Here is a 108,003-nt window from a genome sequence, read left to right as displayed (position 1 = left end):
AGGATAATGACTGTAGTATCACCTAACGGGATATAACTGGTTCAGAGTTTGCTATTACATGCTCATAGCCCCTTAGTCACGAAAAGAGTTAAGGTGAAGTTAAGTGTCCAATTAAAGTTTCTTGTAAGCAAGGAAAACAAAAAACAGAGGGACTGAGCAGCTGTCGACATTTTTTTTTTTTTTTAATTTCCTATTCCCTGGTTTTTCTGGGCCAACACAGAGGACAAATCTTAATCTTGTGCAATTCCCACCCATGAGCTGTGCTGTTTTGGACTAAAGCAAGTTTCTTTTATCTTTATTGGCTTTGAGGAGACAGTCCATTTTTTTTTTTTTCCTGGATAAGCTTGGTGGTTGTACATAGCCAGCAGGCTTCGGCTTTAGGCCCAGAGCACCCTGGAGGCCACATGTGGTTTAATCTGGACAAACGCTTTGAAACAAATTCCCTGGCTTTCCTTTAGCACTATTGAGATGACAGGCAGCTGCCACCCACATGGTTAGATGATGTCCAGCACTGGCTAACATGAGTGTCCTATGTGAATAGATGGTATAAACAGTGAGATGGGTGAGTTGGGCCTGAAATTATAACAGAATTTGGACTACCACCTTACTGTACCATGAAATTGTTTTGTGCTTTTGTAAATGTGCCTAAAGCTTTTTGAAAAATTGCTTTGACACACCCTTTGGGGAATTAAAATATAGTAGTAAATCCTAAAAGACTCTGTTTTCTCTAGGTACATTTTATAACATAAAAAAATAAAATGAAAAATGTGCCAAAATTCTAAGTCCTCAAAGTTTCTACTTATTTTCAGTATTAGCCAAGCAAGTTAATGGTAATTGACCATTATACCTTTTTAAAAGTTAAAAAAGGAAAAGTTCTCCAAAGTAAAAATGTAAGCCAAATGCCTTAACTTAATCAGAATAATCCCCTTCACAAAAGATATATTGTTCTATTGTTATTCAGTTTAATGTTCCTATTATTATCTCATGAGCTATAAATATACTTTAAGTATTATCTGGCATTGATTTATTATATGGTGTTTTTAATAGCTAAATTACTTGTCATGTAAATAGAATTAAATTATAGTGAATCTTTAGATATTTTATTACTACAGTCCTCTTAATACACACATCAAGGCTGAATTTCTCAAAATAGACTACTAAACTATTATTAAATTATTAGATTCTTTTAAAATTTGCATTAGAACTCAAATACTCTAGATAGATTATTCAATTTTTTAATATAAAAGGAATTCCAAAAGTAATTTGCTAATATTTTATAGGGATCTTATGGAGTTTGATTTGTACCCCACCCCTATTCTACATATTAAACTTCTACTTTTCTATTATAAGAGATAATACTTTACTTATTCATCTTTTTGCATACTTGTATATTATTAAATCTAAAATTTCCTTATAATAAGATTTATCATTTTCTTATATACCACTGAGGGAAAAAAGTCTCTAACAAACACATTTTCTTATCTCTTGAGATTTTTATTTTATACGAGTTGAAACAGCTTTTTTTAAATTATGACAATTTTTCTTCATGTACTCTTTTAAAAAAAATTAATAGAGTTTATTTGAGAGGGGAAAAAAACCTCACAAATTGGGCAATGTCTAGAATCAGAGCAGGTTCTGAGAATTCTACCCAACAGAGGATCAGATACCTTTTTAGAAAAATCAAAGTGAAGCATAGAAACCAGTGAAGTAGATTAAAGCCTAAATAGCTTATGGGCTACAGGGCCTCCCGTGATCAACCAGATTTCAGTTACTGTGATTAAACTCTACTGGTTTGGTCTGTTGATCCTAGTCTAGTATAAAAGCTCAGTCCAAATTAATGGCCTCTTACAGTTTTATTTAACAGTATACAACTTAGAAAAATGAACTGGTAGTGTGTTTTTTTCAAACATCATCTTCATGTTCTATAATATAATATAAAAAGATGAAGGTTAAGGCAATCTTTAAAAATCTTTACATTACTCAGTTGTATCACTTTTTCACTCAAAAGTGTCCGGGTCCATATTTTGCTACATTTTCTGTGCCATGGGGGAGAGAGGTGATACAACTTGTCATATAAAAGGGCTCTACAGTTGTCTCTGGGATTTTATTCCAAACTGCTGACTCTTCTTCTGTTCTTTGATGACATTGGTCATTCCCCCATGACAACCACTTCCTTCCATTAGTATCAAACTTTGCCACTCAGCTGTTTCCCCGTCTAGCTGTATACACAGGAACTTTCCATTTCATGAATGAATAGTAGTGTAATATTTTGGGGTGGTTTTTTTTGGTTCTAATTAGTAATACAAGTAGTGTAATATTTTGTAAGATAGTTTAAATGTCAGTTATGTATATGGAGTCAATCATAGACGGAAGTGACAATTGTGACCAAGTTGGCTCGTGTGTATCTAATGCGGCTTACATCATAGCTGCCATCTGGTTGAGAGTGACTATGAGACACCATCAATTCTGAAGTAGCATGAATTCAAAGATATACAAATATGAAAAGTATAGTGCATCTCAGGAGAAAAGGAATATAACACTGGCTCTGCTACCTAAACATGCTGCTCTTCCTAGAGACCACCCCATCTTTTAAGACCTAGCACAGAGCCAGCTTGTTCTAAAAGGCTTCCGTAATTATAACCCTGTTTGATACTCAGTTTTGCTCACGGAACCCTCATATCCATTTATGAGGTCATATGTCAGATTTGCTCTCTTCTTCAGAACAAATCATTGGGATCCAGGTTGAGAATTCTGTGATATTGCTTAGCAGTCCTCTCAGCTGAGACCTGGCAAGATGCCCTCCTGGGAAGTTGAGGCTGAGTGCAAAAGCAGTGGGCATCAAAGTTGCTCGCTTTGATGGATTGTTTAGTAAACTCGTAGTTTGATTATTGGATGTTGTCAATGTTGTGAAAGAAACAGTTTCTCTTACCTCTTCCTCATCTAACACCTTTCAAATATTCAATCCGTTGGCTTCAAATATGCAAAGAGTTGGGCTCAAATCCCAAATGGTGTTTAATTTGTGTAACTTAGACATTTGAGTGGAAATTTTCCACAGCAATTATCCTTCCATTTAATGGGGGGAAAGTTTTGTTCCTATGGTAACCATTAGAATAGTGCATACTTACTATACTTCTAAAATATGCAGTCCATCCTTATGGGAGTACACATCATCTTAAAAGGATTTTTCCCCTTTCAATAAACATTGATTTTTTTTTTACTTCTTTTCACCTGATTTCAGAATAAAATAAAACTCTGTTTGGAAGAATTGCTAAGGAAGAGCTTCAGGAAATGAGAACCATGAATGGGCTGGGCCCCTTACAGCTGTCATGGGAGAGCAGCTCCACAGTCCTCAAGTGGTTTCTGGGAACACATGCCCAGTCCCTCCATAGCTGTATTTCTCCCAGACTCTTTGTATTTTCCATGCATCATCATGTTTGCTGTGTTTGGGATGTTGCTATGCAAAATGATATAAAAGAGTAAGGTTTTTTTTTTTTTTCCTAAGGCAATCAAGCTGAGCAGATGCAAGTTTAGGATGATGCAAAAGTTTCTTAGAACAGTTTTAGAATTCCTTGGGGAATGGTTAAGAATGTTCATGATAAGAAAGGATAAAGGCCTAAGACATAATTCTACTTGACAAACTTCATTGGTTCCAGGGGTTTTGTAACTATTGACAGCACTTAAGTAGCAGTTTTGAAAAGTGTTTTTATTTGTACTTTTGCAAACAAGAGGCCCTCTCCAGCTTTTTTTCTTCAAATTCACTGGTCTCTGTATTTTTCTTTTAAAAATTATATGCTACAAAAAATATATGCTACAATATGATAAAAGCAAAGAAAAAGTATAGCAAAACCCCAATTTGTACTTGTGTTAGAAAAGTTAGCATGGTGGCCTCCTTTTCCATTTTCTTTATTTTTTGTATGAATTTTTTTTTTACAAGCTCACTTATAGGAAGAGATTTGTGGATTCTGTAGTTCCGTGACAGACATGTAGGAGAGGAGTGATGAAACATGTTCCGCATGCCTTAAGTATGTAACCCTTCATCCTCATCAACCATGACTTATTGAGTAATGAGTTCTGAGCCTTCTGAGCTAAAGGAGTAACCTGGAGCCAGATGTGGTGACACACTCCAGTAATCCCAGCTACTTGGGAGATGGAGGCAGGAGAATTGCAAGTTTGAGACCAGCCTGGACAACTTAATGAAACCCTGTCAATAAATGAATAAATAAATAGGCTGTGGATGTAGCTCAGTGGTACAGCTGCACTAGATTCAATCCCTGCGTGCGTGCTCTTTCTCTCTCTCTCTCTCTCTCTCTCTCTCTCTCTCTCTCTCACACACACACACACACACACACACATAAAAAACATCATAAAAAACATTTAAGAACTGAAACCATTTGTCTTGCTACTTACAAAAAAAGCCAAATACAAGGGTTGAGAAAGTAGAGAGAGTGAGTCACCATATATGATATAACTTCTGTGCCTCCAAAGATATCTGAATATGGGATAAGTAGGTGACACGGGTTTTCAAACATCCTACCTGCCTTCATCACCTTGGTACAGTGTCTGAAATTTCACCACCAAGTCTTATCAAGGACTATTGAATTAGCTTCCAGGGGGTAGAGGGGCCCCAGCAGAAGGAGCCAGAGCCAAATAGAGCAGGTAGGAGACTGGTAAGTTATATGTGCCTAAAAGTGGGCAAGGCAGGTCTAGGTATAACACTACCAGGTTATACTAGACAATATATACCAGGTTATATTAGACAACTTAATATGGAAGATGCTGGCTACTTGATGAGCAGGGCTGTGGGCATGCATGAGGAGATTGGCTGAGAGCATGGAAAGCTTTTCCTACTTTCTAAGTCTACTGTGTTGGCTCCACAAGACATCCCATTTGTGCCTTCTCAGACCTCACAGGCAGGAGCACCACAGAATGGTTAGGTTTATGATCTCCTTCCTTTGTACATCAGCCCTAGAAAAGGATTATTAATGTAAAAGACAAAGCAAAAGGGACACAGAGGAGGTCCTCCCTCTTGGGCTTGGGAAAACCTGTTCCTGATAACAAAATCAGGGAGAGCCCAAGAACTTATTTATAGATAGTTTTTTTTTTTTTTTTGGTACTAGAGATTGAACTCAGGGGAACTCAATCACTGAGCCACACTCCCAGCCCTATTTTGTATTATATTTAGAGACAAGGTCTCACTGAGTTGCTTAGCGCCTCGTTTTTTGCTGAGGCTGGCTTTGAACTTTCCATCCTCCTGTCTCAGCCTCACAAGCCACTGGGATAACAGGCGAGCACCATCACACCCAGCATAGATAGGCTTTTAAAAGTCTAGCTGTTGACAATTTCCAAAGATACTTTCTACTATTTGCAGTGTCCCAGTGATGATCAGAACTACCAGAAGTTTCATCTATGGGAATATGTTTAGATCCTTTTAGAAAAAGATACTGATTTATGATATTTCCTTATGTCTTTTAGGCTATAGCTAATCTCTTTCCGTCTTGGATGTCAGGTCATAATTATTTGAACAATATATATCTTACACATACAGGGATTACTACTATCCAAATAAAAGCATAAAGGAGGGGCAGGATCATGATGAGACTGCTGAAAAGTCTATTATAAAATTTGTTCAAGGCCCTGAATATAGAATTAAAAAGCAATGAACAATATTAGAGCTTAATGAATGAAAGAAAAGAAATAAAATTCATGATCTTTCATGCTCTACCTTCACGGAGAGTATTCAGCTCATTTGAAGGGGTATTCTCATTTGTAAGAACCAAAGCCTTTCATCATTTCTGGGCATGGTGTCCATTAAAGGCAGACTGGGTGGTATCAGCTGCACATGATAAAAGAAATCACACAGCTTCATTATGTAGAGTAATGACAGAAGAATGGCCAGTCCAGACCAGCTGCATCCACCTCTGCCTCTCTCTCTCTCTCTCTCTCTCTCTCTCTCTCTCTCTCTCACACACACACACACACACACACACACACACACAAACACACATGCACACACACCAGGATAGAAGACTTAGAAGCTCTGATTTTGCAGAGAGGGAAATTGAACTCAGAACCCACGGAATCTGGAATCTTTCCAGACTATTATGATGAAAAAAGCAATGGATCTTGCTCATAATAGGGAGCAAATTTGTTTATTATGTTAGGTTAAAAATAACTCAGTTATTATAAATTTTCAAAGCCATGAATAGCCAATAAAATGAAAAAGAGACATGGTCACATTTTCATCCGTAGTAATAATAGCAAACAGATAGCATTTATAAGGATCTGTGTTGTTTTAAGTGATTAACCTAAATTAATTTAGTCCTCATAATAATTCTATGATTTAAATAAGATGATTATCATCCTATTTTACTGACAGGGAAACTGAAGCACGGGTTAGGGAATGATCTAAGATCTTATCACTAATCATGGGCTATAGAAATACTGATTGGGGAGAGTATGGAAGTTCACAAATAAAGGCATATACATACTCAGGCTCCTGAAGGGCACCTCAAGGGCACCTGAAGTACACCTTACTAGGGTTTTCCTTAGTCTCTAGTATCCTTCTTTTCCATATTCCATCCAGTTTGATCCCTGTATTCTATCTGAGCAAGATTGTACAAAGGAGTGGTGGAAAGGTTGTCAGGGAACTGGGCTGGTAGCAAAGGCTGCTCAGTTGATACTGGAAAGTGTCTCCGATGAAAGGTATTTCTGATGTCCAGAAGAAGGCCCACAGCACTGGGGGAAAGACCACAGAAGGCTGGAGGGTGTTGCAGTTCAAGAGACAGTTGATAATGCTTTGGAAGTTAATGAGAAAATTGCACACAGCACACAATGGGGTCTCTCCTTTGTTGGCCACTTTATTATAAAGCACTTTGCACAGATTTCATTTTTATCAACTAAATACAAAGGTAATATATATATGTCAAAAGAACAAATTGCATGACAGGTTCAAGTTTCGTTTTTCTGGATATACCCAGAAGTTTCCATTTATATTATCTTTGGGGTGTGCTTAACATTTATTCTTCTGAAAGAAGGTGATGAATCTGGCTGTATTCTCCTCAGGGTATTCTTATAGGCATCTTCTATTAAGTGAGTGTGTTAGTCAGTTTTTTGTTGCTATGACAAAATGCCTGAGAAATAGCCATTCAAAGGAGGAAAGATTTTAGCTCATGGTTTCAGAGGTTTTAGTCCATGGTCAGCTGACTCCATTGCTTGTAGGTCTATGGCAAGGCAGAAACATCATGGCTGAAGGACATGACAGAGGAAAGCTGTCATGGTAGTTAGGAAGCAGGATGTGCAGACGGGTCCAAGGACAAAATTTAACCTCCTGTGAATTACCTCTTCCAACTGGGCCCCACCTCCTAAAATGTTCACCACCTCCTAATTGTACCATCAGTTGGAGACCAAGTCTTCAATACGTAAGCATTTCAGAGACATTTAAAATCCAAATTATACAGTGTCCAAATATTATTGGAAGCTGTGTTAGTTGACTTTTTATCACTGTGACAAAATACCTGAGATAAATAACCTTAAAAGATGAAAGTCTTATTTTGGTTCATGGTTTCAGAAGTTTCAGTCCATGGTACCTTGACTCTGTTGCTTTGGGCCTATGGCAAAGCTGTAAGCCATGGGAGGAGCATGTGGCAGAAGAGGCCCATCTACCCAAGGCATTGAGAAATGAAGAGAGAAAGGGCTGGGGTCCCAATATCCTCTTTAAGGGCATACTCCAATAATTCCTCCCACTGAGCCTCAACTATTAGATGTTCAACTACCCCTCAGTAGCACCACAGGCTGGTGACCAAAAGTTTATCCCATAGGCCTTAGAGGGACATTTCAGATCTGGCACAGGCCAAAGCAAATATAATGTATTTTCTCAGCCAATGTTTTATTTTGAAGCTTTAATATTCATACTCATGGTATTCTTTAATGGAAAGATTAGATCACTGGGAATTCTGTACCCTTCCAAGTTACACAACCCCCCCTAACGGTAAGGAATGAGAAAAGGTTTCAGGTGGTTAAGTAGCTCTGGATTAGTTTCATTATTTTGTATTTGACCACTCTGATACAAAATTCTTTTTGTTTTATTTTATAGTTTGAGAGTGCTAGGGTTTGAACTCAGGGCCTTAGGCATGTTAGGGAAGCACTTTACTACTGAGCTATAGAATCAACCCTATGACAGTTTTAGATGCAGTAACTCTATAGACTTGCTGAAGGCCCTATAGCACTTTAAGGAACAAGGAAGAGGGTAACACCAGTGCTTTTCCAAGAAAAAAAGAAAGGTACAAGAAGGGCAGGATGAGAACCTGTAATTGAAACAGATCAAACATGAAATAGAGTGCCCTGCAAAAGACCGAGTAGTCATCAGTAAAAGTAACCCTTGCTGAACAGGATGATCTCTAATATTCCTCCCACCCCTACTCCATCTCTGATCATTTTTGCAGAGAACTAAATTTTTCATATTCATAGACTACTATAAGCTCTTGGAAATTTAAAATCATTTTTGGATACTAAGAAATTGCCAATCATAGCTTTTAGCTAATTGCACCATGCTGTGAACTTAATTTCCAAAAATCTCTCTCTAGTGCTGGATTCAGAATGAGAGTTGAACAAGCACATGAGGACTGTGATCCAGAGGCCCTGGGTGTATGCAAGGAACACACAAGTGGAGAAGGAGGAAGGCAAAGGAGGAAAAGCGGAATAAAATGGGTGACAGTGACAATGGTACTAATGTAATCACCACAATGATTGTGTCAATTATAGCTGTTCTCATTTTCCACAGGGAGGAACTGAACCTCAGGATTGAGTCTCCAGGTGGCACAATAAATGGCAATGGCAGGTCACCATGTTGGGAGTCCTCATTCCAGGTTTCCCACCACAGCAGCCTGCTCACCTGGACAACGGCTTGTTCACCTTAACGTAAACACCTCTATATTAAAGGCAGGTCTCAAGAGAAAAGTTCATTTTGGAAGACTGCTTTAAGCCTTGTGAATTTAAAACAGCATTCTGTATGCAATTTTAACTGTGTTTCTCAGCTTCCTGAGACTCACATTTCTTTATATGAAATGAAATAATATTAATGAACCTCAGAGGTCTATTAATATTATAAGCTCCAAATTCCTATTTTGAGGGATTAGAAGAAAACAGAAAATGACTGAGCCTTTATAAAAGAAAGGGTCATTGCTAAATTTTGGTTTTTCTTCTTGACTTGAACTTTTATTTGTATTTATATTTGAAACAAAATCTATTTTTTTATGTTCATGCTTCTGTATTCCAGGAAGCATTAAAGAATGAAAACTCTCCCACAAACTCATCTCCCAGAGAACTTTAAACCTGTTGTCTATGGGTCTATTAGCTATATGCCTAATGTTTTCCTTAACCTCCTAAAATTAGGTGAATAAAAAAACCAAGGCCAGCATAGAAGCTACTTATCTAGGAAGAGAGGTTCTTAACTAGAGATGTTTTTGCTCCCTCTGCCCCAGGAACATTTGGCTCTTCCTGAACACACTTTTGATTGTTACAACTGGCTTCTAATGGCCCAAAGCCAGTGTTGTCGTTAAATACATAAGAATATAATTTATATATTTTAATTTGTATATGTATACATGAAAATATAATGAATAAGAAACCTTCATGACAAAGAATTACAGCACTTCAAATGTCCATATATAGTATGGAGAAACTCTGGTATAAAACCAGGTAAAATGGCAGGGTACTGTGGCACATGCCTGTAATCGCAGCAGCTCAGGAGGCTTAGGCAGGAGGATCATGAGTTCAAAGCAAGTCTCAGGAAATGCAAGGCACTCAGCAACTCAGTGAGACTCTGAATAAAATACAAAATAAGGCTGGGGATGTGGCTCAGTGGTCGAGTGGCCCTGAGTTCAATCCCCAGTTCTTCCTCCCCCTGCCACACACACACACAGAAAAAAAAACTGGTAAAATATATGGAAGTTTACATATCTGGGTACTCCCTTGACAAAAATCTTCTAAACTCCCAAACCTAGATAACTGCTTTATGGCAGAGCTGCTCTTCACAGGAGATTGGGAAGATTCCCTTATGCTCCATTCATCTTTATAGACATTCACAGAATGCCCTGTGTGGAATGGGGCAGTATTCTTTGATCATTATTTTCACCCTGTTCTTTATTTTCCTCTATAAAAAATCATGGGGGAGGGGGCTGGGGCTGGGCTCAGGGGTAGCACAGTTGCCTGGCATGTGTGAAGCTCTGGGTTTGATTCTCAGCACACACATATAAATAAATAAAATAAAAGCCTATCAACAACTAAAAAAAATATTTTTTAAATAAAGCTTACTGGGCTTTTAAGAATTTGGGGTTGCCCATCATTTTACATTTTTCATGATTTACTTTTAACGTCAGAGTTTTCCTATTAATTTTTCTTTGACAAGAAGAAGATACAGAAAGACATTTGGAAAAATCTTCTCAAAATGGCTAATGTCTCTAAGAATAAGAAAAATCATTGGGAAGCTATGTTTCAGCTTTTCCAACTAACACAAAAAAGGTTTCTACCATTCACAATGTTTAACATTTTTAAGTCTCTTCAGTGCTAGGGAGTGAACCCAAGGGCCTCTTGCATGCTAAGCACATGTTTTACCACTGAGCCATACCTGTAGCCCCTAAGTTTGCTATTTTGAAAAATTCAGTCAGTTGTCTAATTAACTGGGTTGATCACAAGAAGTATAGCTAATGCAAGAACTCAGAAATACAAACTAGTTTTAAGGTTTAGGAAAAAAAAAGTTGGAAAAGAATGCAGAAAGTTCACAACACCACACACACACACACACACACACACACACACAGATACACACAGACACACACACACACATACACAAAGTATAATAAAGGAGATAAGATGGAAGATGGAGGTGTAGCTCAGTGTTGGAGTGCTTGAGTGCTTGATTAGCATGGCAAAGCCCTGGGTTCAACCCCAACACCAAGCAGGGGGGAAAAGGTAATATGACTTAACTATCAAGGTGAAAAGGTAATGGGCACAAAGTTCAGGTATGACTTTTATAATTTTTAAGTCAGTCTGTCTATATCACTTAAGCTCTGGCAAAATCCCCAGACCCACAGAGAAGCCTGAGTCAGCCATCTCTCATTCCTTTATTTTCTGTAAAAGGTGACTTGGGTATCAGTTCTGTGGCTAATTGTGCTGAACCTGCTGAGAAATCTGAGAATGAAAAGCCAATGACATCAATCTTGGATGTTGAAAGAAATTATTTCTTGGTTTAGCTTTTGGCTTTACCATGCAAACTAGAGTCTTTGGGCGGGGTAGGGAGGGGAGAGGTACGGAGGATTGAACTCAGGAGTGCTTAACCATTGAGCCAAATCCCCAGCCCTTTAAATCCATTCATTCATTCATTCATTCATTCATTCATTCATTTAGAGACAGAGTCTTACTAAGTTGCTTAGGGCCTCACTAAATAGATAAGGCTGGCCTTGAACTTGCAATCTTCGTGTCTCAGCCTCCTGGACTGCTGGGATTACAGGTGTGAACAATCAAGCATAGCAGAAAACTAGATTCTCCTGAGTCTCCTATTCCTTGGAATCAGCTTGATTTAAAGTGGGTTGGAGGGGCTGGTTCTGTGGCTCAGTGGTACAGCCCTCACCTCGCACATGCGAGACCTGGGTTCAATCCTCCGCACCACATGAAAATAAATAGAAGTGAAATAAAGGTATTAATTTTTTTTTTTAAAATAAAGTGGGTTGGAAGGTTCTTACATGTGTGACATTTAGGAGTGTTTGTTATTTGTAAGTTTGGTATGAATCAAAGAGAATCTGATTGATGGTTCTTCCTTAAGCTGAGAGACAGTCAGATAACGACCACATTGGCCTGAAGTTCAGGTTCAGAAGGATCATGATAGTTTTGCTTAGTTGAAAAACAGTGGGAAAAATCAAAGGTAAGGTAAGCACGGGGGGGGGGGGGGGGGGAGGGTGGACCACCATGGACCACAACAACCAATAGCATCTGAAATGGCCTATGGAAGCCGAAAGCTGCTTCATTCCAAACTCCGAGTTCATGGCCCACTTCTGCCAACTGGGACAATTTTTCCGTATGTATAACATCTTCCCCGATTCTTGGAAATTTAGAAAGAAATTTCCATTTGATTTTTTAATTTAGAATTTTTAATTTGAACCAGGTGTGGTGGTGCATGCTGTAATCCTAATGGCTGAGGCAGGAGAAGCACAAGTTCAAAGCCAGCCTCAGCAATTTGACAAGACCTTGTCTCAAACAACAACAACAAAACAAAACAAAACCCCCAAACCAAAACACAAAACAACAACAAAAAATGGGCTGGAAATGTGGTTCTGTGGTTAAGTGCCCCTGGGTTTAATCCCTGGTACCACCCCCTAAATTTTAATTTGATCTATTTACACTTGATTCTTAGGAATAAACTATAAATATTGAGATTAATGATGTATTTATATTTGATATAGAGCTTCTTTGAAGTATATAGTAATTGATTTTGAAGTTAGCTTTTATTATCCTTTATATTACAAACATTAAGAGCATTATATCAAGCTTTTTTAAATTTCTAATATAAAATAAAAACTAATAAAGGGATGATTTTAAAAATAGACCGGAGCTGGGTACAGTAGTACATACCCATAATCCCAGCTATTCAGGACATCACAAGTTTGAGATCAGACTGGGCAATTTAAGGAAACCTTATCTCAAAAATAAAAGGGTTAAGGATGTATTTAAGTGTAGAGTACCCGGTAATGTAATGCCAAATAAATAAATAGGCCTGAATTCAGAAAATACATCACTATTAATTCTAGACAGGTAAACAAGAGCTTTTCTTACTTTCTTTTTTTTTGTTTGTTTGCAGTGCTGGGGTTCAAACCCAGGGTCTCACACTTGTTGTTAGGCAAGCACTCTTCTGCAGAGCAACATCTCACCACAACAGGAGCTTTCCTTATTGAAGATTTTTGTTTCATGCTTACATGTGTGCGCTCACACACGGTCAAACACACTCAGAATCATATGTTATAATATGTACAGAGCAGGTTGATATCACCACAAATAAAAGAAATTCAAGGGAAAATGTTAGCTCATATACATAAAGAAGATTTTATAGATTCTAATTTGTAAAAAACAGTTCAACTGGGCTAGGGTGGTGGCTCAGTAGTAAGTGCTTGCCTAGCATGTGTAAAGCACTGGTTTGATTATCAGCACCGTATATAAAAAATAAAGGTCCATCAATAACAACAACAAGAAAATTTTTTAAAAAAACAATTCAACAGATCTGTTTATTATTGCAGAAATCCTAACTCACTAGGAATTCCATTTAAAATTATCCAGTTTTAATAGTAGATAGGTACCCTTTGCATACTTGGAACTCTGAATATATTACTTTATATAAGCCTCATAGTAATATTAAGAAACAAAAATACTGACATTACCTTCATTGAACATATGGGGAAAATAAAGCAAAGAAATAAAGAAATTTGTCCAAGGTCAGGTGGTAGGGAGTAGAGTCTGGTTTTGAAGCTGAGTCTGTCTAACTTTGAGCCCAAAGCCTGAAAAGGAACATGTAAACTTTTCATTAGTCTAGGTACTACTTTATGGACTACAATGTTAAAACCACATTGTTTAAAAGTAGTCTACACTGAAGAATTAATCACAAATTCAAACTGATTTTCTTTATTAGTTCCAATTACTAAGTTTCTAACATATGTTAGCTAATATTCTTTTCCTTCAAACCTCAAAGTATTTTAGCAATAAAATTTTATTCATTTTTAGTTAAAAAATCCCATAAGATTTACTGTAGTTTTTCATTGAAGAAATACATTAATATTGTAAGCTAAATTTAGCAATACATATCAAGAGCCTTGAAATATTTATATCCTCTCACTTAGAAATTCCATTTCTAGAGAATTTATCCTCCAGAAATAGAATGCATATAAATGTTTTATTACAAACACACATATTTATATGTATTTATAAAATCAAAATTTGTGAGTAATATAAATATATTGGGGAATGGTTAAATAAATGATGGCATTGCTATTTCAAATAATGTTCATTATACCATGGAAAAACACTTGTGTTAAATATGTTTATTTTACTTGGAGTGCAAAGCAGAAAACAAGGATACAGAACTCAAGAGCAAGCATTTGGTTACAACTATATAAGAGAAATTTTTTAGAAATTTAAAATATAAATACATCATTTTTTTATTTAGAAGACTAACAAAACAGACTCACAAAAATTAGAAGATACCAACATCTTTATATTTTACTTCTATTTTTTTCCTATATTTTCAAGCTTGAACCAATTTTTATATACTGATTTAAAACAGGAAAAAAAATGCCTTCTAATTTTCTTTTTCTAAAGTCATAAACAGAATGGCTAAAACTGAGCAAATGGGACCCTCTGCGAGCCAGGTTCAACTTCAGGTACTGCTGAAGGTGTGAGTGTAGTTAAGAGATCCCTTGTTAGAAAACACAAAGAACTCTATTTTCCACAAGTAAACCACAGGATTATTAATGTGAGTGCTGCAATAGGCTCTCCTTGTTCTGGACGTGTACACCACGAGTCTAGCAGGCCCACACCCTTGTGTGAGCTGTGATAGCAGCCCAGCTTTGCTTCCTGGTTCACCGGGTTATTCTACACACTGGCCATGTATAAAAACAATTGCCTTTGCTAGCCACTGCATTTTCACTGAGAGAGGCAAAAAGGGGAATTGCCACAAGAAGATGGATTTCATCTCTCTTGCTACTCAGAAGACTGATTTTGTTCATACCTAAAGGGACAAAAGAAGGTAGTGGTGAGTGGGGAAGAATACAGGTGGAAATAAGTTCCTTTTTTTCTAGGACAAATACAAAGATTCACATCAACTTAAAGGATGTCCCAAACTGCAAATAAAGCCAAAAAAGTCTTTCAGAGTCTGAAAAAGGCCTAAACCAAGTCGTTTTAGCTCCATGTCGTTGTCATCGTCATCATTATCATCATCATCATCATCATTTTTTGCAGTGCTGAGGATTGAACACAGGGCCATATGCATGCTAGGCAAGCATACTGCCACTGAGCTTCATTCCCAGCACCCCCGTTTAAAAATTTTTTTTTAAAATTTTGAGGCAAATATTTGCTATATTGCCCAAGCTGGCCTTGAATTTGCAATCTTCTTGCCTCAGCCTTCTGTGTATTGGGATTATAGGCATGTGCCAAAATATCCAGCCCCATTGCACGTTTTTAAAAAGAAATAATACCAATGCATAGGTTGAAAAATTTCTTAGATTTTAGTGTATCTATAAGACCCTATAAACCTCTTATTTAGAGATAATAATAAAGCCATAAATTTAAATATTTCATAATAATGCAATTTAAAAAATATATTTTTTAGTTGTAGGTGGACACAATAATACCTTTTTATCTTTTATTTTTATGTGGCACTGAGGATCAAACCCAGGGCCTCATGCATGCTAGGCAAGTGTTCTACCACTGAGCCACAACCCCAGCCCAATAATGCAATTTTTATAGACTTTTCCCACCCTCTAAAAGGGTTTCCATTGTCAAAAGAAGTTTCAGAAACAATCCATTTAGCAAAAGTCTTTTTGAACATTGGCAGTGTATATTGGCAATATCAAAGGCTTCTGGAGATCCTACAACATAGAGGTCTGTTTTAACTTTGCTTATCTTATGGCTCCTCAGACCTAATGAATCACAGCATTGTCTTCCCCAAACATTAAAAAAAAAAAAAGTGGGGGGAATCAAAACACACTTTGGGAAGTGTTATCAATGTTCAATCTCTTTTTCAGTTTCTTCCACCCTCAAGCCATGTCTCCCCAAAGGGCTTCCCAAGCTTCTCCACCTTTACACTAAAATGCAACTCAGAACCTGGCAATGACAGTAACCGGTGGGTATCATACATCAACTCTGAAGACGCGTGCCTATAGCTAAAAGGATAAACTTCTCCTTTCAAGTTGGTCCTTGGTCTCCCCACCATGTCAGCCTAAATTATTGTGGATTAAGGAGGCCCTTTGTTTTCTGTGCGGTTTTTGGTTTTCGTTTTTCAAAGTGGACATCTTTCCAAACTCTGCACTGGCTGAAGCACCACCTAATTTTGCACGAGCTATCACAGCACCATTAGGTACTAATCTGTTCATTTGTAGCCACAGAGTGCTGTGCTAGGGTCATGTATATAACTTCTGCCTCCAGCCCTGTGGATTTATTTAGTGCTTAGTCCCTTGTTCCTGCAGCTGTGTCCTTTCAGTGACTGCTTTATAGTGGCCAAGAGAGTTGAGGTTGGCTGCCAGAACTATGGGATCTGGAGGAACACATGGACACATTATTCTTTTTCTCTGAAGCTACCCAATTCCTGTTCCGGTCAGATGGGAAGATAGTGGGAGGATATCTCTGAAGCAGCCCAACACTTACTGCTGATGATATTGCTCATGTCTGATATTATTGCAAGAGAGCAGGTTTCAATCTACCTTGTGTGTTCTCAATTGGAAGGCTAATTATTAACGAAAGTATAATAATACAAAATGTAATTCTCCTGGCTTTATTTGTATGAACTACTAGTGAGCCAATTTTTTTTTTTAAACACTCTAGGACTGTACACATTGGATCCAGTCTGCTTCAAACAAGAGGCTAGGAAAGAAGGGTTACTATGTTAATCGAATACTAATGAGCCTTTTGCTTAAGTTGGCTTTTGTTATAATTATTTGTAATTGCCTTTCTTTTTGCTGTATTTATATAGATTGGAAAAATTACCTTGAAGTTAGCAAGATGCTTACTTAGCCTGAATTTACAGGAAAATATCCTGCCACTTTTTCTTTTGTGCTTCTAACATTTTCAGAGTGTTTTGTTCAGCACTATGGAAAAGCAAAATATCATCATCATTATTACTGGCCTTTGTCCACAGTGGATTTCGTCCAGATTCTAACCAGTAACTCTGTGACTAACAATCTGAGTCATTAAGTTTCAGATGTTTATGTATTTCAACACAATTCCCAGCCTAAAATTTTACTTATTTATTTTTGTTTTAGGACTTAGAATTAAATGCCCTTAGTGACACTGAATTTCCAATCTAGTATCACTAAGCAACTAGCTATGAATATCTAGGTGAATAGATTGAATTGTTCCTTCAAGAATAGATTCATATTGGCAGAAGCCAAAGAACTACCAAAATGTCAAAAGATTTGTATGTACTTACAGGACAAAAGTCTCCAATCTGGTGGATAATTCAGTTAATTATTAATATTTGTGTTTTCACCATGATAGTGGCACAAGATAATTTCAGAATTTAAAATGCAAAGAACCTACAACTAAAAGGAGGTAAAGAGAATGCCAGAAAAATGCAAACATACTTAGTAGTTACTAACTTTGCAAAGATGCATGTCTTTATCTTGCAGATCCTTCAAAGAATTATTAGAAAATGTACAGTCTGAGCTAAAACATCATTTTAAATGGAAAATTTCATTATTTTAATAATTTTCTCATTTTTCTGTATTCATCCTCATACCAGTACCAGATTGTCCCTAGATTAATTAATTAATTAAATTACTTTGATTAGTAACTTACATCAATTTCAAAAGTCAATTCCCTAATTTTTTAAAAAAGATTTTTGTTGTTGATGGACCTTTATTTTATTTACTTATTTATATGCAGTGCTGAGAATAGAACCCAGTGCCTCACATGTTTGAGGAAAGTGCTCTGCTGCTGAGCTACAACTCCAGCCCCAATTCCCTAATATTTTCACATGAAATAATTTTATATTTGGGCATGAATTTTTGACAGCATCTCCAATTAATAATATTTTACAGCTTCATAGCATTTTTCAAATTCTCTCATATTTTATCTCACTTTAGTTTCATTATTATATATAGTAGAAAAGAAATGTATTGCTCCCTTTCAAGATGAAAAAATTGAAGTATACTACGTTGATATAACTGACTCAGTTTCATTGGCTGAAGCCATACGAATTATTACTAGAAACACTGGAATCCTAGTTTAAAGCTATACCACTAAATATATAACAGAAATTTGAGATTTAAAAAGAATTTTTTGCCTCTAAATCCTCATAATGAAGGATTAAGAATAAATCCTGAACAAATGAGTTGTTATTTTTCAATACTGGTCTTTGCAAATACTATTTGATATCAAATATTATATTACATTAATGCTGTCCAATGTATAGAAGTATAATCAGATCATAGAAATATTATTATAACATTCAAAGATGATATATAAAATGATTTAATTTTTGAAAACTACTTGTTGGGCTGGGGTTGTGGCTCAGCAGTGGAGCACTCGTCTGGCACATGCCAGACCCTAGGTTCGATCCTCAGCACCACATAAAAGTGGATAAATAAAATGAAGGTATTGTGTCCAACTACAACTAAAAAATAAAAATATTTTTTAAAAAAACTACTTGTTCACAATTCTGTGGTCTTTATGAAATGTCCTATAAAGTTCTATTATGGGTGTTCTCAAATGTACATTCATAAAACTCCTGTTGTGTTTCAAAAAGTTACTTTTTTTCTCATTATGAACCTACTTATGTTTAAATTAATGGTTTTTTGCAAGGAAAAAAAGATTTATCAACCATTTCCCTTACATCTTCTACAATGCCGGGGCTGGGCCACAGTGGTTGCTTTTTAATTTCCATGTTGCAACTACTCCTTTAAATTTTTTATCCTTTTCTTTTCTCTATAGTTCTTTCTTCCTTCTCTCCCTTTCTCCCTCCCTCCCTTCCCTTCATACTGGAGATTGAATCCAGAATCTTACACATGCAAAACACAAGTTCCACCACAGAGCTATATCCTACATCCCCAGTCCTGTGAAATATTTTAAAGTCTCTTGCCACCTAGTCTGGCCCATGCATTCACACTGAGCCTTGGATGGCTAAGTTTGATACTGAAGCACTAAGGTTTGTGAGCCACCCACAGCACCCCTTTGGGTGTCTGACCAGTTCTGAACACTGGTCCCCCCACAGATCTTCTCCACCATAACCAGTGGGAAGAAGTGTGACCAGCAAAGCTGCATTAACCAGTCCAGTGAACTAAAAAATTTGATCATCATCAGAATAGCTTTGTTCAGTTCCTGAAAATTCCAGCGACATTGGTTATAAATATGATTTCTAGGCCTGGTCTTTGATTTTTGGGAAAAGAGGTGCAAGGTGCGAGGCAGACTACAGATATGGTTAAATATAAGGGCCTTGGACAATGACTGAGAGAAAAATGTTCACTTGTGCACTGGGAAGCATCTCCCATTTATGCAGCGAGTCATCACTTGTCTGGTGCTTAATCTTGGGGAACCCTTCCACTGCACATAACATCAAAGATACATCAAAGGCCAGAGGTGCTGAGCATGGTGGGACTGCCACATCTGAGTGACTATTTTGCCAACCCAGAGCAACATGAACTGATAACTGCTTTCCCTTCAAACCGGGCAAAATCAGCATTCCTCTCCCTGTCGTGTGCCAGAAACCCAAGACTTAACAAAAGTGTTTTGGAGAAGCTGAGTCAAGAGATCTGTCTTCAATTCAGGGCTTCAATCCGAAGCCAGAGTGTGTAGAACCTTTGAGGAGATGTCAGAGACCAAAGGCATGAATACAGGGAAAGCAGGGACCTGGAGGAAAAGACAAAGAACCAGGACATCGGGTTGGGAGGGAACTGATATTAGGGTTTGTATTTAACAACAGATTCATAAAACAAAGATTTCTAACGGGAGGGGGAGGGGGGCTTTTTCAGCTGCAACCTGAAACAACTAAAATCTGACTGTCTGGTGTTATGAGAGTGGTAAAGCAGATACAGTCATTTATAAAATAACAACCTCTTTTGCCCCCTGTCGGGAACCCAGTTTTAAGGAAAGGCCCAACGCTCGTCGCCAAGGATATGGCCCAAGGATATGGCCCAAGGTAAAAGCAATCGCGTGGCTCTTTGCAACTCCTGGCCCGGAGGTTGGAGGATTTGAAACCTTCCAGGATACTTTTTGTCAACCACAGAACTCGAGAACCTGCAGAATCGCGGCTCTTTCATGCGTTTACAGGGGACAAACGAGCGCATGAAAATGTAGGGAGGAGTCAAGGAGATTGCTAGCCCGGGGGTTGAGGCGACGGATTTAGGATGGCAGGGGGACAGGGCAACGCTTTCTCTTTCCGTACCCAGCTAGCCGCCGGCTGCCTCCTCGTCGCGAGTCCCTGCGGGGCCCGAGCAGGCGGCGGGGCTCACGAGCTCGCAGACGGACACGCGGCAGGCGGCGGCCGCCAGGGACGCGCCCGGGGCCTGCGCTCAGGTGGAGCGGGCGCTGCTCCGCAGCTGCTCCCCGCGCTGCGCCCCGGGGACCCGCGGGGGTAGGGGGCGCGGCGGCCGAGGCGCTGGCGCCGCGCCAGGCTTGCTTTCCCGCCGGCTGGCCGAGGGCTGGGCGGCCCCGGTCCCATCCCCATCTCCACGTCCCATCCCCCAGCCCAGCCCGGGCCTCCCGGATCCTTCCCGCGCCGGTCTTTCCTTCCCGCTTTCCCCGGGAGAAACATGGCCGGGAGCACGGAGGAGGCGCCAGACTGCGGGCGAGGCGTCGTGGTAAATGCAAACTCCCGATTTCGGGACCGAGTCGTGCGCTCCCGGTTTGCTCCCCTCCCCTCCTTTCTTGGCACCCCCCTTTTAGATGAAATGCCTGAAATGCCTCCGGGGGAGAGCGGGCCACTGCTTTGTTCTTCCCTCGCGGCGGGATCCTTTCCACCTCCAAACCCAATCCTCCCTTCCCCGCCCCCAAAACTCACGAAACACCTAATACCGACGTGCCTTTACCCTGATCAAAACCGCTACCTTGGCGATAAACCTGCGTCTTGCGGGTCCCCACTCCTATGAGCCTCCAGGAGTCACTTATGCAGCGGGCGGGTCTGGGAAGACCCTCACTTGCCATTCTGGCGACTGTCCTTTTTGTGTTGCACCCCAACTCCTCTAGTGTGGGCTTCAAGTTTTGTTTTCAAAAAAGATACTGAGGATTCCTGAGAGCAGCTAGGAAATAAAGTGGCTCCCTTTATTAAAGTAGATCTCCAGGACAGAATAGGAGCTTTGAAGTCTTTAAACCTGGGGAGGGGCTCTGCACAAGTTCTCCTGCAAACTAGTGGCTCTGGAGTGCCCCTTGCCTCGTTTGGAAAGGGAGAAATAGCAAACCAGGCCTATCCAGAGAATTGGAGATCATGTGTGTGAAATATCTGGTAGTTTGTCCGGATGGAGAGGTGGGGGAGGGACAGACCTCAGCCTCTTAACCTGGGACTCCTTGAGGTGTGATCCAGATCCCATCTCTCAGGATCCTGGGATCAAATCATGGATGGTGGAAGTTTTGACACTGTCAGGTTTAGTGTGAAAAGATGGTGAGGGAGGTGAGTGGGGCTCACTTGCCATTAAGATTCTCTTTCAAGTTCATCTTGTAATCCACAGACCATCTGTGACAATGAATCGACTGAATTAGGATGAGAGGGTGGAGAAAGAAACAACTTCACTCAAATAGAACTGTTCAGGTTGAAATGTGGTTTTTTAAAATTTTTGTTTCGTTTTGTTTTTGTGCTGGGAATCAAACCCAGGGCCTTTCTCCACTGAGCAACATCCCAGCCCTTTTTATTTTTGAGACAGGATCCTGTTAAACTGCTGAGATTCTCACTTAATGCTGAGGCTGGCCTGGATTGCCATCCTCCTGCCTCAGCCTCCTCTGACACTGTGATGCCTGAGCCACTGAGCTCGGCATGTTGCTCAGTTCATAACTTAACCGCAGGACCTTTCCTTCTTAGAGGTGGAGGTCGCTTATTCATGCCACACATTTGACTGGCCTGCTGGGTTCCAAGGGGTGTTTTGTTTTAGGCTCTGGCTATTGCAGCAAGAGGGCAAGACAACCCCCCCCCCCTCTTCCTGGGACTTGCATTTTAGAGGAAGGACACAGGCAATCAGTGTGAAAGTGCATAAATAGAGGAGATAATTTCAGGGATGTGTGCAATTGAAAGAGGGTAACAGGTCAGAGAGAAATTGGAGGAGGGATGGGGATCAATGCTTATGCTCTTTTTGTGACATTTGAGCTGAGATCTGAAGGGTAGACAGGAGGTAGCCATGTGAGGATTTCAAGACACAGGGCCACATACCAAATGCAAAGGAATCATGGCATCTGATTTGTTTTTACAAAAATCACTCCAGTTGCCATAGAGAGGATGGACAGGACTAGGGGTGAGGTGACTGGGAGAGGGATAAAAATAAGATAATGGAAATCATTAAGTTCCACTCAGTTGAATCTATAGGACTCACAGGTTGGGATGCTTTCTAGACTCTTTGAAATTCACAGTTGAATTCCTGAGAATAATAGGATAAATTTGGAAATCAACAACAAAAGAGTAATATTTAATGTTTAAGAGTGAATGATGACATCCTGTGAAAATCAAAACAGTATAAACTATTAAGGACAGATGCCTGGAAAGCCCCAAATATAAGAAGGGTGGGGGAATAAAGGGACCAAGTAGGAACAGCAGCATGGGAGAGAGTAGAAAGCCAGTAGGGCATCAGGTAAGTGCCCAAAGAAAAGTTTTATGATAAGAGGTTGGTCATGAGGTCATCAATAGTGTCAGATGCTGCAGGAAGAGCAAGTAGGATAAAGGTAGGAAAGAGGCCTTTGGTTTTAACAATTACAGACCAGTTAGTGGTGAGAATCCTTTAAACAACCATCCCATGGTAGAATGTTACAATGTAGTACTAACATATCATACTAGACACTCTTAAAAAAAGAACAAAGTAAATCTAAGTACACTATAATCATATAGGTAGATTACTAAAGCCTGAAAGCAAATGGGGTAACAGTGTAAATAGTCAAATTTATTGTTATCAATAGAAGCCCTCTTGGAAGCAAGATGCAGAGAAGTAGTGAGGGGTACAGGGAAAGGAGACACAGTTTGTACTGGCTCCTGTGGGGCTTGGATCTGATGAGTAATTGCTAAACTGCATGAGGGCCTATCAAAGTTGGAAATAATCAGTATAGGATGGAAGTGGCCCCTGCATATATGTCATTGTCTGCAGCAGAACTTGAATAATTATATTAACCTCAAGTTGGGAATAAGCAGGCAAGTCAAGTTCAGAGAAAATTCAAGATGCTGATGGAAGGAAAGTCATATAAGATAGGGAGGGGAAAGGAAAGCTGGAGAGAGTAAAATAGAGAGCCCTTAAAGGTAGGGTGCAAAAAAAATCAAAAGGAAGTTTTGGTACCAGTGGGGGAAAAGGGGAGCAGGTAACAATAGCAAGCATTTATTGAGCACTCCCTAATGCTTTTTAAAAAATATTTTTTAGTTATACCTGGGCACAATATCTTTATTTTGTTTATTTATTGTTATGTGGTGCTGAGGGTTGAACCCAGTGCTTCACATGTGTATGAGAGGCAAACAGTCTGTCTCTGAGGCATAAACCTAGCCCTCCCTATGCACTTTTACTGTTTGTTATTCATTGAATCTTCACAAATCTGTGAGGTAGGTCCATTTTATGGAAGAAGAAATTGAGGTACTGAGAGAACATGGAAATATCAAGGTCATATAAGTAGTAAGTGGCAGAAGCAGAATTTGAACCAGCTTCAAATGCTATGCTGCATAGGAACCTATGATTCCGGGGTGGGGGGGTGGGGGGGTGGGGTTAGAGTTGGGGATGCTCCTCAGTTCTGTGGGGCTATGTGAATGTGTTGCTAACATGGAATTAAGATGAAGTAACTTGATGTAGGGCAAGTGAGGAGCTACAAGCTGAGATAGTTGGAAAAATCATCAAGGTAAGTACTGGAGTAAATCATTGAAAGAGGTGTCCAGAAATGAGGTGGAAAAGAAAATTCTGAGTTGACGGAAATTTGGCAATGAATAGAACCAGATGATTTAAGCATGACAAAGTAATGTGTGCAAGAGAAGAGCATATTAAAGATTTAAGATAGCTCTTGCCTATAAGTGGCTTTTTGTTAAATTGGGCAGGTAGGAAATTAGTAGATTATTGATAACAAATAATATTATATACTAATTGTTGAATAAGAGATGTGTGTAGACCCTGAGCTGAGAAATTTTACTGGTCATCACTTGATCTGGAGCTAGTGAGGTCACTGAACTCCTGGTTGGTACATCTTTGTTACTTCTCAGAGAGAGAAAACATCTTTTCTGCCCCATCTTGCTTTGGGGGGTCAGGTTCTTAGATATTTTTGTTTTGGTTTGGTTTGATTTTTTTTACCAAAGCATTATCAAAAGAGCCAGAGTTAGTACCTACACAGGTGTGCGTGGTAGGAATACAAGTCTAAAATTTCTGTTTCTCCTACGGTTGCCTTTTCTTCTCTCCTCTCCTTCTCCATGGGGACAGAATGGCAAAACAAGGGGTAGGTACAGCTTTACTTGGTTGTGATAATTTACCTTCTAAAGGCTGAACCCACTACAGAAGAGGAAGGCCTGTGGAATACAAGGTATTATATGATGTATCAAAACCCTCTCATTCCTCTCGTGGCAGAACATAGCGTCCTTCATTTAGCACTGCTCCTACCCTCATTCCTCTCGTGGCAGAACATAGCGTCCTTCATTTAGCACTGCTCCTACCCTTTGTTCCAGAAGGGTGGTTTTCAGGTAGGCTGTCCCTCATACTACACTACCCTTCCTGGCACTGAGCCGGGCCAACTGATGTTCCTGTCTGGGATTCTTTGAATCAGGGCTAAGGGATGAGACTCCTTTCTTCTTTGCTGGTGAGCCTGAAAACCAGTGTCAGTGGCCTGGAGGGGAGAGTAGGGTCAAGTGTGTGAGCTCAGAAGTGAACAGAGGCAGAGACTAGCTGCTTAGAGATGTTTCCAAACTATTTTCTCCCTGGGGAAAAATTAAACCTGCAAGAAATAATCTCAGGAGGAAAAAAAAAAAACAACAACAACACACTTTTAATGACTGGAAGAAAAAGGTTTCAGTGTACTTTCAAATGAGAACAAGAGAATCAGAATTAGTTCTGGGATTTGAATGCTGTATAAAATGACTCATTTAATGTGTTTGTCACTTCCCCAGCTTGGTGATATTTTGCCTCTTTGAACAGAGAAAGCATTGTGCTGAATAAACTTAGAGCATGTTATCTCTGGTACTGAAACTATTCACGATTTCTTCTTGTGATTTTTTAAAAAAGCAAATGAATAACATAATTATTAAGGTGCAGAGCAGCCTCCATCCCTCCATAATTCAACTTATTTGCAACACAATGAGCATGCACCTTAAATGTAACAAAGCATATACCAGTAATTCCTTCATCTCTCTTTGTCTTTAATCTCAACAATGAAAGCACCATTTCAGATTAATTGGGAATAATGGCCAATTGGGATTCTAGAATAGTTTTAGAGAAATCAATTTCTTCTACTTTAAGTTTACAGCTTTCATTAGGGTAATAAGACTTTGGCAAAGAGCTTTGAGTCACTTCATTATTTTTAATAATTTTTGGCACCTGACATATTGACTAATTTTTAAAATATTTACCAACTTTTAAAGTGCTTTATTCATGCATCTTAATTATACATAATAATAGGATTCATTGTGACATATTTCATACATGCACATGATTTGATCAATTTCATTTCCCAGGAATTTCCCCTTTCCCCTCTGCCTCCCTTCCTCTCCATCTCCTTCCTTTCCATACCCTTCCTGTATTCTACTAGTCTCCCTTCTATTCTCCTGAGACTCCTTTTTTTCTTTCTTTGTCTCAGCTTCTACAGATGGAACAAAACATTCAACTCTTGATTTTCTGAGTCACGCTTATTTTACTTAACATTACATTCTCTTGTCCCATCCATTTACCAGCAAATGACATAATGTATTTCTTCTCTATGGCTGAGTAAAACTCCATTTTCTTTATGCATTCATCTGTTGATGGACAGACACCTAACCTGGTTCCATAACTTGGCTGTTGTGAATTGCACTGCTATAAACACTGGTGAGCATGTATCAGTATAGTATTATGATTTTAGTTTCTTTGGATAAATACCAAGGAATTATACTGTGATTCCATTCCCAATGGTCATAGGAATTTCCATACTGATTTTCATAGTGGTATACTAATTTGCAGTCTCACCAGCAATGTATAAGTGTCCCCACCCTCCTTGCCAGCATTTATTATTATTTGTATTCTTGATGATTTGAGGTACTACTATCAATAAACTAAACCATATAATTTGTAACTAAATAATTGATGTTTCTGTACATCTAAATGGTTAACATTTACTGCATAAGTACTATAAACCAAATACCGATATGTCTTATAACCATTATCTCTCTCATTTAATCCTCACAGTAGTCACATGATCAGGCATTGACTTCATCTTATAAATGAATGCATTGAAACTTAGAGATGTTAATATGCCCAAGGTCTTATGGCTAACAATTTTGACCCAGATATGTAGATTTTAAGTCTATGTTCTTGCCCTTTGTATTGTCTCTATGTTGTGGATTGCCATTATACTTTTTATGCATGGGTTTTATTTTGTCATTTTTTTAATCATCTTTTCCCTTTTCTTGGCATTCTTATCTTTTCTGGCATCATTTGTTAAGCACTTGTTATATGTTAATTAATGTACTAGGTAGTGTAAGTACTGTATTCTGTCTCTCTTCATTTTTGCCACATCCCTGTCTACAGGTTTTATTATGTCTTACTTAAAGGAGAGGGAATTTGGGTCTCAGATAGAGTAAGTAATTTCACTAACATCACAGTAGTAAGAGACATGAAACGATAAACTCTTAAAATTTGAGCGCAAGTCTGCTAGGATAATGATGTATGTTTTAGACAGAGCACTCCAGCTGCCACGTGGAGGGCCTGTAAGAGGAGCAGGAGTAGAGTTTTCCCTGAGATTCCTTCGGAGCAGAGGGCAGCAAAGGATTTGCATGGTAAAAATAATGAACTCAGAAGACCCCTTGTTAATATTCTCACTAATGGCAGGGCTAACGGAAGTGGAGTAGGTAATGTGTGTGTTCTAGAAGGCCAGCCAGAAATGTTTATATGTTCTCCAAGGGGGATGGTGCTCCTCAGGGTCCTTGGATGGTCTTTACTGTGGCCTGACAGAGGCTCTTCTGGAGGCTGGAGGTCTCTCAAGTGCAGCTGTTAGGCCACACTCTGACTAGCTGGTATGGTGTCAGAGGTTATAGAAGCCCAAGGAATCCTCAGGGTGAAAGCCAATTTGTTGGCAGAAGAAGAGCAAATGCAATGCTTTTCAAGTATGCAGAGGACACCCACACTTTGGCCATGGTTCTGCCAATAGATATGATAGATATGACTCTCCAGAGCCTTGAACAGTGGTGCTGTTCATTGCAAGGAGACAAACCGAGAGCTGGGGCTGAAGTTCAGATAGATGGGTAGCACACGGGTAGAGATGATCATTCATTCACTCATTGAGCATTTTTGAGCACTTACCATATTCCAGGTCAGTGTTCTGGGCACTGGGGATTGAGCAAAGAATAAGATGAAGTCTCTGCCAGAAGGAGCTCACATTCCAGTGAGAAGGGTCAAAGCAGAACACACACACACACACACACACACACGTCACATCCATTGGTAATAATGCTATGAAGGAAAGTAAAACTGGATAAGAAGAACACAGAGATGGGTGGAGAGGGAGGGGTGTCATTTTACATACATGGTCAGGGAAGGCTTCTCTGTTGAGGTGGCACTGAATGAAGACTTGGAAGAAGTAAAGGGCAGCCATGTGGACAGTTAGTGGAAGTGTATTGTAGACAACAGAAATAGCAGATGCAAAGTTCTTGAGGCAGGAACATGCTTGGCAGATTGAAAGATCAGCAAGGAGAACAATGGTTGAAGTAGGATGAAGGAGGAAGAAAGGGCAGGGGGACACATCAGAGAGAGAGACCCATATGGACCACGGCAAGGACTTTGGATTGTACTCCAAGTGAAATGATAAACTCTTAAAATTTGAGCACAAGTCTGTTAGGATAATGATGTATATTTTAAACAGCACTCCAGCTGCCACGTGGAGGGCCTGCAAGGGGAGCAGGAAGACTAGTTTAGCAGCTACTGCAGTCATCTGGGAAGAAATGACAGTGGCATGGACCAGGATGGGTGTGGAGGGATGGCAGCAGAGGTGCTCAGGACTGGTCCTGCTTAAATTTTGAAGGAATTGAAGATAAACTCTGCTAATGGGTTGCGCGAGGGGGATGGAAGAAAAGAATCGGGGACAATTTCAAGGTTTTGGTCTGAGCAAGAGGAAGAATGAGCTAGTCTTTACTGAAACAGGGGAGGGATAAGTAGCCTGAGTTTGGTTTGCCTGGCAATTCAGAAACCAGAAGGGGAGTATGTGGGGCCTGGACCTCGAGTCCCCTTCCAGAACCTCAGCAAAGGAGAACTGGATTTGAGTCCTGCATGAGAAGAAGGTAGAAATCAGGCAGTGTCCTAAAGAGGGAATGAATGGGCTCTAAACCAACAGCAGATTGGATGGAGTGAGGGCCAGGATGGAAGGGGCAAGAATGTTCTCCATGGATCTTTGTTGGAGCTTTTGTTAGAACAGAGGGCTGCAAGGGGAACCAGGAATTTGAGAAAGAAGATCAAAGGATGGGAACAGTCAGCAAGGCCGCCAGGAAGAAGTGGGAGCTGACCTGAAGTTCTCAGGAAGGAGATGAGTTTGCAATATAGAGGTAGAAAGGGTGCAGGGTGCAGGACTGACGGAGCTGGGAAGAATCATGACTGAACACCTGTCTGAGGATGGAATGGGTGCAGGGAGTTGGGTGGAAAGCTAGGTCTGCATTATGAAGCGTCTGCATTATGAAGGGCTTTGAAAGCCGATAGCTGGACAGAGGAATCTGGTGAAAGCATACAGGAGAAAGAACAAGAAGCCAGATACAGCGTATTTGAGTATTTAATGGTTTGGGTATATAATGCATTCATTATTGCATCCTTTCTAAATGATCTGAAGGTTAAAGTAACTCTACTTGTACCTTCATTTTCTCCTCCATCTCTATCATTCTGACCATGAAACTTGCACATTGAGTCCTAAGCAAGGTAAAGACTTGTTATCAGTCTTTCTACAGATAGGCCAATTCCCATCACATTCCCAGTAGGGACTGACTTAAGTTCCTACCCTAGTACATCTTTTTAACTCTTTACTATATTGACTGGACCAGTCAAAATTTGGATCCACTCTTAATGTCAGGAGAAATATACTATTTATAGGTGAACTTTCGCACCTTTCCTTATAAAACTATAAGGCATTGACAATGAGTAGAAATGCAGTGAGATATATCTTTATATAAGAATGTATCATAATAATACTGTGTGTGTATATGTACACAAACACACATATATAGCAAGTTGGAGACTAAAACAGGAGGATCAGAGGTTTTAGGCCAGCCTTAACAACTTAGTAAAGCCCTGTCTCAAAATAAAAATTAAAAATGGTTGGGGATATAGTTCAGTGGAAAAGTATATCTGGTTTCAATCCCCAATATTAAAAATTTTTATATTTTTATAAGTTGTGTGTGTATGTATATATATATATATATATTTCATTCTTTTTTTTTACAGTGCTAGGGATCAAACCCAGAGCCTCACACATGCTAGGCAAGCACTATATCACTGAGCTACACCCATAGTACTTACACATACCTACTTTTTTCTGAATAATGCTATCAGGCTAGTTATAAGACATCAAGTTTATGTTTTTATTGTATGATGCGAATATTTTGGAATGGAGCACTCATTTCATTTTAGCAGTAAACAAATGACCCTTCCCCACTCACTTTTTCAGAATTTGAAAGAACATAATTTCATGCAACATTGAGATCTGTAGATCTATCTTTTGTGTTCAGTACGATTTTGATGTTAAATGAAAGATTTATTGCTCTTGCTATTTATTTATGTTTTTTTAATCTAATGAAAAATACCATAACCAAAATAATTTAATTTACAGATTACAGACAGCTGGCCAGGGTACGACTTAGATTTGTTCACATACCCACAGCACTATTACGGAGATTTGGAATATGTACTCATACCCCATGGCATCATTGTGGACAGGTGAGTGGTATATTTTTGTGTCAACCTTGGTCTTGTGCTTGGCTGGCTCGGTCTTATGTGAATCCTACAATGTACTCAGTGCCCTAGTCCAAGCCCCTTTTTAGAGTAGTAGAGACAATTTTATAGGACAGCAAATTTGGAATGCAATGAATTGGTGCTTTAACTGAATGCTATCCTTGGACATTTGTCCAGAGGAGATGCTAGGAAAGCTACACATACAGAAACTGTTGTAAGTACCAGCCTTACATGGACAATGTCCTGTACAAAGAGATGGAAATGGATACTGGGAAAGCACTGATTTCATCCCAAAACCTTTGTCTCATGCCTTTCACAGATCCTTGAGTTAACCAGAAAGAGTAAAGAAGTGACATTGCCTTCACAGGACACGCCCTTAAAGCCCTTACTTTCATTTCTCTTGGAACAAGTAAAGTATCACAGGTCAGCCAGTCTTTGTACTAAAAAATTGTGTTTTCTGGCCAGTGGTAACTTTTAGGTAATGACAGTATTTGCAGTTTAAAACTATCTGCAGAAAACTATTTCTAGTATACAATTTCTAGTTCTTTCCTACATTGACATCCTTTGGGTTTTTGGAGCTTGTTGGCTTTTCCAAAAACATTTCTCCTAAAGCCCTGTAAGCCATGCCCACTTACTCTTGGTTTTAAGGGTCCACATCTAATTCAGCCCAACACAAGCATTAGGATTTATAGGTCATATCCTTTAACAAAACTGTCTTGATATCAAGATTGTTCTTGTACCTCTATGTTTTTGGACAAAGGTTGAAATACTTAAGCCCTCACATTTATATGGAAAGTGAGTGTCCTGGTGTTTGTAAGGCACTCTCTGGAATCCTAGAGATTATTTAGAGGCCCAGATTTCAAATGGGAAGGCAGTGGGGGAGTAGGAGCAAATTGAGACTTTGGGATCCCACACGTACCCTTTCCTCAAGTCGTATAGTGTAGTTCCTCTGCCTCTAGTTCTTTAATCTGTTATGAGTTAAAATTTAACTTTATGAACTAAGTACTCAGAACAAAACAAAGTTTGAAAAACACCAAATGGTCACCTTACCAGGATATTATCTTTCCACCAATCCTGTCAGTAAGCAAACAAAAGTCTCATTCCTTAGTCCAAATTCTAAGATTTTGTGTTACGTAAGACTTGTATTTTGCTTCTTCTCCCAACTTATAATATATTATTAAAATAAGTTCTAGTTTCGGGTTTCTCATGGCCTCAGATGACTTTTTCATGGACTATAAGCCTGATTCTCCTAGGGGAGAAAAGTTCCATGATCATATAAGCTTGGGAAATTTTGCATTTCCCAGATTGGTAAATCTCCCAGTTGGCACTTGAAAACAAACATTAGCTTATTAAAATACAGAAAATGGCAGGGAGGGACCTGCTTAACTTAAGAAATTAAATCAATTTTATTTATGTAGAGGGAGACTTTATATTGTTCACCTCTTTGTAACTTCTGAGAAAAGATTTCTCTTAACAGCATTTTGGGAGGCCCCTAGTTTAAACAAATTCTTGCTTTTCTTACTTGAATTTTATGAATTTTGTTAATTGCATCCAGATCTAAAACATTATTTAATACAGGATAAAGTGACCCTGGGCCTTCTCCTTGTATAGAATTATTCAGTGAACATGTTTTTATGTCTAGAAACCCTGAATCAATAGTCTGGGTTGGGGACCAGGAATGTCCATTCTTAATTTTAAAATAAACATTAAGATAATATTTATATACTACAAAATTCAGGTTGATGAATGATTTGATGATTTTAGGAAACTTTATTTTGGAGAGGGGTGGGTACAGGGGCATTCGACCACTAAGCCACATCCCCAGCCCTATTTTGTATTTTATTTAGAGACAAGGTCTCACTGAGTTGCTTAGTGCCTCACTACATTGCTGAGGCTGGCTTTGAACTTGCGATCCTCCTGCCTCAGCCTCCTGAGCTGCTGGAATTACGGTGTCTGGCACTTGGTTTTATTTTTAAGGCCAGCTTACCAGGTTTACCCCTGTGTTTAAATAGTACAGTGTTCAGTCTGCAAGTGGTTAGAAGACTTAGAGACAGGAAGGCTCCTCTCTGTTGTTGGGTGTATCTGTGGCTGGCCAATATGTTCATGTTTCCAATCAACCCTTTTCAAGTCTTCCCTGGTTTTTACACCCGCCCTTCACGCCCACCCCTAGCTGTCTTCCATCTCCTCCTCACATACATGCAAGCCTCCATCATTCAAGGATATATATGTGCAGCCTCTGGTCAACTTGACATATATGAAGAAATAATTGTGTACCCCTTCCCTGTGACTCCAGTCATCAGATCCTAACTACTTGGCCAGTTTGTTACATAATTGTGACTGCAACTTCAGGGTAATGGAGCCACTTCTCTTGAAGTGGCCAAGTAAGCTTACAGGGTTCCCAGTCAGGTGAATTCCCTGTGGCAGAATCCTATGCTGGTTGAACAACATGGGTAAACAGCTGGGGTGGGAGTTGTGGCGTGATGGGCATCCCCAGGTAAGAATGCCACTGACTTCTCTCCAGAATTCAGTGTTTTCATGATTAAGTGTCTACTTTGTTATATGCCTTTGGTTGATTTCCAGAGTGCTAAAATGGCTGTTTTTGAATTTTGTACAGCTTTGTTTGTTTGTAGCCAAGATGTTGACCCTCTTATTCCACCATGCAGGAAAAAAAATGTCCCTTTATAAGGAGCATGTAAGATATTCTGATATGCATTCTTTGATGATCATATTTTGAGAAACATTGCCTGAAACTATGGTTACCATATTCTCTATATATGTACATACACACATACCATATAAAATAGATTATGATATATATATATATATATAAAGTGTATATTGAATACATGTAATATAATATTTTATATGTGTATATATATATATATATATATATATAATCTAGTTATCTATTTTAATCTAATTCTATTTGTTTGGAGTGCCAATGGGAATATTTTTAAAAGTATGTATCTTAGATCCTGTCTTCATTTAGATTTTGATGTTATATGCCCCATGGGAAATAGACTTATAGACAACTAGAAACAAATACAAGAACAGTTCCAACGAGCTCTAGGAGCAGACCAAAGCTGCGGCTATTGCACAACTCCAGGGGGCATCCTTAGCATTGTGCTCCCTGGAAACACTGCCTGTGGTGTTGCATTCTGGAGCACCTTTCACATAGGCCATGTGCTACCTCTGTTGAATTACGAGGCACTTTACAATGGGCTTGACTTTTCCTCCAGTCTCCTGTAATCTAAGGTGAGTGAGTCACTCTCTGTTTCCTTTTCCTCTGCTATAAAGTGAGCACGTCATCAGATACCATCATACATTGTTAACAACTAGGCACTGGAGTGATAAAATATTAGCATACATGTCCTTTGACATTGTACTTTACACCTTAATAATTTTTGTGACATGAGGAATCAAGAATGTGCCATTAATGATGCAGCTATCAGAAGTATGTTTCGAACACTCTGTGTCCATCTTTAACAAAGCCTTTCTGTCTGTAGGTTTGTATTCCCCCAATTTTTCTCCACAGTCCCCTGAATAACCTAATATAAATAATACATCATGCATTTTTATTAAAGGAACAAAAATACTCAGAAATGGTTGCACTTTAATATGTCTTTTATCCCTTACTGCTTTCAGAATTGAGCGGCTGGCCAAGGATATAATGAAAGACATTGGATACTGCGACATTATGGTCCTGTGTGTACTTAAAGGTGGTTACAAATTCTGTGCTGATCTTGTAGAACACCTTAAGAACATCAGCCGAAATTCAGATCGGTTTGTCTCTATGAAGGTTGATTTCATCAGACTAAAAAGTTACAAGGTAAGTTACTAGAGGTTCCATTTTTATCACATGATATTTAAAACTAATAATGTCAGCATAAAAGTACTAATAAAGTCATGAAAATGTGTACTTTTTAAAAAATTGAAGTGAAAATGAAGAGTGGATTTTTTTTTTTTAATTTGCAAGAGTACCACAATCTATTATGAGGATTCAAATTATATTATTTGGGGGAAGAAAAATAAAACTTCCTGTTTTCACATATGCAGATAGACTCTTGAGGAATGATTCATGCATTTTTTTATGGTGATGAAGCTCAAGTAGTTATTTCCTGGTGCCCGGCCTCAGAAATGTGTGTGGCTAGTGTTAAGAAAGTCCAGTGAATGCTGATGTCCTTCTACCCTGGATGTGCTCTTGGTCCTGGAGACCTATGGGAGGGTGTCCAGCCCAGAGAGAGACATAATACTTGAGTTTCTGCAGTCATCAAGTGGTGACCTTTATAGAAGGGAAGCCTGTAGGGACAGCACATTATCAAGTGTGAGACGACCCAGCCAAGGTACCTTGAGTGGAAGACTGCTCCACCGATTTATGATGGGCTTTCTGGTGCCACCACTAGACAGAACTTACATGAATTATTCTCCAAGACATGGTCTCCTTAGTCTTCTCTTTACGATGTTAACTTTTGTGATGCTTTTTGATTCAATGCATAGTAAATCATTCAAACTAACTTACTACTGATTGAAGGTCTCTTGGGGTCAAAATCATGAAAATATTCTCATTGACTAACAACATTTTAATTTATTAATGACTTTCTGAGTTGGCTTTCTATTTATATAACAAAATCACCATGAACTTAACCCACACAAGTTTATTGTCTTGCAGTTTCTCTGGGTCAGAGGTCTGGGTTCTCTGCCCAGTCTTACTGGGTGGGAGTCAGAGTGTTAGCTCAGGTTTTGATCATCTGAGGGTTGTGGTCATTTTTCCAAGATCACTGTTGTTAGAATTTAGTGCCCATTTAGAATTTAGCACCTCTCAGTGCTTCTAGAAGCTGCCATCAGGTCTTTGCTTCATGGATTTCTCCAAAGGCAGTTCACAACACAGTTAAGGTAACTTTTGCTTCTTCAAGCTGGATGGGGAAAATCTCCATTCAGGAAGGGCCCAGCCTTTTTTTTTTAAAGCTTGCCCGATTAGGTCATGTTCACCTAGCATAATCCAAATTTTCTTTAACATTTTTTTATAACTTTATCTTATTTATTTATTTTTATGTGGTGCTGAGGATCTAACCCAGTGCCTCACCCATACTAGGCACGCGTTCTACCAATGATCTACAGCCCCAACCCCATAATCTACTTTCTGAGAAATTCAAAGTTAATTGACTAGTCATCTAATCTTGGGAGTGATTTCCTGCCATATTTATAAGTTTGACTTACACTTAGGTAGCAAGGATTATTCAGAATATGCACACCTAGGCTCAGCAGTGCTAAAGACCATCTTTAGCTTACCTCACTCTTCTTATGACTCAGTTGCCTCAGGTCTAAAACAGCTGCAAATTCTCCTCATTTTTCAGGATATACACTCTACTTCCTGATGACCTCTCAGGCCAGGGTGAAGCTCATTTGTTGCAAATATTGGTTCCATCCTGCCTTGAAAAGTTTTTCTCTCTTTAGTTTCCCTACATCTTGGATTAAGTAGGTGTGCTCCCTTCTTATGAGATTTTTTTTTATCTCATTCATTTGCCTGATCCTCATTGCACATGTTCCTGATAAACAGCTCTTTTAAAATTTATTGATTTGTTTTACAGTAGAATGCATTTTGACATATTGTACACAAGTGGAGCACAACTTCTTATTCCTCTGGCTGTACATGGTGCAGAGTCACTCCTGTAGTATAACCACACATGTATACAGGGTAATAATATCTGTCTCTTTCTACTGTCCTTCTCACCCCACAGCCCCACTCCTTCCCTCACTCCCCTCTGTACAAACCAAAGTTCCTTCATTCTTCCCTCCCACTTCCCCACTATGGATCAGCATCTACTTATCAGAGAAAACATTGGCTTTTGTTTTTTTGGGATTGGCATATTTTATTTAGCATGATATTCTCTAGTTTCATCCATTTACTTGCAAATGCCATAATTTCATTCTTCTTTAAGGCTGGGTAATATTCCATTGTGTATATTACCACATTTTCTTTAACCATTCATCTGTTGAAGGGCATCTCAGTTGGTTCCAAAGTTTAGCTATTGTGAATTGAGCTACTATAAACATTGATGTGGCTGTGGCATTGTAGTATGTTGATTTTAAGTCCTATGGGTATAAACTGAGGAGTGGAATATCGAAGTCAAATGGTGGTTCCATCCTAAGTTTTCTGAGGAATCTCCATACTGCTTTCCAGAGTGGTTGCACCAATTTGCGGTTCCACAGGCAATGTATGTGTATACCTTTTTCCCCACATTCCGCCAACATTTATTGTTGCCTGTTTTCTTGATGATTGCCATTCTGACAGGAGTAAGATGAAATCTTAGAGTAGTTTTGGCTTGCATTTCTCTAATTGCTATAGATAATCATTTTTTCATATGTTTGTTGATCTATTGTATTTCTTTTCTGTGAAGTGTCTGATCAGTTCCTTAGCCTATTTACTGAGTGGGTTATTTATTTTTTTGGTGTTAAGTTTTTTGAGTTCTTTATATATCCTGGAGATTAGTGCTGATAAACAGCTCTTTAAAAACCCGGTAAAATATTTTTTAAATGAAAAATCAAGTTTATTGAGGTGTGATTTACATATAGTGACATTCATACCTTTTAGTTTACAGTTCTGTGAGTTTCAAGAAAATGCAGTCATGTTAATCTTGATAACCAAGGTGTGGGACTGTTCCTTACCACAAGAAATGCCCTGGCCTTTGTAGCCAGCCTCTCCCATAACTCCCAGACCCTGGCAACCACTGAAGTGTTTTCTGTCCTAGAGTTTTCTTTCTATAATGTCATGTGCATCATACCTTGTAGTCTTAGTAATTCTGTTAATCTTAATATAATGCTTTTGAGATTCATCCCACATTGCGTGTATCAGCAGTTCATTTGTTTTTATTGTTAAGTAAGTTTCCATTGCCTGGATATAGTGGGGTTTTTTTAATCCATTCATTTACCAGAAGGATACATGGGGTGATTATGAACAAGCCTTTGTAAGTGTTCACTTGAAGGTTTTTTTGTGTACACTTATGTCTTCTTTTTCCTTGAATAAATATTAAGTGGCAAAACAAGTAAGTCATATGAAATTTCCAAACATTTTTCCAAAGTGAGTGAATACTTTTGCATTCCCTCCAGCAACATGTAAGTTCCAATTGCTCCACATTATGACAGCATTTAGTATTATTACTTTTTCTTTATTTTCTTTTATTTTACCTATTTGAATAGGTGCTAGCATCTCATATGGTTTTAATTTACATTAAAATGAATAATGATGAATGAATAATGATGAATATATTTTCATGAGATTATTTTCTATTCATATAGCTTTTTATGAAATGTTTGTCCAAATATCTTGTCCATTTTAAAAAATGAGTTGTTTTTCATTATCAAGGTTTGAAAGTTCTTTATGTACTTTGTGAATCCTGTATTAGATATATGTTTTGAATATATTTTCCACTCAGTGAGATTTTTTTTTTGTACCAATAAAACCATTTGATGTGGAGTTTTCTTTGTCAGATGTTTTTTAAACTAGGAATTCAATTTTTTAAAATTGATATAGGAGTATTCAATTTATTTTTCTTCTCCAGTGAACTTTAATAGTTTGTTTCTTCCAAGGTATTTGTCCATTTTACCTAAGTTTTTGCATTTAAGGGCATGGAGTTGCTTATAATATTTCTATATTACCTTTTGATGTCTTTAGGGTCTGTAGTGATATCTTTCATTCCTGATATTATTAAATCATACCTTCTGTCTTTTGCTTTTTCTTCACTAATATGCCTAGAGGTTTGACAGTTTTTATCAACTTATGGCTTTTACCTTACTTTTTTTTTTCCAGTTCATTCAATTTATGTTTTTTTTAACCACTTTAGCTTTTATCCTATTATTTCCCTCCTTCTGTTTGCTTTGGGATTAATTTGCCTTTATGCTCCTAGTTGTTAGCTTAGTTCAGAGATTTGAGACCTTTCTTCTTTTCTAACATAAATATGTAATGCTGTAGATTTTCCTGAAGTCCATTTTATCTACCTCCCGCTTATTTTGACATATTATTTTTTTCATTCCACTCAAATATTTTCTATTTCCTTTTGTGATTTTCTCTTTCACTCATTGGTTATTTCATGTTGTTTAATTTTCAAACATGATTTTCCAGAATCTCTCTATTTTTCTAGCTTAATTCTGTCACATAAATTTGTACTCTATTAGATTTCAATCCTTTTGAATTTGTTAAGGCTTATTCTATGGCCTTGAATATAGTCGATCTTGCTGAAACTAGTAGCACCCTACTCCATATCAAATTAAACTATACTACTTTTTCTAATTTTTTCATGCCTTTTCATTGCCTGCTTCTTTAAACAACCTCTCTTTATTTTACCTTCACCTACAGGTACACATTCTAATGCTTATGTACCCTGTTAACTCAGGTGTATGTGATACTAGTTCAGAACAAACTTTTGTATTTCTAAAACTCCAGGGATATTGTGATCAATCATTGCTATGTCTAGACAGATATTTTCAAATCACCATTTTTTTCCTGGGGCTAGGGATGTCGGGGTTCCTACTCAGGGTTCTGGGGGGAAGAGGATGGCAATAGTTGTCATCAAATCTTTGCTGCCTTCATCCAATCTGACTCACTGTAGACCTTAGCCTTTGTCCCACACCTTTAGTCTTTTAGGACCCAAGGATGATTGTGACATCTCTTCCTTTCTTATCAAATATTTCTCCTCTTGTGTGTCACCAGAGTGACTCAGATCATATTCTGAATGATTATCTTATGTAAAACACTGCCTGGCTGCTCACTCAGATGAGCCTGCCCCCTAATTAAATATCTTCAGAAATGAATGGGAAGCTCATATTCATCGTCTGAACTATGACATGAACAGCTCTCCACCCATGACGTGTAAGCTGTCCCCATCCAGAGATGAATCAGCTGTTGTGTCAGGTTAGGCTTGAGCTGACCATGCCTGGAGCGCTTTTAACATACCCAAGGGCAGAGACCAATAAAAAACACTAAACTAATATGTACTATCAAGTAAGGTATCAGGACTAGATCACTTTCCTCTGAGGGCATTGAGTGCATCTGCATACCTCCAAGCCTATTCATAGGCAGAGACATCTCAAAAACATCTGGGAAGGTACAGTGCTCACTCAAGTATCTTGCTGATTACTTTAGAAGTTCTGGGAAGGGTCAGGACTCTATGCACTCTTTTAAGTACTGGTCAAATCATGGTGTAGTTTGGTTCCTTCTTACTCTGTTGCTTGATGATTCTATTTATTTATTTTTTTAAAAAATAATGTTGATTGTTTTATCTGTATATGTACTTTTTTTTTTTTTTAATTCATTGTGGTGCTGGGGATTGAACCCAGGTCCTCACACATGCCAGGAAAACACTCTACCACAGAGCCACATCTCCAGCCCTCATTTTTTTAAATAAGGATAGAAAGATGAAAGTTTATTTTACTCAAATATGCTTCTCCTCATCCCTGCCACCAGCATGTATAAGTCACTTTGGAAGTCCTTTTCCCAGAGCGGTCTCAGTTGCCTAATGCCCTCCACAGTTTACTAAGGAACTATCCTGAGAGACAGCTGCCTGCATACATCTGAGGGCTCTGGGTTATTTGATTTGTCTTTGTTGTTATATTAAACTTTCCATGACACATGAAATGAATTTGAATGAATGGTACCAATCTAGAAAGGATTACTTAGAAACTGGCTTGCTGATAATTTATTAAAGGCAAATGTGATTGAATAACTGTCTAAAAACGTGGTCTTTCTGTTACATACGTGGCACAGACAACTCAGGAGCTTAGGACACTTACGGTCTTGTGTCCTACGTTTCATGTCTGATGCCACCAGAAATGTGTTATGAATTCTGTATTTAACATACTTCAAATGGTATGAGCCCTCGGGACTGTACCAAAGAGCAAACACAGCCTTTGTATGATGGCAGGTTTTGTCTTGTTCATCGGTAGTTGCAAATGAAGTTGATGTTTTTATCTAAATCATAAAAACCATCTTATTGTTGATTATATAATCACCTGCTATATATTGTGACCTGTGCAGTAAAACAGAATTGTGCAAATATACTTACCTCTGGATACCTGGAATTCCCAAGCTCAATTATACAAATAACACCAAGTATAAGGCTGTGCTAACCTTTAAGGGAATAATGACCCACAGACAGGATATGTGAGTGAGAGCTGGAGGCTTGCTTGGGGTAAGCCAATCATATTGAACTAACACCAGCAAAGTACGGGTGGTACTGTGGTGGGAGAGGTATGTGGCCAAAAATGAAGGCAAGGCAGGAGATTGTGCTAGAACAAAGGGTAAGCACCCAGACTTGATTTCCTTTATATTAAAATCTTTATTTTTTTATGTATAAATAAATGTGCATCAAAGACTTCAATAGACATCTCTCTAAATTTGAGGATTTGTGTTTTTTTATTTAAAAAAACATTTTTTGTCTTTTTGTTGTTGTTTTTAGATATACATGACAGTAGCGTGTATTTTGAAATATTATATATACATGGAGTGTAACTTATTCTAATTAGGATCCCATTCTTGTGGTTGTACATGATGTGAAGTTTCACTGGTTGTATTCATATATGAACATAGGAAAGTTATGTCCTGTTCATTCTGTCTTTCCAATTCCCTCCCCTCTCCCTTCCCTTCAAGGATTTTTAGTTTTTAATGCTGTCTTTTTGCTTAATGAATATTTGCTTGCCTAAATATCTCCCAAACTGTGTGGGGGATCTGTTTCCTCTTTTAAAGTTTCATTATTAAAAATGGTTAAGCACGCAAAACTTTTTGCTTTCTGTTTTGAGTTATGTGACTAGATGAGTTAAATTGAAATCTGTTAAATGTTTCAAAGTTAACATATTTGTTTTGGTAATTGCAATAAAGTTTGTTCTTTAAGCCCATCCTAAAAAAAGAAAGGAAGGAAGGAAGGAAAAGAGAAATTAGCATTAGATTAATTTATGGGAGGGTGTGACTGACATATTCCTGTTCTTCAGTGAAATGAGGGGCATTGGCAACCTAAATTCTTTAACATTTCAAGTTCACCTTCCTCCTTCCCTCCCTTTTCTTTTTCTTTCTATCCTTCCTTCTCTCTCTCTCTCTGTGAAATGTTCTATCAGCACTTGCTAGAAGAATTCATTATCTCATTTAATCCTGACTGAAATCCTGCAAGGTGTCATTTTTTTCTTTTACCCACAGGCAAACAGAAGCTCAGAGAGGTTAACCTCATGACATACAGCCAATGAATGTTAGAAACTGTGTCAGAGCCCAGACCCATCACTCTCTCAAGCCTGTACCTTGGTAGCACATAAACATTTCTGACGTGAATTTTTTAGGGTTTTCCACAAAACTTTGCTGTTCCACGAGATACTAATATATGTGCTAACATTGATAAAGGAGTTGGTTATATTTTTCTCCTAAACTATATGTAGGAGAAATAGGAATTACATACATATAATTAATATTATCATTTTGTAATAATTTGCTTTTAAGAAATAGTAACCTTCCTTGAGAAAACCCAGAGGTTGCATGAGAGAATTGTTACATTATATGAATGACATCCCACATGCATGCAAGTGGCTATACTTAGTAGTTTGTCTTATCAACAACATGTGTAAAGGTATTCAGTGTTGAATTTTTAGAGTATCTATTATCTCTCGGAAGTGTTTACTCACCCATGAGACTTCATTTTTTCAGCTGTTCTAAAGGTACACTAGATCTCATGAGCACCTATTTATGTTCTACCACTGTACCACACATTTAAAAAACATTTTCTTTTTCTCAAACACATATGTGCACATGCCTTAGCAGAAACAGAGAGAATTTGGTTGGCGATTTTATGGAATGCTATGGATAACCTTAAAATCCACTACAAATACATAAAAATATTAGGCAAAATATAATTTGTAAAGCCTTTTAAATACCTACTCAAGCTCACCAGAAGAGAAGGGATATTCAAGGGGCAGAAAAGAAGAGCATGTGCATCAGAAGGTAGTGTGTACTCGCAGAAGCAGGAGCAGAGAGGAAGCATGTCAGTAACCTGGTTTAACACTCATGCAGAGACAGATGATAAATCTTTGGACTCGAGTAAAATTGGAAGCTGAAAGATACTCTCACACAAAGTCAATGTCCACAGTGACCACCCCCTTAGTGAAAAATCCACCCTTCCATAATGGGAGACCCTAAGAACCTAGCCTGACTATCTTTTTTTTAAATAATTTTTTTATTTGTAGTTAGATACAATACTTTTATTTTTATGTGGTGCTGAGGATAGAACCCAGCGCCTACACGTGTTGCTAGGCGAGCATTCTACTGCTGAGCCACAACCCCAGCCCAAGCTTGTCTATCTTGACCTGGGCTGGGGTGGGAAAGTAAAATATTTCCTGGGTAGTTTGGGGGTGGGGTGTGCCAGGGATTGAACCCAAGGGTGCTTAGCCCCTGAGCTGCATCCCCAGTCCTTTTTAGATTTTATTTTGAGACAGGGTCTTGTAAGTTGCTTAGGGCCTCACTAAATTGCTGAGGCTGGCTTTGAATTTACAATCCTCCTGCCTCAGCCTCCTGAGCTGCTGAGATTACAGGCATTTGCCACCATGCCCAGCTCCTGGGCAACTTTTAAACATAAGTCTGTACCACATGTGAGCTTGAAGTTTTTAAATTTACCCACTACCTGTATCATCTGAGATTCTGCAACTTTAATATTGAGACTTTAATATTGAAATAGGTGTTGGGCTTTGATGTACCCAGAGACCCTGGTAGAAGCAAGTCTAAAACCTCTCTGCAGACAACATCTCCATCTGGGCAGGATTCCTATAGATAACTCCTCACTTACCCTGAGTTTATAAACCAAAATTACAAGTGATGCTTAGAAACAATCCACCATAGGCAAAATCTCCTGGCAAAAAGAAATTGTAGAGATAGGTAAATAAATGATGTGAAAGAGAATAGAAAATAATAGTGCATATCATGACTAAATACTAAAGGAATATTAGATAAAAGATAATACAATATGAAAAAAAAATGAGAACTTTTAGAAATGAAATAATAGAATGTTCACCAGGGAAGAAAAGATAATAATTTAATGGATAAGATAGGATAAACAGTGGATTCAATGTTGTTGTAGGTATAAATTTTGAACTGGAACACAGATCTAGAAAAAAAAAAAAAAGAAGATCCTAAGCTAGCATAGAAAGAGACAAAATATAAGAAAGGGAAGATACATGAAAGATAGACTGGAAAAACCCAAAATCTGTCACTTAGGATTTCCATCAGGAAAGGCTACAGAGAATGGGGGGAAATAATTTTTAAAAAGATAAGGTCTAATCCTACCCTAGAGTCAATGAAAGACATGAATATTCAGTGTCAGGAGACACAGTGAGACCCTGCCTAGATGTGTCATAGTGAAACTGAAAATAACACCAGAGTCAAAAAGAAGATTGTACAGACACCTGGAGAGAAAAGAAACTCTCCTCTCAAGGAATTCCCACTATCCCCACAGATTTCTCAAAGACAACAATAGAAATCAGAAGACACGGAGCAGTATTGTCAACATCGCAAGAGAAAATGACTGTTCACCTAGATTTTTATTCTCAGCCTGATAAAAATAGTGATCATAGTCTAAAAAGAGTTCCTCCAAAACTTCAGTGGCTGAAAGCACTCTCCAAAGAATGTATTTTATTAAGAAGGAAATCAAATCCAAAAGAATGTGATAAGGAGATGGACAAGCATGTAGGTAAATCAAAAAAAGGTTTTGATTGGTTAAAGTAATAATGAAGTAACAATATTGATTATGACAAATTTTGGTGCTAAAGCACATAAGCTGGAATTATAATATCAGTTCTATACTCGGTTATAAATGGGACACAATGATCAGAGTAAAATCATCTCATATCCTCTCTATTATTTAAGTGAGCATAAAGATGGCGATGACTTATAAACTTCATTAAGTACGCCTATTAAAAATTCAAGGACAACATCTAAAAGAATAGGAATGCTATTTATGATTTCTAAGCCAGTAGAGAAGATGAAAAGGAATAGTTAAAAAAAAAGGAATAAAGAAAACTCAAAACTCGGTTGATTAATAGTAAACCCAAAATGAGAAGCAATTAGGTAACCTTATTACACTCATTTTTCAGATAAGGAAACTGATTCCTGATGTGTTAAATAACATGCACAAGGTCAGTTAGCCAGTGGTGGATCTAATAATCAAACCCAAGTTTGACTCCAGCACTCAAGATTGTGACCATGAAAACATACTGTCTCCTTGGAGATGGATTGAGATGAATTAGATGAAAAGGAGATGGGCTGGGGATGTGGCTCAAGTGGTAGTGCGCCTGCCTAGCATGTGTGAGGCACTGGGTTCGATTCTTAGCACCATGTACAAATAAAATAAAGATATTGTGTCCACCTAAAACTAAAAAATAAATATTAAAAAAAAAGAAAAGAAAAGGAGAGAAATTTCACCTGGTGAATCAGCGTCATGTTCTCCTGAGCTTTGTTTTGACATTTACCTAAAATTGCTAGAAGAATGGCAGTCTGTAAATAGATGATCAACTGCTTACTTTTTCCCCAAAATGTTGTACATTACATGTTAATAAGCTATGAAGAAGTCCCTTCTAAGAAAAGGAATAGTAAATATTGACCCAAGGCTTTCCTGCAGATCATAGGAAATCCGTGATTTTCTTTCCATCTTTTCCGCCCTGTGTCCTGAACATATTCACAACACCAGCTTGCTCTCTCTGGATTCACTTGAAGCTTGCTACACTTTGGAAAGCCACTTCCAGCAGGATTGCAAAGGAGCCTTAAGCTCCAAGCTCCCTACCAACTCGTGAGCATGTAGAGAATTGAATCAAAGAGAAACTGGCATAATTTAGCTGTCCCTTCAGCTCCCCGATTGAGTGTATTTTGAGAAAGCCCAAACAGGGTAGGGGTGGGAGGCCTTTTAAAAATATCTATTCTAAGGGATTTAGAGTGGAGAAACAGAATTTGAGAGACGCTGGACTATTGTTAGATGCCAGCAAGTGACTTTTCAGCCGGCTTTTTTTGTGTGTGGGTGTATTATTGGCAAAGCTTTTTTTCTGCTTTTTTTCCCCCTCTTAAATGTTGCCCTGATTTAAGGTTCATTAATTGATATACTACCCAATGTAAGGATAGTCAGGGTGCAACACTCTGATTTTTTTTGTTTTCCTCCAATTTGTCTAGCTAACTGGCAAGTAAAGTAAAATCTTCTTCAAACTTCAGGATTTTAAGAGGAGGAGGAATTCTATTTAAAGTAGGCTGGAGTTGCCCTAGATCCATCCCCTGGTTGTTTGAATGAGCACTGCTTTGTATGAATTAGTAATTCTGGTGTGGGGGCAACATCCAGAGAAAGTTTTTTTGAAGCTAAAATCCAACTCAAAGCACAACCACTGTAGGACTAGAGATTTGCCACACAGGGGCCTGAGCTCCTGGGGAAGCTGGCATCTGTATTAAACAGGCATATTAGAACTAAGGGTTGGCTATAAACCTACTCCCATCAGGGAAGAAAAATGTGAGAATTCATTTTTTCTCTCTCTCTCGTTCCCATAGTTAAAAACAAAGATTTAAGTCAGTCCTGACCATCCATGCTAATGAGGAATGGGAACAGGATCAATGAACCAAAGCCAGGGTATTTCATGTTAGTAATTCTCATTTCACTGTACACCAGGCCTTTCCATGTAGGAAGGGTGCCTTGAGTTGAAAAGATGCGTCCTTTTCTTTTGGGGACAGGCAATCTGTACTTAGCAGAGTCTCATCTTGGGCTCAGAATGAGAAAACAAGATTGTAATTCTCTTGAGATTCCACTTATCTAGAAAAGAGTTCCCCAGTTCTTCAGGGGTGCTGAATTGGTCCAAAGCAGTGTGTACACACGTGAGAAAAGAGCAAAAGTAAAGGAAGACTAGGAAAGTAGAAGATAAAAGAATAGAAAAGGGAAGAATGAAAGACAAAAGAAATTCCTAAAATTATCATATTTCATTGAATCTAAGACTGTAAAGTACACTGTTACGTTTTGTATCACTAAGAAAGAAAAGATGCTATCAAGTGAAGCCATAACATGACATGAATTGTTAAGATACATCCTGATTTTTGAGATATTAAAATGTGAAAAAGAATGTGCAACTTGGAATTAATAAAAATTAAGTCTCTTTTTTCTCAAAAAAAAAAAAATTAACAGTTTCTGCCCTACCCCCCACTTTTAAGCTATATCGTTGGCAAGTGTTTGAATAGCTGAACTATGACAGAAAATGCTCTTTGCTTTTTGGTCATTCTTCAGTCTTGGGTCCTATAACGTCACTCCAATGCTTGCTTGTGAATGGGAGTATTCCTTCAAGGCTACATATTTTTTCACCTTAGTATCTAAAATATTTTTACATCCTCAAAACCGTTTTGAAGTCGTCAGAGGAAGAGTTTTTTACTAAATAATAACTCAAGGATAGGTCTGAGTAATTTGAACACATCCACATTCAGCCTTAAAAAGTATAAAAACCAAAGTGTAGTTTCTGTGTCACGTCTAGACAGAGACTGAAACATCTGCCACATTCATGACATTACCTATTTCCTCTTTGACTTTTGGTTCTTGAGATATATTTACTACTGACTTTCTGCATGCAGGGATGAAGAAACTTGGCATGAAGTAAATATCTAGCGTGGATGACAGAAAGGTCATCTAGCATTGCTTTAGGCAAGTTTACATGAGATTTCCAATTCTATCAAGTAAAAGTTTTTATTGTTGTTGTTTATTTATTTATTTTGGTACTGGAGATTGAAGTTAGGGGTGCTTTATCACTCGAGCCACATCCCCAACCCTTTTTATTTATTTTTTATTTTATTTTATTTTATTTTATTTTATTTTGAGGCAGGGTCTTGCAGAGTTGCTTAGCTAAGGTCTCACTAAGTTGCCGAGACTGGCTTTGAACTTGAACTCTATTATTATTAATGACTTAGGTAATTCGAACACATAATAAAGTTCTTGGGATCCATGACATTCAAGGATAAGGATTATTTAATTTTCTCCTTGTTGATTTGATATTCATATAGAGGCTAGTTTTGAAACTATTTTTTTGTTGTTGTTGTTATTTTTCTGCCTAGTGTTTTTTTTTCCTTGACAACAGACGTGGAACTCAAACAGACACTGACAAATTAGAGACTAATGCCCTAAAAACAGGATGACTAGTCAATGAGGGAAAGGGACCAACAATAAGTCAAGGGCCCTGCAGCTCAGGCCACAGATAGCATTGACAGGCTGAGCTGCTTCAGGAAGAGTCTGGTAGACCTGCAGCTGTTGATGAGTCAGCGATGCTTTTGCTAAAAATGCTCATCTAACACAGTTGTGGGAAGTGTTGGTCGGCACATGACATACAGAAGCCCGGAATTACTCCTTCCTCTCTGCAGCTCTCCTGAGTCCTTGCTGAAGGACTGGAATGGGCTTTGGTGCCTTACAAAGCTGTGTATGGAGAGCCTCTTTTAATCAGGACAAGCAGCTGGAAGGCCGACTCTAAGCTGCACCAACCAGTAAGGACCTGGGTTTGATCCTAGCACTGTAACACACTTGCGCAGGCACACAAAGCTAAGGCCTGTAAAAAAAGAAAATGTGTAACGTTGTTCTTCCTCAAAGATAATTTCTTAGGGTGAAAATCGCTTCTTAACAATCACTTATTCCATCAATTTCAGAACCCATATCATACAGGGAAATCACTTGTAGTCTTTATTGCCTTTTTTTTTTTCTACATGCTTTTATTTATTTCTTTAAATCACTTATACCTGTTGTGTTGTAGGCAAGGCAAGACTTAACTGTGAAAGAAAAATATCCTAGTTTTATTCCTATATTTAAATAAAAACCTACTCACTTTTAGTGCAGATCAATTTGGACCTGCAAAACTATATTTAACATTTTAGATGCTTTTAGGTGGCACTCTTGAAGGTGTCCATAATTTTATAAGTTTAAAGAATCCGTGTATTGTGGAAACGATTATGTAACTCAATGTTTATTTCTTTTATTGAAAATATTTTAACATATATCAAATGAATGAATGAATATAGATTTTTTCCAAGGATAGTCATTTTTCTTTGCAAACCAACTGTATTGTTTGACTGTTCTACAAGCAGAACAAACCGACTAGAATAAATTATCTCCTATATGTCTTTTTTTTATAAACATTTATATTTTGGTTTTAGGTGGACACAATATCTTTATTTTACATTATGTGGTTCTGAGGATCTAGCCACTCTACCACTGAACCACAACCCCAGCTCCTCCTATATGTCTTAAATGAAGCTCTTTCTAGTACAATAGTACTATTTATAGGTTTGTTAAAGTTTAGTTACATATACAAACTAATAACAAGAATATGGGTTAACTCTATGAAAGTACTATTTTAAGTGTTTTATAAATATGAATTCATTAGTGCACACTGTAAATTAATGAGTTTGAAAGTTGTTATTATTCCTGTTTTACATGGGAGGAAAGCAAGTCACAGAAAGTTTAAGAAACCATCCCAAGATCACAGCATGCATTGAGAATGAGACTGACTTGCAAAATTGGGCAGCCTGGCTTGAGGATACAAAAATAGCAGCCTCTCCTGCCACCCAGAGAAAGACCCCATGACCATGGTTCACTGTGGCAAGGAACTCATTTTTCTGGGCTTTCCTTTCTTTTATAAAACGTTGAGGTTGACTTTCAAGATCTGTAGGTTCCCTGACAGATTTGAGTTTATGTCCTTTTTAAAGTCCTGGAATGTCTGAATAAAAATGACAGATTGCCCACATACATTTGATTTGCATTCTCACTTAAAATGACAGGAATATATATGTAACCTTAAATGATAAACTCAACAAGAGGGGAGACAACAGGGCCAGAAACAATAGGCCTAATGGCACAGACCCAGAGGCCTCCAGAGAATGACACCAAAGAAGAGCAAGGCAAGCAAGGCCTTGAGAGACTTAGCACCCTGCAGACTCAGGCACAGCAGAGAGTGAGCTGATGTCATGGTAGACTGTGTGGAGTCCCGGTCCCTAATCCCACTTCCATTGGTAACTGTTCTCTCCCATTCAACCTGTCCCCGACTGTTGCAGGAAGCTGAAGACTAATTTTTTAGAAAAAAAAATAAATCAAAAAATTTCCAAAAGTGTACACACCAAGTAAAGCAGAGGCCTGGGGAGATTCAGCTACAACCCCTTTATTAGCTTCTGGAACTATCAGCTCCCTTCCTTAGCAGCATGCATATCACAACCTCAGCCCCCATTGGGAGGCACTGAGGTTTGACAGTGAGTGTTCTTTGAAGAAACTAAACAAATCTAAAGGAAAAAAAACCTGCATATATTGCATTTGGGTAAATCCATTTGTCACCAATCTCTGCCCCTGGTAGACATATGAAATTTTCCAGGAGGTTGTTCTGGTGTTTCGTATTTAAATATGAAAAGACAAACAAGGAGAAGAGTCTCTAATATGAAAGAACAATCAAACAAAGCAAAATCAGGAAGAAAATGAGCTTGTGAAAGGAAGCCCAAGAAGTTAGAGATAAATCAGGGAACAGAAGAAAACTTCCAAATATTATATTTAATATTCCCATGGAGACAGAATAAGATATTGGTATCCTTGAAGCAAGAATAGACTATAACAGAATAAGAAAAGATGAATAAAAGGATTAAAAAAAATTCTTGGAAGTCAAAAATGTATGCATTGTGGCTCTGTGCAGTGGCACATGCCTGTAATCCCAGCAGCTAGGGAGGCTGAGGCAGGAGGATTATGAGTTCAAAGCCAGCCTCAACAACTTAGCAAGGCCCTAAGCAACTCAGTGAGACTTTGTCTCTAAATAAAATATAAAAAAGGGTTGGATATGGCTCAGTGGTTAAACACCCCTACGTTCAATCCCCGGTGCCAAAAAATATATATACATGTATATACACACATAAACACACACACACACACACATTCTCTCTCTCTCTCTCTCTCTCTCTCTCTCTCTCTCTCTCTCTCACACACACACACACACACACACACACACAGCAACAGCAGCACAAATGCTCTTGCTTCCTATCCAGTAACCACTGCTACTCCCCACATTTCTCAGCCTCCACTGCAGAAGCTACTAATGCCATCACCTTGATTTCCTGAACAAATGAGCATTTGACATAGTAAAGGAAAACCTGGTGAGAATCTTCCCAGAAGGAATGAAAAATAAACGATGGGAGGAAATTTCTCTCTTTTTGTGTTTAAGTGACTCCTGGAATTGTAGCAATCTTTGTGGAACATTGAAAAGATGAGTATAAGGACTCAGCTAATTACTGAGATGGCAGAGAGAAAAGGAGGATAGAATCTGGGTCCGCAATGGCACCACAACCAAGGAACCATAGGGAATGGGAACACATAACTATATACTGTGGGGCATACGGCATGCCGGCTGCCAGGGAAGGTCTGAAGTTTAGTTAGAAGAGACAGCCTTGTCCGGAAAGAGGAGAGGATGCTATTGGAGGTTCTATTGAGTACAAATCTGCATAATCCATTCCCTTCACTGGTAGTTAATACTGGTCAGGCCCTGTTCTAGGTGCCAAGAATACAGGACTGAGCAAAGCAAATTCCTTGCCAATCTGGACCTTCTCTTCTAGATTAAGCAGACAGGAAATTGAAAATAAAACAGGAAAATATGAAAAATGCCAAATAGTAAAACAATAATAGGGAGAAAAATAAAGCTGGGTCAGAGAAATAGGGTGGGCTGGAAGGGGTCAGGGAAAGTAGTCTCTAATTATGGACCATTTGAAGAAGAGACTGGACGGAAATGAGGGAGTAAACCAAGTAGATAGGGAAAGTCAGTTACAGGAAGAGGAAATGACAAGTGAAATGGTCCTCAGGTAGGAATATGCTTGGCACCGTTGAAGAAAAGCAAAGGCAGCCCAAGAAGAATAAGTCAGAAATTAATCGATGATCCAGAGAAGTAATGGGGGCCTTTTGCTCTGAATAATTGGGAAGACTAGAGTTCTGAGCAGAATAGCATGATCTGCCTTGTGTTTTAAAGAATTAGTCTGTCCATTGTGTTGAGAATAGAGCAAAGCCAATGAAAGTAGAAGCAGGGAGACATTTGGAAGGTTAGTGCAACAATGATATAAGAGACAGTTTGAACCAGCATAGTTATAGAAGAACTGGTGAGAAATTCTGGCTTCTGTATCTGTCTTAGAGGTAAAGACAAGCCACTATCCAGATTTACTGATAAATTTGGACTGGTAGATATTAACATGACTCCAAGACTTTTGACCTGAGCAAGAGTATCAACTAAATTGTCATTAACTAAAATGGGGATGAGTATAGAAAGAGGAGAGTTGGAAGAGAAAACCAGGAGTTGGGTTTTAGACATCCAAGGTGAACGGGCAGCTGGATACACCAGTCTGGAGTTCAGGGAAGAGGTTGAAGGTGAAATTATTAGTTTAATAATGAGAAGTGTACAGAAGGGGTTTAAAGTCATGATAAAGAATGGTTCACCCCAAGTGTGAAGGTAGTTGAGTACTGAGGGAGGAGCAGCCAAAGATTTAGGAACTGAGAGGAAAGTAATGAAACCAAGTAAAGGACTCTGAGAAGGAAGTGGCCAAGGATTCATGTCTTGGAAGGCAAGTGGAGGAGAAGCCAGTCCCCCAACAGATGCAGTTGATAGATCTGACAAAAAGACTGAAAACAGACCACCATATTTAGCAAAGTGGAACTTGGTGACATTGGTAAGGGCTCAGTAAACCACGATGTGTTCTCAGTGCACCTAATCTAGACAACCGGTCATAGGAAGTGGAGTGAAACATTGAAAATAACCCCTTGCCTAGAAGCCACATGCAATTCTTTGTGTGAGTATTTGTGGTGTTGGGAATGGAACCCAGGGCCTTGTGCATGTGTGGCAAGCACTCTACCAATTGAGCTATGTTCCCAGCCCAGGCATATGTAATTCTAACCTTATTTTCAGGCTGATAGAAGCCCACTGTGGAAAGGGTTATTAAAAAGAAAATAAGAAGCTGTGTTCTTACTATTTACACTGAGCTGACATGCTCTTTGAATCTTTTATTTATTGAGAAGCATGGTAACAGAGCTAGATAAGCCATTTCCCTAATCAAATGTTGTCAGAAGTCTTGGAAAGGCAAGCATAATAAAAAAGCAACACAAAAGCCATAAGTACAGTCTTCATAATAAAGATGCATCTGGTACAAATTCCAGTATCATATAAATTTTGGATGCCAAGTTACTGAGCCTTTTTGAATTTAGTGTTCTTATCTGTGAAATAAGGCTAATCATGCGTTATCTCATGAAAAGGCTTCTTATTGAGCAATAAATTGGGTAGCATATAGGGAGCCTTAGTATTGTCTCTTCCAAACACGAGATCAATAAATAACAGCTATTTATCGTTGTTATTATTATTATATCTTATTTAGGCCTAAAGTAGAGGCTACTTGCTTTGATGCAGCCAAGAGGAAGCATCTGTTGACATGAACTCAATTGGAGAAGGGATTGCCTAGAGCTGCAGTTTTAATAGAATTCTTTGGAAGGCATTATTATGGCCTGGACCTTGTAAGAAGCAGAGCAGCTCTCAAGGTCATATTTTCTTGATATATTCCAAAATAAATTGCACTGACTTCTCTTAAACTTTGCTCTTTAATCCAGATTGAAGCATGTGTGAGGTTAAGATAATACTATACCCCTGGGATGTTGGGAGTGAACACCTTGCTACCTAAGAATGTTGGCAGGCCGAGAGGTATGTGTTTGTGAGGCACTGAAAGGCCATAAGCTCACCTTTGATCTATGTTCATATTCCTACTCTCATATACTCTCACTTTAGAGCCTGTGTCTACATGGGTGTTGGTTTTACTCTCAGTGATTCACAAAATAGAAATCAGATAGCAAATACCTAAGAAATGATTTGTTTTGAAAATGCATTATGACTTTCTATATCCACAGTGACTCAAACCAAACTGGAATATTTCTAGTGGAAATAAAATATTTCTACTCTTGAATAAAATATTTGGAAATCTAGCAAATGGGTTCTGTGTCCTAGAACAATGTTTACTTGTTTTAATTATGGCTTTCTTTTCTTATTTAAATGCATGACTTTGAGTTCTGATTCTACAGTTTATTTTTTTCCTATCTGATTTGAAAATTTATAATCTTGGAGCACTTCAGCCAAGAGATTCATAGGGCAGTGAGGTGTTTGGATTTCAGTTTTTTACATTATAGGGCATGCTCATTCAATTTATCAACTTTAAAAAATTCAGACAAAATGGACATTTCCCAGAAGTTAAGTAATTTCTCCAGAGACAACATAAAATTTCATTAGTCATTGGATTTAAAAATCTAACCTGATTAAAAAAAAATACATGGTTCTATTTCTCCACATGGCACCCAAAGAAATATTTGTCTGTGCATCTTGAATCCACAGATGCCTTGTGCTTCCTGCTCTTCGTGTGAGTTCTAGTTCCTACATTGCAGATAAATAGATTCCAAAACCTGCCTTAAGAAGCATTGTGCTAAATGGCATTATCTTTATTAGCATTTGACTATATGAACTGAATATAAAATATCTTCTAATAGAGCCTTCGTAAATCTTAGACTGACCAGAAAGGGTCTTTTCTGGCAGAAATGACAACCCCTAAACACACAGATAAGAGAGATTATGCCCGACTTGATTCTAACCCCTCTGATGATGACATGATCATAGTAGAATTTTACTTAACCAATTATCTGGGCATAAAGAATTATTGTACTTGGATCTAAAATAGGGTAAAGTGTTTGGAATCACAGTAACAAGCATATCAGTGATTACATTCAACAGATAACTTTATTGCAATTGAAAATTGAAAAATTAATCGTCTCATAAACCTAAAATTACACATACTGTCACGTAAAGGATCAAGCTAAGAGGAACAATAAGAACCCCAAGATTGCTCAACGTTATTCCCTGACAGTATTACACGTTCCTCTTAAACTAACTTTGAGCCCACAAGAGGAAGCTAACTCCTGGCTTATCTCTGTTTCAGCATAGAGTTCCTTCACTATGATTCTGCTTTGAAAATGGGGAAGCCCTAGGAAAGTCAGTGTTTTCTCCATAAAATGGCTGACATTTCAAGGGTAAATGGGATTAGACCTTTTTGATGCCGTATTTGACATCCTTCATCTTTTATTTAATGAAAAGAATGCCTTATACTCTGGTCAAGTCTGATTTCAAAACATTATCAATGGAATTTTCACTATTTGTATAATCACCTGTAATTTTCCACATAATAAAGTTTTCCAGAGGAAGAGGGACATGATCTGATTTATGGTTTGAAAGGATCACTGGGGATGGTAAGTGAAGGCTAGGATAGAGGGTCAAGGGCAGAACCAGGAGGACCAGAGGAGAGGTTGCTGCAGACTCTGGAGACATTTTATAGTAGAGCCGGGAGGATGGGAGGGGAGGTAAAAGAGAATGACAGGCATCCAGGATGACATCCAAGTTTGAAGGTTAGGTACCAATTGGGAGGAAATATTTGCAAAACATGTATCTGATAAAGGTCACTTTTCTAGATATGTAGCATTCTTACAACTCATTAAATAGAAGAAAAAGAATCTATTTTTTAAACATTGGCAAATGGTTTGAACAGGCACTTTACCCAAAGGGATTCTTTATGAATGGCTAATGAGAACATGGGAAAATTCTCAATAATCATTAGTCATCAAGGAAACATAAAATCACAAGATACCACTTCACATTCACTAGGATGCCAATGACCAAGAAGTCATCCAATTAAAACTAAAGAGGTCAAGTAGTAACCATCTTTGGGGAGGAAGTAGAGAAGTCGGAACCCTCATATACTGCTGGTGGGAATGTACAACAGTTCAGCCACCTTGAAAAACTCTTAGACAGTTTCTTATAAAGTAAATCTATACTTACCATATAACTCACAACCCTACTCCTAGGTATTTTTATCCAAATGAAAACTTTTTTTTTTTAATAGAAAGGCTGGTGTGCAAACAAATCTTCATAGCAATTTTATTCATAAGAAATCAAAATAGAAGCATTGCAGATGTCCACAAATTGTTGAAGGGATAAACAAACCATGGGGTGTCCATGAATACACAGTCAACAATAAAAAAGAATGAGCTACATGCAAAATGTGATACCTGCAGCAGTATGGGTGAATCTCCAATGCTCTATGCTGACTAAAAGATCCAGACTTGAAAGGCTACATACTATATGACTCTGATTAAATGAAACTTAAAAAAAAAAAAAAAAAAAAAACAAAGAAAAGTCATAGCAGAACGTACAACACTGTTTGCCAGAGGTGACAAGTGGAGAGGAAGGAAACACAGGTACAAAAGAACTCTTTGTGGTGGCGGGAGTATGCTGTTATGATTTTGGTGACAGATACATGACTGCATGTATTTGTCAGAGTTCATTAAATTATATACCAAAGTTGGTATCTGAAAATTATACTTCAAAAGAATTGATTTTTTTCCACGTAAAAATTATAAATATTACTGTATCTTTTTTTGAGGTCAGCATATTTTAATTAAGATTTGATAAATGTATAGATGGACAGTGTTTAAGCAATGTTGAAAAATATTCTCTAACTCTCTAGGCATCTAGCTTCTCAGTGGAAGATGGAAATCACAGTTCCTGTTCAGAAAGAGATTTTTTTTTTAAATCTGAAAAATCAAGTATAATAACTAGGTTTGTAAATTATGCTGAATTTTAATTGCCTCTGGTTCAGCTATTATTTAATGGAATCCAAAGGTGGTTTAATTTGTAAAGAATCCTTTTGTAGACAAAGTGGGCTTACATGATTTTGTAGACTTGCATTTTTATATATTATATTAGGTTTTATGAAAATTGGATGGATTTATAAGTACCATTCCTAAAGGGAGAAAAATGTTCTTTCTCATATTTGGAGGTTTTTAATTGATTCACGTTCAACAAATATTGATGATGGTTTTTACGGAGATCATACACTGTGTTTTCATGTACATTGTCTTAATGTTCTAGCAACTTTAAGATAGGGATAATTACTTTCATTATACGCCCATTGAATTAAAAAATCTATGAGTTATGTGCTGATTTGCTTATGGTCACTCAGCTTGTAAAATGAAAGGTAAGCTTTAGGTTTCCTGGATTTAAATACAATCTTCTTTCCTCAATCAAAGCCACCTTCTTCCCCTGGTCCTTAAAATACATGTGAGTTGTCAGGAATGATTTTTATTCATCTGCTTCATGAATTCCTAGCTTCTACCATTGCTCAGCATATTGGACAAGCTTATGTGTTTCATTGGACTATATTTGCATATGAGTCCACAGTAAGGTCTGGCTATGGGCACTAAGAAAGGCCCTTGTACTGCTAAATTAGACCCCGACCTAATTTCATTGAGGTACTAAGGGCTTCATGGACTTAGACTAGAAAATGAGGTATTATATAAACAAACAGATATTTTTCAATATATAGGATAAAATATATAATAAAAACATTTTAAATCTAAATTTATTTCCAACTGTAGCATATTCATCTTTCACTATTAAAAGAAAGGCTGTTTTTGGCCTTTACAAAGCTATAAATATTAAGAAGAAATATGTGCAATATTTTAAAACTCATCCATTTAACTAACATTTGATGGAAGTCTCGGCATCTGTTTCTGCTAGAACTTATGAATTTGGGGGGGAAAATAAGTCATACTCCATCAGATAGACTCAGCCTTGTATCAGAGAAGCTAAAGTACAAACACATGAATCTTGAACCCAGAGATGATGGGTAATGGATATTTTATAATCTAAAAGGCAGCTGTGTCCCAGGTATCTATTAAAAGTCCTCCAATGTCTCTTTCTAATCTTTGAGGTTGATTTTTTTTTTCCTGGTGCCAGTTGAATCTCAGGTCTTGCTCATGGTAGTCAGGTAGATGTTCTTCTCCCCACTTAACATATGAGGTAACTGAGGCTCAGAAAGATTGAATGCCTTGTTCAGGGTTGATCATCCCAGGGTGAGAATTTGTTTGAAGTGGCCGCCCTCTTTCCTGCATACACACTGCTGCCAGAGATATTCTGTTTTTCTCAAGGTATTTGGAATTAAAGGGGCCATTTGGAAAACGGCTATTTTCTAATATTTGTCTTCTGCTTCCACATCCAATCTCAGTTACCAGGGACAGAGTGTAAATAGATCTTAGGTCCAATGAGATGCACAGTAACACATGGAAGATTTTAGTGCTCAATCCCTCTAACTTTGGATATGCCAAAAGTCCTTCAGGGAAGAGGGAGACTAGACACTTAGCTACTTGATAATATAATTCTTTTTGCCTGAGATTATGAAAAACATCAAAATATGTAAAGAAACATTGTTTGCAGTAAACTATCGCCTTAGAATACAATATGGTAGTCCACCAGTTCTTAAAACAAAAACAAAACAGCATATTCAATAAAATGCAATTCAACAAAATGAATTGAGGGTCTCTATGTGGCATGGTATGGCATGGTAGGGTACAAGAGCATGATGTAGCTCTAGGCCTCAGGGGACTTCACTGTGGATGTTGCAATACTCAGTGAAACTTTATTATAAAAGGCCCTATTCAACATTCATTTTAAATATCTTGGACCACATCCTAGAAAGCAGTGTTGCCCTCAAGTAAAATTTTCCCACATTTAATGCTCCAAACACTTGATTGCTAGAAAACTCTATAAAGAAATTTTTCTGAAAATCAAACTCTTAGGACAAAGGTCATGACATTTTGTTGTCTGGCTCCAGAATGAAATAGTCTTTTATTCTGTGGTCTCTATTTATGCTGGTTAGAATACTTCACTTTGAAATGACTTTGGTTGTGGCTTTTAAATTAAAAAGGGATAGAAAAAGAAAGAAAACAACCACTCCAAATATTTTTTTATTATTATTACATATTGCATTTGAAAGAATATGACTTCTTCAGTAGTACTGGTGAAACTACCTGGGATATTCTGAACTCAAGTGAAGGGTCATAACTTCAAAATGATCATGCTGCTACTTTAACAGAAATTATTTCCTTTGAGGAACTGACCTTAAAGTGACTTAAGATGGAGACTCATATCCTGCAGAAATGCTAACTCATTCAAGCTCATGATCTCTCCGTCCCCATTTCTTAAGTAGCTTTCCATTTTTATACTAATCTACATTGCCCCATTTTTCTGTAGTGTGTTCATGTGACTTTTATATTCAGAGAAGTAAAACATAAGCTGCTTTAAATCCTAAGTGGATATAACCTATATCCTAAATGGATAGAGACCCTATTCTGGACATACATGGAGAAATGCACTAGCGACAAAACTGAGAAGAGGGCCAAGACCTTCTGACATTTTGTCCCTTCCTTGGCTTCTGTGGCAGATTCTATCCTGCCTTTTAGAATCGGAGCCTCAATGCCCAGATGGGAGCGAGCAGCTTATAGGTCTCAAACCAGCTCTCATTTGAGGAAAACCTCTGGCACATGGCCTTTGTGGCCAGAGTTGCTCAGTGAAATGAGTGCTTATAACAACCTCCTTTTATTTATTTTTTTGATAAATAAAGACATTTATTATGTTCCAATTAACTGACCCCTTAGTATGCTATTGATAGACAGCAAATAATTAGAGCCTTTTGTGTTCCTTCTGTGGGTTGTATATTCTGTCCATGTATCAAGAGGGGTATTCTCTATGTTCCATGTGGTAAGACATTTATTTATTTCCTCAAGTCATTTGTTCTAGGTGCCAGCATACTCCATTTATGTTTGAGAGTGTGTGTTATGTAAAAATTCAAAGTACACCATGCTTCTGTAATTCTTAAGATTTCTTAACATTCAGCATGTCAGGATCTTCATAAGACGGGTGGATCTGGCCTCATTTGACTTCAGAGAATACTTGTTAGTAACAATGTAATCAGAACTGTTAATGAAATCTATAAGCAAAGCATGGGAACAGATGGGGTCCGGAAGGCTCTCTCAGCTGAGTTATTGAAGAAGTTAGTTGGTAGGGGTCTCTGTGCCACCAAGAGGAGATGAGAAGTTAGAGCTGAGAAAGCAACATCCACAGCCACACACAGCATCATAGGGACATGAAGAAGCCTAAATGTGGAATGAATGGAGCTCTCTATGCATGGGATATACCAGGAAGCCAATCTACAAAGATGAGCCTGGTGTGCTTCTGAGGAGTTGGCCTTGACCCTCTGGGTCCAGAGCATGGGAAAACACGGAAGGATTTTCAGCAAGTAATTGATACAGCCTGTTGTAGAAGGTCATTCTGAGGGTATGTGGGCCTTTGGAGGCAGAAGAGTCTATTGGAATGGTCCAGGCAAGATGTGAAGAGGGTCTGAACTAAGGCAAAGATGGAAGGACAGCAGACAGAAACCACAGGCTTAGCTTGAGACTTTGGAAATATTTTGAGGCCAGTTGGACAAATAACAATCTTTATGAACCATAAGTTTCTTGCCTATAAAATGGGTATAATAACACTTACTTTTAAAAAGTTATAAACAGGATGAAATCAGATCCAGGCATTCTTATATCCTTCAGATCTCTTGTTAAAGGTCACCATATCAGAGAGTATCTAAAATAGTATCCTCTATTCATTGTCCCTCTTATCCCGTGTTATTTTCTTGATATAATTTATTACTGAATGATATGTTGTTTATTTATATACATTGCCTGTCTCTCTTATCTCAAATATAAGGTACTTGAAAATAGTATATCACTTTGTTCACTCAAGTATTCCCAGAACCTAAGAGTATCTAACCATAGGAGTACACTATAAATATTTTTGAATGAATAAATAATTAACCTAAAGTGCCAGACATGAGTTCTGTCATTGTTTCTGTGTATCTATGTATCCATCCATCTATCTATGTGTGTGTTTCTATCTACATATTTATCCATCCATCTGATCAAAGCACTTAGTAGGACTAATTTGTTAACTATTTATTGTTTGGGCACCAATAAGTGATCTATGTGGACTTTCTAATTTTTCTCAAACTATTACGAAATAGGTTATCAATAATTACTAACACCTTTATATGGCTAAGTTAATAGATGACTGATTTGATATGGTAGATAAAAGGGAATTTTATGACTCAGGGTTTCTGGCTAAGTCATCTGACAGCTAATGAGCCATTGCTGAGATAAGGAATACAGGAGAGAGAAACCTCCAGCAAGAAAGCAGTCACCCTTACACATTCGCATGTGCATATGGAGATTCCCAGTGGGCCATTAAGAAGCCAAACGGACCTGTCTTGGCAACAAATGAAAATAAAACAAGGAGTCACGAGCATATAGATAGAAAGTGGTAATATGCCGGAGATGGACTAAACAATGGGAAACTGGGTTTAGGTAGAAGATAGGACTTGGGGTAATGGCCATGGTGGCAGGTTGAGGATGAGGAGACCACATCAGAAAGAATCTGTTGTGTAGGTAAAGAACCAAGAAAGGGTGGTCTCTGTGAATCATGGTTTAGTCTTTTCTGGGTACTTCTGGGATGGCTAGAGGTCCCTAGATGTATTCTGGAATGTTCCTAGAAGAAAGACTCCAGACTGTTAAGTCAGAGAAGCAGAATCCAAGAGGTGGCATAGAAGGTGACTAATGCCATAAGCCTGAAGTGTCCCTAGCCTTCTATGTAGCTGCCTGGCATGTTCTCATGTCACAGTTGGTTAAACATCTATGGGGAGAGACATCTCAATGAAGGTATATGATAGTGTGACTATTCCCAGAAGTGGATTCTTCCCAGGGCTGGGGTATTACTTAGTGGTAGAACATTTGCTCAGCATGCAGGAAGCCCTGGGTTCCATCCCTAACACAGCAAACAACAACAAAAGTGGGTACTTCCCCATGCTAGCTTTGTTGACTTTGAAAATGCTAAGGAAACTTTTAGACCTGCAGATTTCTAACCAAAGAGAATCTTGATCACGTAAATTTGAAGCCCACTCAGGGTATGGAGGCAACCTCCTTTATTCCTGTCAGATAAGCTTTATCAAATCAAGGCATTTTTGTTAAATTACAGAACTTTATAGTTTATTTAATCCACAGACTAAAGGTTTCAGTTTGCAATACAGAAAGACTAGTACAAGGTCAGTGAAAAATAAATGTTACATTTTTCTCAGCAACCTTCATCAGAGGTGGCCCCATGCAGAGCATCACACTGCTGACATGAGGAAGCACAGAATGGAAAGAATATCAAACCAGGAAAATCAGTTCCTATTCTTGCTTCTGCCAAAACCAACCCTGTGAATTTTCTAGGCTTTATGTTCTTTCAGGAGTTCCTTTTTACTAAACATTATAGGATGATTGCATTAAAATTAAAACTCCTCAAGAACTAAGATTATGCCTGTTACTTCCTATTGTTTAAATAACCTTTGTATTGACATGTGACATGTATATCAAAAAGTAACCAAATCAAAGAAATGTACAGCTCAATAAATTTTTCGCCAAGTGAACTCACTTCCTCTGGAGCACCTAGGAAAATTTAACAAATGGTATGCTACCAACTATTTGCTTTATTAGTCTTCGGCTTATAAAACATGTTTAATTAGTTATAAGTATGGGAGAATGATCCAATTCTCTTTTTCCACAACAATCTCTATATCTGTTATTCTGTTTATAGGAGAAAATTTGTGCCAAATAATCTAATCCACCTTTTATAAAGCCTTCTTAAAATCAACAGATATTTATTGAAAGAGTAAATGAATGAATATCTTAGCCAACAATTATGTCAGTACCAAGAGAGTGAGGGAGAAAGAACTCAGCTACTCTTGTTAGTATGCATTGTTTGCTTTTGCTCATAAGAATTGATTCTTTGTCCCTTGTCACTTGTTGTGAGAGAAGAAAGATTTCTGTACATCAATGTCTTTCTCTTTGGTCTAAGCGTGAAGGAAAATGTAAAAGTCAAGTTCCTCTGGAACACCTAGGAAAAAAATCTCCTTTCCTAAAATAGACAATGTGCACTGGATTGGAATTGATAAGGTGTAGATTTTAGACTTAGACAGAAGTTCATTGGGCCTCTTATCTATAAAAGGACAGAACTGGACAATTGCTAGAATTCATTCCTGATCTAAGATTGCAACAGACATGCACTTTTTTTTCCAGGTTGACCTACTGGAGTTAAGGGTGCAGTCTGTGGCCATGGAGCAGATAAAAATAAACTGGGGCGCCACAATAGTGAGCTGTTGGCATCGGTCCACAGCTCTATGAGCTGACAGCTCTATGAGTTGGCCAATCAAGCCAGGCAGGCATTAATGCCTAACTAGAATGTGAATTGTTGCTTTCCAAAAGAGCAATTTAAAGATTAAGGAAAAAAAAAAAATTCCTGGGCAATCTCTGTCCTTCTCCCATCCAGCTAAACTGGCAGCTTTGATGAGTAATCCATCTATTGCTCTAAGCCACCAAGCCTTGTTCTTTCACCCCTTCACTGCAGCAGTTTTCACTGCCAATAGCAATGCCAGCTGTGCAGGGAGGGGATCTAACTAGAACACGGCCCTCTTCACTGCTCCCAGCCACCTCCTAACATCTACCCAATTCATATACAGATGTTTCGGGCATTGTAGTGAGATTGTGATGAAATTCTGGGGCTTTGGCCCTTGTGGGTGAGTACCTGTAACAAGTCACCCTGTCTTTAGTCCATCTGTTGGGGAGTTGGATATTCAAATGTGTCTGAGTTGAGAAATTCACTGCAAATGCAGAGTGATGAAACATTAACATTAATTTGATGCATGACCAGTACAACATGTGAAAAATTAAAAATGAAGTTGTGCTGTTTGGGCTTTAAAAATATATATATATTTGTGGGCTGGGGATGTGGCTCAAGCAGTAGTGCGCTCACCTGGCATGCACGGGTTGCTGGGTTCGATCCTCAGCACCACATAAATAAATAAAGATGTTATGTCCACCGAAAACTAAAAAAATAAATAAATAAATATTTAAAAATTCTCTCTCCCCCTCCTCTCCCCATGATGACAATATGTTTGTGTTTCCATGCCTACTCAATTTCTTTTACTCTTCTAATTGCTGACATTATGCCAACCAAGAAACACCCATTGAGTTTCTTTCTTACATAGTTGCAGGTTCCCTCTTTCTGACTGATTTGATCTTACCCTGCATGGCCATTCAAGAAACAAGAAGCAAGAGCCTGGCATGGCCACTTGAGCAATAGACACATTTTATTTTTAATTTTTTTTGTAGTTGTAGATTAACACAATGCCTTTATTTTATTTTGCCGCAGTCTGGCTGGGCACAAATCACGAGCCACTAAAGCAGGAACAAATTTTATTTTTTCTACTGCAAGAAAAAACCTCACACACGCTCCTGGGGAATCCTCCCGAAAAGCCACGAGGCTCCTCCAGGAACCCCCAGCCGGAAATATCTCCCCGGGAAAACCCTCCTCCTGCCCTTCGCCAACCAATGGGAACTCCCGGGGAATCCCCGTGAGAACTAAAAATAGCGCGAGAACTCAAAATTAGCGCTAGAACTCAAAAGTAGCGGCAGAGGCGGATATTAACGCCTTGCCTGTCAATCAATACTGTTGGCAAAATGCCAGGGGCCATACAGACTCGGCTGTGGCTCTCAGCATTATTTGTTTATTTTTAGGTGGTGCTGAGGATAGAACTCAGTGCCTCATGCATGCTAGCAAAGCCCTCTGCCACTGAGCCACAGCCCCAGGCCTTAAATTTAGTCTTTATGCCAAGATTTTATATTTTTATAAAATATTCATCCTGAGTCATTGTAAACAGCTCTTAATCTAGATATTTGTTGTTTTTTAATTCTAAAAATAACAATGTATAAAATATAGGAACTAAAATTCACATGAACTAGCTTCCAAATAATACTATATTGATTTGTTGACTTGGTTTGTATGATTTTTTTATTTAATGAATGAATTTGATGAGAACATATAAAAGAATAAAGAACTACTTATGCCAGAGTTTTTTATTTTGTTTTTGTTTTAAATATCATCTTTTTAATTGTTGTTTATTTTTTATGTGGTGATGGGAATTGAACTCAGGGCCTCATGAATGCCAGGCAGATGCTTTACCACTGAGCTCTCTCCCCAGCCCTTGTTTTTGATCAAGTTATTTTCACAAAATTAGTTGGCATATTCCTTCTATTTCTGCCTCCACTCAAGATTCTAGAAGGGTCTGAAGTGTTCCCTTTCCATTAAATTGCATGAGTACAAGGGCAACTTTTGGGGCTGCAAAAGTTGATGGGAAAAATTCAGATGCAAGAATTCCAAGTTGCCTAGGTTATATAATCAACAGCCACAGAGCCACAGGCTTTGTGTGGCCTTTTTATTTCCTCTCAGCTCTGTAAACCACACATCCCCAGGAGAGTGGCTCCGAGTACCCACACTAGTGAATGTTCTGTTTCTCACCATCCCTGTGTTCGTTTAGGTGTTCATCAGAATTTGTTTTTGGAAGAAAATTTCTGAAGATATAAATACGTTTCTTCACTGAACAATATGGGAAATGCTATCCAATAAAGGAGGTGGTTTCATAGGTTAGGTTGCATTAGTAAATTAGGTGACGTGTGGAAGTCTACCAATGGATCAGCAGGATAGAGTGACTAAAAGTGATTCTAATTGATTTTTAACCAGTTTCTAACTAGCAGTCCCTTCGTATCTATCACTTTCTTCCTAAATGAAATCTGAATTCATTTCCAATCCACTTTCTACCAACCCCCTAAATCCCCAGTACCAGTAGAGTCTACAGATGCCCATGTCGATAATAAAGAAAATCTACAAAAAAAAAAAGAGCATTATTGTGCAATTCAAAAGACTTCCTGCAACATTGTCAGCTATTCTGTAACTGAATTAGGGCATTGTATTATTGTGGTAATATGTTTAAAATGACCATCATTTGTCATAGTCATCTGTCTCTATTGTCTTGAAAATGTAGATTTTAGAAAGTTATATTGTATTTTCTCTTTCTAAAACACATGGTTCAAATAGGGTGTCTCTAATGATAGCACAATATAATCCACTTTCTGGTTAGTTGGAATTCAGTATATATTCAAAATGCTCTGTTAGATTTTAATCTGATAGATAAGTGTTTCCTATAGCCAGTTCTTACCACCTAGGTTCTGTGGAGGATATTATCTTTTGTCAGGAGTAACAGCTCATTCTTCCTGGCCCCACACAAACAGCATGGCTGGCAATGGTCATGTACAGCTCCAAAAGTATAATCCCAACCCATTTTATCCTAGATCACTTCCTAACCACATGGTCATAAAGAAATTCTTTTGCTTGCTCTAAAGGAAAACAGAGTTGTTCTTTAACCTCACAAGAAGACTGAGTTAAACTATTGTGGAAAGTTGACAACTACTATTGTCAACTGAAGTTGTGGCAGACACAGATTGACTTCTTGGGTCCCAGCAATTTCCATAATGGACCTGACCATGTGACCCCCTAGAACACAGCAATTGATAAAGGGTAATTGGTATTTTGTTCTAAGTACTGTGTTATAGCAGCCTAATATTTGTTCAGACTGCTATAACAAAATACCATAGACTGGGTGGTTTATGAACAACAGAAATTTATTTCTCACTGTTCTGGAGGCGAGGTACCCGGCATGGTTGGATTCTGGTGAGAGCTTTTTATGAATTCTAGATGCCTTAATTACCTTCCAGCAACCCTATCTCCTTATTGTGTCACATTAGGGATTAGAATTTCAGCATATGAATTTTAGGAGAAAAAATATTCAGTCTGCAACCATATCCAATACAAGATGGGCTAATCATTATAGCTCACAGATACCATATGATACAAGTCAGACCAATCAAGTTTTGGAATTTTTCACACTGAAGTTTAGAATGAGAAAGCCTTTCCTCCTGGTTGGAATGTGAGTTTGGAAATGGAGTAGAAGCAGAGAAAAAAAAAGAAGAGTTGTCTGCATCCCTGTTTCTAGAGTGTCCCTGTCATTCAAACTGTCTGGCATCCTGCCTTCCTAAACTTGGTTGTTCAACTCTTCCTTTTAATCAATCATCTTTCCATTTAAAGTAGTTTAAATGAGAATCCTATCACAAGTACCTGAGAAAATCCTGATTAGACACATATCAAAAAGAGTATTTTACAATATCATTTTCAATGACTAGTAAGCATTCCCTTTTGCATATATTTACAGATTTTTTTCAGTATTTATTCTCATACATTTAGACTGCTTAAAATCTTCTTGCATCATAAGTAATGCTGTGATAAAAATCCTTATTCATAATGTTGGGCACATTCATTAAACTTGCTCCTAAAACCAAAAATGTAATGCAAGTTTTTGGTACATTATCACCAGATTTCCCTGCAAAACATTCGTATTTAATGTGTATTTCCAACAGTCGGTTTGGAAAAGTGTTTGTTTTTCATGTTGTCACCACCTCCAGATATTATCACTCTATTTCTTTAATTTGTTTCTCAATTTTATAGGCAGAAAGTGCCAAGTCACTGGGATTTTTTGTTATTTTTTAGTTTGCACTTCTTGGGAAAAACAGGTCATTCTTACAGAGAAGCCCTGGATTTCCATCAAGTTCTAGAGTATCATGTTATCATTTCACTGAATGCCTCGATTGCTGACTGACTCACTCTATCAAAATGCTAACAGGGTTTCCTGCCATCAAGGAGTTTTCTCAAAACATCACATTGCCTAATTTTGATCCAAAGTACTAACAGCCTTCTTCATTCTGGTGGGAGGGGGGTGAAATGCTATCAAGAAAACATCTTAAGAAATAAGAGCAGGTAACAGGAGTATTTTTGCTTTATTTTGCTTGGCTGGTGGGGGATTGAAAAGCCCTTTAAACTGCTCCAAGGAGGAGACTTTCTTTTAACTTGCAGGGTTCTCACTTTTATTTATTTATCTTAATGCCCACAGTAGTTTGTCCTTTTGTTGTGTGTTTACAATGACTTGGATTCCACAGGACACATTTTGAAACTCTTTCCCTTTCTTTGCTGGTCTTCTGTGCTGGACCGACCTAGTGTGTCTCATGAAGGTGTGAATGACCCTATCTTTCCTCTGTGGTGGTTTCAAATAGGCACATTTGCTTTTTCTCCCTTTCCACTGGGAACAGGCTAAAACTAGCATGACAACGTCACAAGATGGTCTTTGTGAACTCTGGGATTCTCAGGAGGAGGCTTTGAGCAAAGAAAGGCCACTTTTCCTAATTAAAGACTTCAGAGCACCTGCTATTGAATTCCAGACCCCTGTTTTCCAGGACCTGCACGTATTTATGTGATATGAGCACAATGTGACAATGTAACAAAGGTCAGGGTCAGCGGAGGCTGGAGAATTTTCACTGTGTCATTGCAGGGAAAGAAAGAAAGGGGAAGAACTACTTTTATTTTTAGATTAAATATGTGTTGCATAACTTGAGGTGGCCTGAAAACTATGTGAGGAATTTTTTTTATATAACAGGTTCATACTAAATTATTATTGTGATGAGTTTAAAAATTGCATTATAATATTGATTTTCATCTTTTAATCAGTTCCCTCCCCCACCCCACTTTCTGCCCTCTCTTTCTCTCCTCCTCCCAGGATTTTAGGTTTCCTTTCACTTTTATTCCAGAACTGGATTATTTCCTTAAGCTTACACCAGGCCTCCTGTGCATACCTCCCACATACTCTGACTCAAACATAAGAAACTACTTTATTTATTTGGATAAGAAAGTTTGAAAATTTCCAGAAGAAAGAAAAAAAACCCTACAGAGATATAGAAGTATATCTCTGTATATGGCTTATAGGATACAGGTTTCCAGTTTAAATTTGATACAAGGCATAACTTCCCTAGACCTTAGTTTTCACACTTATATAAGAGAGGGACGAACTTTTTCCTAGGGCACATGCGGTTTTATGATTTTAGAAGACTTACCTTGTATAACAAGTAAGCCTCTCTCTGTTTACTTCAAACCCAGAGGAAGCCGCTGGACCCCAAGTCCTGTTCAGCTCATGAACCACAAGCATTTCGCCTTCTCTTTTCGAAATTTAACCTGATCCCCCTCCAGCTCATCACTACCATTTTCTGATGCCCATCCAGGGCCAGGCTGTATTTGAGGCTCAGAAGAGTTAATGTGCCCAAGGCATGCAGTATATAAGTAGCACAACCTGGTTGAACCCAAGTTGTCAAGTTCCAAAGCCATAGTCTTCGCACTACATGGTGTCTCCTATGAGGCTGATGGTTTTTAAACTTCTTTCAGCACTGAAACCTTTTAAGTGACATTTTCCATAAAACCTCAAAATGAGGCATCTCTGGATACAGCCAAGTAGGAACCCAAGTGTTGGCCACTTTGCCTCATCCACAAGCCTGGATCGATCCCAGGGTGCTTTCATAGAACCCTGAACAGCATGAAGTAGAAAACATACACACTGCATATGACCGTGACAGAGCAAACCCACCTTGCCTCCTATGGGGAGTCTCTGGGTAAAGGTTAAGCGGTCAGTGTCCATGGAGGCAGAGTTCCAAGAGCATGACTCACAGCGTAAGCTTCCAACAGCCAAAGACCAGCAGAGCTGCCCTATTTTAATCCTTCCTCTGAGGGCCACAGAAATGTTATCAGGAGGCAGGCAGCTTTGTTTTTCCTCTGTCTTGCCCTATGGTATTTCCAATAGACATGATAAGTTAGGAGCCTGTGGGGGTCCGTTTTTGACCACGGACTGCTGCCAAGTTGATTAGAATTGATTGAATCACTTGAACATAATAGTCAGTCATGAGGACTTTGCTATGTGGGAGGCCTAGGTTCACATTCCGGTTCTATCATTTATTTAACCAATGAAATAAAATCCATCACCATGAAGGTTAGGTTAGTTATTATTTGTAGTAGCATTATTATAATTAATGAAACTTGTATTCTGTTTAAAACTGTTTTCAAATTAAAAATTTGTTTTAAAAAAGAGATTTATGAGAAGAATCATTTATATGTAATTATCATTTCCGATGCTCTTCAGTCCTTCAAGCATATCCACAATTTCCTTCTGCTATTGTTTTCCTTCTGCCTGAGATTTTTTTTCCTATAACATTTTTTGTAGTGCCTATTTATTGGTGATGAATTACTTCAGCTTTTGTCTGAAATGTTCTTTATTTCACCTTCAGTTGCAAACAGTATCTTTGCTGTGTAAATACTTCTGGGTTGGCGATCCTTTTCAGTACTTTAAATGTGTTGGTCCACTACCTTATCACTTGTATTGTTTTTAACCAAAAATCTACTGTTGTGGATTTTATGGATTGACATAGTTTTCTTCACATGACTTGTCCTTGGGCTCCGTTGAGCTTCTTGGATCTGTAGATTTATACTTGTCATCAAATTTGGAAATTTTATAGCCATTCTTTCTTCTGATAGTTTTCTTCACCCCTTTCCTTTCCCAGGAATTCTCATTATACATTAGGCCACATCTTGAAATTATCCCACAGCTCACTGAAGATCTTTTTTATTTTTTAACATTCTTTTTCTCCATGTGTTCCATTTTGCTGGTTCTATTTCTCTTCTCTGGCTCACGAAATCATTTCTTCTGCAGTGTCTAGTCTGCAATGAATCCTCTCCAGTGGTATTCGTTTGCTTTTCCTGCATGACCAATCTCCACAAACTGAATGTATTAAGACAACAAACTTGTATTATGTCACAGTTTTCATGGGCCAGAAATCTGGCATAGTGTAGCGGGGGTCTCCCAAGGCTGAACTCAAGGTTGTCAGCTGGCTACATCCAAACAACTTCAATTAGGGAACATATCTGCTATAAAAGTCCTTCCGGTTGTTGGCTGAATTCATTCTCCTGAGGTCATGTGACTGAGGTCCCTGTTTATTTTTGACTGTCAGCCTCGGGCCTGCCCACCATTCCTATCCCATTCCTGTCACATGGCAGTTCCCACTGTGGTTGTTTGAACACTCAGAATACAATTCTAATAACTGTTTTAGTGTCCTTGTCTTCTAATTCCAACATCTGGGTCAGTTCTGGGTCAGTTACGATGGATGGATTGATTCCTCTCCTCATTTTCTTGCCTCTGTGTGCCTGGTAATCGTTCACTGGACATCAAACATTGTGAATTATATTTTGGTGTACAGTGAATTTTTAAAACCATGTCTAATTGTGCTTAAAAATATGCAACATAAAATTTAACATTGTAACTGTTTTTGACTACATAGTTTAATCATGTTGAGGGCATTCAGGTGGTTGTGCAACATATTAGAATTTTTTCACCTTGCAATACTAGAATTCTATCCACTGAATAGCAATTCTCCATTTCTCTCTATTCTGAATTCTAAGAAAATACATTCTACTTTTTGTTTCTCTGAGTTTACCTACTTCAGATAACGTATATAAGTGTCTTTCTGTGATTGGCTTATTTCACTGAGCATAATGTCCTTAGAGTTCATTCTTGTGTCATGGGACAAGATTTCCTTCTTTGTTAAGGTTGAATAATATTCTGTTATATGTATTTGCCCCATTTTGTTTATCTGTTCATCCATTGATGGATATTTGAGTTCCCCCTTTGGCTATTATGAATAATGGATGGGTGGGCAAATACCTCTTTGAAATCCTGCTTTCAAATTTTTTTGAAATATATCCAGAAATAGGATTTCTGGATAATATGATAAAGTATTTTTATTTTTAAGGGAACTCCCTTCTGTTTGCCATAAAGGCTGCAGCATTTTTCATGACCTCCAATAATGCACAGGCTTTCTATTTCTCTGCATCCATTATCAACACTTGTTATTTTTCTGGTTTTTTTTCCATTTTTTAAAAAAAGTAGCCATCTTAATGGGCATGAGATGATATCTTGTGGGTTTTTTGTCTGTTTGTTTGTTTGTACCAGGGATTGAACTCAGTGGCACTTAACCACTGAACCACATCCCCAGTCTTTTTTGTATTTTTATTTAAAGACAGGGTCTCACTGAGTTGCTTAAGGCCTCACTAATTTACAGAGGCTGGCTTTGAACTTGCCATCCTCCTGCCTCAGCCTCCCGAGCTGCTGGAATTAAAGGTGTGGGCCACCATGCCCAGCTATCTTGTGGTTTTGATTTGCACTTCTTTAATGATCAGTAAGGATGAGCATATTTTCATATGCATTTTGACAGATACATGTTGTCTTATTCCTATAGATATTTTTGAACCTTGTTTAGGTTGTAGTTAAGTTACTTGGAAGCAATTTGATGCTTTTAGATTTTGCTTCTTTGATTTGTTGGGTGGGTCCTGAGCATATCCTCCCTCTAGGGCTTATTCTTCTTCCTCACTGGGGCAAGACCTTCCAGAGTACTGTACTCATGGGAAGAAGCATTATTCTGGGGCCTGTTTGTATCAAGTCCTGTTTCTTCCAATCCTTTGGGGGTGGGGGTGTTCTTTCCTAGGCTTCATTTCCTCATATGCATCAGCCAGTCTGCTGAGCACTTTGCTGAATTCTCTTTCTGATCAGCTCTCTCCTCTCCAGTACTGCGTCCGAATTCTAGCCACCTTGGTCCTCCTGGACTCTCAGCTCTGTCTCCTCCACACAGACAATCTGTGGGAACTGCCTGGGTTCTCCTTCCCTATATCGTGGCCTGAAAGTTCTATGAAGACAATAAGCTAGAGTAATCAAGAGGCCACTCATTTCCGTCTCTCAAAAATTACTGTCAATTGTTGCCTGTCTCATAGATTCTATTTTTCTTGTTTTTGGAGGAAAGAGGGTAAATCTGTTTTTTGTTATTCTACCTTGGCAAGTAGCAGAAGTCACAGGGACTTATCCAAAGTATAATGAAGTGCTCAAACTACAACCAAAGTAAATTTTTTTTCTTCAAATGTTTTGAAATGAGAAAATATGAGCTGAAGATATAGCTCAGAGGTAGAGCACCTGCCTCACCTACATGAGGCCTTGGGTTCATCACCCAGCACTGCAAAGTAAATTAATTGATGATTTAATTTAAAGACAAGCTTCCAATCAGGAAGTAGTTTCACAAATCCCATTATGTTAAGGATATCATTGAATTTTAGAGGAAATGAATTTTCCATAATCAAAGGAAGATCATATAAGAGTAAACACCTGAAATTCTAAAATGCAATGTCATCTTTCATGTAGCATTAACCTCTGGCCTTTGTTATCCATCAGTAAATACAGAATTGGATCCATTTATGGGCATGCTCAAAGTACACTGATTTGGGTTGAACTTTTCCCACCTTCCCAATCAAACAGTGATTCTCCCATTATTTCTCTGGGTCCTCAAATGGGTCTTCACATGTGTGAGGTGCAGTTACCACCAAGCACCTGCCACCTTCTCTACCAGCCCCCACTGCAGCTCCTGCTTTCTATGTTTCTGCCTGAGGAGCCTCATCTGGATCATTTGTGAAATCTTTGCTTGACAGTGCCTATTATTAGTGACCTCGTCTGTGACAAGAATCCTTGCAAAGCTGCCAGTCCTCTGACATGAGGGCAGAGCTGGGTTTCCCACAGAGGCAAGGGGCCCCAAACAGTCCTGAACATACCGAATATACCTTATTTCTGGCTTTAATCTTTCAATTTTTTTTGGGGGGGGGAACTATGGAATGAACCCAGGGGCACTTAACCACAGAGCTACATCCCCAGTACCCCCTCCTTTTTTTAAATTTTGAAACAGGGTCTCACTAAGTTGCTTAGGACCTCACTAAGTTACTTACCTGGGCCTCAAACTTGGAAACCTCCTGCCTCAGCCCCCTGAGTCCCTGGGATGACAGGTGTAGATCCCAGATGTGTTACACCTGGCAACCTCTCTCAAAATCTTCCATTCTCTCATGAAAGTAGCTCAATGAGTTTCTTGTAAAAGGAGCCAGCACAAAAGGAGTCCATAGGTCCCTTTATCCTCCTCTTCTCTCTTCCCAGCCACTCCTGACTCAATTAAACTTCTCCTTCCCTCCATATAAAACAAAGGACCTTGTGCTCATCAGCCAATGACAACACATATTTGATAGGGGCTGGAGAAGGGAGTAGGCATTTTATGTACTAACAATACCTGGATGCACAAACAATCCAGCCCAGGTGCCCTTATTAAGCCATATCCTGTGGTCGTGCTTGATCTTCACAGCACAGAGGGTATCTGGTCAGTAGCCTCCACTGAATGTCTATTTGAGGGGCTGTTCTTAAATTATTACACAAAGCCAAGAGCAGAGTCTGCCTCTCAAGGGGACTTTGCATTTCTCGATGGCATGCTACACTAAGCACCATACAGGAGCCACTTACCAGGAACCGCCTTTCCCGTTTTATAGAAGGCCCAGCCCTTCTAAGTCAGACACAGCTGTGGTCTCCTTCCTTCTCCCACTCCTCTTCCAGGCTTCCGCCAACACATTGGTACAGCAGTCCCATTTCCTTTGGTGTCCTGAAGCTTCCTTTTCACTGTGATTACAAAAACATTTATTAGAGAATAATTTATTCTTCAGGCACATTAATGGAGTCCAGATTTTGCTTGGATAATATGGACAGACAGATGTGCAGTGTTTGGTGCTACTTTTAGATGAGCAAGGCTGTTTACACAGAATTTTCCCGAGACCACCCAACTCATTTCACATGTAGCCTTCAGCTTTCCAAGCCCTGGCCTCCAGAGGAAAAGAAAAAATTTAATAACTCAGCACCCCACCCAGTTTTGAAGACATGACTTAATACTGAAGGAATTTGCAAGCCTGCACTGCCAATCAACATGCCTACATCAAATAAACCATCTTTTCTTATTCTGAAAAATGAAAGGTAGTTCTAGAAGCATTCTACTCTCTGACCTTCTTGCATATTGTTCATGTCTCATTAGAAACCCGGAGAAGCTCAACCAAAGACCATAAATCTAAAAATAATAACAGGAGATGAAACACTTGTTATTTGGCCTTCCTCCAGTTTCCTATTTTGAGTATATTTCACATAAATTGCCTTTTCCCTTTAGCTCTGTATTTTGTATAAAGATATCATTAATAATTCTTTTTCACTTGGAAAGTTTGTTACATTTTTCATAGCATTTACGCATATTGGTAATTTGCTCCTTACTTTAACTTGAGAAGTAGGTAAGGAACTGTCTTAGTCTGTTCAGATTGCTATAACAAAATACCATAGATGGAGTGGCTTATAAACAACAGAAGTTTATATCTCACAGTTCTGGAAGCCTGGAAGTCCCAGATCGAAGCACCTGCAGATTGATTTCTGTTTCCTAGACAGTACCTTTTCACTGCTACCTTGCCCCTCCAGTTATCTCTTTTTATATGGGTACTCCTCTTATTCATGAGGGCTCTGCCTTCATGATCTCATCACCTCAAAAGGCCCACTTTTTAGTGTCATCCCATTTGAGATAAGGTTTTAACACATAAATGTGGGGAAGGATACAAACATTCAGATCATATCAGGCCCGTATGAGAAGTTAAGTGAGTTTACTAAAGTATTCCAGTGATTAATTGGTTAAGTCAGTCATTACCACGACAGTAATAATAATTCCTTTTTTTTTTCTGTAATTGCATTTAACCTAAAAATCATTGACTAGTTTTAAGTTTGGTTGTTTTGAGTTTCATAGACATACCACAGCATTCTAGATGTATATTAAATGTATTATATTACTTTATAGTTTACCAAGATATAAGAGTGAATACATTGTCGCCTAGTATATAGAAAAGAATATGGTGTAGTAATGAAGAGAGGCTCAGATCTTGCCCTGCCCTTTACTTACACTCCCTGATGCTAGACCCCTCTTCTATAGAATGGGGACCATGACACCCACCCTTTTGAATTGTTGTGAGGTTTAACTGAAATGCCATATAGAAAGTGCTTTGTTCACTAAGACCTGATATTTATTGAATTGGCTTTCCTCTTATTTTTCATTAAAAAAAGGGGGTGAGCACAGGAGTGAATTAAAGTCAAAGCCAGGCTGCTCAGTGTTGAGGAACCTATAGGGAAGGCAGATATAAAGTCCCTCGCCTCAAGGTGCAGCAGGAGTGATGCATGTATGGTGAACAGGAAGTAACTAATGCAAGCAGGAAGTAACGCATACTACATAATTGGTACTAAATGGGAAGGAAGCAGGTTGGCGGAGGAATCAATTTTGACTGACAGTAGGGGTGGGCGAAGTTCAGGTGACGGTTTGTAATGAAGTAGACCTTAATTTGGCTGTCTCAGTTTGATTATGTTTTTGACAGACAGAGATGTGGCAGAGAGACATTCTGGGTGGAGGGGGGAACACCAGCAGGGTATAAACATGATAAGATGCAGGGTGTACCCTGAATTTAGCCAGCAAATTGGCATGAGTGGAATCAACTATGGCCACTCCAAGGGTGGCCTGTGGACCTGCAGCATCCCAATTGCCTATTGAGTTGCAGACTCTTGGGCCCCACCCCAAACTTACATAGTCACAGTCTACTCAGGTGACATGCCCATTAGGAAGCTCAGGAAGAGAGGGAATATAGTGTCCAGTCACATGGAAAGGCAGACTGTGATCAGAACCAAGAGAGAAGCTGTGGAATGTGCTGGTCAGGTAGAGGCTTTGGAACCAGTTGACAAGGGCAGGTGGGGTGGGGGTGGGGGTGTTCCTTAATCTCATCTCTGGCTCCAGTAACATCCCATTCTAGCTGTGGGACCTTGGGCAAAGTTACTTAATATTTAAGGTGATAATAGTACCTGCTACCTCATAAGATTTTTTAAAGAAACAGACAATGTTTTAGAATATCCCCCATTCCTTCCTATACACAGCCTCCCCCTTGTCAACATCCTGCACTACAGTGGTATGCTCCTTATAAACAGTGAGCCTACATTGACAGGTCATTAATCTAGAGACCATAGTTTACATTAGGGTTTATTTTTGATGTTGTAGGTTCTATGGGTATGGACAATTGTATGACATGTATCCACTATATTGTATCCTAGAACATTGTTTTAATATCCTAAAAATCCTCTGAGACCTACTTATTCCCTCATTCCTCTCCCCGCCAGCTCCTGGTAACCACTGATTTTATGTTTACTGTGTCCATAGTTTTGCCTTTTCCAGAATGTCACATATTTGGATTCATACAGTATGTAGCCTTTTCAGATTGGCTTCTTTTACTTTGTATTATGCATTTATATTTCCTTTGTTTATTTTCATGGCTCAATAGCTTATTTCTTATTAGTGCTGAATAATAGTCCATGGTCGGGATGTGTCACAGTTTATTTTTTCATCCACATACTGAAGGATATCTTGCTTCTACATTTTAGCAATTTATGAATAGAGCTGCTCCAAACATCTATGAGCATTTTTTTTTTAATGCTGATAAGTTTTCAACTCATTTGGATAAATACCAAGGACTGCAATTGCTGGATCACACTTCATAGGCTTGTTTTAGGATTCAGGATAATGATGTGCCTGGTACTTAGTAAGTGCTCAGCTCTTGATTCTAACAGTCAGGCTTGGCCCTAACATTGATGTGCCAAGGCAAACTTATCTGCCCTGGGCATATCAATGTTACCCCAAATGTTAAGTAACTTTGTCCAGTGTCCTGGGCTTATTTTTCTGCCCAGATGCCCTGACCTAGAAACTAACTGAAGATGTAGGATTCATCCCCACAGGTTTCCAGAATGAAGGGAGCCATGTATCTGCTGGGAAGAGTGGGACATAAGCTGGAGACCAGGGCTCATGGGTGGGGACTAGACCCACCAAACCTAGGATGCGATTTAGAATCAATGAGCCTATTGACAGGTTTTTATCATCCAAAGCCCGCCACTCCTCAAGGGTTTGGGGCAACTAGGTTCTTCTCCTCTATACCTGGATTCCAAGACTATGCCCAGTGAGCCAAGGCAGGAGGGAACTCCATTATCTGGGGAACCTGGCCTGTTAGGACGTCTGCCCTGGGTGATTTAGGATGGCCAATTGGAAAATATTGTTCCCTCTGTCTGGCTTACCTCAGGTAGGTGGTTCTTTTCTCCCCCACCACCCCATCAGCCACAAACTTGGCTCTTCAAGAAGGGGAGAGGCCCATTTCAACACACGTGTCCCTCCGTCCAGCTCCCATTAGCTCAATCTGTTACAGAATTTCAATGTAAAAAGACGCCTTTATGTTTTGGAATTTGTGATATGGAGGGTCCCTCTGATCTGGTTTTGGTGGTGATTGCCCATCGCTATGACAAAATTGGACTTTCATTTTGCTGGCATGGTCATCTTTAGATATAGTTTAAGCTGAGAAATGACAAGTAGAGCTGAACTTTTTTGGACCCAGACTAAAGTTGGGTGGGAATGAGGATAGATCTAGTCTGGTGCCAAAAAGTGGTGTGTGTCCTAGATGTTTCCCAGCACAGGCTCTGCCTCTAGTTCCCTCCTTTGACCCTTCCTGGTCACCATTCCATTCCCTAGCATTCTTAAAAACAAGTTCCTGAGAGCTGGTTTAAGATTTCATTGCTGTTGAACAACAATGTTCATCTGGTTATTTTTGAAAGTTAGAATTCTTCTCTGGGTTATCAAGGGGGGAAATTGGGCACAGAAAGTGGTCTTTCAAGAAAGAGTCACCACTGGCACATGGCCATCTACATTTGAAAACATAGACTTGACTGAAGTCTTCAGGGTCATTCTGATGTGTCAAGAGGTTCGGCTTGTTTGTCTTGCTCTGTGATTTAAAAACATAATTTAAATCAAAACAAGAAGTCCATACCAAGGTTCAAAACAGAAGGATATCCTGCTTCAAGGTTTCAAAAAAAAAAGTGCATGTGAAGCAAAGTCTTCAAATCTGTTTTTAAACTGAGTTTCCTTTTTCCTGGGGTCTTTTGTAACAAAATCGGAGTAAAGCCCATTCTGCTCCCCTCCTCCACTTTTTTTTTTCCTCTTTCATGGTGACCCTTCATTCTTCCTATCAGCCTATATCCTCTTCATATCATTGTGATCCCTTCTTGATCCAACATCCCTTTATTTCTCATAAAGAAAAGAGCCTTTCTTTGTTGGGTGGGGATTACTCTCAGCTAACCAGTACCCTCTTGGAGACCGGGTGGAGCAGAATACCAATCACAATACACTAATAAATCATTGTCACTAAGGAGAAAGCCATTTTGTCGTTGCAGAAATTCACATCGCTTTTGCAAAAAGTTAGGCACACCAAAGTCAGGGAATGCAAATTGGATACGTACTTTCCAATGAACTTAATTGTATGCACTAACATAGGTATAGTTTTTCTGGTTAAAAATGCTAGTCTGTCTTTAAAACTGCATTCTTTATGAATCAGCCAATGTAATTACTGAGATTAAAATATCAATAATTCATACTTTCATATTTTAATGTTTAAAATTCACGGAGTTTTTTGCATTTAAGTTTCAAAAAACATTGAGGAGATTGGGAAGGAAGGTAATGAAATAATGATAATGAGAATAATGATATATAAGTAAATGGAAATCACTCAAGTATAACAGAGGAAGATCTGTGTTATTCATCTTCCCATCTTCCAAGAGGCTCAAGTCAGCTTTGTTTCTGTTCCTCAATTTTTGGGGGAGTGGGTACCCGGGATTGAATTTAGGGTCACTTGACCACTAAGCCACATCCCCAGCCCTATTTTGTATTTTATTTAGAGACAGGGTCTCACTGAGTTGCTTAGCACCTCACTTTTGCTGACCAGCTTTGAACTCACAATCCTCCTGCCCCAGCCTTCTGAGCTGCTGGGATTACAGGCATGTACCATCATGCCCGGCATCCTCAATTCTTTAAAGATATTATCTCCTATGTGGTTTTTTTTTAATTTTGAGGGTTTTTTTCCCTCTGTCTCCCTTGGAGCAATAAGCTTCCTTCAGAGGTCTGGGTAAGAACTTAAAACAAGAAATATCAAGGGCTGCTTGCAAACACTTCACATTTAAAGTGGGTAGGGGCAGAAGAATTAAAAATGTACTGAACATGTATGCTCAGGTGCTTCAGGAAGGCTCAGCACACACTGAATGAGAAACAAAGTGCCAGCCACTGGGGAGACAGTTCCGATGGAAATAGGCAGCGGTGCTGGAACTTTTCCTTCCTCTGGCAATTGCTACATTCACAGAAATTTTCAGTCATGGTTTGTTAACATCCAGATATGCATAGAGTGCTATTGGGACGCAGACGCAGATGAAGTCCAGGGGATTCCAGGAAAACTTCCTAGAAGAGAAGATGCCAAAACTAAGTCTTAAAGAAAAAGTAAGAATTGCCCATGTGGAGAAAGATGGCAGGATATGGTATGAGCAAGAACATGGAGGCAGAAGACTTTGTTGGGTGCTGGCACTCCTGGGGCCTCCCGTAGCCCATGGTGGTCCCAAGGAATGGGTAACTCCGTAATTATCAGAATCTGTGCATATTTATGACAAATTAGAGTTTTATCTTAGTCAAGGGGTTTTTTGTTGACAAGTAGCATAAATCTATTTTAAATTCTCTTAAGTGAGAGATTTTTACGGAAGAATTTTATGATCCCCCAAATTGAAAATGTAGCCAGAACTGGAAAATATCAGGAACTAGGCCACCCATGCTCATTTCTAATCTAATATCTTCCACTGCCATCTTTTCTTTTTTATTCTGCAGTGGAAACTGAACCCCAGGCCTTGCACATGTTCTGTAAGGGCTAGACCACTGAGCTACACCCCCAGTCTCCCTTTTTAATTCAATGCGGGGGGATCAGGCCCAGGGCTTTGTGCATGCTCAGCACACACTCTAACACTGAGATACAGCCTCAGCCCACCTACCATCATCTTGTAGAGCAGTTTCCAGTCAACTCCATGTTCTACTGACTACCTGTGGCTCCGTAGAATGACCAACATGAATCTGATGCATGCTGCTAAGTACAAAAATGGGTCACAGCCTGATCTCCAGGTAGCTTCTGTCTATTGATGAAAACAGCCAAGTGAAATGATGGCAGTTATACCCACCAAATGGCCCACTTGAAAAGCATCAGACATTGCAGTGTGGGAACTAGGCAGTCACTGAGAAGCCTCAAGGAAACACAGAGATGGGCTTTTCCCAACAAGGAATAGCCATGATACAGAGTGGCACTGGAAATACATCAGTTCTTCTTAACCACAGGCCTCCTATGTTGCCATCAGACACAAGCACGTGGCTTATATGTATTCGAAATGTGCTGTGTGAATGAACAAAGAGCAAGTCACAAAGCCAAGGTTAAGAAACAAAGCAGATGTGCCTATTTCTAAGACCAAAGGTAGATGGCAAGAAGTCAAGACATACTTTGTGTACTGTTCACAAAATACAAGAGTGCCAGGCCTTTCCTGAGTGCTTAATGCATATTAATTCATTTAATCCTCCCAATAATCCTCTGAGGTAGAGACTATGAATATATTCTTTTCTACATAGAAACTAAAGCCCTGAGAGGTTAAATCACGTCCTCAACATCATATACCTAATAAAAGGAGGAGTTGTGCCAGGAACCCAAACATTCAGGTCCCAGGGTATGTAGACACCAGCTCGCTCTTCTCTTTATCTCCATATTGTCCTTTTTCATGATTCACTCTGCAGAGATAGTAAGAATTAGTTTCAAAACAAAAGTGATGTCCGAGAAAAAAGATTTAAATGAACAGAAAATAGAAAAGAAGGTAAGTCACTTTTAGGGTGGAGAGGAGAAACTTTTAGCATGATAGTTTTCAAACTTATTTAGTTAGTTATTTTGATAGCAGAACATTCCTGCCCAGTGTCTTCCTCTGAATCCAATAAACACAACAGAGACAAGTGGAGCTGCTAAAGCAAGGACCCAGTACAAATATGGTAGCCCCTCTGTACATTGCCCTTTGCTCTGTACATTGTCACCCCAGGCAGCTTAAAGGACTAAGGGACCCAGCCAAGAGTCATGTCCTACACTAACCACTACTTGGACAGCTGGGGAAACTGAAACCAATTCACCTGTCCTGATTATCTTGCTTTGTATCCAATGTTCTGAGTTTTGTTGTTTTTGTTTTTGTTTTGTTTTGTTTAAAATCAATTTGAGCCTTTGTGATATTTTAATTAGAAGCTCTCCAGTTTGATCATTAAAGCTTCTTCTTTTGGGGGAGTGGGTAACTGGGGATTGAACTCAGAGCTCTTAACCACTGAGCCACATCCCCAGCCCTTTTTATATTTTATTTTGAGACAGAGTCTCACTGAGTTGCTAAGTGCCTCACTAAGTTGCTGAGGCTGGATTTGAACTTGCGGTCCTCCTGCCTCAGCCTCCCAAGCCACTGGGATTACAGGTGTGCCCACTGTACCCATCCCATGAAAGCTTCTACAGTGAAATGTTTGGGTTTCTATGTTACAGCACCTCTGTCCATTTGATAGAGAGTACCAGTGACTTGACTAGGCACAGGAGGAAGGTTTTGGATGAATAGCGGGGAGTAAGGGGCAGGAGAAGCAAAGTTAAGGTGTCTCTGGAGGTGGAGAATACTGAAAATGCTTTTTTGAGCATGTCGATTTTGAAGCAAGTAGCTCTGACTCCAGAAAAAAAGTAGAATGGTTCTTTTGTTTGTTTATTTTGTTTGGTTTTCCCCTTCTTGGAAAGGAAAAGGACATGATATTCACAACAGTTATTCTTCCTCAGTTTTTTTTTTTCCTAAGCATTATCTAAACTATCCAAATTCTCTATAGGAGGAACTGTCTTACCTGCGGGGCTGTTTGGGCATGTTCTATGCAGTATCTAAAGATCAGGTCTCCAAAACTAGTAATTTCCAAAATATTTCTTCCAAGGTTGTCTAAACTAAATGGCAGGAATTTTCTTGAGTGTGTAAATAAACCCATGTACCCTCAAGGACCAGAATCTTCTCTCAAGATGTTGACTTCTCCTAGCCGTTGCAGTCGTTGTGCCGTATTTCACTATTACAGCCAGGCCCACTCCATCTCCACGCCACTCTCAGAGACACACTCACTTGGTGCTCCTTTTTTCTAGAAATATTGGGGTGGGAGAAGATAAGGTTACAACTGAATAATGTAAGCCAGGCAAATCTGGGGTGGATTGGGTTCCTTCACTGACTATCAGCACCTTTGGAAGGCTTCCTAAACCCTTGTGGTCTCAATTTCCTCCTTTGTAAACTGGAGATGAACAGAACCTTAGTGAAAAAGTAAATCCACTTGTTAAAAACTCTTCCAGAGCAAGAAAAAAGACAAAAACCTCCCAATCCATTCCGTGAGGCTCTAAAACTTGGCTCTAAAAATCCACAAAGAGAGCAAAAGAAAATTGCAGTCCAGGGCTGGGGATGTGGCTCTGGCGGTAGCGCACTCGCCTGGCATGCGGGCGGCCCAGGTTCGATCCTCAGCACCACATACCAACAAAAATGCTGTGTCTGCCAAAAACTAAAAAATAAATATTAAAAATTCTCTCTCTCTCTCTCTCTCTCTCTCTCTCTCTCTCTCTCTCTCTAAAAAAAAAAAAAAAAAAAAAGAAAAGAAATGGTGTAACATTAAAAAAAAAAAAATTGCAGTCCAGTCTTACTTATGAAAATAGATGAATAGGCACATGCCTGTAATCCCAGCGACTCAGGAGGCTGAGATAGGAGGATCGTGAGTTCAAAGCCAGCCTCAGCAAAAAGCAAGGCACTAAACAACTCAGTGTAGACCCTGTCTCTAAATAAAATACAACAACAAAAAAAAAAAAAAACAATAGGGCTGGGGAAGTGGTTTAATGATGGAGTACCCCTGAGTTCAATACATAGTACTGCCCCCGGAAAAAAAAATAGATGAATAATCCCAGATAAAATATTATCAAATCAAAATCAGTGATATTGGGCTGGGCATGTGGCTCAGTGGTAGAGTGCTTGCCTAGCATGCGCAAGGCCCCAGTTCAATCCCCAGCATCATTTAAAAAAAAAAAAAAAAAAAGTTTAAACAAACATCAATCCTAGGAATGTAGGATAGTTTTGAACCATTACAAAGAGATCATGGTTAGACACAGTGGATTGTGGACTGGATACATACAACTGACTTCATTCCTTCCTGAAACCCCTGCAAAACTAAGTAAAAAAAAAAAAAAAAAAAAAAATAAGGACAAAAAAGGAGAGGGAGAAAACCTCCTTGTTCATGGACAAGATGTCAACATTACTTAAAAGGTGAAACTGATGAATGAAGAGCACTGACTCAGCAGAATAGAGCAAATGATCTTCTAAATGTCTTTGGAGAGAATGTCAATGACCAGTAGAGGAGTGGCTCCCCAGAATTCCTGAAAGGCTCAGAGGTGGAGTCACCAGGTTCTTAGATGCGGGCCTAATGGAATGAGAGCAATGAAGTTTGTTGAAAGCTGTGAATGGAGAGGCTGGACCTCTAAGTCCCCTTTCACATCCCAACAGGCTTATTTTTATGGAGTCATTGAACCAAGGGAGCTCCAGACTCTGGTGTACCTGTGGAGGACTAAGGAGTTACCCGTTTCCCTGGGTGGGAAGGGAGAATAGAAAGAAGTTAGTCATATTTACTGACTTTATTAGCTTTCAGTTATGATCATGAATACCTGAGACAGTCAACTTATAAAGACAAGAGGTTTATTTTGCCTCACAGTTTTAGAGGTTTCAGTTCAGGATCATTTGGCCCTATTGCTTTGGGGCCTGTAGCAAGGCAGCACATCATGGTGGGAGCATGTGGCAGAGCAAGCCTGCTCATCTTATGAACAGGAAGAGAAAGAAAGAAAGAGGAAGGAATAGGGTCCCACTGGCTCCTTAAAAGGCATGCCTCACTGATGACCCGAAGACCTCCCACTAGGCCCCACCTCTTAAAGGTTCCACCACCTCCTAATAATACCACACTGGGGACCAAACCTTTAACACACAGGGACACTTAAGACCTAAACTATAAAACTGAGTGTCTGGTGTGCTCAGCACAGACCATGTGTCCTGCTCAGTTCTAAGGGTTCCATATGGATTAATTCATTTTGTCTTCAAAACAACCCACCAGGCAGGAAGAAAAAAAAACTAAAGTAACCAAGACAGTTTTTTAGAACAACAAAATAATGAGATTTACCTTACCACATATTAAGACATATTAGAAAACTATGATAATTTTAAAAATATAGTCTGAATGTTGGAATAGACAGGTTAGATTATTATTTTCTATTTATAATAAAATAAAAAGTTACATTAATTCATTGGACAGATTAATTAATGTTAGAATAGGCATGTTTGATCAGAAGAATATAGAAACTCACCCTTACATAGAGTATGATATGATAAAAATGACATTTCAAACCAGTAGGGAAAATAGTAAGCAATTCAGTAAATGATACTGAGATAATTGACTGTATACATTCTCGGAAGATATAAGTTTCAAATGGGTTAATAACAACAAATCTAATACTTAAAACATATTTAGAAAGAGACTACGGAAGGCCTTTGTAAATAAGACTTTCTTGGCGGCAGACTAACTGTATAACTTTAAACACATTATTTAGCTTTCTGATATCTAGTTTTTGTTTTTAACAAACTAAAAATGCAAAATAAAACCAGTTGATTGGCGATACATAGTCAATAGAATGGAGATGAAAACAGTAGAATTATTGTGAAATTTACTCTGATCTGGCAGAGTAAATCTGATTGGTTACATTAAACTTTGTGGTTTAGTACTTGTATCCAGTTCTGTATACCCCAGTCCCCTGGAGGTATTGAAATTTTATTTTTTCCTGCTGCTAGTAACAACATAGTTGGGTTTAATATGCAGATATTCCTCCCATGCACGTTAAGTCCTGTATCTCAGCTTCTCTAGAATTAATAAAGCAATGTGTTTTTTTGACATTTTTGACAAGTTCTTAACCACTGTTTGACTGCTTGCTTGTGGATATAAGATCATATGCACCTGATCAAAAATAGCCAAGGATCAGTGAATCTTGTATATTCTGTGCCTTTTCTCCCTTTCAGATCAGTTCCCATAAGAAGATTATTGGTTTTAATCTAATTTAGTGGGCCCCCTCCGGGATGCGCTACTAGGTGATGTAGGATAAGCCTCTGTCTTTACCTTTATGCATTCGCTCCAGTCCTCTGCAGTAAAGGAGAAATGCTTTACCGTGTAGAAGTAAAAAACAAAAAACTTTAAGGTCTTTTTCCCCCCCTTTTGATCAGAAAGGTAAAAAGATAAAAGTTGTTTCATTGCCAAAACTGTCATATTAGTGATTTGGCTACATCTTCTCTTCCCAGATGACAAATAACCTGACAAAGTAACTGTACCTCTAGATTCTATGATTCCCAGTTGCAAGGGACAGAATCTAATTTGAACCAATCCAGGAAAATTCCTAAGGGAAGTGGCTGGAAAGGAAGAGTTTTTGAGTATAGCCTGGGGCATAGCTGGTTGGCCTGCATAGGTGGCCCTAACAGAACCGTGTGGAATGGACCCCTCCAGAAAGAGGGAAGGCCTCCTTACCAGGACTAGGGAGGATAGGGCTGAACTGGCAAAAGGAACAACTGTTTACACCAATAACCAAAGACGTTTCCTGGATCACCACGATGCACATATGATGCCTATATTGTCTTTGCCCAGAGGCAATTGTTGAGATGGAGGAATTGCAACATCACCACATTCTTGCTTGGTCATGAAGCAGACTGCCTGAATCTATCTGCTTCAGTTCCTTTCACGTGTGTCTGTAACGAGGCAGAAGACAAGTTACCACTTCTGTTTCCTGTTTTGTCCCTGTTCTATTGTGATCCTCACTATATAATAATCCATTTTTGTTTATTTTAAGAGGGTTTATTAGGGAAGGATAATGTACTATACATAAACATTGTGAAAGCAAATAATCATAAATCCTAAGAGGATTTGAATTAAAAAGTCTTCTAAGTATGGTTCTGGGTTTTATGTTCCCGGAACTGCAGAAATTTCCTGAGGCTTAGTCATTTATGTCAGAAGGTCTAAGTGCAATACTTCTCGGCTCCACAGCCTATTAGAATTGCCCTTGACATCAAATCAGGGGCTGGATCTCCAAGGGCAAGGAGTAGAGGAGGCCTCAGTCTCTCAGGGAACCAGAATCTGATTGGTTTCTAGGGCTTATTAACCAATGCTTTACCACTCCGAGGGCTTCCCCAGCCCCTTCCACCTCAGTAAAGTCCAAGAGTCTGACTGTTTTCTCCAATTCTGTCTGCCTCAGGACAGGTTCCAACACTTTTCATTACGTTTTACTTCAAAATTAGGTTTATTTTTCCCCTCTGTGCTCTCCATCCCCCTCCACGCTCAGCCTCTGGCTGCCAGTCATTAGAGGCTTTGTCTCAAGCACAGTGCAGGAGAGTGGCTCTTGGTAACCATAGGCAACCATGAGTCTGTGCTAGCTATTTGTGCTGTATTTGAAAGAAGCAATCTAGTCACTGGGTACATGGGAAATATGCTTTAAAGGGTGTTTTTTTTTTTTTTTGGCAATAAAATATTATCATCATCTTTTTCTTTTTTTTTTTCCTGTAGAATGATCAATCCATGGGCGAGATGCAGATAATTGGAGGCGATGATCTTTCAACGCTGGCTGGAAAGGTTTGTTAATGTAACTCTGCTCAGTACACATTGATGTCTGGGGATATCAGTGACCTTCATTTCAGGTTAGCACTTGCAATACATTTCAGATACTCTCCCGGGTTTCCTAATTCATGCAAATAGATGTGTGAATCCTTTTAATGACTTCTTCCTTCTAAAACATGCTTTTTAGAAGGTTTCCAGGACACAAGGCAGACCTAATCCTTCTCCAAGCTTCCAATTCCAATCTTATTTCAGACAACAAAAATCCTGGCCCTCCTTCTCTGTTCTTGCCTGTCCTTTCAGGCACCTTCTTTCTGAAAAGGAAGGTTTCTCAACATTTGTCTGATTTTTATCTCTACTCTACACCTCAACACCTAGACACTACATAGTAAGACATTTAAACAAGTTTGTTGAAATGTGCAAAATTGAGGGAGGAAAGCAAAAAGAACTTGAGAACACAAATTTTAGGTCTTTGCCTTTTTTTCCTCCTAATAATATGAAGTAATCTATTAGATTATGGGGGGAAATTTTTTCCAATTTTAACTTGGAGTTCCAAAGCTGCTAATACCTAATTATGAAGTGAAAAGACTATTTGGATTCTGACATAAATACTTAAATTGGAAAGAAGAGTTGTTTCATAAAGCAGGTGATCTTTGTGAAATGTGATTTGAAATGCAAATTTACTGTGAATGAAAGCCACTACCAAAGCAGAATTTGTTTTTGTTCACCTGTACTGACCTATCTTGTATTCATTATCCCTGAACACATTCAGCTTTCTAAGTCAAACGGATCAGTCTATTACACAAGCTTAATCTCTCATACTTGTGGTTGTTATTGTTACACAATCTCCAGATGGGAAACAAAGAGTAGCAACCACATTTAATAAAAATATGTATCATAATGGGAATGCTACAGAACCACAAAGACTCTGACTGCAAAACAGCCTGCTTCCCCTTACTCAGGAGACAACATTGGCAGTTCCAAGAATTAAACTGTCATCTAATAGTAAATTTTGTTCCATAGCAATTGGAGTTAACTTAATAATGTTAATGTATTGCCAGACCATCATTTGATGTTACTACATCAGTGCATAAAATGATATCCTAGAAAGCTAAAATACTCCGAACAATTTCCAGAAATTCATAACCTTATACAATCTTGGAGTGTGGTCTTTAAATGGTAAGTCACATTAGTACTTTGTTGTGTGATATTACCTTACAGGTTTATTACACAAGGGAAATATCTTGCCTTGTGCTTTTGCTATAAGGTCTGTCCCCAATAAATGCTAAGAAAAAATATTGCACACAGAATTGTGCCCCCTCCTCCCTTTTTTAAGTGATTTTCCTCCTGAGCACTGGATATTCCCTGGGGTTGGGGAATGGATAGAGAAAAGGGTAGCTTCTTCCTAGGGATGGAGTGAGCAGAGGGGTGACAGCTCTGTGCTTTGTCATTTCCTCCTGTGAATACTGCAAAAACCCCTGTGGGAAAGCAGAGATTGTGAATGTTCAGGGAGAAGAGTTGGAAAATCAGGCACATACAAGCAGGAATCTACTTTAATTTTCTGCTGACATGACAAATTCTTTCTTCCAGGTTCCTGGGTACCATTTAGCTTTACCTTTACACTCTCTGTGTATGGATAGGTGCACATCTATATATGTTTAAATATGTGCCAAATAGAACTCCTTGGGCTTAGAATGCACCAGGTAAATATTTCTAAGATGAATCAACACTGATTAGCCAGGTTCTCAACTGTCCCAGCAACTGGAGTTTAGTGACTGTGCAGTTCCCGGTGTCCAGCTCCCATCAGAGGGGAATGCTAGATGAGCCATGTAGGCCACACCATATGCTTTCAAATATATCAAATCTGTCTACTCATCTCCCTGGCTGTCACCCAAGTCTTGACCCATGCTACTCAAAGTTCAGGTTAGGGATCAGCAAATTTTTTTCTGTAAAGGACCAGATAGTAAATATTTTCACCATTTAATTGTTCAGCTCTGCTGATATAGTATAAAGAGGCCATCTAGACACTATGGAAACAAATGGTTGTGTCTGTGTTCCAATAAAACTTTAATTACAAAAATAGGCAGCAAGGCCAAATCAGGCTATAGTTTGCTGACCTTTGGTCTGAGAACCAGCAGGTTAGAGCCATGTCAGAACTTATTTGAAATGCAGAAACTCAGATCCCACTCCAGATCTGCTGAATTAAAGTTTTCATTTGAACCAGATCCCCAGATGATTCCTGTCTACATCAAGGCTTGCGAGGCACTGATCTTCCAGGGTGAGGCCATCTCTCTCCTTCTCAGATGCTCTACTGCCTAACTAGGGTCCCTGAACTTCTACCTTCACTTAACTTTCACTACCCCCCAGACTATTCTCCCAGAAGCATCCAAAAGGATCTTTTCAAAATGCAAATTGATTCCATCACTTGCCAGCTGAAAACCATTCAATGGCCTCTTAATTAGGGTTGTCAGACTCAGTGAAAACAAAACAAAAGATGCCTAGTTAAATTTGAATTTTAAATAATGAACAAAGGTTCAGTAAAAGATACCCCATGCATATTTAGCTTAAGTATGTCCCATGCAATATCTGGTACATACTTATACTAAAAAATTTTGTTGTTATTGTTTACCTAAAATTCAGAGGTAGCTGGGTATTCTCTGTTTTTACTCGGCAACCCTACTCCCAGTGCTTCTGCAAATATGATCCAAATTCCTTACCGTAGCCTGTGTGATCTGGCCCTGACTCTCCACAGCACATCTTTGTACATCACTGAACCCCTCCTAGCAGCACTGACTAAACTCCTTCCTGCCAAGACGTTGGACAATCTGTGGCTTCTTCTCTCTGGTCTCTGTTTTCTTCCTGCCCTTCAGATCTCAGCCTAAATATCTCCTTCAATACTGGAGGCCTTCCCTAATTTGTTGTTTAAAATAAGTCCAGAATCTCCCCCTCTATACTTTTCCCAGCCCTGGTTAATGTCTCTAGGTGGACATTGTTTTCATACAACCATTTCTGTTGTAGGGGAGATCCCCAGAACCAAAGTGACCACAGGGATCCACAGTAACCTTTTCTTGTGATCCCACAGGAAAGACTTCAATTGAGTCACTCAGAGTAAAATAGGAAAGAGGTTTTTTTTTAGTAAGAATGAGGATAAGGATGTTCAGTAGAGGCACTGAGCGGACCATCTTCGTAGAGAACAATATAGCTCTCACAGAATCTGGGCTTTCTACAGGATTTGGGTTCCTTTGTTCTTGCCTTAACCATATGAAGGCTTGTTACCCTTGGTATAGCCCTTAGCAAATTTTCTTTGTGAGGGTCACGATGACCTGGTCAGAAACAGTTGTGACATGGTTTGAAACAGTAATTCCATTAAGGGCTCATAATTAACTATGGCTAAAAGAGGTTTGACATACCAATTCTCAGTTTTCCTAATGCTTGTCCTGTGACTTACGGACTTTCTTTGATGTACGTTTGATGTCCTCCCTGTAAATTATCTGTCTTCATTATCCTCTCCTCCCACCCACTTATGACTTTCTACCTTATATTTCCACAATCTGTAGTATTTGCTTGGGGCTTTTATTTTCCTATCTCCCCACTGGAAAGTCACCATGAAGTGGGCAGGCACCTTGTCTATCGTAGTCACCATCCTCTCTCCAGCATCTGTCAGGGCCAAGTCCAGAACAGTTTGGAATAAATATTTGGTGAATAATGAGTGAATGATCCTCTCACACAAAAATTGAAAAGAACTTTTCAATTAATTTCAGGAAAAAGGACATGGCAGGAGCAAATTATAAATTTTAGCCAAATTGGCAAGTTTACATTTGGTAAGTGATGGAATTCAGTTTGTATTTTAAAAAGATCTCTGTAGCTGCTTCCTGGAGAATGGTTTGGAGGGTAGTGAAAGTTAAGCGAAGGTAGAGGTCAGGCCTTTTGCTTGAACAGATAAAGGCATTCATGTGACCCGCCCCTTCAGTCATTCTTCAGTTAGCTCCTGAAAAGTTGTCCATTTAGAGTTGGAGAAAAATTTTAAAAAGAACTTAAGGAGGCCTTCTAGAATAAAAGAATAGAATCTTCCTACCATGAAGAATACGTACTTGCTAGAAAAAAAAATATTTAAAGGAAAAGGTGTTCAATAGTTATTAGGTCTTTGTTTTAATGGCTGTAAAGGAAAGTCTGAAACTTCCATAAATATCTGCACAGAATGGAAGGGTTGTTATAGGCCATCACCTCCCCTCCCCCTTCTCATGTGGTCCTCATATGATTTTTCAGTCAACAAACTTACATTGAAGTTACATTTATGATTGTTATTACACTGCCAGCAACTTGTACACATCTTCTCTCATTTAATTTTCAGCACCCAGAGAAAAGCTCCAATATTCTTTCCTTGGTTTTAAAGAAATCCAGAGAAGGAAGAATTCCTTAGGATTGCAAAAATCTTAGAGGAGAGTGTATTTTTTACTTGGGACCAGAAGGTCTGGAAAGAACACAGAAGTGGGAGGAAAAGTGGAGTGGAATGGGGAAAGATGGAGAGCTAGATAGGAGGGGACTGGCGTGACTGCAGGAAATGATAAGAAAATGATTGAAAATGTATGTTGGGCTTGGTGTGTAGAATACATTGAGTTGAGTTTGCTTAGAAAAGCAAAGAGACGTCACAAAGCACTTGAGCTGAGGTGACATCTTAGAGCTGTGTTTGAGAAGCCAGGGACAGAAGGGAAGAATGAAGGTCGAGAAGGGAGAGGAAGCTGTCCCCTGGTGGTGCTGGTGCTGGTGGCCTGAGCAGGTGCATTAGATGAGGACTGGGGTGAAAGAGGAGGAGGAAGAGCACCAAAAACAAAGTGAGATAGAAAGGATTTTTTTTACATGAAATTTGTTTCTGAAAGAACTTTGTAGAATGTGGGGAAACAGCTCACCTGCATCACTTTGCCATGCTCACAGTTAGCTGAATCACCAGCCCCATAACTCTACTATGTCATTTCTGGAACTCTCTAAAGATATAGGAGTTAAAATATTTAGATAAAGGAGTCTCTAGACAGCCCCCCTGCCCCGCCCGAGTACTTTTCTCTCTCTCCCTCTTCTTTTCTTCTTTTTTCCTTTTGCTTTCAAGAGAAGCTGGCTGAGTCATGGTTCTAAATAGGTCATTGCTGTTGAATAGAGGGAGCCTTAACAATTCAGTTAAATGGCCTCTTCAGCTCACAATGTTAAAAGCATTTTACTTGGTGTGTTTTGAGCTGTCTGCACCGCCGTGCTCTCTGGCTGATTTTTTTTCAAAGTTGATTTAATCCTGGCACTTCATAAAATGTGTGTATCCATTAAAGCAAGATTTTATTCATGTTCAAGAGAAATCTCTGAAAGGGTGGAATAAAACCAAACGCATGGAAACAGACCCCCGTCTGGCAACGAGGAGACATAGATGTGCAGGTTGAGTGCAAGATTTCAGGAGACATGCTCCCCCCCACACACACACACACACCACCCCCAAAGAAGTTTCTCATCAAATGCCAGAATGAAGCATCGGAACTTGCCAAAATCTCCCCCTTGGCTGCCTGAACTGTTTAAATCATTCCTTTTTATTGGATCTGACTAGGCTGAGAACAATAATGGAAATGCCCACTGACTGATGGTTCTGGCGATTTTGTGAATTATCACATAAAATGAAATGCTGGACTACATTCCTATCTCCGTGGGGTTTAGAGTCACTCTCCTACTCATGCTCAGCATCGCCTGTACAGCTCACCTTCAAGACTCCATGGCCTTCTGAATAGAATGACCACATCCGCAAAACTGCATTGCTGTAGATTAGATAGTATGGTTTGCTAATCATTTTGTTTTAAAAGATTAAAAATAGGAATAACCTGTTTAAGAAAATCATTTAGATTTTTCTAATTCTCTCCTCTTGCTTTCTTCTTCTCTAGGGAACTCAATGTGACTAGCCTTGATCAGACTCATGCAATAGCAAAGAAAGAACACACTCTAGAGAGTCCCCACAGGATTCTTGCCTACAGCCCCAAGGCTGAAGATTTTACTGGCTTTCTGGGAGGAAATGAGCTAGGTGTGATGAGATGACTAAGACAGTAACTGGCAAACATCTCAGATTCAGTGATCAGAGTTATCAGATTGGAAGTGTTTCTAAAGCACAGTGTGTTCAGAAAAAAATTCCCAAGGTTGCCCACTCAAAAAAATGGGAATTTTAGAAAACTGCTTAGTCCAAAATTAAAAGCTGTAGACATTAATTATAGCTTGATTAAGGCAGAATTTGAGATCATTAAGGAAATATGGAGGCAATCTGACAAAAGTAGAATGAACTAGACAAAGTAAAAGAAATGTGGACAAAATTGTTAATTGATTTCACAGACAGTTTTTGAGCAACTACCATATGCCAGTCTCCATGTATTGGTCCCTAGGCTCTTGGATCTCTTCTTGGTACATTAAAATGTAAAGACATTAGTTCCTTTAGACACTGGTGAAAATTTTTTGTAAGTTAGAATAGTTACATCTTCTCTGCTCTTGGACCTTCATGTGACATCATCCCATGGTAGAAAGCAGAAGGGCAAGAGTGAAAAAGTAAAAGAGGCTTTAGAAGGTGATATAATATATAAAATATATGTATAATTATAAAAAACAATTTAAAATTTCTAGATACCATAAATAAAATGCATAAATTTTGAAAACTTGCTTTCATAATAACCCAGTCTCAGAACACTTAACCCCCTCCTGCAAAAATGACAAAAATCCATTCTTGAAGGCAGAGCATTCATGACCTAATCACCTTTTATTAGGCCCTAACTTCCAAGATCCTTGCATTAGAGATTAAGTTTCCTGCACAAGCACTGAGGGGACACATTGAAACCATAGCAAGATTTGATGCATGGTCTTAGATTGAACAAATTAGTCACAAAGGCCATTTTAAGGACAACTAGAGAAGTTTGAATATGTAGTTGGCTTTATATGATATCAAAGAATTATTTTGGTTAGATTGATAATACTGTAGCTATAGATACACATAATAGAAAATGTCATAACTTTAATTAATTTTAAGATAATACCTAAACATTTTAAAATACCTAAACATTTTGTCATTCATTAAACAGTTAAATATACATCAAAAACTTAGAAAATCTTAGAGCTAGGGAATAGCTCAATGGTACAGTGCTTGTCTAGCATGCATGAGACCCTGAGTTCTAGTTCCAACAATACATACATAAAAATTAGAAAACCTTTATATTTTCTGTTTTCAAAATTTATGCAATTTTATTTATGTATTCTAGAATGTATGAATTGTTTTTCATAAGTATACATATGTTTTATATATTATATCATTTCATATAATTTAAAAATGAATATTTATTTATACTTAAACCGTTTTTTAAGAACAGCAACCTAAGAATTTTAAAAATTATACATTTATACACACACATACACACACACAAAAAAAAAACTTTTGTGTGACGAGTACTAGGGATTGAAGCTGGGGAACTCCTATCACTGAGCTACATCCCCAGCCTTGTTTATTTTTTATTTTGAGACAGAGTTTTGCCAAGTTGCTGAGGCTAGCCTCAAACTTATAAACTCCCTGTCTCAGCCTCCCAAGTAGCTGGGATTACAGGCATGTGCCACTGTGCCCAAACAAAGCATATTTTTAAATATATTAGGCTGAGGGCATAGCTCGGAGTGGTAGAAAGCTTGCTTGCCTAGAATGCTTGAGGCCCTGGGTTCAATCCACAATACTGAAAATATATATATATTTCTTATAATATATACTTATATATTTATAATGTGTGGGGTGTGTGTGTTAGAAATGCTAAAGTAGCAACCAGAAAAACAGCTAAAAGAGCTAAAAGTGACTGCCTATTAGAAATAAAATTGGGTGTGAGGAGAGGTGATATGGGAGGGGGTGTTTTTCTTTAAAACCTTTCAATCCCTCACCCTCAGAACCCAGGGGGCAAGGCCTTGCCTGTGCTAGGCCAGAGCTCTGTCTCTAAACTACATCCCCAGACCTTTTTTAAATTTTATTTTAAGACCATGTCTCACTAAGTTGCTCAGGCTGGGCAACTTGTACTGGGCATATTCCTGCATCAGCCTTCCGAGTAGCTGAGAGGCATGCTCCACTACACCCTGCAAAACCTTTTAATCTCAAAATGTGTTTGAGTAATTTTGACAAAATATCTCGGGATTGGTACACATTTGGTACCACTTCCAACCACTGCTATTTCCTAAAAATTGTGGCTAATCTTTTCAAAGATGACTCTTCTGTTTTGCAATATTCTGCACTGTAAGAAAAAAAATCAGATCCAATTATTTTCAATACATTCTACTTAATTAGACAAGAATGCACGCTAACATATTTTAGAAATATTTTTCTTCATAAGATCAAAAGAAAAAGATTGTGAACCAGGAAATTAGCCACATATTCTTCCTGGTTGGTCAGTAGACTTGGTAAATAACCCTCAGATGAAAAATACTCATTCCAACTAACTACTGTGGAGTAATGGTTAAGTTCATAGCAAATCATGTTCAAAATGCCAAGGGACTCCTCTATCCATATGACTCTTGGAGTAGGGAATATGATGGCTTGAACCGCTTCAAAGTAGACAATATAATCTTGCATCCTAATGATAATTTAAATGTTAATGGATTTAATTAATGCAAATATCATGATTGACAGAAAAACACTTTCAGAAGGATATTTCTATGGAAGAATATGTTTGACGAGTGGTACAGATTTAGCAGAGTTGTTGGGTGGGTGGTTAACATTTTTATTAATTAAATATTTTGCAATAGAAAGAACAAAGGTATCTACTGTGTAAAATTTGATCCAGTTTCTAAAATACTACATAAATCAGATAAATGAAAGGTAACCTAAAGAAAGAAAAAAAAAATCCTGTTACTTTGAGAGAATATTCTCAACACAGTTAATTGGAATGGCATATTAAAGTCGTATTTTAATTTGTTGGGAAGACATTGATATGTTACTACTAATTCAATTAATTGGTTGATTTTTAACTCATTAAGAAGCTGTAATCAGTTATTATTATTTCATTCAACAATGAAATGATGATTGAATATCTGTATGCAGGCATTATGGCAAAGTCTGGTAATACAATCATACCCAAGACAAACATGATCCCTACCACGTGGAGTTTAGAGTCTAGTGGGGAAGACAGACATCAAACAAGAAATTAAAAAGAAACATAATCAGTATTCTCTGGGGGAGAAGTAGAGGACTTTCCTTGCAAGCGTGTAGCAAAGGCTCTAATCATCTCACTAAGAATCTGTACCAGACCCCTAACAGCTTCCTCTAGCCACCCCTTTCATCAGGGTGAAAATCCCAGGGTAAATACTAAATCCCTGGTATTTGGGTGGCATCACTAAAACAGGGTTGTCACAGCTGATATGGGATCCATCTACCAGCCACTGTTTCCATCAGTGATTCAGTTTATGTTGACTTATTTTCCAGAGAACCTTTAGTAAGCTTTGCATACCAAAGAAATGCTGAGTGGAGACATGTAGCAGAGTTATTGAAGTGGGATCACTTTATAGATGGCTCTTCAGACAGACATTAGGGTCTAAGATGATCCTGCTCCTAATCTGAGTATACATACAAAAATTGAAACCCCAAGTAATTCAAGAGGGACTGTTCTGAAATACCTACCTTTCCTCCAATCATTTGGATTCATACCTACCTTACCTCCAATCATTTGGATTCGATAGATGAGGGAGAACCAGCTAAGCAAGCTGAGATTCTCGCTAAACCAAGCTTGTGTTTATCTCATGAGCCAGATTGTCATCATATTCTAAAATATGGATTTTGTTTATTTCAGAATGTCCTCATTGTTGAGGTAAGCTGCCTTTTCCTTTTCCGTGTTTGGGAGTTGCATGGATCTAAGGGTGAGTTTTAAAATGTATGACTTGTTATCAAATTGGCCAAGGATTTATGGAGTCCTCACTGTGTGCATGGTTCTCCAAATTTATCAAATCGGAGCCAACTGTAATCACTAGCTTCAAATAATTTCTAGAATCAAAGCTCTGCAATAATAGCTGTGTGGTACTTTATCCTGTTTTATATCCAATTTCATGCATGACTAAATTGGTTCTTATAATACCTATTTGTGAATCAGACAGTTGTAGAGAAGAGTAAATTAGCCCCCAGAATCAAATTTATTTAACAGTAAAATTAGGGTTAGAACTCTCTTTACCCTTAATTCAGGATTCTGGCTTATGTCCTCTAATGATTCACATCAATTTTCAAGTACTTGGAGCCGCAAAATCATAAATAAAACCAATTAAAAATGGTAATCGAAGGGAAAACTATGACCTTTTAAATTTGTCTTTTTCTGTTAAAAATAAAAGGGGAAAAAAAAAAAAGCGAGTCTCTGGTAGCAGTGGACTAATACAGCAAATGGCCATGTTTCCTTCAGGAGCACGCCTGCCTTATCAGTTGGCAAAAATTCAGGGGAGCTGTTCTTGGGCTTTTGTTCCACAATTGCCTGCATGTGCCTTCTCTGGATCCGCAGTTCTGGCTCCACACAACCCATGGAGTGGACCTTCCAGCCAAACGCATTGCCCACCCCTGGCTAAATTCAGACCTGTTGTATAGATAATCAGCTCCTGACAGCTGATTTCTGTCCCAAGGACAATAAATTGCTGCAGCCCATTCTACTCTAATTGTGCAGCAGCAGCTCATCAGCAGAGATGAGCCTGGGCTCACTGCAGCCTCAGACCCTCAGAACTCACAGGCTGTCACCAGCTGCTACCCAGACACATCTCACTTCCCAGCCAGAGAATCCCCTAGTGAGTCGGGAAGACAAGGAGGGGGTGGCTTATCCATTCAGTGTATTCAGAGGTACATCCCATGTCCATGAAAATTCATGTGTCATGTATTGTGTTACATAACCTCAGGGCCAAATTTAGTCCTTGAATGTGCATGCATGAGTCCCAATGTACTCAATGAGGAGAAGCTGCACATGGTCTCAAAAGGCCAAATTTAGCCCTTCAACACAGTTCAAAGATGCAAGGAAGTATTCACCAGTATGCACCCCGAAATTCAGCTTCCAGAAAGAAGTAACTAAGAAAACAGAACTAACTCTACTTCCTTGATTCTAGTCAGATAGTATTTGTCCTTATGATGCACTGTTAACAAGGAAAATCTCTCCAAGTGAGAAAGCTATTATGCTGCTCAAATGCACTTTACTGAACTTGTCTGTCCTTTTGCTAAGGATGTCGTTGGAACTGGGAGGACCATGAAAGCCCTGCTCACCAGCATAAAGAAATACAAGCCCAACATGATTAAGGTAGCCAGGTGAGTAAGACATTCACAGCATGCTGATTTCTGTTCTTCCAAACAAGCCCAGGAGGGATCCTAATACAGGATGGCTATTCCCCAAAAGTGTTTCTAGTCTTAATCACTGGCCCTTCATCCCAGAGCATAATGATTTGATCATACTGAAAAAATAGCCCATTTGATTGCTACCCTGAGAGAGGAAAGTGGAAATGATGTGCTTTGCTGTGTTTCTGAGCCCCTCTTGACTATGCATCCATAAGCCGTTTCCAGGAGCGGCTGGATGAGCCCCTGTGCAATTGCTGGGCTCTCTTCCTTTTATCCTGTACCATTGATGTAGTGCCACAGCAGCAAGGGCAGGAATAAAAAAAAGGGTTGTAATAATGCTTCACAGGCTCAAGGGAAAAAATACGTACTTCAACGATGTTTAATTCTATCTGCAATTTAATTCTATCTGCAATTCACTGTTGAAATCACTGAAGCAATTTTTTTGTTTGTTTGTTTTTGTTTTAATGACAGTTTGTTGGTAAAGAGAACACCTAGAAGCGATGGCTTTAGACCTGACTGTAAGTGTTTTTTGGTTTGAGTTTTTTTTTTTCTGGTATTTTTTGTTTTGTTTTGTGCTTAAGAGTTATTGATTTCCCATTTTCTGGCAATCTAAAGTGGAAGGTATTGTAGGACTGATAATCCCACAAATTTCTTGTCTTCTCTATCTTACAGAGGTTAGGACCCTTTCAAAGGGAAGGTCTTAAATTTCATTTGCATCTTTCACAGGAACTTCAGTGCATTTGGATATTGTTGTTTTGGTTTTATGCAGCGCCTTAACTTCAAAGAACTCAGCTGATCAGTTTCAGGGGAGAGGAACAGTTATGGGGCTGGACTGTTTCAGACACTGGCTGCTATACCTATCAGTCACAGAGGCACTGAAAGAATTTAGAAGGATCCTTCTACCACCTTCAGAAACTATTAACAGACAATGCACAATGGTGACCTTCAGCCAGTCTGAATTTTAGCTCACAGAAGGGGGAATGTAAGACCTCTCCCCACCACCAAAGAGAAAAAGCAGAGCAGATACCTCTTAGTAACATCTTCACACTTTCAGACGTGTATACTAGAGGGCTTTCCTCATCTAGGCCACTTTCCCCTCCCCACGTTAGGTCTAGTTTTGATGCCAGAAACCATAAACAAGCAGCTAGATTATTTATTATTCTAACACTAAAGGAGACTTTTTTTTTCACTTGCATAAGGAAGAATTCAGCTTGATTTTTATAACTTATATTTGCTCTGAAGTCCCTGGATAATTTGGCTACAATTCTCATCAGCAAGCTGAACAAACATTAGAGACAGGCACCGTATGGATGGGTCATGTAACAGTGACTCTTTATTCTAAAAACAAGTCTCATTCCTCTGCTAGATGTACTGACTCTAGACCTTGTCAGTTCTGCACAGACAGATTCAGTCACATGTGCCTATTGGTTCCTGGCTTCAGAAATCTAAATCTTTATGCCCTAAGTTTCCAAACAGAAATTTTTCATATAATATTTAGGTAAGATTTGAAATGAAGTTGAAAAACATTCATTTCAGACATATCCAATTAATTCCAAATTTATTGTGTGTGTCACTTATAACAACAACATAAATAAAGTAATGACACCTAACACTGGAAAAAGGTGGTAGTGTGCCAGATACTGTTCGGGGAGCTACACAGATAATTTGTGTCATTCTTACAACAGCCCTCTAAAGGCAGCTGCTATTGTTATACCTATTTAACAGGTGAAGAAATGGAACACAGTGATGTTAAATAGCTTGACAAGGCCATAGCCACACTGTAGGGCCAAGATTGAACCCAGGCAATCTGTTTTCAGTAATGGCAATTGCAGATTTAAGTGTAGGAGCTGCACTCCTTTGCCATTGAGTGATGGGGCACTTTGATTCCTGACTGTCCTACTATCCATCCTCTTCCTTTTGTTCCGTGACATGTTAGGGTTCAGCCATCTAAACTGGCTTTGTGCTCTGATTTTCCCAGTCTGAGCGGCCACGCCTATTGTAGGAGCTGCATTGCTCCCTGTGAAGTCATTGTTATTGTTACCCACAGGGTTTCCTGGGATCTACTCACATTTTTTCAGTCAGCTCAGAATCTCTGTTTCTTCTTTCTCTCTGGATTGCTGAGGCTTTGCACTTTTTGTTCCTTTCTCGTGGACTCTTTCTTACATGCGCAATGTAACCTCTGACATCTTTTCTTCTGCTCTTTATTTTTCTCCTCTTTATTCTTCTTAAGAAACTCTGCAATTTGGAGGAATCAGACAGGGTCCCTGACCAGTGGTCTCACAATTCAGTTTCCTAGAAAACTCACTTCTGACACATTCTGTAAGTAGGAGCCAGTTGGGATCTCCACATGAGAGTGTCTTTGGTCACAGAGATGGAAATGGTAGGGCATAATCAGCAGGAAGATAACTGTGCTGTCAGCCCATCAGCACTATCAAAGGACAGTTTCGTAAAAGTAAGCAAGCACATCTCTCCTCCATTACACTGTAATAATCAAACTTATAAGATTTTAAAACACTGAAAAAGTGTGAAAAATCATTAGACCTAGGCACATTTATTCTGTCTCAGGAGTGGAACTCTGAAGGAGAGCTCTTGTCTGTTTCTTAAGGGACCCCTTCAATTAAAAAAATATGACTTTCAGTAAAGTCTTCTTTTACTCACCCTACATACCTTGTGCTGCATTTAAATCCATTTCCACTTATTCCACCCTCATTAGAGATAAAGAGCTAATTAGTAATCTCTGCATTGTGGACTCAAAGACCAGCATTAAAGTAAACCTGAGCATTCTCTTCCTCAAGCTGAACGATCCCATTTCTTTTCATCTTGTCCCCAGGTTTTACTCCTCAGCCCAGGACACTGATTCTGAAGGAGTATTGCTTCTCAGTGGCTGTCATCTGCACACCTGTTCATGTTTGCAGTGCTATGATACTTTCTGTTTGAACTGCCCTTGATGCTTCTCAGAGAATTTCCTTTGACATTATATCATTACATACTGCCTGCACGGGAACAATAGGGCCTCATGACTAACTCACACACACTCCTTATCTTCTGAGCCTCTTGAGCCCTTCCTCAACTCTGTGCACTGGGAGTCCAGTCGTGTATGTTTGCTTATTTGCCTTGTTTCTGCAAGTAGTCATTCCGGTCAAGGTCCCTATTGGGCTTGTCGTGTGCATTGCTCACCATGAGTCTTTCTTATTTCCATCCAAATGCAAAGTCTTCACTGTTTAAGTGCCAAAAACAGCATATGGTGACATTAGACTTAACGTACTCTGAATTATGCTTTTTTTTCTCTTTTTCTCTCTCTTTCTTTCTGCTAAGATGCTGGATTTGAGATTCCAAACTTATTTGTGGTGGGATATGCCTTAGATTACAATGAGTACTTCAGAGATCTGAATGTAAGTCTTGCATGCTAACCCTAATCCCCTTTTCATAAGAATTTAACAGTAACATCAATTTAACAAATCTTTCAAATAGTAATACTAATAACCATTATTCAGTGGGTTTCTTCTGTATCTGGATATATTGGGCAATTTTCATCTGTACTCCCATTTAATTCCTACCACCACTCTGCAAGATTGGGATTACGATGATGGAAGCAAATGAAGATTATCTCTATTTTCTACTAAAGAAATAGGAAGCAAAAAGCACAATTATGGCTCCACATTGATTTTTCTCTATAGTTATTGACCATGTCCAATCAATCATAATAATAGCTAATATTCTCTAAAGTGGTTCATGTCAGTACTTGAAGTCTAACAGGTTCCAATTACAGTGGCATCCAGCTTGTTACTATTCCCCCTTTCAGGATTCAACACACAGACACCAACCCTCAGTGTGGGCCGAGCTGTGTGACCCTGATCAATCCTGAATGATGTTGAAGTAGACTTTTTACCCAAAGTGGAGCAATCAGCATCTCACTCCTGGAAATTAAAAACTTAAATCAAAAGTCACAGAGACCTAGGGTCTTTGGACATAAGCCACTATAATATCAGCCCCAGAGAGCACCCACAAGCAGCATGGGCCAGTCTCCGACACCCTAGTTCCTGTCTTTCACCTGTTTTATTGCTCAGCTCTTCCTTTGATTATATTGGCATCCTACCAATAACCGTCCCCTCATTTTTTGCCTACATTAGCCCTACTCCATTTCTGTTATTTGCAATAAAAACATTCTTTACACATGTCTTGCTACCCAAAAATGGTTGATTAGAAATCCATGATTTGGGGCTAGGGATATAGCTCAGTTGGTAGGGTGCTTGCCTCACATGCACAAGGCTCTGGGTTCAATCCCCAGCACCAAAAAAGAAAAAAAAAAAAAAAATCCATGGTTTATTTCCACTGTTATTTCTTTGTTTACCCAAGCAGCTATAATTTTACTAGTTGAAGATTTCTGTTTCCACCAGGGATAAATATACTGGACTCTAAGTGTTTCTGGTTTTGGGGACCTGGGAAACCAAATTCAAAATAGGATTACAAACTAAAACAACAAAGAAGTCGGACAGAGCAGCACAAACCTGTAATCCCAGCAACTCAGGAGACTGAGGCAGGAGGAGGATCACACGTTTGAAACCAGCTTCACAACTTAGCAAGAGCCTGTCTCTGGTGGCTGGAGTTGAGGCTTAGTAGTAGAGCACTTGCCTTGCACATGTGAGGCACTGGGTTTGATCCTCAGCACCACATAAAATTAAATAAGTAAAATAAAGGTATTGTGTCCATCTACAACCAAAAAAAAAAAAAAAGAACCTGTCTCTGTATAAAACATAAAATGAACTGGGTTGTGGCTCAGTGGTAAAGTATCTCAGGTTAAACCTCCAATACCAAATAATAATAATAATAATAATAATTTTTTAAAAAAACCTTTTACCAAGCATTTGAATGGGTATATTTTGATTTTTTGCACATCCAAATATGCACATACGTGTTTTAAATGAGCAAAAACCAATATAAGGTAGCATTCTATTATTGTTTCATCCTATTTTCTGTGCCTTGTATTTTGTTAAGAAACTGATATATGTAAATCCCTTATTGTTTCAGCACATCTGCGTGATCAATGAACACGGTAAAGAAAAATATCGAGTCTGAAGAAGCAAATTCTTACCATCAACTTCCCAGATAACATCGTTCTTACTACTATACTACACTCAGGAAGCCAGCCCATAAAATCTGTCTCCTCGGGCAACTTCACGCAACAGGATGTAAAAGAAAAAAAAAAAAACGTTTTAAGTGAAAGCTTTCTTTTCTGAGATATAAAGAATACTAAAGGTTCTTAAGGAAAAGAAAGCAGTGCTTTTATTTGACTTGTTCCAAATTCAACACTCCACCTTATGACTCATAAGTTCTCTCCACCTTCACACTCCTGAGTTACACCTTCTTTTGTTTTGATAATCATTATGCTTGACTACCATTCCCAGGAATACCCCCACTTAGTTACTCAAATATTTTTCACCTAACTTTTTTTTTAACACCTTAATTTTGTAATATTTTATACTATTAAGAACTGGGAAACCTTTTAAAGTAAGTCCTGAAGAGCTGACATACTAGGAATGCAGCTAGATTCCTATGCTAAAAAAGGGAGGGAAAGAATAACTTAGTATAAATTCCTGTTTGCGCCTCTCTGACAGGACATCATTATCTGCTGTGACAAGGCCTTTCAGAAAGGCAGGGTAGGATGAATCTTAATGATGTTATGAAATGAGCCTTTGCTTAGTGCTCTTGATCGGAGCTTCCGGTATGTGATGACAGTGTGTCGTGTATGCATGGATGTACTCAACTGTGTTTAATACTCTGAATTTTAATTAGAAAAGACACAATGGCAGAAAGGTCCTGGTTCCTACCCTGTACCCTTTCATTCACGTGGGACCTGAGCAAATGGCGGAATTCAGTAGGGAGTGTTTTAAATGCATGAAACTAAGCAAGTATAAATTTTTCCTCTTATTTGCATCAAAGGGCAAGACACTATTAAGTATTGTCTGAAACATGAACGCCGAGATTGAATTATTTCCTTAAGTGTCCTTATAAGACCAATGGCACAATCCGATGTGTTACGGGAGACAATCTTACCTACAAAAGATTTTTTTTAACCAAATAAACACTTTATTATTATTATTATTATTATTATTATCACTGTTGTCTGAGACATTCTAATTTATGGGGATATTTTAATTGGAAATAAATTTGAATGCCAATAGAGGTATTTTTCCTCACTTCCTAAAAGAAGTAAATGCAAAAAAAAATAATAAATAAGCAGCCTTTGTTTGGTTTTGAACCAAATGTGATGTATTGTTATTAGGTTCCAGCTTCCTTTAAACTAATAAAACAAATAAGAAAACTTGTTGTTTCATAACTGCTAACTATTTTTCCTTCCACCTTCATATTTTCTATGTACTTTTAGCTATTAAAATGTATATGAGCCAGTAGCTTCAATACATCACTGCAGGTACTATCCTGTGGCTATTTTTTGTTCACCTGGTTTAAATCCAATGTATGCACTACTAATATAAGCAAATGATTGAGCCAGGCTAGATTTAATGGGTCTCTCCTTGCCCTGGGCTCATTTGTAAGAACAAGGAATTTTAGTTGTAAAGGATTTTTCCGCATATCTTCGTTTTAGTCCAAGAAGAAAAGAAACCACACCCAGATATCTCAAGAGAGGAAATCAGCAAAGGGAATTCCTCTAGCTTTGCTCCATAGAAGAATTGGTACCCAAGTTACAGATTAATAATTGTGTATAGCTGGCCAATTTTTTGAAATATCAGAATTAATAATTTTAATAATTAATAATTATTAAATAATTTTCTACCATGCCACATTTTATTGGAAGACCTAGAAAAATCCAGGCACACATATGATCTTAAATACAAATCATCTATACATTATAGAGTACAAAAATATTTTCTTAAAAATCTTGAATTTTACCAGATACGGTGGCGCACACCTGTAATTCCAGTGACTTGAGAAGGCTGAGACAGGAGGGATCACAGGTTCAAGGCCAGCCTTGGCAATTTAGGTAGTCCCTTTCTCAAAAATAAAAAGGGATGGGGATGTAGCTTAGTGATAGAGTACCTCTAGGTTCAATCTGCAGTACCAAAAAAAAAAATGAAAATTAAAAAAATATATATTCACACACAAACACACACATTGAATTCAATGTATATGAATACGATAAATCCACTTATTAATTTAATGTTCCAAATGCATTCTCTGAACACAAGGGAATAAAATTACAAATAAATAACAAAAATCTATCTCTGGAAGTTGCAAAATATTTAGAAACTAAGTAACAGAGTAAAATTATGGGACAAATAAGAAATCAAAAGAAGAATAAATTATTTTGAATTAAATGAAACTGAAAGCACAACATATCACAATTTGTCAGATGCAGCTAAAGCACTAGTTAGGGAAATTTAATAGCACTAAACACCTACATTAGAAAAGAAAGCTTTTAAAGCAGTAACTTCAGCTTTCACCTCAAATACTAGAAGAAGGATCAAAATCACAAAGGATATAAGCGACAGGAAATAGTAAATATCCGAAAGAAAATCAATAATAAGCAACATCAAGAAATAATGAAATCCATGAATGCACAAATGGACTCACTGAGAAGATTAATACGACTGACAAAATCTTGGCACAATGGTCAGGGCAAAAAAGAAAGAAAAATAAATATTACAGGAAGCCATTGTTTTGGACTAAGCTCCTTCACTAGGCCCCAAGAAAACAGACAAAAAAATCAAAATGGAGTCACTCATGCTTAAGTTCCATGTCATCAAAACCAAAACCAATATGATCTTTTGAGAAATGGGGAAAGAGAAAGATTTTCTAAACAGTCCAGTTTCTATATGCAGAACAGTGAAGTTCCTTAGTTTCAGTCCTTAACCCCCCTAAAAAATAAATAATAAGTTGATGATACTGAATCAGTTATTTTTCTATTGTTCTGTCTCCCTGTTCCTATCTTATAAAGAATTTAGCTTTGAAATAACCAATTAGCCCTTTATTTTTTTTTTATTTCTGCTTTCTTTAACCTTTTTCTGTCCATAAAACCAATTTCCTCTGCTTGCCTCATAGGATATTTATTCAGTTTTATGGAATGAAATATTGCCTTGATTTTAGAATCACAAAGCCAATTAAGATCTTCAAACTAAAATTGGTTGTAATTTTTGTCTTTTTACAAGACACAAATTATTAAAATTAGGAATGAGAGAGGTGGCATTACTACAGGTTATACAGATACTAAATGGATAATAAGAATATGATTAACAATTTTTATGCCTATAAAATTGATAACTTAGATGAAATAGAGTTATCTTGAAAGGCTTAAACTCCCAAAGAACAATCAAAAAGAAACATAAAACCCCAAACAGCTCAGTAAAGAAATAAAGAAATTTTAACTTAGTTCTCAGAGAAAACCTTTATCTAGAGAATTTTTCTGATAAATTCTACCAAGCATTTAAAGAGAAAATAATATCAATTATACACAAACTCTTCTGGAAAAATTATCAAGGAAGGAATATTCTTCATTCTATGAGGCCAATATTATCGACAAAGTAAAAAGCAGACAAAATATAAGAAAAGAAAATTATAGATGAAAATTCCTCATGAACATAGATGCAAAAATTTCTCAACAAAGCATCAATAAGTTAAGTCAATAATGTATAAAAAGAATAGCATCATAACCAAGTCGTATTTATCCTAAGATTATGAGATTAACATTCAAAAATCAATATAACCCATCATTAATAAGCTGAAAAAGGAAAACCTTATGATCATTTAAACAGATAGAAAAAATAACTTTGCCAAAATCTAACATCAATATCTGATTAAATCTTTCAGTAAACCAGGAAAAGACTTTCATCAACCTGATAAATGGTATCTCTAAATGTTTGTTGATTGAATCAAATGGAGCTAATAAAGTTATTTTGTTCTGTTGACCTAATTTGACTTTCTAGAATACCAGCACTAGTTCCAGGAATACCTAAATTTTAAAATGCAGAGGATAACAGAGAAAAGAAAACTGCAAAGAAGAAAGTAAAATTTGGGCCCTAAAAAAAAAAAAGAACTTAACACGAGCTCTAAGGCTGAGGTAGAGATTTAGGCATATTGGGGTTCAGTTGAAATGCTAGGAGGAAAAGGGCCGCACATGGTGCTGAGGATTGAACCTGGTGCCTCACCCGTGTTAGGCAAGCGCTCTGTCACTGAGCTACAACCCCAGTCCCTGCACCTCCATTCTTGAGAATCAATTCCAAGGTTTCTGATCTCCCCTGGAAAGGGGAAGCCAAACTTGGATTTACTTCACTATAAAAAGGATATTTTTCTCAATTCTCTGGTCAGACACTAAAGCAAGAGAATCACAAGTTCAAAGCCAGCCTCAGCAACTTAGTGAGTCCCTGAGCAACTTGGTGAGACTCTTGTTTCAAAATTTAAAAAAAAATACAAAGGGCTGGGGATGAGGCTCTGATTAAGCACCCTTGGATTCAATCCCTGGTATTATTATTATATTACTATTATATTATATATCATTATATTATACTAAAAATAATAATAATAATAATAATAATAATAATATGGAGCTGGGGTATAGCTCAGTATTAGAGCACTTGTCTGGTATGTGCAAGGCCCTGCCTGGGTTTCATCCTCAGCACTGAAAAAAAAAAATTCCTTTAAAATATGCCTTGGGGTTCAGAGATGGAGCGCAGGGACATAGAAGTCATGGTTTCACTTTCATGTCCTTTCAAACTATGTTAAGCTAGTAAGACTTTCGTGAGCAAGGGTCAAAGGCAATTTTTCCTGGTATTTAAAATATATACGCTGATGAACTTCTCTTTGTACATATATATTGATAAAGTTATCCTTTGGATTATCAAAAACAAAATGTCTCTCAAGAACATTTTAGATTTATTGTCCTTAACGTAATAAGTGAATATTCACTTACATAACATCTAGTTTCAATATCATTCAAATCTATGGCTTAAATAGCATTCTGAATACTTGAATTCTGTTGTTTGCAAAAATCTACATTTCCCCATTTTATAACATTGTTTATCACACATACCACAACGTGCTTTAATTAACAGAGCTGCTAAACTTTGCACAACTGTAGTTGCACCCTATGACTCATAAGCTTTTTCTTTTTTTCTTTTAAAAATTTGGTTCAACAACATCTGGAAGCTTATATAAGGAGAGATGATATTCTTTACAATCAGTGATTTTTTTCTGGGCAACATGTTTCTGCAATTGGCAAGCTTTCATTTTTCTCTGAGTTGTTGCTCTTTTCATGTAGTCTAACATTGGCAACTTAAATTTTTCCTAAAGATTAACACATGCAAGGACTTGGTCAAATACTGCTCCACAAACTTTTGTAATGATTGATTCCTAAATCTCTTCTATTAATTTATTCTGAGTTGGTCCGACCTTGAAAAAT

At 38.4% G+C, this 108,003-nt stretch overlaps 1 protein-coding gene across 1 annotated transcript; it reads left to right on the top strand.

Annotated features, from left to right (window-relative positions):
* Positions 1–20,489: 20,489 nt before the first annotated feature.
* Positions 20,490–103,729, top strand: Prtfdc1 (phosphoribosyl transferase domain containing 1). The gene is made up of 9 exons (XM_026401198.2): positions 20,490–20,549; positions 29,899–30,005; positions 33,666–33,849; positions 86,225–86,290; positions 96,088–96,105; positions 97,483–97,565; positions 98,064–98,110; positions 100,908–100,984; positions 102,621–103,729. The coding sequence occupies exons 1-9, from the start codon at positions 20,502–20,504 to the stop codon at positions 102,666–102,668; spliced, it is 678 nt and encodes a 225-aa protein (XP_026256983.2). The 5' UTR covers positions 20,490–20,501; the 3' UTR covers positions 102,669–103,729.
* The last annotated feature ends 4,274 nt before the right edge of the window (positions 103,730–108,003 follow it).

This window comes from Urocitellus parryii, chromosome 9 (genome assembly GCF_045843805.1).
Source record: "Urocitellus parryii isolate mUroPar1 chromosome 9, mUroPar1.hap1, whole genome shotgun sequence".
NCBI classification, from domain to species: domain Eukaryota; kingdom Metazoa; phylum Chordata; class Mammalia; order Rodentia; family Sciuridae; genus Urocitellus; species Urocitellus parryii.
Note: the sequence above shows the minus strand (reverse complement) of the source record. Positions and strands in the feature narration are given on the sequence as shown.

Bases quoted from the DNA above. Each gene is read 5' to 3' on its own strand.
- Prtfdc1 (XM_026401198.2), top strand. From the start codon at position 20,502: ATGGCCGGGAGCACGGAGGAGGCGCCAGACTGCGGGCGAGGCGTCGTG. The intron at 30,006-33,665 runs GTGAGTGGTATA...TACTGCTTTCAG, and splicing joins CATGGCATCATTGTGGACAG to AATTGAGCGGCTGGCCAAGG. The intron at 97,566-98,063 runs GTGAGTAAGACA...TTTTAATGACAG, and splicing joins AACATGATTAAGGTAGCCAG to TTTGTTGGTAAAGAGAACAC.